Source organism: Leucopleurus acutus (assembly GCF_964270905.1).
Source record: "Leucopleurus acutus genome assembly, chromosome: 17".
Classification (NCBI taxonomy): Eukaryota; Metazoa; Chordata; class Mammalia; order Artiodactyla; family Delphinidae; genus Leucopleurus; species Leucopleurus acutus.
Window position 1 is genome coordinate 68,182,260 of NC_139159.1, and position 125,611 is coordinate 68,307,870.

The 125,611-nt window shown below is 43.7% G+C and overlaps 2 protein-coding genes across 8 annotated transcripts; both read left to right on the forward strand.

Annotated features, from left to right (window-relative positions):
* The first annotated feature begins 9,071 nt into the window (after positions 1-9,071).
* TBC1D31 (TBC1 domain family member 31) lies at positions 9,072-69,429 on the forward strand. 7 transcript variants are annotated; one of them, XM_082859089.1, is made up of 23 exons: positions 9,072-9,254; positions 12,950-13,096; positions 16,712-16,827; positions 20,303-20,481; positions 27,948-28,099; positions 30,898-31,057; positions 33,629-33,829; positions 38,339-38,515; positions 42,771-42,850; positions 42,929-43,075; positions 43,416-43,549; positions 47,513-47,646; positions 47,959-48,138; positions 49,127-49,365; positions 49,626-49,778; positions 50,796-50,931; positions 55,024-55,116; positions 57,097-57,159; positions 57,678-57,818; positions 58,935-59,129; positions 59,957-60,080; positions 67,264-67,356; positions 69,090-69,429. In XM_082859089.1, exons 1-23 carry the CDS (start codon positions 9,178-9,180, stop codon positions 69,221-69,223), a joined length of 3,255 nt encoding a protein of 1,084 aa, XP_082715215.1. In that variant the 5' UTR covers positions 9,072-9,177; the 3' UTR covers positions 69,224-69,429. The 7 variants fall into 7 exon arrangements, with proteins under 7 accessions (XP_082715215.1, XP_082715216.1, XP_082715217.1 ...); XM_082859090.1 differs by having other exon boundaries at positions 57,133-57,159; XM_082859091.1 differs by having other exon boundaries at positions 57,136-57,159.
* A 32,466-nt stretch (positions 69,430-101,895) lies between these two features.
* Positions 101,896-123,183, forward strand: FAM83A (family with sequence similarity 83 member A; the record flags this gene model as incomplete). The annotated part of the gene is made up of 4 exons (XM_082858636.1): positions 101,896-102,375; positions 112,424-112,591; positions 114,204-114,328; positions 122,649-123,183. The coding sequence occupies 4 exons, from the start codon at positions 101,896-101,898 to the stop codon at positions 123,181-123,183; spliced, it is 1,308 nt and encodes a 435-aa protein (XP_082714762.1).
* Positions 123,184-125,611: the final 2,428 nt, after the last annotated feature.

Genomic DNA, 125,611 nt, shown 5'->3' on the forward strand with positions numbered 1-125,611 from the left:
AATCACCATCATTGCACTTAGCTCTCTGTTTTATAATTACGTGTGTGTGTGTGTGTGTGTGTGTGTGTGTGTGTGTAGCTGTCTCCTCTAGAGTATAAGCTCCTTCAGGTGGAGGCTGGGTTGTATAACTCTTCACACAAGACGGAAGAAATTTCATGAGCAAATCCTGGCCTCTCCAACTTCAAAATATATCCCCAATCCAACCACTTTGCAATATCTCCACTATGCTACCCCCCATCCCAACTATTCCTTAGTGACTGAACTTCTGCAGTAGACTTCTAAGTGGTCTCCCTGCTCCCTGCTTCACCACTGCACCATCATGGAAGTCCAAAATACACACTTTTTAAAACAAATATTTGGGGCTTCCCTGGTGGCGCAGTGGTTAAGAATCTGCCTGCCAATGCAGGGGACACGGGTTCAATCCCTGGTCCGCGAAGATCCCACATGCTGCGGAGCAACTAAGCCCGTGTGTGCCACAGCTACAAAGCCTGTGCTCTAGAGCCCGCGAGCCACAACTACTGAGCCCGCGAGCCAGCCCGCGAGCCACAACTACTGAAGCCTGCGCGCCTAGAGCCCGTGCTCCACAACAAGAGAAGCCACCGCAATGTGAAGACCACGCACCGCAACGAAGAGAAGCCCCTGCTCGCTGCAACTAGAGAAAGCCCGCCACCGAAATGCAGACCCAGTGCAGCCAAAAATAAATAAATTAAATAAATAAATTTATTTTTTAAAAAAACAAATATTTGCTATTCCAAAATGAAAATCATAAGTTATAAATTACAGTTCCAATAAAATCAATATAGTGCCTAATTATCATATAAATGAGAAATAAAAGAAAATTGATTTATACTATAATATGTATTTTAACATATAAATGTTCAGGCACAGCTACATCAGCAGGTGGAATGAAATAGTCTGCTGCTTGCAGTTACACATAAAGTCATGATGAGTGAAGAACTACAAGTGCAGACAGATACCCACATGCTATATTTGTAACTCAAACAACACCAGCCACATAGGTTACAGGATTGGCATTGGTTACAGGATTACCTAAAATGGTGGACAACTCAGGAAAGTTCTGAATATAACAAAGGGCATCAGAGTTCATAGATAATTAATAAAAAGATAAATTGAACTTTGTAAAAATAAAATGTTTGCTTAACAAAAAAGTTACAAAGTCAAAAGGCAAAGTGGGAGAAAATAGTTTCAAGGTATATCACAGATAAAAGACTAATATCCCCATGTAAATAAAGAACTTGTAAAATCTGAGGGGAAAAAATACCAAAAACCCAACAGAAAGTGGACAAAATACACAGATAATTCACCAAAAAATATATTAAATTACCCGAAAACATATTAAAAGATATTCAACTTTTCTCATAATAAGAGAAATGCAACTTAAAACCATACTCAGATACTATTTCTCACCTATTAGACTGGCAAGAATTAGTATCCCTAGGGAAGGAAATTATTACAATAGAAACAACGTATGCATTTACCCTTTAATCTGACAATGTCAATTTTAGTAATTCAACCTGAAGATAAATCTGTAACAGTACAAAAAAAATTGTACAAAAACTTAGATACAAGGTTATTTATTGTGCCATTTGTAACTGCAACCTATCGGAAAGAACCTAAGTGCCCATACATAGAAGATAGATTGAATAAACTATAATACATTCACACATTAGAATAATATGCAGCTGTAAACAAAGAATAAGAAAGATCTCTACAAAACCATATGGAGTGATATCCAGGATACCTTGATAAGTGGAAAAGAGAGTGCAAAATAGTATAAATATATATAATGCCATTTTTCATGTAATAAAGAAGAGGAAATAAGAACACATCCACACATACATTAGAAAGAACAAGTACATACACCTTAAATTTACACAATTTTATATGTCAAATATATTTCAATTTTTAAAAAAGAAGAAAGAAAATAAGTACAATCTTGCCTCAATGAGTACGGTAGGTGCATTCTAGGAAAAGTTAGTGAATGTAAAATCCCTGTAAATATCCTTTATGTTTATATATATGTAACACAGAATTCAGTTCTAGTTTAGCTATTACAAACAGGGTTTTCATTTACAGGAATATCTTGGTAACATTCAAAAGAGTTTGGGACCAGTTTATACACTCCAGGATGCCTAGCTAGCATCCCTGCCCCCTATTCTAAAGGCCAGTTGTGCCCCTAGTCATTGTGATAACCCAAGACAATCTCGCTATGGGTTGAATTGTATTCCCCCAAAAGATATATTAATGTCCTAACCCCCAGTACCGTGACCATGACCTTATTTGACAATAGAGTCTTTGCAGATGTCATTAAGTTAAAATGAGGTTAGACTAGATTAGGGTGAGCTAAACTACTGGATTAGCAATGACTTGGTTTCCTTATAAAAAGAGAAAACAGACACAGACACACACAGGGGAGAAGGCCATGTGAAGACAAGAGCAGAGGTTGGAGTAATCCGTTTACAAAGCGAGGGACACCAAGGATTGCCAGCCACCCCCAGGAGTTAGGAGAGAGGCAGGGAACAGATGCTCTGCAGAGCCTCCAGAAGGAATCAACCCCGCCAGTACCTTGATTGCAGACCTCTGGCCTCTGGAGACATACAGGATACATCTGGTTGTTTTAAGCCACCCAATGTGTGATACTTGGTGACAGCAGCACTGGGAACCAAATACTAAGCTCCCACACTGTGCAATGAGTACACTGTGGGGAACCTGTCATTGTGTCTCCCTCCCGCTCAGCGTCCAGTTCCCTGATCAGACAGCACCCCTCAACAGTGCCTTCCCTAAACCCCTTAATCAAAGTATCACCCCACCCCCATCGTTCTCATCCCTTTACCCTGCTTAAAATCGTCTTCACTTTTCATTACCTAACATGATATCATTTATTTATTCCCTTAGTTGTTGTCTGTCTCCCCAACTAGAACGGCAAGCTCCATGCCAAGGCAACTGTGTCTCATTCCCTGCTGAACCCCAGCACCCAGGACAGCCCTGGCCAGCAACATGCGTTCCATTGACATTTACTGAACTAATGAGTGAGGATTCTTTTGCTCAGATAAGGCAAATGTAACCTTGGCATAATGAGGAACAGAACAGAATAGCTTCCCTGGAGAAGCGAGCAAAGAGAGGTATCAAGAGCTTCTGAGAGCTGGAAGACTTGGGGGAAAAGTCACTTGAGATATTTTCCTGGAAGTTGGAGGTGTGACCTCTTTCAGTCGCGGAATTTTGCAGACGTGATGTGCAAACATGCATATGCTTGCCTGGCAAGGCACTGGATCCAGAAAGGCTACATCTGTCGCATTTGTTTGAAGCCGATCCAAGTAGGCTAAACATGCATTTGGAGAGCTGGGAAAGAATTTTATATCTTGCACGTGCTGTCAGAGGCAGTAGGGAAAACGTGTTGGGAAGAGAGAGCACATACTAAACAGCCAAATTGGTGCTGTGAGGTTACACACAGGGTTTCTTAGCCTCGGCACTGTTGACACTTTGGGTTAGACAGTTATTTGTTGGTGAGGGGCTTCCCTGTGCAAAGGGTGATTGGCAGCAAATGACAACCTCACCAGTTATGACAACCAAGAATGTCTGCAGATGTGGCCAAATGTCCTCTGGGGTTCTGGGGGTCAAACTCACCGCTGGTTGAGAACCACTGAGTTATACGTGGTGCTTGTCTACTCCCCCTCCTCCATTTGCAATTCCCCATACATCCTACACACACGCACACACATGCGCACGCGCGCACACCCCACACATGTACGGTAGGACAACACTCTCAACTCCCCTCAAAGGAAGCTTTATTCCTATGTGTACTCCCACCGAATGTGCCCTGGGATTTCCTGATGTCATCCGTGGTCAACCATTATATTAGTAGCCTATGACAAAATCTCTCGGGATTCCTGCACATATGTAATTCCCACCTACATTGAGTCTAGACTTGACCATGTGACCTCCTTTAGCCAATGGGACACTAGCGGGCATGGTGATACAAACAGGCTTGTTAAACACTGACACATTCAGGCTTGTCCTATTAGAACATTCCTTTCTTGAGAGCCAGTACCATGTAAAGAAGATCAGGCTAGACTCCTGAAGGCCCAGAGGCCACATGGAGAGACGCACTGGTAGATGAGAAGCCATTGTGGATGTTCCAGTTCAAGATGAACTTGGGCTGAATGCAACCGTGAGTGATCTCGGCTACACCATGTGGAACAGAAGAACTGTTCAGCTGAGCCCAGTCAACTCACAGGACTGGAAAACAGGAAATCAGTTTTGTTTTAAGCCAATAAGTTTTGAGGTACTGTGTTACATAGCAAGTCAGCTGAAACATTAGCAAATGTCTAAGTTGATGAAAGTAAGAAACAGTGCAGAGCTGGAGCAGGCTCATGCTAGCTCACAAGAGCAAACTGTTAAATTTTCAGTAATTTTCTGAGTCAATTATTAAATATTAAATTATATTAACTTAGGTAGAAATAAATTATATTTTTGAAAAGGTAATACTCAAAACATATCATTTTTTAAATTATTTTAATCCATTTTACTATTATCCATGCTCTTGGGGTTGTGTCTATTGTATCTGTATGGTGACCATACTATATAATAGTGTGCTACGGCTCATCTCTCTCCAAATCTGCATTCAATGACATCACATTCACAGCTTGAAATTGGCCATAGTAGGAGTATTTATACCACAGAAATTGCCAAATTCTACAAACCAGAGTTTTTTGTCCAGACAGCCAGTTGTTAAATGTATCTGCATATCACTGGTACTCTCCCTAGAAGGGCTTAAATAATGGCAATAATAATAACTAGGAGACGACTTCTATGTGTCAGCTGCTGTTCTAAATTCTTCACAACTCTATGGGGTTGGCACTATTATTGGCCTGATCTTACAGATGAAGAAATCAAGGCACAGAGAAGTTAAATACTTTGCCCAAGGTTATAGTACTCGTAAGCTCTAGAGCCAATGTACTTAGGCATTCTGGGTACCATGCCTTTACATATAGGCTGCCCACATTTTCCAAACCACTAGTCAGGGTACAAGATCTAATAAGTGCAATGTACTTGGGGGGAGTACAGGGCAGAATACTTGAAATTAGGACTCTATGTTCACAGTACTTATGACTTAGAGGTTTTAATTTTATGCAAAATTTTAATTTTATGCAAAATTCAAATAGGAGCTTCTATAGGATTAAAAAATAAAAGCAAGCAAGACCAAAGAAGAAACTATGTAATAACGAAGTGAAAAGTGGTTACCTATGCCAACCCACACCTGTCCACATCTACGTCCTCGCATAGAATTCTCTGAAGGGTCAAGCAGATGGAACCAGCGTCCAGCCCACTACTTCACTAACAAAGACAACACCCTTCTAAGGTCTATAGGTGAAAGAGCCCGCCCCACTGCGCATCTCTATCTTATCTTTCTCTTTCCTCCCGTGGATAGCTGCTTGCAGTAGTTTTCAAAGCCATCTATATAATGAAAGTAACAAAAATACTTAGAGAGTTAGAGAGGGGGGAGGGATGAATATAGGTGGAGCACATAGGATTTTTAGGGCAATGAAAATGTTACCAAATCAGGTCGGGCTGCTCGCTGCTTGAAAAAAATCAATACTCGCAGAATTTGGTAGAAAGGAAAGTTGCCTTTAATCAGAATGCTGGCAATCTGGGGAGACGGTGGACTTGGTGTCCCCCAAAGACCATCTCCAAAGATTTTGCTCTGCCATGAAAGTGTTCATCCTCACTCGGCTCTGTGGCCTCTCTCCACACACTGCCCAGAGCGGGCAGGAAGGATGCCACGCTGCCCTAGAATACTTCAGTGGACAATAAATGCTTAGCCCAATCAGTTTGCCTTCCTCCCTTACAGCACTTAGAGGCATTTTACTCATGGTTTACTGGCATCCTGTCACACGTGATGGATCGTCTGTCCTCTGAGCCCACAAGTTATTAGGAGCCTGTGAATCAAGAATAGTTATCCAGTCCTATGGGAGATATTCCCAGAATTCTCTGACTCCACAGCCCTCTGCCCAGGGAGGCCTTTGGAATAGACCACTACATGCAGAGCATAATTTGGAAGGTTTAAGCTTCCCTATAGAAGCTTCCTGAGCTGGCTTATACCAGTGCTTACAATTACACACTTAGATATTAATTTCTCTGGCATAATGTTTGCATATAATTTTTTTAAACCCAACTGCCCAAAATAGGGGAATTATTAAATTATGCTGCATCCATAAGATGGGATATTATGCAGTTGCAGCTAAGGCAGAGGTGGCTCTAGGCTGTCCTTGCTTCTTAGGACAGCTTTGGACGAGATAGAGATCAAGAATTCTAAGTCCTACTCCTCTCCTGGCCACGCGTAAGGGCTGTAAAGATGAGAAACTTGCAACCACTGCCCACTCTGCCGTGGAAGAGGGAGCTTCACCCTCTGGTCTCCTCCTTCCTTTAGTCTGGAGGAGGCCTTTTAGAAACCCTAGTTTATGTGAGCTGTTTCTTACTGTATGTGGGACTGATCTTGCCGCCTGTCAAGATCAACATCACATTTTCCCCTCTGCTTTGATACTGTACCATTTCAACTGTAGGTGTCAAATCCTTTTGATTCCACATGAAATACTACCCTTGGTTGCTTTCATGTATGTTTTATGAGAACCCCTAGGCATGAATATTTATTTAAGCAACTTGGAACACAACCCTTTGATTTTCCTTTTCTGTTCTGATTCATGTTTAAAGGTTGGGGGACATGCACTATGTCATAGTTCACCTGTAATGGCTTTGGCCTCCTCACCCCTTTCCTTACAGGGCCAAATAGTTGTCTAGGAAACGGAAAACATTGCCTGGGTTTGTGTCAGTTAGCAGCATGACAAACATTTCTGTTTTACTGATGAAACAGAACTCTTTCCTGTGCAATGTCAGCTTTCCTACACAATATGTCAACGGACCTTTGTCATCCAACTGTTGCCTGTTTGGTTTCCTTCCACGGTGACTGACTTGGTCAACCCTTCATCCATATTAATAGTTTCTGTGCATTCAAAGACATGGTCAAGAGGATGAAAAAACAAGACAAAGACTAGGAGAAAATATTTGCAGAACATAAACATGATAAAAGGCCTATATCCAGAACATATACAGAATCCTCAAAACTCAATAATAAGAAAACAATCCAATTATAAATCAGGCAAAAGATTTGAGCAGATATATGCAGAAGGCAAAAAATCCCAAGAAAAGATACTGAACATCATTTGTCATTCCAGAAATGGAAATTAAAATCACCATGAAAGGGAATTCCCTGGTGGTCCAGCACTTAAGACTCCGAGCTTCCACTGCAGGGGGTGTGGGTTCGATCCCTGGTCAGGGAACTAGGATCCCACACAAAATAAACTCACCATGAAGTACCACCACACTCCTAGAACGGCTATAATGACAAAGACTCATCACAGATACGGAGCATCTGAAACTATCCTACACTATCCAGTATCGGTGGGTATGTAAAATGACAACTACTTTGAAAATGACTGATACTTTCTTAAAAAGTTAAACCTGTGCTTCCCTGGTGGCGCAGTGGTTGAGAGTCCGCCTGCCGATGCAGGGGACACGGGTTCGTGCCCCGGTCCGGGAGGATCCACATATGCCGCGGAGTGGCTGGGCCCGTGAGCCATGGCTACTGAGCCTGCGTGTCTGGAGCCTGCGCTCCGCAGCGGGAGAGGCCACAACAGTGAGAGGCCCGCGTACCGCAAAAAAAAAAAAAAAAAGTTTAAAAATCCACACTGCTAAATTTTTGTGAGCGTTTTGTATTTCTGCTAGAGTTTGTGCTTTTTAAATATCATGGTCATATAATTTTGTAAAAAGTCATTTTTCTACCCGTAGTGGGTTGAATGGTGGACCCCGGAAATATATACCCAGGGAGTAATGCCCAGAACGTGTGAATCTTACCTTATTTGGAAAATGGGTCTTTGCAGGTGTAAGTAAGTTAAGGATCTTGAAATGAGGAGATTATCCTAGATTATCCAGGTGGGCCCTAAATCCAAGGACAGGTGTTCTTATAAGAGAAAAGCAAAGGGAGATTTGAGACAGAGATTAGAGGAAAAGACAAGGCTTGGTGAAGTTGCAGGCAGAGAATGGAGTGATGTGGTCCCACGCCAAGGAAGCCAGCAACCACCAGAAGGTGGAAGAGGTAAAGTAATCTTCCCTAGGGCCTCTGGAGGGAGTGACCTGCCAACACTTTGATTCAGACTCCGGCCTCCAGAACTGTGAGAGAATAAATTTCTGTTGTTTTAGCCACCAAGTTTGTGGCACAAAGCCTCAGCAAACCAATACACTACCTCATAAAGCACTAAAGATGAAGGTGACAGTATCACCAATGTTGTAGGTTTGTTATGAGGATTAAAAAACTTAAATGAGTTAATAGTCCTAAAGCACTTAGAAGAGTGTTTGATACCTAGTAAGCACTATACAAGTTCTAAGTAAATATTTACCAAAAAGAATTTCTCTGACGTCAACGCAACTGATTGTTGATGACATTGCTTTACCGGTGCATGACTGGTGGATCCGACGCCATAATACTGGAGCCTCTTGTGAGACTACGGAATTAAAACAACATTCATTACGATGATGAAAAGGCCAAGAAGAGTGGACTCCATCAAGGTTCTTTTTTGAACCCGAACGTTCTATAAAAGGAACCCTTCAATTCTCAATGCATTTGCGTCCTTGCTTCTCTATTAGTTGTCTGTACAACTCCTCAATCCCTAAACGCAACGTGAAACGGGATCTGGGGGCCCTGGGGAAAAATCACTTTTATTGCTTCCGTTGAACGCCTAAAACCCAGCGAGGCCCCCAGAAAGCAGAAATCCCAAGCCGATTCCGCGCGCCAGGTTACACCTGCAGAAAACTACGATTCCCAGAAGGTTTTGGGGGGGTGGGGAGGGGAGAACGGACCGCGAAAGGGGGCGGAGTCTAAGGAAGAAGGTCGTAGGCTGATTCCATTGGCCTGAGCGGGAGGGGTCGCCTGGGCGGGGTTTAGCGCCGTCCGATCGGCGGCCTGCGCGCTCTTGGTACGGTCGGCGGGGTTACGGGCAGCCACGGCCGGCGCTCAAGTTTCCCGGGCAGGAAGCGCGGGGCGTGCCGGAAAGGCGCCGGGACCGTTGTCCGCTGGACAGGCGGCGGTTGCGCGTGGACTGCGATATGCAGAGCATAAACCTGGGCAACAAGGAGAGCGGCAAGATATGGCACCGCAAACCATCCCCGGCCACTCGGGACGGGTAAAGGCCGCGGCGGGAGGCGCGCGCTGTGGAGGGGGATGGCCGCCGGCAAGGGGCGGGTCCGCGGCTTTGGCGAGGCGTTGGAGGGGCTGTTGGGGAGGATCTCGGGAAGGGGTGCGGGGGGCCGGATGGAGGTTCGGGTCCTGACTCTGATCCTGCCCCGGATACCTGGGTTGGGTGACCTCGAGCAACCCAAGTGCCCTGAGTTTCATGATCCTTAGAGACCCTCCTCCCAGTCCTGGGGACGGGGTCTCATTAGAATCAACGTGGAGCGGGAGGTCCTGGTTTATGCCAGGGAATTTGAGTTTCTGGTGAGTACCAGGACTGCCTGCCTTAATTAACACAGAATCCCTGTAGTATTCCTGGCATGCAGTTGATGCTCAGTAAATACTCGTTAGTTATTCCAGCTGGGAAAGAACTCAGGAGGAGGAACTGATGCGGGAGGAGGAGAACAATGCATTTCTCCCCCTTCCAAATGCCGCAGTTTATCCATCCTTGAATCATTGTTTGTATTCAGGCAAGCATTCGCTCATCGACTATTTGATGAGCACTTACTATGTGCCAAGCTTCTAAGCGCTGAGGGACAGCTGTGGACCAAAACAAACTTCTGGTTCTCTTGGAGTTTACGTATTAACGTGTATGGTGATGGTAGCGGTGGAGGAAGGGGTTGCGGTTCACAAGGTAGGGCACTCTTTCTAGTAAGGCTATAGTTGCTGCTGCTTTTTTTTTTTTTTTTGATAAACTTTGTTTCTTTAGGACAGTTTTAGGTTCACAGCAAAATTGAGAGGAAGGTACAGAGATTTCCCTTATACCCCCTGCTCCCACACATGCCTAGCCTGCCCCTTATTAATATTCTCCATTAGATATTTGTTGCAATTGATGAACCTGCATGAAGACATCATTATTACCCAAATTCCACAGTTAACATTAGGATTCAGTCTTGGTGTTCTACATCCTGTAGGTTTGGACAAATGTATAATGACTCATCCACCATTACGGTCTCATACAAAGTATTCTCACTGCCCTAAAAATTGCCGTTGCCCTGCCCATTCATCCCTCCCTCCCCAACTCTTCTTTTCATTCAGTTCCCAGGTATCTGTCCTGTTTGAGGCTCCTGGGTGACTTTAATGGAAGCCTTTGTCCCAAAGTGGTACCATCTTGGTTCCCGTTGCTGCACACAGATTGACCTTATTGCTTCTAATTCCTTCGGACCCCGTGGACTTTGCTGCCTCACTTGCACTCATACTGCAGTGTGTTTCTTGTTCTCGTGATTTTTCTGTTGATCCTTTGCTTGCTCCTCAACAAATCAGTGCCAACTACAGATGCCCAAAGCACACTGCTGCACATTGTACCATTAGTTTCTTTGGTTTCTGGCTGCTGTCAGTCCCCTAACAATACTGCTGTCCCGTCAACTCCATTGAATAAACATTTTATCTAGAATAGGGGTACTTCAGTAGAGGTTTTCATTTTCAAATTTGGAGTTGATGTAAATAGCACCCTTACATCTCACGTTCTCTAAATGTTGTAAAAGTTATGCCAACCCAAAATAATTCTCTTTCTTGCTGTTATAAAATATCTAGATACACCTGCAAGATTCAAAAAATGAAAGAAACGAGTTTGTGTGCAAGTATCCTCATTTGTTTCTTCCACTAAAACATAGCTTTCTTTCTGTTCAATAAAACCCGTTGTTACGGTGTTGAGAGAAGCAAGGAGCATTGACTGCGGAGTCAGACGCACTTTAGTTGAAGTAAATGTCCACTCACTAGCTCTGTGACCTTGGGCAAGTTAATCTCTTAGGCTGTAAGTGAAAATAATCATACTTAACAGCAAGATTGTCTTAGGGAATTAGTGTCTCATGCATCTTGGTGTTCAGTAAATATTTGATGTTTTTACTATGTTTAAGGACTGAGGAACTCTATCAGGCAAATTGTGAGCAATTGAAAAGCCGTTTTAAAATATTTGCGTGTGTGATTTATATGAAAAATCAGAAGGACAGAATTTTGCTATTAAATGTGATTATATCATGATGATAGGGTTATAATCAAATTATTAGTGTTTTTCTGTATTTTCCATATTTTGAACAGTGATCATGTAATCCAGACACATAATAAATGTTACAGAAAAAAGACTGGAGGGAAAAGTCATTTGCTTGGTCTGAGCTTAATTGCCAGGGAACATTTTGATGTTGTTACTTATTATTTCAATACATTTATCCCCCCCATCCCCCTTTGGGAATGTCAAACAAAAACCAGAGCTGGACAGTAGTTAACGTAAAAACAGACTGTATTCAGGACTGTTGCAATAGAGGAAACAAGACCACAGGGTAGAACTGGGCTCAGTTCTGAATACAGCCTGGGCAAGTGGGAAGCTATAGCCAAGGAGAAGGGTGGGGGTCGCTGGATGGAAAATTACTAAGAGAAAACATCTGGGGTTAAGGGAGTTCTGGCTAAATCTACCTCACAGGATTCCTGCTGAAGACAGGCCAAGGTGATCAGACATCACTTGGGAGATGGTGGAGAATGAGGAACCCATCTGATGTCAAGGAAAGTAGTATTGAGGGTAGGGGGGTTCTGATTAAACTGACTAAGCAGCATTCTTGCTAAAAGTGGATTTTATAAGGGAGTGCACAGAAGGGCCTAGGAGAAGGTTTGGGAGCCTGACTAAAGTCTGGTCAAGCCAAGAATCTTTGTCAGGGACTAGATTAAAAATAATTGTACTGTTTTACCCAATGAGTCTGAAAGCCTTATTTTTAGATACGGTGTAGAAAATGTTTGATATACTTAATTCAATGTAGTGTTTTTTAAATGAAGTGATAATGAGGCAGATGTTTCAAATTCAAATTCGTAGAAAGTCAATTAAGATAAAAAATATCATGATTTGAAAACTTGTTGCAGGAGAGAATGGGACTTTTCTGGTCTTCATGACCCAAATATAAACACATATATTATTTTAAAGAGTTAGTTAATTTGTGCTACAAGTTTTATAACAGTTTTCTTTTCAGCAGATACATGGTACATGATCTTCCTCTCAAAAAATAATAGCTTTAGACAAATATACCTAAAAATAAAACTCATGTACACTTGGAATGTTCTGTAATCACAAAAACAAAATCTCATTAGGATATCTTAAAGTTAGGATATTGAATTGAATTTTTTCTTACATGTGGTAGCTTGTGATTTATATAAAACTCTCTACTTTTCACTAATTACTTCATTGTTTTTATCATGGGTCTGTTGCTTGATGTAACAATTCAACTACTCAATCAGAAATACATTTTCTTATCATATCCTGTTGTCTATGACTTAATCACAGTTTATAAATCTCTTCATGTGTGTGTTTATATTTTTTAGTGTCTGTCTTTACTACTAAACTGAAAGCTTCCTGAGGCCAGGGCTCCTGTCTATCAACTACTCTTAGCTCCTGGCTTGTTCAGTGTCTGACACCCTGGGTTTTCAGCTATTTGATAAATAAATGAATGGTAGCTACTTTGACAATAACTTCCAGGACAGTTTTCAGAAATCCTTGTAGGGTTGCTTCTAGGAGAGGCAGAGGAGCCGCAGCAATAGGAGAGGGAAGACGGGGTAGGCAGAAAACTTCAACATTAGTGAGGCATGCTACAAAATCCATGGTTTTCATGACAACAAGTAATGCTTGACATAGAATTTAATGGTTCTTGTTTTTGTTTTTTTTGACAGAATTATAGTGAACATCATTCACAACACTTCTGACTACCTGCCCAAAGTTTTACGATTTTTGAATGTGGCTTTTGATAGCTCAGGTGATTCTTTAATTGCTGGGGACCATCAAGGAAATGTCTATGTTTTTGACTTGTATGGGAACAGGTGAGCAGATACTTTGGCTATTTACCAAGTAATTAACTCCTTGACTATTTTAGTACCTGCTATTAATTATTCATTCGGAAAGATTTCTTAAGTTCTTACTGTATTTCAGGCACTTTGTAAAACTCTGTCATAAGTGTTGGTAGAATAACCTGAGAAAGAATAGAAAGATAAAATGGTTGGATTACTTTTTCAGAGAATAAGGTTCTGGTTTTAACAGCATCTCTAGTAGCTTTTTTTCCCTTAAATTTAAAATTTTATTATTGCTAATTTATCAGTTAATGTCTGTTAATTGTTTAGAAAGAACACAGTTTCCTTTGTACATTATTGTCAGTATACTAGATCTAGGAGTTTTAAAGAATTGATCCTTACTCTTCCTCGTCTTCTCTTCCTTTGCCGGACAATTAATGAAAAAGCAATTAGGTGGGATTGATTACGGCAGGCATCTGTGCAGTGAGGGTGGGTGGATGGGAGGGAAAACTGTGTTAGCCCAGCCAGAGAGTCAGAACGTGTCTGCCTGGGGGCAGGGCAATCATGGGAAAGAGGGGAGGTTTGGTCAAATGAGTAAATAGACTGAGGATGATGGGGGCCAGATTCCTCACTATTGGAAAGGGGAATTACAAACCTGGAAAGGGAGAATACTCGACTGAACCCTGTGGAACTGGATTGTAATTGGGTATATCTGTGTGAACTCCTGGTTTTGAGCATGTATAGACAGACATAGAAATGAACAGAGGTGTGTGTATGAGAAAGTGAATGAATTATATGTACATATATTTCCTAGCTTTGTCCACGCATAGGACCTGGGAGCAGGAACACCGCAGTAGTAATGAATATACCTAGTGCCCAGTTCTTTTCTAAATATCACTCTCTATTACAAGAAACCAGGGATCCTTGCAGAGATAGCCAGTTTCAGGATGGAGGTAGTGAGAGTACAAGATGAGCCTGGAACACTTTGTAGCCAGAAAGAAGGACTTGTTCAGAGAATGACGGGGATGTGTCAAAAAGACATAAACGTCAGCTTGAAGGAGCTCTCTCTGGGCAGATTGGAGACAATTTGCGTTTCAAAATAATTGATAGTGATGGGTCATAATCCACTGAATAAAAGAGAAATTCGTGAATTCATGCTGTAATCAACAAACAGATAGTTTAATGAGAATGGATATTTGCATAGTCGCAAAGTACCTCCCCACAAAGTATTTATTAATTAAAGAGGAAAAAAAGAGTAATTTTACAGTGAAGAAACCTGGCCAGCACCACCTTATCAAATGATTAAAATTAAATTAACCAGTAGTGGGACAAATCAAAGTTTGTGTGCCACCTTACAGAGTGCAGTGGTAAGACCACAGTGTTGCTTCTCTGATAGTCCTGTCTACCAAAGACAGGTAACCTGAGTGTTCAGTAGAATCAGCAGGCAAAGCTGAATTAAGGCCGTTGTAGAACAAGACTGGCTTGTGATCTTCATAAGGGTCAAGGTCGTGAAAGTTGTGGAAAGACTGAAGACTTCCAGACGGAGGGAGCCTAGACACATGGCAGGTCAAGGCTTGGACCTGGACTGGTCCCGTTGCTGCAAAGGACATTATTAGGACAGTAGGCAAAACTGGGGTCTGGGGATTAGATGGTAGTAATATATAAATGTAATTTTCTAATTTTGATGGTTATATTATGATTATATAGGAGAATTTCCTTGTCTGTGGGAAACGTGATCTCAGTAACTTATTCTCAAATAGTTCAGGGAAGGAAGAGGTCATATATGATTTATCTATCTGTGATTTACTAGGTAGAAATCTGTTAATCATTGTTTCTACTCTTTACCAAAAAAATAATAGTCACAGTTTTCCCACCCTTTATTCTTGCTAACCTACCCAGCCAGTTCCCAATCTTAAATCAATACACCTGTCTCTTCTTTGCTCCCACTAAAGAAAATAACAGACTAAACAAAATAAAAATAATTGTTGATTGACTCCATTACAGAGTAATGAACTTCAGCATCAGTGCTGCTAGTACTTCATTTGCTTGTATCTATTGTCATTTACTTTTCCCATTCTTCTCTGAATATTCCAAACTTTTACCAATTTCCGTGATTCCGTATGTTCAGACTCTACTCTTATTCTGACTGCCTAGCCTCCTAATTCATGAGAAAATAGACGCCCTCAAGCTTCCCTTTCTTCTCAAGGGAACCTCAAATATATCTGTAAGTTCAGCCATCCATAACTCTTTGCCACTTCATCTGTAGAAATAGGTGATCCTAATTTCTTCCAGCCCTAATCTCTATCTTCTATGGCCGCCCTTAGGACTTTGCACCATGAGTATTCCTCTCTTTTTATTCAGTCCACTGTCCCTTTTCTCTCTGTAAATATTCACATCTGGGCAGAGGTGTAAGTGGCGTAGCCGTGACTTGAAATCAGGCCTATCTGATTCTAAAGCCCACTGCAGTGGGCTCCCTCTTCCTAACCGCCTAATCCAGTGGTCTCTTCTCATTTCTATTTGGGCATCTGTCCCTGGCCTGCCTCCTTCCATATTCTAGGTATTCTCTTTAATAATCTTATCACCATCAAGCCTCAGACTTCAGCTGCCACGTAACATTGTTAACTCAGACCTGCTTCTGCCACCCACTGAGGAGCTTCTAGGTTGGACTGTCTGATGCGGTGGGTACCAACTTGCATGGAGCTCTTTAGCCTTTGAGAGGCGGCTAGTCCAAGTTGAGATGGGTTTTGAAGACTTACTATGAAAAAAAAAATGTAAAATATCTCTAACAGTTTTTTATCAATGAAATGTTAAAACGGTAATGTTTTAGATACACAATGAATTAAGTTAAATATGTTAAGATTAATTTCATATGTTTCCTTTTACTTTTTTTATGTGGCTCCTAGAAAATTTTAAATGATGCATGTGGCCTGCATTCCATTTCTTTTGGACAGCACGGCGCCACATGCTTTTCAAGGGCCTTAAACTCTTCATGTTTAAAACCAGAATGATTGTTTCCTACCCCCACGTGGGTTCCTTTTTTGCCTAAGTTTGAAACCTTCATTTTTTAGTAAATGAAACTCTGGCTAGGTGCCAAGTACTCTGCTAAGTACTTAACATACATTATTTCATTTAATCATCAGATATTATTTCATTTAACTGTCACAACAACCTTACGAGACGTCTTTTCTTACCTTCATTTCACGTGTGAGGAATTCCTGATTCCTCCCTCTTCACCCCATGTTCCACGCATCACCAGGCCTTTCTCCACTTGACTTCTGACACCTCTCCTATTCGTCATTTCCACTTTATACACGTAACTCTGGTTGAGAGTCTCTGTAGTAGCTTTCTTAATCATCTCTTCTTGTCCCCCTGTCCATCTGCCATCTCTGCCAGAATCCTCTTCCTGAAAGACATGCCTGACCACGATTCTGCTGTGCTCAAAAATTCCTGATGGCCTCCCATTCTGTGTAAGTAAAATCCAGACTCCTTCACATAGCAGGTAGCACTCTTCGTAATCTGTTTTTGTTCTGCCAAGATGGGAGCTCATTTTTCTGGGTTTCATTTTCTTCATCCCTAAGGACTCCTCCAATGTGAAATTATACAATTATTGGAAGAATTTCTGATACTAACGCAGTAATCTCTTCATAGGTTTAATCTTGTTCAGCGAACATCGCAAGCTTGCACAGCTCTGGCCTTTAATCTTCATAGGAAGTCTGAATTCCTTGTGGCGTTAGCTGATTATTCTATTAAGTGTTTCGATACAGGTAAGAAGTCCTGTCTCTCTTTTGAGCAGAGTGAAATGCAGACAGAAATACTGCAGGGAGTTGGCTGATCTCTATAGTCTGAGGGATCAGACCCCACCCGATGACCCTCACTTCAGACACTAGCCACAGGTTTGGGGGTCCCAGGGCCATCCTCACATCAGGTCAACAGACTACAAACTCAGGGTTCCCCACAACTTCCCCTAGGTTTGGGAGTTCACTAGAATGACTCACAGAATTCAGGGGAGCACTATGCTTATGGTTATAGTTTTGATGTAGCGAAAGGATACAAATTAAAACTAGCCAGAGGAAGAGACGCATAGGGTGGAATCTGGGAGGCTCACAAAAGGGAAGCTTCCATCGTCCCCAGGGACACATTACCCTCCTGGCATCCATGTGTGGCCATCCGCACCGAGTATTGCCACACCGGGAAATTCACCCAGGCTCTGACTTGCAGAGTTTCTATTGAGGCTCCATAACATAGGCACGACTGGATTATTGCCCACTTGATTTTAAACTCAGTGTCCAGCCCTCCTCTTCTCTGGAGGTTGGGCTGACATCATGTGGCCAAAAGCCCCAACCTTCCAGTCACTCGCATGGTTGGTCTTTCTGGTGTGGCCAGTCCCCACTCTGAGGTTCTCTCCTTAGCATAAACCATCTGCTGTTGTCCAGGGACCTACCACAAATAACAAAGACACTCCTACCACTGGAGTAATTCCAAGGGTTTAGAGGTTGCCTTCTTGGAGCCTGGACAAAGGCCATACCTCTCTTTGAAGGCCAAATTCCTTACTACACAGGTACAAGAATAAACTTTTTAAATATAATCTATGTATTTTATACCACATTATATTTTTTAATAGAGAACTTAGAGTTTTGTAAAATGAACTTATTAAGAAAAAAAATCTCAACTGCATTGTTTTTTCTTGTTATTAATGTAACCTATGTATTCTAATATTTAGAAAAATTATAAACAATAATAAGAATGGTAGTAATAGTGATAGCTAACACTTATTTAGTGTTTACTCCTTGCCGGGTACTGTTCTGTGATTTTATACATATTAATTAATTTTACTCATCATAATAACCCACAGAGATGGATACTCTTGTTATGCCCATTTTGCAGATGAGGAAATTGAGGCACAGAAGTAACTTGACTAAGTTCCCACAGCTTGGTAAGCGGTGGAGCCAGGATTCCTAATCTGGGAGTCAAGCTGCAGGGTCCCGGCTCTTAATCACTGGTACCCTCTCACCGCACACGCAGGAAGAAAAGGCACTCATCCTGCAGTAATGCCCAGAGACACAGTCAGTGTTTTTATAACAGGGACTGATCTTTCCAATCTGTTTTCTATGCATATACCTTTTTTATACTCTAACAAATATATGATCATCCTATATATATTGTTTGGTGGAATCACATCCTTACCTCATGAAAATTTTATATATTTAAGATCAGTACTCAGTAATCATACTCTATAAATGTTTGTAATACCATAATTGTTTAGCCTTTTACCTATTGATGGACTTTAAACTGTTTCCAATTTTTGATGTTACAAACACTGCTGTCACTGAAATTCTGGAAAACTAAGTCTTTAAACTCCTGTGTGATTGCTTTCCTTGGATTTTATCCATTCTCTCCTCCTCTCATCTTAGCGTTATCTTTTTATAGTGTTCTGTCTTATGGAAACCCCTCTTAACCAAGCCCCTTCCTCAGATACCGTCTCTACTTCCCCAACTACCTCCCTTTCTTTGCTGCCAAATCCCGCTTCTTCACAGCATCCATCGATGGCTTCTGACTCTTGGTCCCCCATCCAGGCTTCCAAAACTTCTATCTCCGAGGTCTTTAGTAACCTCTGATTGTGTAAATCCTCTTTATCCTTTTCATTTTGTTTCTCCATAGCTTTTAACACTTCGGGTTGCTTCAAGAGTCTTAGTTTTCTGCTGTTACCTCTCTTGGTTCTACTTTTCCGACTCTTGCTTTTCTGGGTTCTTTTAGTGGTTCCTAGACTTTTGGGTATTTGACCCAATTAAAAAGAAAAAGTAGAGGAACCAACATAGGTAGTCAACTTTTAATTTTGCTGATTGACATTGGAAAAAAACAATATAACTTCATTTCATAAAACTAGGGATTTTTTTTGCGGTACGCAGCCCTCTCACTGTTGTGGTCTCTCCCGTTGTGGAGCACAGGCTCTGGACGCGCAGGCTCAGCGGCCATGGCTCACGGGCCCAGCCGCTCCGCGGCATGTGGGATCCTCCCGGACCGCGGCACGAACCCGCGTCCCCTGCATCGGCAGGCAGACTCTCAACCACTGTGCCACCAGGGAAGCCCAACAAGGGATTTTTTTTTAAAACATAAAAACTTAGAAGGATACAGTAGATTAAAAGGTAGTACTTTTTTTTTAAAGGTAGTACTTTAAATTTAGCTTTATGAAAAACTCATTACGTTATCCTTTTCTCATTTCACTGAAGGCCAGTGAAAAATTGAGCATTAAGTAATGCCAGACTTCAGACTGGTGTTTGGAAACCACTCCTCCCTTCCCAAGGGTTTATCTGTTCCTCTATCTTCAGTTTTGACCTACTTTGTGTCTTAATGTTTCCCAGATTTACATCTTGCTTTCTGACTGTTCTCCCCACTTCCATCTTTCTGGAGGAAAAGAATATGACCCTAAAAGTATACCATGCCTATTATAGAAAACTTAGAGACACAGAAAAACGGAAAGAGAAAGTAAAAATCACTGTAATTTTATTACCCATTGATAATTATTATGAAGAGTTTTTGGTGTTTTCTCTACCAGACTGTTTTCTCTGCTTGTGTGTCACACACACACACGTACACACACCAAATCAATGTAAAAGATCAAATTTCTTACCTCTTCTCGCACTGCCAAGCCTGTCCCTCCTTGTGTATTTATGTCAGGAAGTAGAATCACCACCTGCTTATGTAACTAAACCAGAGCCACTGGAGTCTCACCTCCTCTTTTGTCTCAACACATCCATTTAATCACTGAGTCCTTTGATATTTCTTTTGTAGCTCTTGAGTTTGTTCCTTTCTCCATTGCCGCGTTCTTAGTATAGACCCTCCTTTTCTCCTGCCTGGGTTATTACAGCAACAGATAAACTAGTCATTTTGTAATCTCTTCCTCTTTCTAGTATATCCATCATATCTTCAAAGTGCTTTCTGAAACAGACCAGTTATGGTATTCTTCTGTGTAAAACTATTTCAAGAGAAAGCCCAGACTCCATCACGTCACATTCAAGGCTGTTCTTAAACCCTCTTTCGGCCTCCTCTCCTCCAACCTTGGTGTTACACATGTTACTAACATGTCCTACGGTGCACTTCATCGACCAGCCACCGGCTTCCATTCTTTTTAGATGTTAACGGAGATGGAGGGACCTCATATAATCCCTAGCCATCAACTGAATCAGTTCTCGGATGAAATACAGGGTTTGACCTGTATATCTGTTTCCCTTTTTCCCACAGTCACCAAGCAGCTAGTTAGCTGGATGAGAGGACATGAATCGTCGGTGTTCTCAATCTCTGTGCACGCATCCGGGAGATACGCCATCACTACTTCTTCTGATACAGCACAGCTATGGGACTTGGATACCTTTCAAAGAAAAAGGAAGCTGAATATTCTCCAGTCTGTGGGTATACAAAAGGTCAGTGAAGGGGGACACATCTTGGTCTGTTGTGCTTCTCAGGCTAGTTTCTTGATCAGCAGAATATAGGTATTATAAGTAATGGTTCACTTTGTCCCACTTAGCTATGCCTTCATAACTCAGCAACAAGCAAACCTTTTTTTTTTTTAATTATTATTATAGTGTGTAACTTCAACTTTAGTTAGGTGTTAGTTTTTACTTAGCTGGTTGATTTCGTTTTATTTCTTAACCCAATTATGAAAAATTTCAAATATATAGCAGATTTTATATATATACAAGAACTTCACAGTGAACACATGTACACCCATGGTCTAGATCCTACTATACTATACTATACTTACATGTTAGTAAACTATATGATGGATCTATCCATCTTTCTGTTCCTCTGTTTATTAACTCATCTTTTTTTTTTTTTGCATTTTTTTTTTTTTTTTTTTTTTTGCTGTACGCGGGCCTCTCACTGTTGTGGCCTCTCCCGTTGCGGAGCACAGGCTCCGGACGCACAGGCTCAGCAGCCATGGCTCACGGGCCCAGCCGCTCTGCGGCATGTGGGATCTTCCCGGACCAGGGCACAAACCCGTGTCCCCTGCATCGGCAGGCAGACTCTCAACCACTGCACCACCAGGGAAACCCTTTTTCTTTGCATTTTAAAGTAAATTGCAGACATCAGCGCTTGCCCATCCATGCTTTAAGCCTGCATTTAATTAACTACATTTAATTGGGTTCAGTATTTGTTGATGTAAAATTTGTGTATAATGCACAGATCTTTAAGTATTCATTTATTAAGTTTCGGGAGATACATACACTTTTGTAACATGTGCAGACCTATTATTACCATCATCCCAGGAAGTTACATTATATCCCTTCCCAGGTGAGGATTCCTCTGATGTTTTTCCACCGTAGGTTAGTTTTATCTGTTCTAAAATTTCACATAAGTAGAGCTGGTCAGTAATGGTATGTGTAAAAGCTTTTCTCATTCAGCATCATGTTTTTGAGATTCATCCATGCTGTTGTATGTATCAGTAGTTTGTTCCTTTTTATTGCTGATCAGTATTCCATTGTACACATATATCACTTTCTTAAAAATTCATTTCTTTTGCTTTTAAGGTTTTCTTTTTTTCTTCTATTTGATTAGCTAAATGCTATTTTCAGAATTGTCTGCATCTCCCATTTAATTATTTTGCTTCAGGTTATATTATACATGCAGTATTGCTTTTAATTTCTTGGTTATTAACATGAACAGCTAGCAGTGCATGTCAACCAAAAATTTATTTTGTAGTCTCCACGGAAATCTCAGAGATCTTAATAATTTAAAAAAGATAAAAGCTATAGCCAGATTACTCATCAGGTATTTAGGCCAAATGCCTTGGTAGGTCTTTTATTCTTTAACTGCTTTAATACTTAAATTGAATTTTAAATTCTAAGGTAGAGAACATTGAAAGTTGAACCCACAGTGGAAACAGTCATGAAACAATGACATAAAAACCATCTGTTCTTTTCACCATGAAATTAGAATTAGTATACATGGAATAGTTGCCAATTTTAGCCTTGCCTTGGTCATTCAGACATTTTAGTTTAAAGAATAGGATTCCAAATGTTTGTGATAAGAGAATAAAATTAAATGTAGTAAATGTGAATACAGTATGCAGTATACATTTAAGTATACTCTAAAATAATAGAACATCATAGTCTGTAAGTTACCAGCAAACTTTTCCTCGAAACACCAGCTAGTAAACATTTTTGCTTTTGCTGGCCAAGAGCAAAATTGAGGATATTATGTGTGTACTTACATAACCATCTGAAATGAAATAATTTTAAAATGTAAAAGCCATTCTCTCCTGCACCATACAAGGACTGGAGATGAGTCAGGTGGTTGTCACTCCTGGCTTATTCTGTTGAAAATAGGAAATAGTTATAAACTAATCTTAAAGTAAAAGTTTTATTCTTATCAAGTTTTTATTACACCTGTAGTTTTATTGCAGTTTCTGCTTTTATACTTTATTTTTTTATATAAATTTATTTATTTATTTTTGGCTGTGCTGGGTCTTTGTTGCTGCGAGTGAGGGCTACTCTTTCATTGTGGTGCACAGGCTTCTCATTGTGATGGCTTCTCTTGTTGTGGAGTACAGGCTCTAGGCAAGCAGGCTTCAATAGTTGTGGCATGCGGGCTCAGTAGTTGTGGCACACGGGCTTAGTTGCTCTGCGGCATGTGAGATCTTCCTGGACTAGGGATCGAACCCATGTCTCCTGCATTGGCAGGTGGATTCTTAACCACTGTGCCACCAGGGAAGTCCCTGATTTTATATTTTAAATAAAAGTTTTGTGATTTTTTTTTTCCCTTGATGACACGTGGTGACACATGATTCTATGGGTTTCATTTTATGATGGCTCTTTTAACCTAAAATGGTCTCCTACCTTTCTCTTTTTTTCCCATAACATGAATTTTTCTTTTTTTTTTTTTTTGAGAGACAGGCCAGTTAGTTGTGTTGGAAAATGCCCCACATTCTGGATTTGTCTTACTGTTTCCTCATTATGTCATTTAACTGGTTCTCTCACCTGTATTTGTTGTAAACTTGAATTTAGGTCTAAAGTCTTGAGTAGATTCACATTAAACATTTTTGACAAGCTGTTTACCTTGTGTGTAAGATGAAAATAGTAATAGTGCTTACCTCAGGGTTAGTTTCTGGACTGAATGTGATAATCTATGCAAAGCACTTAGCACGATGCTTGTTTATAAAAGTGCTTAGTACAAGTTAGCTGCAGCTGCTATTTCTATATTGTCATTAATGTTATTATTTATTATTGTTATCTATTATCTAGCTTTATGATGAGATTATCTCAGTGCAATTACATATCTTCTTAAAAAGCTATAAGGGAAATGTATTCTTTTTCTTTTGAACTATATTAAATAGATGCACAATCCCTTATTAGCAACTCAAAAACCCAGATGTTTTTTAATAACTCATTTTGTGGCAAAATCTGATTGGAATTCATCTAGCAGCAAAATCTGAACTAAATTGACATGAGGCTGAAATATTAGTATGTTTGAGTATGGAGTGTTGCTCCAGGTCACTGGGGGTTCTACATAATATTACAGAACAGGCATTGTATTACCGTTCTCAAATTGGAAGTAATTCTGAATTCTGGAACACATCTGTCCCTAAAGGTTTCAGATAAGGAACTACAGACCTTTGATTTCAAAATGTTTTTAGAGAACTTACCACTCCATCCTCTTTCCACTGATTTTTGTACCCAGCAATAGCGGTAATTAACACTAATAGTAATAGATACCAATTGTTGAGTCCTTACTATGTACTTAACACTTTGTTTTGTTATTTTTAAGCTTAAATAATCCTAAAAGGTAGATACTATTATTCTCATTTTACAATTGGGGAAACTGCACTTCAGAAAGTGTCACATAGTTTATGAAAGAGTTGCAGTTTTGAACCGAAGCTTGTTTCACTCTGAAGTCATTCCATTATGCCATACTGCCTCTCAGGTAGACCAATTACATTTCTTCAAATTAGGAAATTTTGATTCTTTTTTTGATACTTGGAGGTAAGATATTTAGCTCTTTAGTTAAAGATTTTGGAACAAATCCTGAGATTTCTAATTACTGTCATTCAGTATGTATCAGAAAAGGTTTTGTGATGGGTATCAGAAAACATTAAATAGTGTGTTACTGAACTTATTCAGTCTCTGTATACAATGGGCGCTCACTAAATTTTTGCTGAAATGTACATTTGACCTTAACTTTCTGTTATTACTATCCTGAACTCTTTAAACTTTGGAAAGGACTCACATACCTCTCAAAAGTGAATTGGGAAGGCCAGGATTTTCATATTTTGTAAGGAAAAACTGCAGCCAACCCTCCAAAGAGTGTATTTTGTTACTGCTTTTGAAGTTTCTTCTAAGCATTTTATGTTTGTCAGGAGATGACACTATATTAATAATGACATGATTCATTAGGAACAATTTTATAATCATTGAAATCTGGCAATTAAAATCACAAATCTAGTAATGAATAATCATGTTGGCAACAATCTGTCACAGCTGTACCTCAAAATAGCAGCTGATGTTCATTAACTTTTAAGCTTTTGCTTCTCCCAGTAGGAATAAACTTTATTACTTTTCTAGAAAAATATTGCTAATTATAATAAAAATTTCAAGTCACTTTTTTTTTTTTTTTTTTTTTGCGGTACGCGGGCCTCTCACTGTTGTGGCCTCTCCCGCTGCGGAGCACAGGCTCCGGACGCGCAGGCTCAGCGGCCACGGCTCACGGGCCCAGCCGCTCCGCGGCATGTGGGATCTTCCCGGACCAGGGCACGAACCCGTGTCCCCTGCATCGGCAGGCGGACTCTCAACCACTGCGCCACCAGGGAAGCCCCCTCAAGTCACTTTTTTTGACATCAGATTTGAAACAGTGTTTTAGGGCATTCATTATAGATTATAATGTATTCACTGCAAATTCTTTCTGTATGACCTTCATATTACAAATCTTCTTAACATAATGAAACTGGCAAAAGACCTACCAGATTGTCTTTGACAGAGTGAGCTCAGGACAGAAGTGAGGAGGAGTTGGGTCAGGCAAGGGCATCAGCACCTGATGTAGCTGAGTTACCATTTTTTATTGTCTTATTAGCTTTAGTCCTTAGTAGAGTGTTCTAATTAACCAGTATGTTCCATAGTATATTTTATATGTGTGTATGTATGTATTTTTAGCACTATTATCAAAAAACAGATACTAGTATATATGTGTAATATATATATAAATATATATATATTTACAATTCCCTAAAATTCTTATAGTAATGTCGTTAACTATTAGAATCATTTCCTAATAGGCTGGGTGACAATAACACAAATTCGTTGCAAGGCTACGGTATTTCACGTAGATGCCTTATTGACCCGTTATTTTTGTAACACTGGGGAAAGCCATGGTAGATGCAGTGTTCATGCTGCTTTTCCCCAGGACAGCTCTCTCTCATTACCGTGATGACGGTTATATCCAGATTCTGAATACTCAGAGACACTCCAATCCAGTGCTGTAGACACTGAACACTTCATCCCCAAGGAATGTAGCACTCCCTCTGACGCCAGTAAAATTGTGAAGGTGTGTGATAGATCAGGGGTCGGAATAAGAGGTGACAAATCCTTAAAGGTGCCCTGCCTCCTCTGTGAGTCCCTGCCCCTCTCTCTTGCCAACACAGAAAGTCACATATTTTAAAAATAATAAAGCTGGGGCTTCCCTGGTGGCGCAGTGGTTGAGAGTCCGCCTGTCGATGCAGGGGACACGGGTTCGTGCCCCGGTCCGGGAGGATCCCACATGCCGCAGAGCGGCTGGGCCCGTGAGCCGTGGCCACTGAGCCTGCGCGTCCGGAGCCTGTGCTCCGCAACGGCAGAGGCCACAACAGCGAGAGGCCCGCGTACCGCAAAAAAAATAATAATAAAGCTTGTAAAGACACACCAGTAGAAGCAACAAGATACGTTCAAATGTAAAGTGTTACAATAAGCTATAACACAGTTAAGGCTGGTCTGGATGGGAAAGAACAAATACCTGGAACTCAGCACTAACTGTTAAAGATGGACATACATATACTGTACAACTCAGAAAAGGGTTCATTCATTCATTTATTCAACAAATACTGCTGAGCACCTTTACTACATTCCTGTCATTGTGCTCAGCACTGACTACACAAAAATAAACAAAATAGACAAGACGTCTGCCCTCTCAGAAACCAACCAAGGGTCTTCATCCCAAGGCAGCTGTGAAGGATGACACCTCTCGTTCAATTTTGTCCACAGTGTATGGGGTCCCATGCATAGAGTCCCTGGGTCGATTTCCTGTGGGCAGACATATGTATAAAGAAATTATAATTATTCTGTAATTCAAAAGAGGAGTGATGGGCTTCCCTGGTGGCAGTGGTTGAGAATCTGCCTGCCAATGCAGGGGACACAGGTTCGAGCCCTGGTCTGGGAAGATCCCACATGCCGCGGAGCAACTAGGCCCGTGAGCCACAACTACTGAGCCTGTGCTCAGCAACAAGAGAGGCCGCAATAGTGAGAGGCCTGCCCACCGCGATGAAGAGTGGCCCCCGCTTGCCACAACTGGAGAAAGCCCTCGCACAAAACGAAGACCCAACACAGCCATAAATAAATAAATAAATACATACATAAATAAATAAATAAATAAAATATATATATATATAAAGAGGAGTGAAATATAAGACCAAAGCTATATTGAGGAAAAAATAAGGGAAAAAAAGAATAAATAGCTAGAGCTCTAACTAATGATCAAACCGTGTGAAATGTCTCAAGCTCTTTCTGGGGTGTTATTGGATTGGCCAGAAAGTTCGTTTGGTTAATGAATATGTTGTTCAATAAAGTTCTTGGTGAAAATGAAAAATGTGTCTTTTATTTTTACTTAAAACCGAAAGAACTTTTTGGCCAACCCAGTATTTTGAGAGGATAGGTAGGAATATTTGTCCTTAGGACACTGAAATTTTTTCATTTTCTTCCCTTCTTTGCTTCCTTTCCTACCTCACTTTGTGTGTTTTACACAAATGACACATAAAATTATATTTGAGGCCATTGAAACTCTTATGAGAAAATATTGGTCAACTTTAATAAAAATTTTATATTATCAAAAGTAAGCATTGCTTACTGCTTATGCAATAGAAAAATAGAAATTAGAATAAAATGGTATTTTCAACTTCACTACCAATTTCAGTCTCATCTGTCCATTAAATAAATTGAATCTAATAAAATATCATGTATTTGTTTTCAACTTTTTACTTTTACAAATAATGCTTAGCAAACATTTATACACATTTATCTTAAAGCATTTTGCTGATTTTTTCCCCAAAGGATTAACTCTTAGAAGCAGATTGACTAGTTCAGAAGAGAGAGATTTTTAAGGTTGTTGAGCTGTTAGACAGTATCTTTAACCAGTTTTTACTATCAGCAGCAGTGTATGACAGTGCCTTTATCTATACTTTCACCAACATTTAATATTTTTTAACACTTATCTGTAGTTAGTACTCAATATAGCATTTATATTAGTATATAGCTTATAAATATAATACGTATGTTAATATATGTATAGTTTGTGTATATGTATGTGTGTGCATTATTTTAAAATAAATTTGATACACATAACATGGTATCTTATTTTCATTTGAATCTTTTATAAGGTTAAATATTTTAAATTGTTACCTAGTATTTTATGAATAGCCTAGTCATTATAGTCACCTGTTTTTTGTTTAAAGGAGTTTACCTTTTCTTTTTAGTTTATAATAGTATGTAAAAATATCAGTTTTCTCCCCTGTCATATGTTGTAAATGTATTTTTCTCCATTTTAAGAAAAAATAATTTTAAGACAGAAAAATTAACTACTTGTAAATTTTGAATTTAAAGAGGACTGTATGATCCTTATATGAACAATAACTTTTTTTCTTCCTCTTTAGGTTTTCTTTCTGCCACTAACTAATACCATCCTGAGTTGTTTTAAAGATAATTCCATCTTCGCCTGGGAATGTGATACTCTTGTTTGCAAATATCAATTACCAGCTCCACCCGAAAGCTCTAGTATATTATACAAAGTGTTTGCTGTGACCAGGTAATGTCGTCTTTAAGACACTAAGGATTTTTATGAAATTTAACTTCCAGGGAAATTTTATAAATTTTCATTCAGTATTTTATTGTCCTATAAGCAAAAGTTTCCTTCAAACTTAGGTGTGATCTAAGATATGGTAATAAGTTTTTTACTTATTGTGGAAAATGTACACAAAAATATAGAAGTACATGAAATCTCAAGGCTAGCACTCTTGTTAGCTATAATAAGCGTTAACTAATAGCCACTCCTACTTTGTCTATTACTCTACCTACCATTTCTCTACTGCACTGTCATAAAGCAAAGCCCAAGTGTATCATTTCATGCGTAAGTATTTCAGCGTGTATCTCTAAAGGATAGGACCCTTTTTGAAACATAACCATGGTACTATCATCAGACTTTTAAAAATTCATAATATCATATATCTAGTTATTCATATTTCCCTGATTTGTCTAATAATTATTTTTTATGGTTGGTTTGTTCAAGTCAGGAGCAAAATAAGGTTCACACGTTGCCTCGGTTGGTATATCTCTCTTATATTTTCCTTGCATTTTATTTGTTAAAGAACTGGTCATTTGTCCTGTAGTTTTCTACATTCTGGGTTTTGCTCTTTGCATCCCGGTGATGCTGTTTAATATGATCTTCTCTCATCTATATTTACTATAAACTGGTTACACCTATATTTCCTGTAAATTGGAGGCTAGATCTTGATCTGGTTTGATTTGGGGGCAAGAAGACATTGTAGGCGGTTTGTGTACCTTCATCGAGAGGAACACAGAACTCTTTCTTCTGTGATATTAGTGGCCATTGATGATCATTACCTAGATATCGTGTGTTGCATTGGGGGTTAGCAAATGGTGCTATTCTGACTCTGTCTTTCCTTCTCCCTTATTAACCAAAACCTTCTATAGAAAGAAACTTCCTCTCATCAACTATACTCCATAAAAATTAAAAAAAAAAAAAAGGAAGAAACTGCCTCTCAACTCTTTGGTTACTTTACTGTACAGTTTGTAAAGGAAAGGCAGGATAAATGCTGGATTTCTTCCTATTTTAAAAAAAAATTTTTTTCACCAAAATAATGGATTGATTTTTTGGCATCTTCAAAGGTGGCCGATGAAGTTTTTTGTCTTTAATCTTTGTAAGCTCATGGACTTAAACACAGTTGACATGATTTGACCCATTGAAGTTACTATTCTTAGTGATGCTCCAGTTCTCTCATCTTTGACCAGTGGGATCCTCTCCAGGTCGGCTTTGAACGAACCCTTTTGATACAACCCCGGTTGTCTGTGATAGTTCTCATTCTCTCTGGTCCAACAAGATGTTCCAGTCTTATCTTGTGTATTTCCTGTCCCAAAATGGAATCAGCCATTTCTCTAAAGGGTGTGGGGTTTTTTTTGTGAGAAATGATACATTGACATTTAATCTGGGTGCTAGGTTCTCACTGTGGGTGGGTTGGTCATTGTTTCCAGATATTAATGGATGTTATTTCCTCTCTCTCTCTCACCCTCTTCTTCTGAGTTATCAGTAAATCCCATCAACTCTACCAAACTGTATCTTGAATTGGTCTACTTTCCTTTGTCCATTGCTACAGCTATTACCCCAGTCCAAACTATCGTAGTCTTTTTCAGGCTACTGTAATAGCTCCCTTATTTGGTCTCCCTGTTTTCAGTCTCATTTCCTAAAGTCAGTGTCTACAAAGCAGATAGAGTGGTCTTCTCAAATCATTAAGTCAGATCATGTCATTTCCCTATTGAACTCCCGTAAAAGGCTTTCCACTGCTCTTAGAAAATCCAGCTCCCTGCCCTGTCCCTGAGATCTTTTGTCCTCTGGTCTAGGCCTCCCTCTCTTTTCTCGTTTTATTTCCCCTTACTGTGTTCCAGCCACACTTGAGTGTGGCTTCTCTTTGTTATTTACACCTATCTCAACATTTTTCTTCTGGAATACTGACCAGCATGGAATACTGACCAGCATGGAATTCTTTCTCCAAGTCACCCTGTGACTGGCCCATTCACATCATTTATGTAGTAGGTCTTCCTCCTTTCCCAGCTCTGTAACATTACCTCGTTCTAGAGTTCTTTAAAGAACTTAACAGCTGATATCAAGTTCATTTATTTGTTTCTTTACCTTCCTCTAGACTGAAAATCCCCTGAGAGCAGGGATCTTACCTGTCTTCTTGTTCACCACTGTGTCCCTGGCACCTGGAGTGAAACCTAGCTTATAGTAGACACTTTATAATCCTTTGTGAATGAATGAGCAGCAGCCTTGCAAATCAATCCAGCTTCTTCTTTCTGCACCTTTTAAACATAAAGTAGCTTTCTTTGGCAGGAAAAAAGTTTGGGCTTTTTGGTTTTTCATATAGCAATGCTGTTATCAGTTCAGTACAGTCGTATGTGAAATACAGAAAGTTGGTTAGTAGTAAGTGTCTTTGAGATTATGCTATAAAATATAAATGTTGCTCAGAAACTCCCAGTCAAGTCATCAAACAGATATTTGTTAAGCTGGTATCTTAGCACAATAGGTAAAAAAAAAAAAAAAAAAAAAAAAATCTGTAAACCTGAGTTTTCCTATATGGTAGCCACTGGATACCTGGGACTATTTAAATTAATAAAAATTAAATAAAATCAAGAATTAATTTCCTCAGAAACGCTAGCCACATTTTAGTTCTCAATAATCACATGTGGCTGGTAGTGACTACATTGGACAGCATAGATACAGAACATTTCTCTCATCATATTGGATCAGATTGGACAGTGCTGCTATAAATAATTCATCTAGTCTTACTTTCTCACCTTTTTAAAATACAGAGATGGCCAAATCCTGGCTGCTGGGGGCAAATCGAACCATCTTCATTTGTGGTGCTTGGAAGCCAAACAGGTATTTAGAATTATCCAGATGCCCACCAAAGTTCGAGCCATTCGCCACCTAGAATTTCTTCCTGATAGTTTTGATGCTGGTTCTAATCAGGTTAGTAACGTAAATGTTAGTAAAGTTGTACTTGTTTGGAAAGATCGTTATCAATTTCCGCACTATGTTAGTTCTCTTTAACTTGTAGCCTGATTGTTCCAAGGTTTTGAAACTGCTGATAACTTGTAAAGAGTCTAAAACTGAAAAAATGGAAAAATCTTAGGTTCCGTATATTACTGATAACTTGCCCTTTTTCTAAAATCGGTATACTTTATGTCATACTTTATGGTTTACAGGGTGATTAAGCATGCTGTTTTCTATTGGATCCTTAAAGAATTCATTGAGTGTAGGCAGGGAAGGTATTCTCACCATTATACAGATTGTGACGCTGAAGCTTAGAAACACAAAGTGACTTGTCAACACTCCTTTAATTATAAGGATTAAAGGTAGGCCTAGAACTGAAATGTTCTCACTGTTACGCTGTGTTCTATCTACCGTAGCTGGCTGCCTCAATCCTATGAGACATCTGCTCTTTCCATCTTGCCGTCGTTTACACCACGCTCCCCCCGCCACACACCTTTTTTCTCTTTAATAGTCGAATAGTTGAACCTTCACTTTCTTATTTTAAATTATCTTGGGTGTTGCACATTAACAAATTGTATGTGTGTGTTTTGTGTATTTATGTATAATATATGTGTGTATCATATCTATTTTAAGTTTTTTGAGTAGATAATGCTTTCACATGGTTGAAAACATAAAAAAATATAAAAAGGCATAAAGTGAAGTCTTACTCTTTTCTACCATTTGCCCAGTTATTCACTCTCCTTAACCCACTGCTGTTGTATAATCTTATGTTTTTCCCATTTTTTTACCTTGTGTTTTCCTAACTTAGTTTACCTTGACGATTTTTCTATATCAGTACAGAAGTTCATTCTTCTTTACAGGTGTATAGGTTATTATCACCAGTCCTTTATTATTGGGCACTTAACCTGTCTTCAGTCCTCTTCTGTTACAAATGATGCTGCGCTGAATAACATTTTTGTTTGTTTTTTGTTTTTGTAATTTATGTTTTGGCCGAGCCACGCAGCATGTGGGTTCTTAGTTCCCCAACCAGGGATCGAACCCGTGCCCCCTGCAGTGGAAGCACTGGAAGCATGGAGTCTTAACCACTAGACCGCCAGGGATGTCCCTTTTTTTAAATACACATAACTTTTGCACATGTCATTTTATACATCCTGTCTGTAGGATAAAATCCCAGAGTTAAAATAGTTGTACCAGGGTTAGGTGCATCTGTAATTTTGATAGATCTTGCCAAATTGCCTTCCAGAGAGGTTGCATCAACTGTGAATAAGAGGGTTTCCTACCATCTGACCCAGAGAAGAACATGCTGTTTATTTATTTACTTTTTATTTTTCTTAATAAATTTGTTTACTTATGGCTGCGTTGGGTCTTCATTGCTGTGCGTGGGCTTTCTCTAGTTGTAGTGAACAGGGGCTACTCTTTGTTGTGGTGCACGGGCTTCTCATTGTGGTGGCTTCTCTTGTTGTGGAGCACAGGCTGTAGGTACGCGGGCTTCAGTAGTTGTGGCACATGGGCTCAGTAGTTGTGGCTCACAGGCCTAGTTGCTCCGCGGCATGTGGGATCCCGGACCGGGGCTTGAACCCGTGTCCCCTGCATTGGCAGGCGGATTCTTAACCACTGCGCCACCAGGGAAGCCCCAGAACATGCTTTCTAGGTTGTCACATTCAAACTGCCTCCAACCACCTCTAGACTATGTCTTTCATGTAACGGGGGACATCAGCATTTCACAAGATCACGTGGTGGCCCTGGGGAAAAGAACCTGTATGTGGACAAGGCAGCAGAGGGGTTTATTGTTTCATGTGTTGACGCTTTTTTAGTATGTGTTTTTAAGTTCTAAGTTGTATGAGTTACAGCTAATTTTTTATTCCCCTTGAAAGACTAGCTTCCCTCCGACCCACAGCCCGACTGCCCTTGCAGCTCACAGACCTTCCCTCTCCACAGCCCAAATGCTAGTTACAACCATGGGAGTCACAGGTTTGTGTGGGGCAGCAGGACAGGTGTTAGCTCTGGTCAGGCTGGGGATGGAGAAGAGAAACAAGCCCTCCACCTTCCTTGCTTCTGGCGGCCAGTGTGCAGTTAAGGTGAAGGACTGCCATCATCTGTACTCCTCTGGAGGGATTGGTGGAGATGCGCCTCCCCGTGGGGAGGGCTGATTCTTAGGTGACCTTTCTGTAGTGTCCCAGGATGGGCTCCTTACTGGTTCTGGGTAGAGCCAGGCTTATCTGGACCTGAACAGGGCGAATCTACATGAGCCATAATTAGGGATTTTAAAATACATGACGGCTCTCTGCGAGTATAATCTCCTCTGACTGTCCTCCCTCCCCAACCAAAGAAAAGAAAACATATGTAAATACACACGTGTGTATGTGTGTAGTTTGACTTGCAGACATCTGACTTTGTTTAATTGAGGTATAATTGACATAGAACATTGTATTAGTTTTGGGTGTACAACATGATGACTCAGTATTTGTATACATTGTGAAATGATCAGCATAAGTCCAGTTAACATCTGAGACTTGACTCTCATATGTTGTTTCCCTCTACTCTTAGGTTCTTGGAGTGCTCTGTCAGGATGGCATTATGAGATTTGTTAATATACAGACTTGTAAACTTCTCTTTGAAATTGGGAGCCTTGACGAAGGAATTAGTTCATCAGCAATTAGCCCCCATGGACGGTACATTGCATCTATTATGGAAAATGGAAGTCTGAACATATATTCAGTTCAGACTTTAACAAAAGAAATAAATAAGGTATGTTATCAAGTAAACAATATCTTTTTTCTTTTAAGATTTAAATGCTGTATCATCAAAAATAAAAACTCCGCGTTACAAGCTTCTAACCTCCTCGCACCTTATCCACTTTCCTGGGTACGGTTTCTGCTCTTACTCCCAAAGCCACATCTCCAGATTTTTCTCACCCGTGCTGCATCCCTAAATTGCTGTCTTCACAAAAGGCATCTGTTTGGAGTCCTTGTCCCATTCAGGGTGCCCCTCTGATCTGCTTCCCAAAAGAGGTCTTCAGTTCCAGTCTCTTCATTTCTGTCCCTTTCTTCCCATTGTTGTAGGCTAGACACCTTGGAGCACTATGCCTGTTTCTATTCCTGTACTTCGCAGATCTAGTCAACACTAAGTCCTGCAGTCCTTGAATCTGAGGTGCCTCTGTATGTGCCGCCTGTTCTGTCTCCATATTGGCCATCCCCGTACTCGTGCTCACTTGCTGCTCTCGAATAACAGTAACTTAAACAAATATACCAAAACCTAGAGCCCTCAGTGCCCGCTCCTGCCCGTCAGTCATCTTTTATGGGTTTTTTAAATTCTTTTTTTTATTCTTTTGCTTTTCTCCATCATCTTTTATGTAACATTTTTCTTTTTTAAAATTTATTTATTTATTTTTGGCTGCATCGGGTCTTTGTTGCTGTGCGCAGGCTTTCTCTAGTTGTGGCTAGAGCTAGTAGTAGCTGAGGCTACTCTTCGTTGCGGTGCGCGGGCTTCTCATCGTGGTGGCTTCTCTTTGTTGCGGAGCACGGGCTCTAGAGCGCAGGCTCAGTGGTTGTGGCACGTGGGCTTAGTTGCTCTGCGGCATGTGAGATCTTCCCAGACCAGGGCTTGAACCTGTGCCCCCTGCATTGGCAGACAGATTCTTAACCACTGCGCCACCAGGGAAGTCCCAATGTAACAGTTTTCTAAAATAATACTTCCATTATCGTTTCTAAAATAATGCTATCTTAGTGGCTTCCTTCCTTTTGCCTGTTGCATTGAGTCCACACTCCTCTGCCTGGCTCTCCCAAGTCCTCTCTAATCTTGTCGTCTCTCCCTAACGTGTTTCCTCATACTTTCAGCTTCCCTCGTCCCCCGTAGACACCGTGCTCATTTCTACGTCTGTTATTACACTACTCACCTCATCTAAAATATACTTCCCACTTCTCTTATGGTTATCTAAAACTCCCCCAGCTCGTTGTCGAGTCCAGTTCTGTGGGAGCCTTTCCAGGTCTGGAATTGTATCCCAGTAGCCCTGAGAGGGACTTCGGTGATCACCTAGTCTAACCATTTCGTCTTACAGGGGGAGCAGCTCATGCCCCAACCTAATGACACAGCTAGTCCTTAGCAGGCCCAAGTGTTCTGTTCTCAATATGATAATCTTGTTGCCATGTACTCGCTCCTTTTTACCTTTTTCTTTTCCAATTAGATAGATAAGAAGTTCTTATTACAGAGCAAAATCAAGATACAGGTAAGCAAATAGGTCAGCAAGTCTCACCATTCTTAGATGATGTTGAAATGTATGCCTACTCAGTCTTTTGCTCTGTGTGTGTAAATGTATACAGTCTACATGATTCACGGATTCTATAGTTGTGAGTTTGTCTATTGGTGAAAATTTATCTGCAACTCTAAAATCAGTCCTCACCGCATATTTACAGACATTTGCATGTGCAGAGCAGCAAGAAATTGGAGTTGCCTTCATGCAGGTTCCCCCCCGAGGTCAGACAGAGCAGCACTCGGCCTTATTTCAGCTCTCCATGGGAACAAGTGTCCTTCTCGTGGTCTAGTTAGTGCCACATGTTTCACATTCTTGTGATTTTTGTTGGTGACTTTGCTGTTTAAAATGTCCCCCAACCACAGTGTTGACGTGCTGTCTGGTATCCTAAGCACAAGAGGGCTGGGAGGTGTCTCAGGGAGAACATATGTGTGTTAGATAAGCTTCATTCAGGAATGAGCTACAGTGCTGTTGGCATGAGTTCAGTGCTAATGAATCAACACTGTACAGTCAATGAGCGTCTTTATTTATTTTTATTTATTTATTTTTGGCAGCATTGGGTCTTTGTTGCTGCACGTGGGCTTTCTCTAGTTGAGGTGAGCGGGGGCTACTCTTCATTGCGGTGCGTGGGCTTCTCATTGCGGTGGCTTCTCTTGGTGCGGAGCACGGGCTCTAGGCACGCGGACTTCAGTAGTTGTGGCTCACGGGCTCTAGAGCACAGGCTCAGTAGTTGTGGCACACGAGCTTAGTTGCTCCGCGGCATGTGGGATCTTCCCCGACCAGGGCTCAAACCTGTGTCCCCTGCATTGGCAGGCGGATTCTTAACCACTGCGCCACCAGGGAAGCCCCACGTTATTCATTCTTAATGAGAGTTGTTAGCCTAGCTGAATTTTGTAAGAGCTAGATAAATGTTGTTGATAGAAACAAAGATCTGAGAAAAACCAAGGTAAGCATGAGTCATTGGCTTTCTCTCTGTTATTTATTAAGAAAGTTGAGGTCATATTGACCAGAAAAGCTAGCTTATAACAGAAGAAGGATAATTTTTTTTTTTTTTTGGACACATTACCAGCACCACCAGTGCTATTCCAGGCCTACAAAATGCTCAGGCTTATGCAAAACTTATTACCCGTGTCTCATTCCTTCAAGTCCTATTTTCTTGCCATTGGAGAATTTCTGGTATTGTGCTAATAATAAGTAAGCTAATTCCTATTTCTCTGTTGAAGTTTTAACACTCCTAAGGTGTGGCAATTCAGCTCATATCTCAGGCTCCAACTTCTGGGAGATTCCTTCATGGAAGAACCATGAAAAATGTGGCACTAGAATAAATATTACAATAAAGATACAGAAGAATGGACTGAGGTTAGAAGATAGTTCAGGGATATTAAAGATGGGCAATATTCAGAAATCAGACCACTATTAATTACATTTCATAGGTAAAGAATTAAATCACAGAGTAAGTGGTCATTGTACTTTATTTTGGTCAGAGTTATTGTTATTATATTTTGTATTATCCTGTACTCTTTCTAGATGTGAATAAATACCAATGTACCCTAGAAAAACACTATTAAAAAACCCTTACAGATGCAGTTAAAACTTCAAATACTTTTCAAAATAATTTTAAAACAAATAAAAATGCAATATCAATGCCATGTATACTACCTGCTCTATACATTTTACAGTGTTACGTGTCATACATACTGCAGTTGACAATAGGGAATATTTTCTTGGTCTCCTATCATAGGCTGCAGGTTTCAAAAGCAGAAGTCCTGAACTTTTGAAGGCAACGTGAGAAAAATCTCTGTTTGAAACCTCAAAGTAGTCTTTTTATAGTCTGTTATTTAAAAGGAGTCAAGATGTTTGCTTTGTTCTGTTTGTTTCTTTGGGGACGAAGCGGGAGGAGGTCAGAAAAGTTTGTTTTCTGCTTCAGAGAGCTTTCCCAAAGAGTGGCGATTCATTTCCATCGTACGTCATCATGGAAGCCCACTGTTCTGGCTTTCATGACAGCTTGAATTCAGGGTGATGTGTGTAATATTTGTCTTTCTGAATCTAACATGTTCATTTGGACATTTGGGGTATATTGTGTTCTTATTCTCATATGCAAGGAATTGGCACTTTGGCTTCAAGAAAAATTATTTAAAAATCACAAATCCACCTTGTCTTTGATCTGGATCTGGGCTAATTACTAAGGGAACATTCAGCAGTAATGGTCTCAAACCTTTAAAACACCCTGTGAAAGTCCTTTTACTTGAATCATACTTAGAACTCAGAAAGCCGGAGCTATTTTATCTGCTTTTCTTTGAACAATGAAGATCTTTTTATTTCAAAGAGAGTGTTATTCACAGAGAAAATGTCTTAGGGAATCATTTTACCTTAAGTAAATTGAAGTTGTTGGGGGCTTATTTTCCTGTTCGATGAGCCCCATAAAAACGAGGGTTTGGCATCTAAGTCGTGCTTTCTGCCCTGCCTCTGAAGCTGTTGATGCAGTCAGGGGCTGACAGCCATCTCCATGTAGATTAGAAAATGTAACCAAGGACAAGGCAGGGGTCCCATGCTTTCAGAGGAAAGTCATGTGACAGTTTCCCTCAAAGAAATTTCACCTGAGCCCAAAGAATGTTAGGGTGCTTCTCTCAGCATTCTAGAGGGCCCTGTGTGTAACTGGGCCTTCTCTGCAGCAGATTACCGCCTTACTACTCACTTTATCATACAGGTGTAAAAAATGGATTGATACTGTATGATTGAGGCCAGCTTTCAAGGAATAACTAAATTCTGTTTATTGTTGTTAATCGTGATCTTTATTACGTTGCTGAAAGGAATTCGGCAGAAATTTGCTTTGATTCGTTAATCAACAAGGAAACATTCTTGGACATTTTATTTACACTTTTTGCCTGAAGGATAATTATATCTATTAAGGCATATTACTAAATTGAGCAAAATACATTTTGTAAATTATATGTTAACAGGTCTATTTTCCAAGGATAACCACTGGATTCCCCCCCCCCCACTTTTAGCCACCTCCTCCTTTAGTGAAAGTGATTGAAGATTTGCCTAAGAGGAAAGTGAATTCTGGTGATCTTAAGATGAAGGTAACATCAGGAAGAGTACAGCGGCCAGCAAAATCAAGGGAAAACAAAATACAAGCTAGAATATTAAAACAAGACCTGACTGGTAATTTTGAAAATAAAAAGGTAAGACTATATTAAACTTGTTTGTCATGGCTCTGCTGTAGACAAGTCTTATGATTTCTAGACCATCATCATTCTTCCTTCTCTTAGGAATTAAAGGAAAATTATGGAAAAGAAGCAAGTTGTAACTGAAATTATAACATGCTTTTAAAACTTTTTAATATAAAATTAATACATGTTTATGGTTTTCTTTTTAAATCAAATAAAACAGTATAGAATTGCACTGTCCAATATGCTAGCCACTAGTCACATGTGGCTAAGCTGATTTGAGATGTGGTATATGTGTGAAATACACATCAGATATTGAGATTTTATTATGAACAAAAGAATGTAAAATATCTTTTTTTAAATTGAAGTGTAGTTGATTTACAGTATTATATTAGTACAAAATAGTGATTCAGTATTTTTATAGATTATACTCCACTTAAAGTTATTATAAAATATTGGCTATATTCCTGGTGCCGTATATCCTTGTAGCTTCTTTATTTTATACATAGTAGTTTGTACCCCTTAATCTCCTACCCCTAAAGAATGTACAATATATTAGTTAATAATTTTATGCTAATTATATGTTGAAATGATAATATTTTTATTACATTGGGTTAAATAAATGTATTAAATTTGATTTTTACCTGCTGCTTTTGACTTTTTTTAACATGAAACTTAAATTATATTCTTTAAGAAAACTTAAATTACATTTGTCTCTTGCTTATCTGTTAGACAATGCTAGTATAGAGGTTGTAAAGGGAAAAGAACAAAAGCATACTTTTCTTCCTCCCTGTGCCCTAGCCCACTCTTCATTGCACTCCCCAGTGGTGACCATTGTTAATAGTTGTTGATGGGACTTCCCTGGTGGCGCAGTGGTTAAGAATCCACCTGCCAATGCAGGGGACACGGGTTCAAGCCCTGGTCCGGGAGTATCCCACATGCCGTGGAGCAACTAAGCCCATGCGCCACAACTGCTGAGTCCATGTGCCACAACTACTGAAGCCAGTGTGCACCTAAAGCCCGTGCTCCATGACAAGAGAAGCCACCACAACGAGAAGCCCGCGCACAGCAACAAAGACCCAACGCAGCCAAAAATAAAACAATAAAATAAAATAAAATTTAAAGAAAATATAATTGTTGATAACCTTTCAGAAGTTTTCTGTGTATAAACATAATGTATATCTGTTACCTTTTTAAAATTTTTTTACATAAATGGAATCATACTATAGCACTGTTTTATAACTTGTTCTTATCACTTAACAGATTGAATATCTGTTTATATTAGTGCATGTAGTGCTACAACATTTTAAAAATATTTGCATAGTATTGCATTTATGGATATAACTTAATTTATCTCACTAGGATTCTGCTGACTGGCATTTAGGTTGTATCGTTAGTCTTCTGTTAATACAATCTGATGCAGTGGATATTCCTAGGACATTTGAACAAACGTATCTGTAGAAGTAGAATTTTTAAGTCAAGCATGTGCATAAAAATTTTGATAGTAGTAGAATTACCTATTTCAGTCAGTTTTATTCTCTTCTTTATGTGTATTTTTTTGTATTTTCTTAATTTTCTGCAAAGAGCGTATATTGCTTTGGAATTGAAAGAAAATATGCACATTAATAGACAACCTGCTAACACTTTCAAGGACTTTCAAAACTTTTTATTGACAGTTAATCAATCATATGCATAAAAATGCACAGCTCAGTAAATTTCTACAGACTGAATACACCTGTGTTATCAGCACCCAGATCAAAAAATGGACCATTCCCAGCACCCTAGAAGCCCCTCTGCTGCTCCCTTCCAGACACTTGCCCCCTTACCCCAAGCATCACTACTCTCCTCCCTTTTAACACTGTAGATTAGTTCTGCCTTTTTTGTACTTATGTTCATTGGATCATTCAATTGGTACTCTTTTGTTTCTGGCTTCTTTCATTTAACGGTATTTTGGAGAGATCCATGTGGTCGTAAACCATTCATTCACAGCTGTATAGAATTCCGTTGAGTGAATAAACCATGCTTTATCCATTCTGCTATTGGTAGGCATTTGGGTAGTTTTCTAGGTTTTTTTGCTATTAGAAACAGTGCTGCTCTGAACATTCTAAGGCATCTTTGTTGAGCATAAGGACATGTTTCTGTTGGGTGTAAACCTAGGAATGGAATTACTGGCATATGGGCTATGCATATGTTCAACTTTAGTAAATACTGTCAGATAGTTTCCCAGGTGGTTGATTTAAACAATCCATATTCCCACCAAGAGGTATCTGAGGGTTCCAGTTGCTTCATATTCGTAGCAACTGTTGGTATTTTTCTCATTAATTTTAACCTCTTTTCTTCTATAAGCAGTTTTAAAATGTGAAACTTCCCTCAAAAGAAGAATGTGTAAAGTGTTCATTAGAAACTCAGTGCCCAGGAGGCTGGTTATAGGCACCCTTGGAAAATTCCAGACTCCACAAGGAAAGCAGGTGTTCAGCATAAACCACAGTGTACAGTTTAGGCGCCGTGAGCCGCTCCTGTTCGTTCTGGAGATAGTGGGAACTTCCTGGAAATCCAGATAGCTGGACACCAGACAAGGGCCAACCTTCAAGTGGGCCTTTCTAAGGGTAGCAGTCACGGACCTGCCATGTTAACTCTTCTCTGGACATATTCATATCCACATTAAGAAATAGAGTATTCCCAGTAGCTCTGAAGTCCCCTGTGTGCTTGTCCCCAATCGCATTTCTCTCCCTGTCCCATAGATGTAACCGTTGTCCTCACTTTTGCCTTATGTCCTTGGCTTTCCTTATAGCTTTATCGCCTCTACAATGTAACCCTAAACAAAATACTGTTTAGTTTTAAAAAACTAAGTAGCAGGCACAAACCTAGCTGTGTAAAGGTTAGGCGGTATTGACCCTATTAGTTGAATGTGTTTCTGAGACATGGTCTGGCTTCAGCTTTCCTGAGAGTTCACAGGAGCCTCTTCTGAGAAAACTAGTGTGGGCATGGTGATGATTGACTTCTGGGAAATAAAAGTGACACCACGGTCAGGGCATCTGGCAGCCCTTAGTCTGGATCAAAGTTGGAAGCCCTACAGAAATATTGTCTGGGAGTGGGCGGCTTCTAAAAACCCGTAGCCAGTTCTAAGGAGTAGGTCAGAGTAGAGTACTTCTGTGGGTGAAATGCCTGTCCTCAACTAATTGTGGCATCAGGACATGGAAAGGGAAGTAGGAGCTTCATCAGCTCATGGTGAAGACAAAAGTAGATGAAACTCAGGCCAATCCCCCTGGGCATTCTGACCTTTGTTTAAAGAGGCTTCAATGGCAGCGGGTGTCTGGGTGACGACAGTGAACAGAGACAGTGAACGTGTCTCTTTCATGGATCGCATGGCTCCAGTCTGGGCTAGTTGCCCTTAATGTCTGGTACATCGCTCTCAAACGGGGCTCTTCATTCACCATCGTCTTGGGCTGTCCCTCACCTCCCTCTTACACTTTGATTACCTGTTTCTTATGTGGTGAAAAGAGCACTGAACTAAGTCAGAAAATGTGGCTTTGAGTCTTGAGCCAAGACTCAACACATGTGTGATCTTGAGCAAGTTGCTGAACTTCTCTGACCTTCCCATTTTCTCAAAGGAAGACAAAACGTCTCATCTGTTTCATATAGTTGTTAGGCTTAAACGAGATAATCTATGAAAATGGCTTTATGATCCTAAAATCTATATAAAATGTTTTTCCATTAAGATAAAAATTGACTTAAAAGTTAAAAGTGCAAAAAAATAAAAGAGATGGAAGGATCAAGAGAGGAAAAAATTATCCAGATGCATTGCTCTTGCTACAGGGATTGACAGAGGACAGCCCATGGGCCCAATCTGGCTACTCAAGCTAAGGATGATTTTTATATTTTTAAATGATTGCATTTTAAATGGTTATATGAGTACCTGCCTAATATGCTTGATTCTGCCTCTTGACCCACAAAGCCTAAAATATTTACTCTCTGACCTTTGACAGCAAAAGTTTGTCAAACCCTGTTACAGGGTAAAAAAATATGTCATAAACTTTATCTGCTGTGTATATGCATACTCAAGAGAGAAAAAGATAGTGTGTGTGTGTGTGTGTGTGTGTGTGTGTGTGTGTGTGTGTGTGTGTGTGTGTGTGTGTGTGTGGAGAGTTCCATGATATAAAATATATTTTACTGTGTATTGTGTTCCAAAGTTGGAAAGCCACTGTGGACTAGATTACCTTTTCAGTTTTAAGATTATGTCACTTATTGATACTATTTTTTTTCTTTACAGAATGAGTTTTCATATGGATTAAACAAAAAGCGTTTACAAATCTTATTAAAAGGCTATGGTGAATATCCAATGAAATACAGGTAAAATTTAAATTCTTGCATGTTAAATCAATCTTATTCCCCTAATTTTTCTTGGTTAAAATTATGTTTTAATTTCAGAATGTTCATTTGGCGCTCTCTGCTACAGCTGCCTGAAAATCATACTGCATTTAGTAACCTTATAGATAAAGGTATTCATGTGGCATTTCTCAACCTTCAGAAGAAATACCCCATCAAAAGTAGGAAACTACTCAGAGTATTACAGAGGTATGTATGTTCAGTATTTTGCAGTAATGTGTATCTTCCCCAAGATATTTATTAATTACAAATGGGAGAATGGTGATTTCATAGTAGAGAAACATAGCAGACACCTCCTTAACCAAGTAATCAAATTTAAAATCACCAGTAAGAAATCCTATCAGTGTGTTGCACATCACTTTTGTTGTATTCTTGCCGAAAACTTATAACCTCAGTCTAATCGTGGGAAAACAGACATACCCGAATTTCACCACATTTACCTTCTGTTTCATTTTTCATCATGTGAATGTATTATTTATTCAAATAAATTTTAACAAGCTTTTCTGCTCTTGCCTTATTTTATTCACAGAACCCTCTCCGCATTAGCTCACTGGTCCACCATCTTTAGTGATACACCGTATCTTCCACTTCTGGCATTTCCATTTGTAAAATTGTTCCAGAACAACCAGCTCATCTGTTTTGAAGTTGTTGCTACTCTTATAAGTAAGTAAATAAGTAAATAATGAAACCAAGAGTAGATACTTAGACATTTTCCGATACCTTTGCAACATTTAACAATTCTTGTGTGAGACAGTCAGAAATAGAGCATAAAATGGGGAGTTTGGACATTTATACATAAATAAACCTTTTTACTTACATTGAAGTTTGGATGGTTGCATTTTAGAAGATACTGTTACAGGCTAGATTTTGTTAGTAAGAAGGAAGCAGATGTTTCACTTATTGAAAGTCAGTTATTATTCATAAGACTGCAGTAAGCATGTAAAGCATTTAGCACACGACGCGTAATGTGGCCAGTGTTGGCAGTTACCCCCATTCTCATCAATCATAGCTAACATTTAATGAGAACTTTCCGTGTACCAGGTACCATTCTAAGTGTTTCGCCTTTATTAACTCATTTAACCGTACAGCAGTCCTGTAGGGTAGGTGTTATATATTATTATTCCCTTTTTATAGTTGAGGAAACTGAGGCACAGAGAGCTTAGGTTCATGATTAGGTTAATGACAGAATAAGGATTTGAACCCAGGCACTCAGAACCTAGAGCTGTACTCCCATCGTGTTACTGCCTCTTCATTATCATCTACACTAAAAAGTGAGTCATTTTTTTTTCGTATTAGTAAAATCAGCTAAATGGTTAATGAACTGGATCCAAATTAAACCAACACTGGTTTAACAAAAAGAACATTTGTGTATGTATTTTTCTTGTACAAAGGAGATAAGCACTTAACTATAACAATAAAATGCTGAAAAGTAGAAATAAAAAGATCCCAGTGTACATATTGTGAATATTTTAGTTTACTTCTCTTTACAGATTTTCGTTCATTTTATTATGCTGTATTTGCTTTAGTAAGTTTTTACCAATCATTGGAGGAAATATAGGAAAATATACAAAAGAAAAGAAAATTCATGAATATTCCTCTTCCTCAGAAACAATCTTGATGATATATTAATGAATTTCTTTTAAGAGCATTTCCCTAAATCATTAAATATCTTAAAAAATATAATTTATTGCCTATATAATATTTCATCTTATACCATAATATATCCCCCACCTGTTAGACTTCTAGGGTTTTTTATTTTTATATTTATACTACTTTTATTTCATATGATATATACATTTCTCTTATTTGTATACACTTTGTAGACATTTTATTGTTTATTGTAGTTCTATAATGTACATGGTCTAGTTTAATGTTTTATTGTTGGACATTTAGGTTGTTTCTAATTTTTATGTATTAAAAGTAACAATGTTGTGACTAGCTTCACATTCATAAATTTATAATAATTTCTTTTGGTTGGAGTCCCAGAATTGGTATCATTAGGTCATAAAATATGAATATTCTAATTGATCCCACTAAAGGGTAGTTTACCCTGTCAATAACACTAAGAGTTTTAAAAGGAAAAGAAACAAGAACAAAAGATGAACAATCCAATTTAAAAATGGGCAAGGGCTTGAATGGATGTTTCTCCAAAGAAGATGTACAAATGAGCTACTGAGCCCATGAAAAGATGCCCAGGATCATTAGTCATTAGGGAAATGCAGATCAAAACCACAGTGAGACACCACTTCATACCTACTAGGATGGCTGTAATTTAAAAGAAAATAAGTGTTGGCAAGGATGTGGCAAAATTGTAACCTTTGTACAGTGCTGATAGAAATGTAAAATGGTGCCGTCACTGTGGAAAACAGTTAGGTGGTTCCTCAAAAAGTTAAATATAGAATTACCATATAACCCCACGGTTGTACTCCTAGGGATATCCCCAAAAAAATTGAAAACAGAAACTCAAATAGATACTTGTATACAAATATGTTTGTGGAGCATTATTCCCAATAGCCAAAAGATAGAAACAACCCAGATGTCCATTAACAGATGAATGGAGAAACCATATCTGTATATATACAGTGGAATATTATTCAGCCATAAAAAGCAATGACATTCTGACGCCTGCTACAACATGGATGAGCCTTGGAAACATGTTTAGTGAAAAAAGCTAGACACTGAAGGACAGATTTATGTGAAATTTCTCAAATAGGCACAGAAAGTAGATTAGCGGTTACCAGGGCTGGGGAAGTAGAAATGGGAAGTTAATGCTGAATAGGTACAGAGTTTCTGTTTGGGAAAGGATTTTGGAAATAGTGATGGTTGCGCAACATTGTGAATAGAATTAATGTCACTGAATGGTACACTTAAAAATGGTTAAAATGGCAAATTATGTTTTACCACAAGACAGAAATAAAGCAATTATATCTAATTTAGAGTAGGCATGCACAACTGTATCTTTTACTTCCAGTAAAATCTTGTTACATAGCTACGTATGATTATATACTAAGGAAATTGATTTTTCTCTTCTGAAACTGAAATCTAAATCTAAAAGATCCATGACAGTCAGCATGAGTAGCTATGGATTTTCATCAAGGGTCTCAAACTAGTTTTATTCAATAAACTGAGCTTCAACTAAATGTTAGCCCTGCTTTGGGATAAGCCATTGTTTTGGCTTTCAGGTTACAGTCTAGTTGGGGCCAAGAAGAAATTGTGAAGGAATATAGTTACTTCTGTGTATAACTTGGAATATGTTTATAAAAGTCATTTTTAAGCACTCTTTAGAGTTCCTCTTATAACCAGGAGGAAATTCTTCAGGTTTAGTGAAGGGCCTCCACACGATGACCATTTCTCTTTATTCTCCTCTCAGTCCATTCTGTCTCTAGATCCTCTACCCATACTTCTGTGTGGTGGCACCTAGCAGAATACAAGAGGAGACGTTTACTGTATAAAACAGGGTTTCCCTCTTGCTTAATTGAAAAGTTGTTCTATTGATGAAGATTAAATATAAGAGAGCTTTGTGTATGTGTGTGGTGTTTTAAAATTCCCAAAACTAGCAGTGTCTGGGACATCATAGGTACTTACTTAGGAGAGGTTGGATTTTTCTGTTAAAGTTAACGTATTAAGAGCAGCAGTTAAAGAAGCTGAAATGCTTCTTTTAAAGCTTAGTTTTTGCAAGATTTTATTTATGACTTAAATATTACCTCAAATCTAAATACTTAACTAATAAATGAAATAATGGAATAAACCATGTGTAATCCAATATTCTGATCAGACCATTTGCTAATTTGAGAAAGATCTTATCGTCAAAACATGAAACCCCAGCTCAGTATTTAAAATAAAAAATCTGAATTTAATAATTATGGCAAGTTGTGATGGTTAGACATAGGTTCATTGAGCAGTGAAACTGATCCTCTTCCTAGGGTTTTTGGAAAAGAATGTTTTGGGGGTTGTGCTGGTTACTAAGTGAGAGTGAGTTAAAGTCAGCCTTAGAAGCCTCTTCAGTGGAATGGATTCTCCTTTCTATTGGCTGCCTTTCAGAGGACGCTGCTGCAGCTGTCACTGATTGGTTGGTTTTCAAAGTCAAGTTTACTGAAACAAGTTGTCATTGATCAGTTAGATTTAAAACCAGTCCTGGTGACTCCCTGTTACCATAGCTATAGAACACTCTTTTCCTAGAAATGGGACTCTTTAATTAGGAATGAATTTTAGTAGATTTGAGGAGATTGCCATTTAACATTGATCACATTTTATCGAAGACTTAAATAGGGACCTTTTTTAGGAGAGGGTCATTTTGTTAACCAGGAGAAATCTAAATACATGCAGCACACAAGCCAGCAGGAAACAGAGCCTTATAGGTACCATCAGGAATACTTTGGGAAGGTTTGTTTGTTTCAGTTGACACTTTCTCATTGACTGCTCTGAAGAAACGGGAATATTCTATAAACCTAAAATACCGCGGTAACATGATGGAGTTTTAAAATCTATTGTTCTAGAATTTAAAGGGTTATGTTTCTCTTATTAATGGGCATGTTGAGGATATAAAGAGTGGATACATTTAAGAACTGCAAAGCTCTTTGATGATATAGAAAGGTAAAGGTAAATTTTCAATTTTTTTCTTCATAGTCAATTGGTGTCAACACTGGTTTGAATATTTTCCTAATCCTCCTATCAATATTCTTAGTATGATAGAAAATGTTTTGGCATTTCATGACAAGGAACTCCTGCAACACTTCATAAATCATGATATAACTTCCCAGGTAAGAAATGTAAGATTTTTAGAATAACAACTTATTTTGGAAGCTAACATTGGTTCTGGTAAATATAAGACAGTATTTTCTTGAAAGAATATAATAAACATACTACTGTTATGCTTTTAATAGTATTCCATTTTTTTCTTCATTAAACTGCTTTCCTGAAAGTCTGTAAAGAAGAGCCGAAATTAGAGTAGTTCTTTTCATAGTTATGTTCTTAATATAATGATTTTAGTATATAAACCAAATGAACATATTAGCAATGGCTGTTATGACTTTTCCCTCAAGAACTAATACATTTTTTCTTATTTATTTTAGCTGTATGCATGGCCTCTTCTTGAAACTGTGTTCTCGGAAGTACTGACCAGAGAGGAGTGGCTAAAATTATTCGATAATGTCTTTTCCAACCATCCGTCATTCCTCCTGATGACTGTTGTGGCCTACAACATATGTTCTAGAGCTCCTTTGCTCAACTGTAATCTTAAAGATGATTTTGAGGTACATATCCTTGTTCTTAAGTAGTGGTTCTCAAATTTTATTTATTTCAGTTAAAAATCCACGTATTTATTGAGTACCTACTATATGTCAGGTACTGGTGCCAGGTGGTAAGAATATAGCGGAGAATAAGTTATACCACTGTGTGCTGGCCCTTACATAGCTGTAGTCAGTCATAGCTTGACTACTAGTCCTAAAATCATAGCTTCAGAGAAGAATCATGATAATATTGGAGTTTTGTGCTTTTTGCCTGTTTAAAGGATGTTTAACAATTGGGTCGTTGTTTATTCTGTGCATGATTTTATCAGTGACCCAGCTGGTCTGGGATAATCTAGATGCTTATTACACATGCAGAATGGTAACTGAGAATTTTGAGGCCAGTGGCTGAAAGAAAGCATTAGAGGTAGTTTTTAAAGGGAGAGGTTCTTTTGGTAACAGGATAAGTTAAGTTGGTTTTGTTTGTTTGTTACTTATTTTGTGGTTCCTATCAAATTAAACTCTCTTCTTACTTCATGATCACAAGATGCGTACATACATGTATGTATGTGTGTGTATTTACTAGAATTTGGACCTGCCAGCAGAACAAGATAATGTGGAAACATGTCAGATATTTTCTAAAAATCAAGGTTATTTTCAAAGGCTAATTTAGTTTTGAATTTACCTATTTTGGATTTTGAAGAAAAAAATTCCAGTAGAAGAATTTATTTCGTTGTTGAAGCAGTCTTCTATTATGAAGGAAGCCTTCATTTTGACTTAACATTTTAAAAGTTTTATTTCAAAATTTCATAATATGGTTGTATAAATTTATTTTTTTAAATATGAAACTGGATCTTCATTTTAAAACTTGGGTTATGAAACGCTTCAGTGAATTTGCAAAAAAAAAAAAATCCTCTTAAAGATAAACTCACATTTACATGTTTAAACTCGTTTTAGTTCTACCTTAATTGCTTTACTAGGTCAATCTCAATTTAAACACCAAGTTTTCTTACAGTATTTTTTTCACCATCGGAATAACCTGGATATAAGTGCTGTAATTAGAGAAGTTTATCGTCTCATGGATACCACGCCCGCTGATATTCATCCAGACAGCATGCTTGATGTTTTTGTGGCACTGACAAAAGGGCAATACCCAGTATTTAATCAATATCCAAAGTTTATTGTGGACCGTCAGACACAGGAACGAGAAAGAATAAGAATAAGGGATGATGAACTGGATTACTTAAGAGAGAGGTAATCATGCAACGGTTGTTCTTGGATAAAAACAAAATCTATTATAAACAAAATTTTTGTGAAAAAGACATGTAAATTATTAAGTTGTATAAAATCAGAGTTTGAAGGATGGAAATATCTTTAAAGGTATTCTTGCATATGGAAGTAAAACAGTTACATGTTAATCAGGCATACATTTTGTGTTTTGTTCGTTCTTGGACTTAAATTACTCAGTTTTCTTATTTGCGTTTTGTTATAATAATAAATATTATCTACTCTAGGCAGGCAGTTGAAGACATGCAAGCTGAACTAGACCAGCAAAGAGTTGAAGATGAAGCTTGGTACCAAAAACAGGAACTGCTTCGTAAAGCTGAAGAAACAAGGAGAGACACGCCCTTACAAGAGGAGGAGATGATGATACAGCAAAGACAAAAGTATGTTTAACACTTTGAAAAAAGCTGGACATCTGAGTTATTTTAATAATTTTTATTTCTTTCATTATTATGAAATTATATATAATTATATACAGTTTCACTTTGTATAGTATTACCCAGCTCTGCTATTTCCATTAAGCAAATGTTTAAGCTAATAAAAAGAAATTATAATACATTTTTCAAAAAATTGGCATATAGTAAACTGTAATTCTAAAGCTATACTGAGTATAATATAACTTGCTCTGATTATTCAGAAGTAATACAAGATCTAAGGCACCTTTTACGGTGGGCAGAAATGCCTTGCAACACAATGCTGGGTAAATCATCTTTAGTGGAGTATAATTTTTTAAATTGTGTTTTAAACATATCTGTGTGACCTGAAAATGAAACATAAAATGATTGTCTCATTGTACATTTCATACTTTGGAGGACAGGGAAAGAAGTATTAAATGCTTATTCAATAATACATTAATAAGGCAAAATGTTTAAATTAGTTAAGATCATGGGATAAGCATTGAGATTAAGGCTAATTGTTGGGAAAATCACTCCTGTAAGTGTTTGTTGATTCTTATTTTTGGATAGGACTATGAAACAGATTTCTGGTGTGAATTAAAAAAAATTACTGAACTGAGCCATCAGCCTTCTAAAATTCTAAAAGAATAAGCATACATAATCTTTGGTAACATTGGAGTATTTGGGGGCCGCCTTTTCTCAGATAAAGGATATTAATTGTATTGAGGTGATCTGAGTAGTAGACCTGTTAGAGAATTTTTGAGTATGAAGAAATAGCCAATTGCATGTGGACTTGTCACTTTCATGAATGCAGGCTTATTTTGTAATTGAGCGTTTTCATTTATATATTATAAAAACCCATGTTATGATAGCACCAGTTGAATTGGGAAAGCGGACCAAAATAGGTGGCAGGCCTTTCATTGTTGTGAAACATAGTATTTTTCCATTTAAATATATATTGGGAAATGATTTTATTTATTCCTCTTGATGTATTTTGTGTTTAAGACTAGCTGCTGTGAAAAGAGAGTTGAAAGTAAAGGAAGTGCACTTACAAGATGCTGCAAGAAGGCGTCTTCTGCAGCTTCAGCAAGAACAGCGTGAAATGGAGCTAAGAAGACTGGATGATGAAATTGAGAGAAAGGTTTATTATTCTTAGTTCTCATACATTATCTCCATTAACTCTTATTTAAATGTAACGAACACCTTCACGGTGGGAGGCCCGCGTACCGCAAAAAAAAAAAAAAAAAAAGAATATAAGAGTACCGATACCCTAGTCAATTTGGAGTGCATCAGTCTTAATATTTGCCAGTCTGATAGGTGATAGGTGAAAAATGGTTTTGTTTTTTTTGCTAATGATGTTAACTGTCTCTTTATTTATTTATTTATATTTACTTTTTCGGGGGGTACACGGGCCTCTCACCGCTGCGGCCTCTCCCGTTGCGGAGCACAGGCTCCGGACGCGCAGGCTCAGCGGCCATGGCTCACGGGCCCAGCCGCTCCGCGGCATGTGGGATCTTCCCAGACCGGGGCACGAACCCGTGTCCCCTGTATCGGCAGGCGGACTCTCAACCACTGCGCCACCATGGAAGCCCAGTCTCTTCCTTTGTTAATCTTCGTTTGTAGAACTAAAAATTGCATATCTAAATCGTTTTTCCATTTTTCTACCAAGTTACTCTTTTTCTTACCAATTTACACAGGCTCTTTTATCATTTGGGGCAGCAGTGTCCAATAGAAATATGATGTGACCCACATGGGTAATTTTAAGTTTTCTAATGGCCACATTAAAAAGTAAGAAGAAACAGGTGAAATTAATTTTAATAATATTTAACTCAGTATATCTGAAATTATCTTTGCAGTATGTCATTAGTAAACATTGTCATTGAGATGTTTTACCTTTTGTTTGTACGAAGTATTCGAAATCTAATAGTCAGTTTATACTTGTAGCACACCTCAATTAGGGCTAATCACATTTTAAGTGACTCAGCAGTTATATGTGGCTATAGTGCTTGCCTCACAGCATAGAGTCAGGGCATTAATCCTTTTGTCTGTTGAGAACGTTTTGCTCGGTCTGTGTTCCTTGACTTTTAAGAATGTTTGCAGTGTCTTTTTTTCATTATGTAAAATATTTTAATTTTTGGATAACCAACTTCATTAGTTTTTTATGACTTCTAGGTTTTCTGTCATGTTTATTAACCTTCCCATTTAAGGTTATATTACCACTTATGCCTATTTTCTTCTAGTTCTGTAGTTTTCTGTTGTTTCGTTAAATCTTTGATTATCTTTTTAATTATTTATTTATTTATGGCTGCGTTGGGTCTTTGTTGCTGCGCGCGGGCTTCCTCTAGTTGTGGCGAGCGGGGGCTACTCTTCATTGAGGTTCGCGGGCTTCTCATTGCAGTGGCTTCTTTTGTTGTGGAGCATGGGCTCTAGGCGCGCAGGCCTCAGTAGTTGTGGCATGCGAGCTCAGTAGTTGTGGCTCGCGGGCTGTAGAGCGTGGGCTCAGTAGTTGTGGCGCACAGGCTTAGTTGCTCCGCGGCATGTGGGATCTTCCCGGACCAGGGCTCGAACCCGTGTCCCCTTCATTGGCAGGCGGATTCTTCACCACTGCGCCACAGGGAAGTCTCTAAGAGTCAGCAGATTATTGTGCGCCAGCAAATCTGACCCACCACCTGTTTTGTTAAGGCTCGTGAGTTACAATGGTTTTAACATTTTCAGTAGTTAAAAAAAATCGGAATCAAAGAATAATAATTCATGACATGAAAATTATATTAAATTTTTAAAACATGAAATTCAAATTTCAGTGACCATAAATACAGTTTTATTGGAAAACGATCACACTTATTTGTTTACATATTTCTTTGGCTGCTTTCGCACTACAACAGCAGAGGTGAATAGCTGACACAAACGATGTCCCACAAAGCCTAAAGTATTTAACTGAGACTCTTTACAGGAAAAGTTTGCCAGCCCCTGATGTGTCTGAAAATTGAATGTAAGGAATGAGTTAGGAACCAAGCTTACTTCTTTCCAAAGGCAAGTCAATTTTCCCAGCAGCATTTGTTGAATATTAGCGAAGGCATTTTGCCAGCTGATGGTTATTAAATGTTCAGTTCCCTTATAAACTTGATCTCCTCCTTTGCTGTCCATTCCTAAGCCAGTACCACACTGTGTGAATAACACCTGTGTAATCTTTTACTAATTAGTAGGCCTAATTACCATAATTAGTGTGCCTTTTAAAGGGTTTTCTTGGGGGCTTCCCTGGTGGCGTGGTGGTTGAGAGTCTGCCTGCCGATGCAGGTGGACACGGGTTCGTGCCCCAGTCCGGGAAGATCCCATATGCCGCGGAGCGGCTGGGCCCGTGAGCCATGGCCGCTGAGCCTGCGCGTCCGGAGCCTGTGCTCTGCAACGGGAGAGGCCACAACAGTGAGAGGCCCGCGTACCGCAAAAAAAAAAAAAAAAAGAGTTTTCTTCAGTCTTCTCAAATGTTTTTCATTTCAAATAGACTTTGAAAATTTTATCTCTCCCTCTCTCTCTCTCTCTCTGAATCCCCCCATCCTATTGGAATTTTTATTAGGATTGCATTGAATTTGTAAACTAATTAAGGAGTTTCAAACTTGCTTTTGATAAAGTAGTAAATATTTAAATTTTTCTTAAGATTTTCATTCATCTATATTAATAATCTATTATCTCTTTTTATAGCATGAGATAATACTTTGTTTTGTTTAAAGCCAATTAACTTTAAGTTGGTTTTTAAAATCCATGATTTCTTTTAACTATCTCATCTAGTAAATGAGGTTGGTAATTCATTATTCTAGAAAATCTGTGTTCTTCCCCAAAAGTAATACAGGCTTGGAACTCTGATCTCTTTATTCCAAACCCCTTTGAGATAGTGGAAGGCAGTTTTTTTGGCGAAAGAATCCTGTCAAGTCCTTTCAATGGCACGATCTGGCCTCTGCCTCCCATTCCAGCCTCCTGCCCTTCCATCTCCCTGGTCTGATAGTGAGCTCTGACCCTGCTAAATAGCAGAAGCTTCTCTACTCACCGTTCAGGCACCAGCAGGAAAGGCAGCTTGAGTCCAAAGTGACACGTACAAGTGACACAGACATCTGTTAGTAGCAAGCAAAGTTGATCTGTTTTGCTCTGGTACATAGCTGTTTGTATCTCTGAAAATTCATGAGCAAAAGAGCTTCTGTAATTGAAATTCCTAAAAAGCATTATTTGCTATGCCAAACGTCTCCTCCACCTCTTAGCATTATAACTACTCTTGCCTCATCAACTCAAGTATCCCCACCTCTGAGCTAACTGCTTTCTCAGGAACCTCTTTAAGGTGAACTGGTTTTCCGTCCGTGGTTTTTTTACTCCTTGGATGCATGTCCTTGCACATCCCACTATACTCTCATTTTTACTGTTTGTTTCTCTGATTATATGTATTTGATAGTTTGTCTACAATATCTAACACTTTGCCTTATGCGTGTAAGTAGTAATGCAATCATTAACCGTTTACTGGTTGGATGAAATGCTTAGGTTAGATGCCTCATGGGTTATAGTTTGTTTTGTTTTGTTCTGAAACACATATCATGTTATTCTCACTCCTAAAGAATGAGCATTTTAGGCAGCCAAGTATTTAAGACAGTTCCCAGGAGTCTCTATCTAAAGAGTTCCTGATCCAGATCCTCTAGTGTATAGGACTGAAAAGCTCCCAAGTAATCAGATTTTGAGAAAGGTGAACTTTAAATTGGCTAAGTCCAAGCAGGGCACATACGGGTTGAACAGTCCACAGTAAATTTTAACTTGAAATTACTAGTTGCCAAACCGAATTTAGAAAAGTATAGAAGTTTAATCAAAAAGAACATTAAATAAATGTTATATCGAATAAGATTAAACATTTTATATTTTTATCCACTGTGAATTGCAATTGCTCAAGTTTTTCTAACTCATAATATGGCTAATGTAATATGGAAAGAGCTGCCATCTGTTCTCCCAGTCTGGGCAGATGAGCATATGGTAATTGTGTTTTCTTTTTTAGAAGATTATGCTTAACTTTAACTCAGACGTTATTTCTAGATTCCACAGTGAATGTTAATAGATTGGCAATTACTCTGGTTTCAAAAACCCAATACCTCTTATTTTAAATGCATTTAGCGCGTTGTTCATATCACAAGATTACTTCATCTATTAAACAAAAACTATTTTTGTAAATTGTTTTTGGTATTGACAGTCTGTTATTTGGCCGTAGGTACGTATGAGAGATCGAGACATTGTTGCCACAGCCAAAGACCTAGAAGTGAGACATCTGGAACTCGGATCACAAAAGAGCCTTCACGAGAAGGTATAAATCAACAACTTCCAATAGAAGAAAAGCAGAGTTTGTATGAACTCTTTTTAGACAGTTTATTCAAGGTTTTTTAATGTTCATTTTATTTTTTTTTTCAAGAAGAGTATAGTGTTATCCAGGATTGTAAGGTAGCCAGAATGTCTGAATGCACAGTTTGTTGTAATTCTTTAATTCATGTTTCTCTTAACAACTTAGTCTAGTGTCTGAAGCACCAGATGTAAGCCCCAGATTTTGCCTCAGGATCTTTTACTAACTTACTAAGTTTCCTCATATCTGTGTAATAGTGACTGCAGAATTAACCCAGTACTTCACAAGGATCCTACAAGGTAAGTCAGGTAAGAGCTGTAAAGCACTCGAAATTTGAATCTTCTGGAATCAAATCAGCAAGGACCTACTTCAGCACGTATAATTCAGTTTCCAAGACACTGGAAACTTTCTTACTGCTGTAGATATTTTTTGTTGGGGAAAAGCATTATGTTACTCATTTATTTAATGTTGAAACCACGTTTTCACTTCCTTCAGTCCTCTTAAAGTCAGACTGAGTTTGAAATTAGCGATAACTACAAATACGTAACAGGTAACATGCATGTGATTGTTTGTTGCTTACATTAAATAAGATTTAAAACATAGCATCCATTCGTAACTACAACACTTTAAGTTTCTACACTGAACTTTTTCTAAATCTGAGCCCCAGGAATTTACACTGAGTCTCCTATGATTTTGAATTACAATTCATTCATTTGAACTAAGCTTGAGGTTATTTTTTACTATCTTTTCTGCGGGGGAGGTGGAGTGGTGGCACCGGGGGCATGATTTCAGAATTAACAGAAATTTTGCAAGAAAATACTAAAAATTTCAAAGTGTTTTTCTCTCAGGTTCTCAGATATTAACATTTTGCTAAGTTTGCATTATCCTTCTCTTTCTGTCTATACACACACCTTTTTTTTGCCTGAGCTGTTTGAGTTGCAGACATGATGCTCTTTTACCCCTGAACACTTCATTGTATATTTTCTACAAGGAATCCTTATTACATAATCACAGTACAGTGATCAAAATCAGCACATTAACATATTATTATCTGTTGTATAAACCGTGTTCACATTTTATCAGTTGCCCTAAACGTGTCTTTTATAGCAAAAGAAAATCTAAGCTACTCCATTTGTTTCAGTTGTCATGTCTCTTTATTCTCCTCTCAGTTGGAACCACTCCTGAGTCTTGTCTTTATATTTTATCACACTTATACTTTTGAAGTATATAGGCCAGATATATTGTAGAATGTTCCTCAATTAGCATTTGTTGTTTACCTGTTGACTAATATCAAGCACCTTTTCATATGTTCATTGTCCGTTTTTCTATCTTCTTTGGAGATCATGTGGTTAATGTCTGTTTAAAGCATGTAGGGCCATACTTTCTTGGTTTTTGTCATATCGTGTAATTTTTTGTTGAAAACTAGCTATTTTAAGTAAGAGGACATTTCTGGAAATCACATTCTTTTCTCTCCTAAGGGTTTCTTGTTGTTTCTTTGCTTAGTGACTTTTCTGAATTATTCTGTAAAGTATTCTTTGTCATGTGTAGCCACTGGAGTCTCTACTCAGGTAGCCTGGTGACTAGACAGATTTCCTTAGATCCCTTGAACCAGAAAGCCTCTAGTCTTTGCCGAGAGGCACCGTGTGCATCATTTTCGGGCACACTTTCAACACTCAAGTTAGATAGTTTACAACTCTCTTAGATTTCACTTCCTGATTTTGCAAAACCTCAATTCACCAGAGCTGAGCGCTTAGGACCTTCTCAGGTCTGAGCGTTCACACAGCCCTTGGCACGCGCACATTGTTTACACATGCACACGGCCTTCTGAAGTCCCTGGAATCTGTTGGAGCATTTCAGAGCCCCCTATAGGTATCTGATTCCCCAGCTTTTCCTACAAAGCTTTTTGATTGGCCTGTTGTTTGCTCTGTGATCCACTGCCTTGGACAGTCACGATGTTCAACAGTTTCCCCTGATGGGTTTCAGCAGACATCCCCAGGGAAAAGGCTACAGGTGAGTTATGAGTCAGGTCAAATAAAAACAGCCTTGAAAGTGGGGTCTTCCAAGTCAGATGATGACAGTTCTCTGGGAATGGGAGTTACAAGGACCTCAACTCCATTTTGTCCCCTCCATTGGCTGCCAGGCTAATGATTTTCAAAGCTAATGGCAGAGCTTAGGGGTGGCTGGAATAGGAATAGGAATAATGCAAGTTTAAAATGCCATAAAGTTCGTCTTTCTTACTGAGATTCAGCCATTTTTATGAATAAATGCTCCCCAGATTGCTGTAAGCCTTCAGTTTATTTCCAGAGTTCTGAAAAAAGTTTGTTTTGCCAGTGATCTCAGTGCTTTTATAGATGAGAGAATTTTCAGAGGTCCTTACTCTTATTTCCACTGATGTCACCACTGTTTGCTTTACTTTGAAAATTAGATGATTACAGTTTTGGTATTCTGAAAAAGAGCAAAGACGTTTTTGTGTTCTAACATCATTATTATATGGATTGGTGATTTTTTTTAAATGATTTCTTTAACAGAATCTCACTAGAAATCAAGAAGCTATTGCAAAAGAAATGAGAGAAGATGCAGACGCCAATAAACGAAAAGTGGATCTTGAAGATCACATGTTTCATAGACCGATAGGAACAGATCAAACTCAGAACCAAAAAGCTCAGAAGGTAAAAATATGATAAATTTAGTGTATCTATAGAAGGAGGAATTACCATCTGCCATTCTTTTAAAAGAAGGAATTTAATAATGAACTCTATAAAGTTAATTTGTTTCTTTGCTTCAGTTATCACGTTCCTAGAAATTCACATTATTTTATTTAGAGGCTACTTACTTCACTGACAGCCATATACATGTGTCTTTTATACTCTTAGAGAATTTCAAGACTTGGAAGAAAATACATAGGGAATAACTTTATAAATTTTAGTGCCCTCCATTGTTAAGTCTCCGAAATTATCCCTGAGTGGATTAGTTGCAAAACATCAGGTCTCTGCCTGGTATATAAGCCAGCGTTTCCAAAGTGTATTCTGTAGAATATCAATAACTAGTATTAAATAAAATGGGGATGACACGTATTGAAAACGCTGTCTTAAAGTTAGGTATTTCCATGCCAGGTTTGAGGATATGGCACATTGTGAATCTTTAAGAAAGTTTCTTAAACTTATCTTATAGAATTTCTTGCGGAGTATCCTTTCAGAAATGCTGGCTTAAATGAATGGAAATAGAATTTGAGGGCTTCAGCATAGAACTTTGTCAATTATCCCTTTAACGAAATGGTAAGTGGGTCTGTGGCAGGGCCTGGCCCTGTTCCAAAAGCCAGGAATGGTGTAAGATTTCCCTACCTTCTGTTCTGTCCCTTGGCTTCCCCCCCAGAATATCCCCTCCCCCCTTTTTTGTCCTTATAGGCTTTTGTCCAGTCTGTAAAAATAGGTTCTTCTGACTCCTTTTCAAAGGACTGAAACATAGGAATTGTTTAATTCCACCCATCCCTTAGCCTAGAAGTTCTCAACCTTGGCTATACATTAGAACCACTTGAAGAGCTTTCTAGAAGTACCAATATCCAGCTGATAAAGAGATTGATTTAGTTGGTTTGTGGTGGAGCCTGGACATCAGTTTGATTTAAACACGTGGTGGAGCCTGGACATCAGTTTGTTTTAAACACTGAGATGATTCTAATATGCAACCAGGGTTGTGAACATCTGTCCTGGAGGCTTGGATACGTTGAATGGACATACCGTATTTTATGTAGTCTAAACTTGTTTCTGAAATTTACGAATTGTTCTTAGTTAGTTGAAGAAAATTTGGCAAAAGCTGAACAAGCATGTCTAAATACTGAGTGGCGAATTCAAGCTTTACGTAAACAAAGATGCGATGATCTACACCGAAATGAATGTTACCAGGAAGTAGCCAAACTGCTTCGGAAAAACAGAAAGAAAGAAATGGAAGTATTAAATGCAGTGATGGAGGGGGAAGCTAAAAAGGTAAGAATGGTGTTATAAACTTCTTGTTATTAATCATTTAAATCTTGAAATAGTACATAATCAAATGGCAATAGCATCAAACCACATAATGTGTGTTTGAAAAGATCTTAAAAATGATCTAATTTTAATACGTAGTGCTCAGAGAAGTCCAATGTTGATGCCACCTAAGAATGACTGAGTGTCTTTCTCAGTTACATTAGTGTCTCAACTTCCCAACCTCGTGGATTTGTTCTAGCTGATTGTATAATATTACTACTTTAATTTACCTAATTTTTTATACTAGCAACGTAAAAGACTTTGAACAGTTAGGAATTATATGTAGCTATTAGTAACAAAAACCAAAATGACAGTAACTATAAGCAAGATAGAAGTATTTTTCTTTTTCACATGAAAAGTCTGGAGGTGGGCAGTCCACGGTTGGTATCCTCCTGGCTCCAAGGTCATCAGAAAAACTGCCCCCTTCAACCTTTCTGCACTATTTCCTGGAGCATGTCTTTCATTCTCATGGATACCTTTCCATCCATTAATTTTAAAAACTCAATCCCGTAAGGTTTGAGATCTGAAATGTATTGAAATGAATTATTTCAGTAACAGTTGGGGCCTGTATGGCACTCTGAGGAATTGAATAGTAGGGACGTCAGAAGTGCCTCTGCTTTCAAGGTTCTTCAACAGCCTTGAGCCAAGACAGGCACCCAGATTCCCTAATACCAAATAAATCCTACGTGCCTTGGAAATATAAAGTAGAGGAGACAAAAGGGGCTACTTCACTATAGGAACTTGCATTAGCACAAATTTATGTGATTTTTTTCTCATTTATTTGTATTTAGTGGGAGGAAGCTGAAGAACAAGACTTTCATTTGAAATCAGAAAAGAAAGCTGCTGCTCCTTCAGATGCCTCTAGAAGGTGGTTCCTGGAGAATGAGATACACGCTCAACATCCGTGTCATAAAGGTGAGCATCGTGAATGCTTCTCTCTCCCTTCATGGTGTTAACACCTTCATTCATTCACTGTGGTCTCTCATCATGGATAAATCCCTGAGATGTATTTTGGCACTTTTAGTCAAATTAGTGCTCAGTTAAAAGGGTGGGATGAGGAGGTGGGGCTGTTTAAAAAAAAAAAAAAAGCGGGCTTCCCTGGTGGCGCAGCGGTTGAGAGTCCGCCTGCAGATGCAGGGGATGCGGGTTTGTGCCCCGGTCCAGGAGGATCCCACGTGCCACGGAGCGGCTGGGCCTGTGAGCCATGGCCGCTGGGCCTGCACGTCCAGAGCCTGTGCTCTGCAGCGGGAGAGGCCACAACAGTGAGAGGCCCACTTACTGCAAAAAAAAAAAAAAAAAAGCTCCAATTAAGAAAAATTTCTCAGCCATCCTGTAGAATTGTTTTATTCCACGGTCCTTGGCATCCCCTTAATGTACTAGACTATGATTTGTTCCCAAAGTGCTATTTCTAGTTAATTTTAGTAAAAATGTGTGCTTTGCCAATAGCTGGTCCTCAGAACAACAGTTTATTAAAGTAACACAAGGAAACTTATTATAGGACCTAATCAAACATTAGGTTTTGGTGCAAGGCTTACCAGTGGCATTCAATGAAAAATCAAACTTTTAATTTAAAATTCTTGGAAATTCCCTGGCAATCCAGCGGTTAGGACTCAGCGCTTTCACTGCCGTGGTCCGGGTTCAATCCCTGGTTGGGGAACTAAGATCCCACAGGCCCCATGGCATGGCCAAAATAATAATAATAATTTAAAATTCTAAAATAGAGTACCTTTACAGGGAACTTCTGTCTTACTATATCTTGTATTGTTTCAGTCTTTTATAAAATGTTTATGTGTTACTTTTTAAAATAACAGCCTTACTGATATGTAATTCACATGCCCTACCATTCACCTATTAAAAATATACAATTCAACAGTATTATGTTACCATATATTAAAAAGTATATTCAGAGTGGTGCAGCCATCACCACGATCGATTTTAGAACATTTTCACAGCCCCAAATACACCCCATGGCCATTTGCAGTCACTCCTCATTTCCTGCTACTCCCCCCAGCCCTTGGCAACCACTAATCTACCCGTTTCTGGAGATTTGCCTATTCAGGAAATTTCATATACATGGAATCATACGCTACACGGTCCTTTGTGTCTGACTTCTTTCACTAGCATAATGCTTTGAGGTTCAACCATGTTGTAGCATATATCAGTACTTCACTCCTTTTTAATGCAGAATAATATTCCATTGTATGAGTATTCCACATTTTATTTATCCACTCATCAATTGATAGACATTTGGGTTGTGTCCGCTTTTGGGCTTTTACGACTAATGCTGCTCTGTGCATTACCTTTGTCATTACTTTTGTAGTGCACAGATTGAAAAGCAAAAATAGAGGTTAGATGCTATCATCATTTAATTAGGCTACTTTTGAAAGCCCTCATCACCTCTCACGCTTTTGGGTTTAGGTCCCAAATAGCGCCCGGAGCCCTTGGGGGAAGTGGGGAGCAGAATGTCACAAATTAAAAGACACAAACCACTGGAGCTGCCACTTCTCCCTAACCCTGTCACACTTACCCCAACATTAGAAAGAAAAGAAATTTGAGACTTGGAGAACCTACGAATTTAGAAATGGAAAAGGAAAGAGACTGCAAAAAGCTCCCTGCGTCCGTAGTCTTCCTACATGTGGCCCTTCTGCCTCCAGGGTGCCTTCCTCCCAGGCCACCTACGCTTTTTCGACGTTCCTAAATTTCACCAATGAGAGATAGTTTGGTTAATAATCATTCATTTTTCAAAAGGCAAATGTGTAAGGATTTGATCATCGCCTTAATCAGGGTGTATAGATTAAATCCGTGTCACTTAATCCTAAAACTGGAGGCTAATCAGCTATAATTAGGAGAACGGCATGTTGACTGCAAGTGCTCAGCATTGGTTTGTCACTCAGCCTAGAAGCGAGGCACCAGGAAGTAGGAAGCAGGTGAGTGTGCCAACGACAGGTCATGTATTTACATTTGTGCCTAGTGTCAATCTTTATTAGCAATGGGGGGGAATTCTTATGGTTTCCCAAAAAATAGAACCTTCTGGACAATGTGGATGACCCTCACTGCTTCTAAGATCCTAGGCCCATAACTTAAACTGAATAGCGAGTGATGTCTTATATTAGTCCAGATTTTTAATGGGCAAAGGATTTGAACAGACAGTTCTCCAGAGAAGATATACAATGACCAATACACGTATGAAAAGATGTTCAGCTTAAATTAGTCATTAGGGAAATACAAATCAAAACCCCATGAGAAAACATTCAAATTAAAAATAGATATACAGTGAGATACAACTTCACGATCAGTAGCATGGATGTAATCCATTAACAAGTGGGGGCAAGGATCAGAGGAATTGGAACAGTGCTGGTGGGAATGTGACGTGGTACAGCCACTTTGGGAAACAGTCTGGCAGTTCCTCAAAAGGTTAAATGTAGAGAGACTGTATGACCCAGCAGTTCCACTCCTAGGTATATACACAAGAGAACTGAAAACATATCCCTACAAAAACTTGTACATTGAATGCTCACAGCATCATTATTCATAATAGCCCAAAAGTAGAAACAACGCAAATACCCATCAAATGAGGAGTGGATAAACAAAATATGGTATAGCCACACAATGGAATCTTACTTAGTGATAAAAAGGAATTAACTACTGATTCATGCTACAAAATGGATGAACCTTGAAAACCTTATGCTAAGTTAAAGCAGCTAGACCAAAAGGCCACATGTTAATATGCTTCTATTCATGAAATGCCCAGAATAGGCAAACCTGTAGAGGCAGAAGGGGGTTAGTGGTTTGTGGGTGGGAGGGGTAGGGGAGTGGGCCACTAGTGGGTAAGACGTTTATTTGGGGGATGATGAAAATGTTCTAGAATTAGTGGTGATGATTATACAACTCTAAGTATACTAAAAACACTGAACTGTACCCTTGAAAGGGGTGAATTCTGTGGTATGTGAATTACCTCAGTGAAACATTTTTTTAATGACATTCGTAAATGCTGGTTGCCAGGTAGGGCCACTGGACCAGGTTTTAAAGCGACTGGGCCTTGAAGAAAGGGAAGAGCTTAGAGCAATTGGAGGACATTTCAGGGAGGGAGGATTTCATGGTGTGGTGCAGGAGCCCAGGCTGGATGTCGGGAACACCAGGTTCTGGTTCCAGCCTCATGGTAAACGAAGACAGAGTTTAAAGAATCTTAGCCAGAGTCAATAAGCTGTGTATCTCTGGTTAGTTTATTTACCCACTTGTGTTTCATTTGTGCCTATTAAGAAATGTTTACTGGTCTTCAGTTTCCTCATTTGTAAAATGAGAAGATTATAGACTAGGCGATTTTTAATTTTGTTACAGGTCTAACGTTATATTACACCATTTTCTAACCACTGACAGTCTGTGGGTCCCTCTGAGGCTCTCTCCCAGAAACATGCACATACACGTACACACACACACAGCACTTTCCCATAATCATTTTTGTGGATTCCCCAACCAAACGCCTCCATGAACTCCTTGCATGAGACAGAACTTGTTAAAAGTAATGAATCAGTGGCAGAGACTTGCCTGTCATGGTGATTCAGGTTAGGCCAGCTGGAGCAGAGAGCTTCTGTACAAGAATGGTTAAAGATATCACTGAAGCATGTAGGTGATGGGGACCTTCAGGCTGAGCAGTGGGCTTCATCCTGTTGACCAGCCTGGCTGCAGAGCAGAATGGCCTGCGGAAGGTAGTACAGGGCTTGCCTCCTGGGCAAGGAATGCGGTTAGGGAAAGGAAGGAAATTTAGTTTGGACCTTTTTGTTCCTTTCGAATTTTGTGAGGTACAGTTAATACCACTTCAGTAAATAAATACTAATTTTAAATAATAAGAATCACTTTTGGGGCTTTAAAATAAATACATTAAATGAAGGAAAAAAGCAAGTTGTAGTGCAAAAAAGTATAGGAAAAAGAACTTTCACTTTTTACTGTACTATTTATATGCTCAAATTTGTTACAGTTAGCCAGTGACTGGCAATCTTTTGATACATTACAAATTTTTAAAAAAATGCATAGTCAGGACCTCACATTTAATTCTGTAGATTTAAAAAAAAATGGAAAGGGCTTCCCTGGCGGCGCAGTGGTTAAGAATCCGCCTGCCAATGCAGGGGACATGGGTTTGATCCCTGGTCCGGGAAGATCCCACATGCCACAGAGCAACTAAGCCCGTGCGCCACAACTACTGAAGCCCACGTGCCTAGAGCCCGTGCTCCACAACAAGAGAAGCCACCGCGATAAGCCCATGCACTGCAACCAAGAGTAGCCCCCGCTCGCCACAGCTAGAGAAAGCCCGCGTGCAGCAACGAAGACCCGGTGCAGCCAAAATTAAATAATTTTTTTTAAAAAACCGGAAAGCTAGATGTTTGTTTTAAAGTTTCACAGGTGGATCTGCTCAGCAGTGTTTGAAACGTTGCTATAAGCAAAGGGGGGGAACCACTGGCTGTGTGATATTTACAAGACGGCATTTAATTCATCCTCCCCAATAGCCGTGGGCAGGAGGGATATAGGAGGACAGATGAGAGACAAGGAACTGTGAGATCTCAGATTTGGAAGGATCTGATATGTGAATCATCTCTGCAACATTGCAATAGTGGTTATCCAGCCTATGCCAGAACACTAATAGAGCTGGTGAGCGCGTTACCTCATTCCATTTTCTGCCAGTATTTTATTTAAAAGTTGCTCCTTCCTTATGTAAAGCTGAACCTGCTTTTCTTTTTGTAAACCGTCTCATTAAAAACTGTTCTTTGGTCAGAATGGCCATCAGAAAAGTCTACAAATAAATGCTGGAGGTGTAGAGAAAAGGGAACCTTCCTACACTGTTGGTGGGAATGTAGATTGGTGCAGCACTATGGAGAACAGTATGGAGGTTCCTTAAAAAACTAAAAAGAGAATTACCATATGGCCCAGCAATTCCATTCCTGGGCATATATCCAGAAAAGATGAAAACTCTAATTCGAAAAAATACATGCACCCTAATGTTCATTACAGCACTATTCACAATAGCCAAGACATGCAAGCAACCTAAATGTCCATCAACTAATGAATGGATAAAGAAGATGTAATACATATATACAATGGAATACTACTCAGCCTTAAAAAAGAATGAAATAATGCCATTTGCAACATGGATGGACCTAGAGATTATAATACTAAGTGAAGTAAGCCAGACAGAGAAAGATGAATCATATGATGTCACTTATATGTGGAATCTTTAAAAATGATACAAATGAACTTATTTATGAAACAAACAGACATAGAAAACAAACTTGTGGTTACCAAAGGGGAAAAGGGGGAGAGGGATAAATTAGGAGTATGGGATTAACAGATACACACTACTATATATAAAATAGATAAACAACAGGGACTTACTGTATAGCACAGATAACTATATTCAGTATCTTGTAATAAGCTGGAATACAAAAGAATCTGAAAAAGAATACATAAGTGAATCACTTTTCCATACACCTGAAACTAACACAACATTGTAAATCAACTACAATTAAAAAAAAACAAGCTATTCTCTGGAGCAATGCAGATTATGCTTACTACCATGATAGCCCTTCAGATATTTTAAGATGCCTCTTATATTCCATTCCCTGACACCAGTTCAAAATTAACCATTTGGTAATTAGTCACATTATCTTAATGACTCATTGAGCTAAAACGATGAGTTAAAACCATTAGCTGAACACATATGTATGGAATCTAAAAAAAAAAAAAAAAAGATGGTTCTGAAAAACCTAGGGGCAGGATAGGACACGGGGAGGGGGAAGGGTAAGCTGGGACGAAGTGAGAGAGTGGCATGGACATAGATACACTACCAAATGTAAAATAGCTAGCTAGTGGGAAGCAGCCGCATAGCACAGGGAGATCAGCTCGATGCTTTGTGACCACCTAGAGGAGTGGGATAGGGACGGTGGAAGGCAGACACAAGAGGGAGGAGGTATGGAGATATTTCTCTATGTATAGCTGATTCACTTTGTTATAAAGCAGAAACTAACACACAATTGTAAAGCAATTATACTCCAGTAAAGATGTTAAAAAATTAATTAATTTTAAAAAACACAAAACACACACACACACAAACACACACACCCCCCAGTAGCTGAAGCTCTTGAGCCCAGGTGAAAGGCAGGCATCATCTTCATGAGTCAGTGTGACCTGAGCAGTCTGGGCCTGACTCATGGAGGCTTGGATCCTGGTGATGGGAGTAGAAAGGAAGGGACATCCTAAGTGACATTAGGATGAAAAAATCAAAAGGACTCTGATGTCTTATTGGATGTAAAGCTGTAGGAGTTAGGAAACAGTAAAAACACAGCTGAAGGGTGAGTATAAATTTTGAAGTGGGGAGTGATGTTAAAAAAAAATAGGAGGTGGCACTGGTTAGGTGTGGAACACTGCCATGCTTCCTACTCTAATAAGTCCAGGTAAAACTTGCCTATCGCTTGGGACGTCCCTGGTAGTCCGGCGGGTGAGACTCCATGCTCCCAATGCAGGGTTTCATCCCGGGTCAGGAACTAGATCCCGCATGCTGCAACTAAGACTCTGCATGCCGCAACTAAAGATCCCACATGCCGCAACTAAAGATGCCACGTGCCGCAGCTAAGACCCAGCCCAGCCAAAATAAATAATAAAAATAAAAATATTTAAAAAAACAAAACAAAACTTGCCTGTCGCTGCTTCTGGTCTGCTGTATATAGTGGTCATGCCTTGCCTGGTTAAAGCTGGTAGTGATCAGCTCACAGGTGTTCTCAAGGAAGGTTCGCTAATCACATTTAATCGTCTCTCCCAACAAATGTTTGGGATCTCTGTACTAACACCTGTATTTTTCAGTAGTTTGTTGGCTTTTTGTTTTAGCTAAAGGTGTTTTTAAAGTACTTTACCAAAACTTCAGCTCAGCTCTTAATTCTCACTAACTGTACTTCCCTTGCCTATTGAATGGTGACAGCATTCTTCCCAGAAGAGAAAACTAAGGGGCTTTTTATCCTTGGCACTTTTAATTCACTAGGGACCGTCTGGAATTAATCATGGCTTTCTATCCACTCCCAAACATTCTCTCTGTTTTTTCACTTTTATAACGTAGTGCCCAGGTGCCAAGATGAATGGGTCGCCTCAGGCTGTTTGCCTAGATCCTCACAGTTAAAAGACATTTCTGAAATGGAGTCCTTGACACAGAGTAAGTCAACAAACAAGAAAGATGTCTCCTGTCATGTTCGATTTAGCAATATTTAAGCAAGATTGTGGCTTAAGTTATAGTTGTAGCATGTTGAGACCATTTTCCCAGGGCATTGATCATGGAAATCCTAAAGTGGAGTCAGCAAGATTCTCAGGTTTCCAGCTGGGGAGAAAAACTGGGTCAGTTCGAACCCCAAGTAGGGAAAGCTTGCCAAATATCATTAGTGCGACTGTTTCTCTAGCACCAGCACTGCTGCCCAAAACAGAGTTGGAGGCTCCAATAGAAGTCCGTCACTAACTAAATTAATGATATTCATGACTATTTTTTACATCCTCGTGAAAAGAAAATCTCAGGATTAGTTTTCAAAGCTATTACATATTTGAATTTTCTCAGCTCTTATTCTGGGCTGAGTTCCCTCCAGCAACCATTGGAAACATGTGTCTGCTCTGGGCCCTGGGATGTACTGCAGGGCCAGCTCGCTCAGAACTGCTGAGGGCAGGTGGCTCCATGGTGATTAGTTGCCTTTTGATCCCTTGACTTGATTAACTGGAGGTTTTTGTTTATTTCTGGAAGGGATGGGATGGAAACATCTCACAGAAATGTAGTCATAGCATTAAGCCCATAAAGGAGCTAACAGTTTCCCCAGTAAAGTACTTGATTTGTGTTTAAAAGGAGGGGAGGGGACTGGAAACTCTGTTAGACTTTATTTCAACCAACTTTTTCAGTAAAACTGTCATATAAGTGAAGCAGAATTTAACAGTGTGTTTTGAGTTCTTTTAGAAGAACAGATTTGTATATAATGTCCCCAAAAGACCAGCTTTATAAGAAAGATACCTGGTAACAAGTCATGAGTTCCAGTGTTGTGTAAAACATCCTTGCTAACTCATACTCTTATGTGCATCTCTAAATTCTGTGTCAGGATGTGAATTAAACCAAAAGTCATGTGTAAGTCAAATGAAAGGACAGGAGATTCTCAACTGTTCTCTATTCTGACACGTCAGAACTTTTTAACTAGATAGTTCTAAATTTCAAAATCCAGTTGAGGACATTTGGCAAGTTTCTCATTTGGCAGCAAAATAAGAAAAGCATAAATGTTTTATTCCTTGGGGGAAAAACAGTTTTCAGAAATTGAAGCTATTTGAATATGTAACTAAGTTTCAGAGAAGTATATTTTTAAGATGCTTCTTTTTTGAATTCCAGTATTTACTAGCCCCTCTAAATCAATGTGAAATGACTGTTACACTTGGACACACTGTAATGCTCTAATCTTGATTCTGGACTCTCCCTGCGTTGGCCACTATAAAAAGCACTTGACTTATTTATTTAAGCATTAGGAGAAGTGGTCATGGTGTACATTTCACAATATTAATTTTGGCACCTTGGAATTTTCTCATTACAATAAGCACCATGGTGAAGAAACTTACTATTGCAAAGAACTCAAATTCTCTCTTAAACAAGCTTTCTTCCTAATTTAAAAGGTCATCTGTATTCCCAAATCAAAAAAAAGCTAACCAAAAGCAGATAAGTTCTCTAACAGCATTCATTCAATTCAACGAATAAATATTTGACTTGTAAATGGAACCACATGGGCAGGTAATATGTTTGGCTTTTTGTTTAAGAAGTTTTGTTTTTAGAATATTCATTTCATTATTGATTTTTTGCAACGTATTGACCTTTAAACACTATACCATTGCTAAAATTAACTGTTGTTAATTTTAAATTTTGTTTTCAAGTTTCATTAAACCAAAGAAAAACACATTGGGACACCATGGAATGGGATCTTATGGAGAGAGTGAGAAATCTCCGCCAGAGACTCGCCACCCAGGCTCGAAACAGATGTCAAACGCCTCATCTTTTGGCTACTTAGGAGGCTGGTCACCTTGAGAGAGTCAAAGAGCGAGATACCTATTTTGCAATCAGTGACACTGATTTTCAGATTATTTATTTTAAATTCCTATAAAGATCAACCTTTTGTATGAAAAATATGTGTGTATAAAAATTATGTGTTCTCCTTAATTCTGGTGCTTTGGGACTTGTAAATGGCTTATTGTACTTTTCACAATAAAAAAAATTTGAAGCTTTTAAAGCTTTGTATTAGGCCCTTTCAGGTTTCAAGGACCAGCATAAACCTCAGGAACTTTAGTGGATGAGGTTTTATTTTAAAGGTGAACGGAGAAATAAAGAACACGACACCACCTCAGCAGCTGTGCAGCCAGGACTGAGCCAGCACTCAGCAGCAGCGCCAGAGCGCGAGCAGTGAGGAGAGGCCCACCTGCCAGCCCCTCTGCCCCCAGCAGCTGGTCCCCCCCTCGCCCGCGATCCACCGTACCAACAGCACCCAGGCCGCTGTCTGCTCTTCTCCTGACGGCACCGGCTCAGCGCCACAACAGGGCTGCTCCCGGCTTCAGCATCTTGGCAAATTACTTCCCTGAACCCATTTCTAAAGGGAGAGTAGAAACAGCACGTGGTCTTTGATGTAAAGATTAAATAAGATCATGTATATGAAGTTCCTGATATAGTGCTTTTCCTGGTATGGTGCTTAGCACACAGCACACAGTACATACGAGTGTTTTGTTTTGGTTTTGGCACAAAGATAACCTTATGGTAAGCCAAATGCTCTCTTTTGTCCGAAGTCCTAAGAGAATACCCCGTTATAGGACTTCCCTGATGGTGCAGTGGTTAAGAATCCGCCTGCCAATTCAGGGGACACGGGTTCGAGCCCTGGTCCAGGAAGATCCCACATGCCGCGGAGCGGCTAAGCCCGTGCTCCACAACTGCTGAGCCTGTGCTCTAGAGCCCGCATGCCACAACTACTGAGCCCATGCGCCACAACTACTGAGCCCACGCTCCTAGAGCCAGTGCTCTGCAATGAAGAGTAGCCCCCGCTCGCTGCAACTAGAGAAAGCCTGCGCACAGCAACAAAGACCCAACGCAGCCAAAAAAAGAGAAAAAAACACCTTAGATTACATCAGGAAAAACAATTTTTTAAAAAAAATACCCCATCATTATGCAAGGCATTGGTTTCCCAAGAGCACTTTCATCAGACTCATTTTCTTTGTCAGTTTGTTAGAAGCATACCTTCATGGGCCAGGCTGGTGTGTGTATGTGGCAACAGAAAGTCACAGGATATAAAATATTTCTGGTGTGATTGCAACTTCAATGAGCTAGAAATTGCTCACCTAAAAGGATTTGAATTATAGGGACCCCCCTGGTGGTCCAGTAGGTAAGACACTGCCCTCCCAATGCTCGGGGCCCAGGTTCAATCCCTGGTCAGAGAACTAGATCCCACACGCATGCCGCAACTTAGAAGCCCATGTGCCAGAACTAAAGATCCCATGTGCCGCAACAAAGGATCCCGTGTGCTGCAACGAAGATCCCGCTCAGCCTAAATAAATTTTTTTTTTAAAAAAACATTTGAATTCTAAAATATTGTGATTCTGCCAGCCAGAATCAACTGTATATTGCCCGTTTTTGACCTCTACTTCAGGTCCTCTTTTACTAGAATTTACATCCATTCAGATTGGTTTTGCAAACTGCGCGCGCACACACGCGCACACACTCTTTTATAGTCTTATAATATTTTAAACTTTTTAAAAAAGGTTCTCTCCATCCAGTGAAAGTGGGTTATGCATACTTTCGATGACATGAAGTTCTTTTTTATTACATTCTTCCCTCTAGTTTTCCCTGAGCCTGCAATGCTCCCAACAGTAATCTTGATAAAGTCACTGGCTTAGCAGAGAGGCAGTCGGCGGAGTCTGGTAAGTCACGTGGGATTGCTTGGCATTTCGGAGGTTATCACATTTCATGAAATCTACGAAATACATTTCTGATTATCTCTTCCTGCTTCTTGGCAGTATATCTTCAACCTGACCCCAATTTCTTTCTTTTTTTTTTTTTTTTTTTAATATTTGTTCATTTGGCTGCACCGGGTCTTAGTTGCGGCATGTGGGATCTAGTTTCCTAACCAGGGATCGAACCCGGGCCCCCTGCATTGGGAGCGCAGAGTCTTAGCCACTGGACCACCAAAGAAGTCCCCCAATTTCTTTATAATATAAACTCTGGGAATTGAATGAAGGTTGAGCTTGGCTGAAATCCTTCCCACACTGATACAGTCACAAGGCTTTTCTCCAGTACTCCCTTGAGTTAGTTGGAGACGAGCAGTTCCTAAATGCCTTTTCGTATTCATCACATTCCTAAGGTTTCTTTCTGGTTGGATAAAGGTGGGGCTTCAGCTAAATCCCTCTCCACACTGACGCCACTTAAAGAGTCTTCAGTATGAATTCAATGGTGTTGAATAAGTTACTAACTTGGTTAAAGGCCTTCTCACACATTCACAAGGTTTTTCTCTGGTATGAATTCTCTGATGTTGAGCAAGATTTGAATATTTGCTAAAGGCCTTCCCACTGTGACTCCACTGTGACCGCTACAGCTGTAACGATGACTCTGCAAGGGCTGCCAAAGTGTCAATCTATTAATGTGGGTGCACTTAACACAGATTCTTAATGTTGAATCTCAGGTCAGTCTGGAGATAAACCACGTAATTTGAACATGAGAAGTTTAATGTAAAGAGTAAACTACGATAGGGCAGTAAGTATAAAAATGCTAAAGGATGACTAGGGCTGAGGGAGAGGACCCAAGGAAGGACAAACTCGGAAGGAGGTCCCTCCCTCCTCAAGGCTCAGGTTCAGAGCGCACTGGCCAGCAGAGAGGTTGCTGGACTGCCCAGGCCAGAGCTGCCCCACCGGCACAGGCAGCAGGAAGGAAGTGGCCAGGGTGCAGGCTGCCAAGGGAAAGCTCGTAGGAAGCCAGGACCCCGAGTGTTACCATAGCCATATGTGGCCCGGTTGGGCCATGTTGGGAGGGGAGGGTCATGCTGAGACAGGCTGGGACCTGGGACCCTTCACTGCAGTGCTTGCGCCTAGGCAAATGTCTCCTTGATCCACAAAATACAAAGAAACTATAAGGGACTAAAACTAACCGTGTGCATGGGCAGTTGGGGCAAATTATGGACAAGATACAAAAGGACCAAAAAACCCAACTTCCACTTCTAAAGACCCAGAAGCAAAAGCAGAGTGTCAGGAGCAAAAAGCAGCATACTGAGCACGCCCCCTGCACTCAACACGGCCAGAGAGGTGGGCAGACACCTAAGCCACCCCTGGACCCACCCCTACCTTCACCCCAGATAAGGAACCAGCTCCCCACAAGCTTGGGGAGTGAGCAAGGGGACGTGTTACTTGCTTCCACTCCCACCTGCTGTAGCAGGGGCCCCAATAAAGCCTTGCCTGAAATTTTTGTCTGGCCTCTCATCCATTTCTATTAAGGAAGGCCAAGAACCCTTGTCGGTAACAACGGGGAACCACCCCGCGGGGCACAGGCAAACCAAGGCCAGAAGCCAGGCACTCAGAGCGTGTTGGGGCCGCTGCTGGCATTAGAAGTGAACATGCCATGTCCATGTTGGGAGGACCACAGTGAAGTGGTCCTCAGGCTGGGCTGTGAAGTCACTAGGAGGTTGTGTGCTCTGGGCACACGGCTGGCACAGAGCACCACTGGGTGTCCCCACACACTCCGACCACTGAGGGACCATGAAGCAGGAACTATCAATACAATAAAGAAAACAGCACATCTGAGCTAGAAAGAGAAGCCCCATTCCTCCTGCAGTGTCCTCCCGCGCCCTCTGCTGACAGCCTAACACCGTGCACACCATAAGAAGAAAGGCTTGAAGGGTCTCATCTGTTTTTGCAGAGCAGGCACTGAAGAGTGAATTTGGAGCTCAGAAGCCATAAATTGACCACAGGCGCTCCTGTGCAATTGAAAGTGGCTCTAAAAGTTTACTTGGTTGGTTGGCAGAAACGTGGACTCAATGTTGGCCTCTTTAATTACACAGAGATGCCAGGATATGCCTGATGTGATGTAGATGCAAGCTTGGGAAGGTATGGGAAGGCTTGGGAAGGTATGAACGCAAGAGTGGATTTATCACGTATGAACTTCTCACTCTCTTTCCAGCTACATGCTCAGCCCCAAAGACACTCCCTTCTTAAGGCACTGAGTGAAGGGAGTATCTGCAAATTTGAAAAACTGGTGAGAGACGCCCGTCAATATGCTTCCTGATTTCAGTGGGGATGATGGGATTTCATGCAGCAGAGGCCAAGTGTCAGTGGTTTAACTACCAAAGACAACCATTGACAGCTGCCAGCAGCAGAGAAGAAGTATTAAGGGATTCTTGGCTATCAGTAATTGATTATGTTTTCCCTAAGAACGAAATAGGTAGGCAGCCTACTAAAATGTTGCTTGATATATGTAACAGGAAATCTTAAGATCTGGTGGCCCAAAACCTGACTTGAGTCACTGTTACTGAACCAAACTTGGGTCCACTCGCCTGCATGCAGTTAAGCCAATCTACCAACACTGGGTGGGGGTGAAGGAAAGTGCAGCATCTAGTGCAGGGCACCAAGCAAGGAGTCCAGGCAGCTGATGCTCTAAAGGCCCAAACTTGCCAGTAGCTTTCAGGGAAAGGTTTTCTAAAGACACAGTGAGGGAGAGGGGTTGTGGGGTGTGTGATCAGCTCGTGGACATTCTTCTGATTGGCTGGTAGTGAGGTAATCGGGAGCAACATCGTCAACCTTCTGGTTCCAACCCGTCTGGGGTCTATATGCTTGTGGGCAGCATGCAGTTAACTCTTCTACCTGGTGGGGGTTTCAGTATCTGCTAAACAGCTCAAAAGATTTGACTCAGATTTTTATCTATAGCCCTTGAGGAGGAGCTAAAAGTCCCTGACTTTGTTTAATGGCTAAACTATTGTTATTTGTCTTGCTTGACTGTTTTCCTTTGTTTCTGCGTTTTCTCACTTCTCCAATTAAATTTATCTTTGGAACTTGGGGAAGGCCTAGGAAGCTAAAGTTTTTCTACACACAAGAGGCAAGTGGAGGACATGGGGAGGTCTGTCCCAGGAAGGCCCCATAGGGTCCTGCTCAATGACATCACCATAATGGAGAGCTCTGTCTGTCACCCATTTTCCAGACCTAAACTCATCCCCAGATTCAAAGCCTTTTTTTTTTTTAATTGAAGTATAGTCATGTTAGTTTCAGGTGTACAGCACAGCGATTCAGTTATACATATATAGTCTTCAGATTCTCTTCCCTTATAGGTTATTATGAAATATTGTGTATAGTTCCCTGTGCTAAAACACAGTAGGTCCTTGTTGGTTGTCTATTTTATATTCAATGTCTCTTGATTGAAGGGAAGACCAGGTGCCTATGGTGAAGGATTCTGTATCTGTGAATGACACATATATATGCTCTAAATAATCCCTCAGTCCTTTCCAAAGAGATCTGTTGGCACTTACCTGAAAGACTGGGTAGCAGGATAAAGAAGACACCCAGCCCTTTCAGGGATTACTAGACATTGGCTGTAAAATGACACTAATTACTTGGGTCCACCAAAGTCAGAGCTAACAGTGGTCAGGTGAAAAAGGAGCCTTGGGCCAGTTTGAATTACAGTGAATGCAATAAGGCCGTGAAACCAACTGTGGTGATTTTGGGTACCTGAATGTATAATTGGAATAAACATATTTGACAAAGGGGAGATCTCTACACTGGTGCTATGACCCACTGAGTAAGGGTTGTTAGAATAGGAAGAGCCAAGTGAAGGCCTCTGAAAGTCCTCCCTACCATGATGTTAACCCAAAAGTATTATCACATCCTCAATGGAGAATTGCAGAGACCAGTGTGCTACAAAGACTTGAAAGATGAAGGGGTGGTTATAGCCATCACTGTTGCTGAGTCCAAGCTCCTGCTGCTTGCTGCAGGACAGGCCAATAAATGGAGAGAGGAGTTGCTGGGGCAAGGAATAGTGACTTTATTCACAAAGCCAGCAGACCAAGAAGACGCAGACTCATGTCCCAAAGAACCATCTTGCCTGAGTTATTTCAGGCTTCTTTTATGCTAAAAGGGGAGGGATTAAAGCCAAACACTTCCTGGTTCCGGTCAGCCTCCAGAGGGTATATGTTAATTTCTTCGTTCTTGTAGTCATTCACATGTGGGCCTGGTCAGGATGTTTCCTATGAGCTAAACAAAGGTATTTCAGCTTAAGCTCATTACCTGGGAGGCAGGGTTCCCAGAGATGGACCATTATGTAAAATTTAAGCTTATAGGCAACATCCCTTTAGTGATTAACTTGTATTACTAATCGAATACAAAGGTTATTCCCTATTACAATTCCCTACTGTCAAGGTCCGTTCCACAATCTTGTGGCAAAAGGGATGAAGATCGCTCTGGCTACTTACTGCTGAACAGAGGCAATGACTATTCCTTAGAATCTTTAGTCAGTCCTTTTATATCTACAATTATTTGAACCTGATGAAACTCCTTAGCACTTTGTTGTCTAATTTGTAATTGAACTTGGGGTTTTGGTTCTGGTTCCCAGTACATATACTAAATTCCTGTGCTATTTATTTGGACAAAATTAAACAAATTGGTTGAAGCTTCTCCAGCTATAATGAAATTATCATCTACTTCAGTTGGACAGGCAGGCCTGCTGGAGGTCAAGTCATGAACAGAGGTTAGTATAATGCCCAAAGTTTTCACGTAGCTGGCAGCTGCTCGGTATTTTAAAGCATTTATAGATTCTCCTGCCCAGGCAGGCACCTCGAATGGCCTACCAGACAGTATTTCAAAGGAGCTTAATTTAAGACTGTTTCTGTGAGCCACTGATCCATAGCAGGGTAACTGGCAAGGCCTTATCCCAAGTTAAATTAGTCTTCTGACATATTTTAATGATGTTCCTTTTTAATGTATGATTCATTTTCTTGGTTTTTCCTGATGACTGTGGTCTCTAGGATGAAAGCAATGCTGTAATCCAAATCAGGGGATAATTTCCCTAAGGAGGGCTTTAACCACTTTAGAGCCTTTCTGTCCAGGTGGTATGCTTCCACCCATCCTGAAAACGTGTCCACACATACTAGCATGTTATCTGAAACTTCCTGCAGCTCAAGGCATTTGAGTAAAATCCATTTTCCAGTCCTCGGTGGGGCAGATTCCTCTATGTTGAGTCCCCGTCTGGGGAGGTCTGACAGCAGTATTTGGATTATTTTCAGCACAAATCATGCAATTCTGAGTGACTTGCTGGATGGTCTTTTGTTAGGCCCCATTATATATATATTTGAACCCTTTGTAAGGTGGCATCTCTCCTATAATGGGCACTACTATGAATGGGCTGCAACATAAGAGTGCCTCAGGAAACAAAAAACCTGTGCACTCCACTTCCAGCCAGGCGTGACCCAAGTGAAACCCCGCTCTTTGGCCCTCTCTTTGTCCTTTTCTGAATACACTGGCTGGTATTTTGACTGGTCCATCCTCTTGCCTCAGAGGATAGATTAGGTGTCCCAGCGTCCCTTTTTAATAGGATTCATATTGGTCATGTGCTTTTGGCCTTCCCTAGGGTGCCATTAGCACACACTCCTGGTCTTACCTTTTCGTAGACCTGTGATGGGTTGGAGAGAGCTCTGTCTCTTTTTCCGGGGTTCTCAGGAGCCCCATCTGTAGGCTTAAGTGTGTCCTGGTGGGACTCTGAGGTCAAGCTGTTCTGGTGAAAGACTTCAGGGTGAAATCTGTCAGAAAGTCAATCGGCTCATTCCCCACTGTCAATTTTACCCGGAGCTCCTGTGGGGAATTAAGTGCCTCAAGTCCAAGGGAGCCCCTGGGCCTCTTCATTCATCAGTGTTCCTCCCTTTCTACCCTGTTAGAGACTCTCATCTTTTGTTTTTCTTTTGTTTTAGCCTTGGGCAGTGGTTCCTCCTTACAGTAAGTGCATTGTTTCTCCCCCATAGTGATGGCTTATTTCTTCGGTTACCTGCCTTCTGGGAATCCAACACTGGTGTCAAAAACCTGGCGTTTCATTCTGCATCTTCTTTTCTCTGGTGTTCCCTGTTGAACACTTTAAAAGCAGCATCTACCAATTGAGAAGGGTTCATTCCAAATGCACCACCTAGTTTTTGCAACTTTCTCCTGATATCTGAAGCACTTTGCCCCCTCCTTCCCCTCCAAAAAAGGTCAAATTTATCATTCTAATATTTTCAGGGGCCTTGGGATCTGCATTAGGATGACGTCTATAGGCTTAATAAATCCTTTCCAAAAATTCAGAGAGGTCTTCATTTGTTTTGCTGGATTTCTTTAATTTTATTCAAATTCTTTTGCTTTGGTTCCCCTTTTCAAAGCCCTGCCAAGATATACTAATTAGTAGTGCTCTAATAAGGGCACTCCTCCCTCATTGTGGTCCTAATTTGGTTCAGCTGTGGATCCTGTCAAGTGGGCTTCAGGTGTAGAGGATCCTCCCTATAAAGGAGGGTTGTGATCCTTCCAGTTAAAGAAGGATGAGAAACCCAGCTGGCTGGTTGTTTGCATTTAGCCCCCTGTATGAGATAACAGCAATGGAAAGCTCCCTGCCCTGGGAGTGGCTTCTGGCCCAAATTGGATACACTGTTGGGTCTTAGATGGTGATCATGGGACCAAGTCCTTGTACCCCAGAAGCTAACACAGGCTTTTTTTAATTGATCCCTAGAAGGAGGGGCAGTCCTGAGCCCCAGTGTCAGGAATTGGGGCTAGACAGGCATGGAAGGTGGTGGAAAGGGTGGATATACTGGCATAATGGCCAGAGTAGATGGGACAGCTAGCTGAGCTGGAGGAGTTAAGGTCTGAAGCAACGTATCCTCACTCTTATTCCCTTCCCTTCTTATTTTCCATGATGTAATAACACAAATGCTTGCACATAAAGGACTTCATCATTCTTCCCTGCTTCCTCACAAAATAGCTATAGAGGTATTCAAAAGCCACTGTAAAACCATAGATAGCAATTGATCATCTCTAACCATTGAAAGGATGCCTTTTTGCTTTGGCAAAAGGCAAACTGGGACTACAGTGCAATTGAAAAGAAACTTGGTTACTGCTGTGACATACAACAATTTAAGATAACTACTAAAATTATGACCAATATCATTTACTAGGATATACCAGAATTGTAGGAGTTCCATATAGTTTCTAGAATGTGTATATTAATAATGTTTACGCATAAGATAAAACTTCTTAGCTTGTATCACCACTTATTTGACAATGCTTCCCATGTAATTTAACATACCAAATAAGCCTAGTTAGTTTAATATTCCTCTCTCTGAAATGGAGAGAAACAAATAATTTGAGGTGTTCCAGGGACCCCATGGAAAACCTCAAAGTTAGCTAGAGGTCAAATGAACTCCATTTAGAATCTGATCTTTGGGAAGTCTGTCAAAAATGTCAAAAAGCTTTAAAACACTTGGTCAAACAGAATCACAGGTCACTGTGAAACAATACTCATTCACTTAACCAGTGATAATAAAAGATCTCAGTGGTAAATACAGATCATTTAAAGAAACTCACAATCTATTACAAAAAGCAGTTCAAGGGGGCAGACAGCAGAAGCAAGAAGAACTATAATCCTGCAGCCTGTGGAACAAAAACCACATTCACAAAAAGATAGACAAGATGAAAAGGCAGAGGGCTATGTACCAGATGAAGAAACAAGATAAAACCCCAGAAAAACAACTAACTGAAGTGGAGATAGGCAACCTTCCAGAAAAAGAATTCAGAATAATGATAGTGAAGATGACCCAGGAGGGAAAAACAACGTAAAAAACACAAACACATGGAGGCTAAACAATATGTTACTAAATAACCAAGAGATCACTGAAGAAATCAAAGAGGAAATCAAAAAATACCTAGAGACAAATGACAATGAAAACACGATGATCCAAAACCTATGGGATACAGCAAAAGCAGTTCTAAGAGGGAAGTTTATAGCTATACAAGCCTACCTCAAGAAACAAGAAGAATCTCAAATAAACAATGTACCCTTACACCTAAAGAAACTAGAGAAAGAAGAACAAACGAAACCCAAAGTTAGCAGAAGGAAAGAAATCATAAAGATCAGAGCAGAAATAAATGAAATAGAAACAAAGAAAACCATAGCGAAGATCAATAAAACTAAAAGCTGGTTCTCTATAAACAAGACGAAAAGACAACCCTCAGAATGGGAGAAAATATTTGCAAATGAATCAATGGACAAAGGATTAATCTCCAAAATATATAAACAGCTCATGCAGCTCAATATTAAAGAAACAAACAACCCAATCCAAAAATGGGCAGAAGACCTAAATAGACATTTCTCCAAAGAAGACATACAGATGGCCAAGAGGCACATGAAAAGCTGCTCAACATCAATAATAATTAGAGAAATGCAAATCAAAACTACAATGAGGTATCACCTCACACCAGTCAGAATGGGCATCATCAGAAAATCTACAGACAATAAATGCTGGAGAAGGTGTGGAGAAAAGGGAACCCTCTTGCACTGTTGGTGGGAATGTAAATTGATACAGCCACTATGGAGAACAGTATGGAAGTTCCTTAAAAAACAAAAAATAGAATTACCATACAATCCAGCAATCCCACTACTGGGCATATACCCAGAGAAAACCATAATTCAAAAAGACACATGCACCCCAATGTTCATTGCAGCCCTATTTACAATAGCCAGGTCATGGAAGCAACCTACATGCCCATCGACAGACGAATGGATAAAGAAGATGTGGTACCTATATACAATGGAATATTACTCAGCCATAAAAAGGAACGAAACTGAGTCATTTGTTGAGACGTGGATGGATCTAGAGACTGTCATACAGAGTGAAGTAAGTCAGAAAGAGAAAAACAAATATCGTATGTTAACGCATGTACGTGGAACCTAGAAAAATGGTACAGATGAACCGGTTTGCAGGGCAGAAGTTGAGACACAGATGTAGAGAACAAATATATGGACACCAAGGGGGGAAAGCGGCTGGGGGTGGGGGTGGTGGTGGGATGAATTGGGAGACTGGGATTGACATGTATACACTGATGTGTATAAAATGGATAACTAATAAGAACCTGCTGTATAAAAAAATAAAATTAAATTAAAAAATTTTTTTTAAAAAAGCAGTTCAATATTTTAAGAAAACTTTGTCCTCTTAGTGAACCAAATTCAGGTTTTGTACCACCTTACCTTTAAGATTCATTTTCTTAATTAGGTTCAATCTTATGTTAGCCAGTCCTGACTATGCACAAAATTCTTTCAGTGTTCCTCCTCCACAAACCTTCCACAACTTTCTGTATCCATGTTAATCTGTTCCTCATTTTCTTTTCCATTCAGAAACAACCAGCTCTAGGACAAAACCACCCTTTTCCCTTTAACAAAATGCATTTTCATTCCTCATACCTTCTTTGCTGAAAACACACATCCCGTATCTTTGCATACTGAAGTGTTTCCTTCACAATTCTTAACCTTAAAACCTTAATCTTTAGTGAAAACCAAAAAGCAAGTAATTGTAAACTCTTTGTCATACCAGAATTTCCTGATTGACAAACTTTTGCTTTAGTCGTCCTCTCCTGAGGGCGAAAGTAGGTACATTGAGACCTGCCCAGAAGTTAATGTTCTAATGTTTTATCCTATTCGAAACGACCCAATGAATTCTCTTCATTTAACTTAGTTTAGTTTCAAGTTTTGAAAATCTGTAGAGACTATTTTAGATAGACATTCCCAAAACATAATTATTCCTATAGAGTCTACCTTAAAGTCTTACCTCATTTACCTCTATTTTATTTACTTAAAATCTTTGTCATATTGTTGTTTTTCTTGCTGACAAACTTTGTAACAGGAATAATAAGGTCTTACTTCATTTCTACTAAACCTAAGTACAATAAAAGTATTATACTTAACGTTGATGACCCTAAAGACAGGTATGTATTAATCAAACCAACAAGCTCAAGCTAATTAATACCAGATATTAATTCAATACTGAATATTTCCTAGATCATGTGAACCCGAAATTCATTCTGGCCAGTTTCTTTTATTTTTGAGTATTTATATAAGTGCTTAATTTCCTTTAAGCCAATTAAATAGAGCTCTTTTAAAAATTAATTTTGGCAATGCCACACATCTATAACACATGTACAAGTACACAAACACAGGGACCTCATGGTTACCATTCTGAAATTTCACCCATGAATCAGGTCCAACAGTGTAAAACCCATCAGTTACAGAAGAGGTTAGATTCAGATTGGGTTTCTGGCAAATGGGACAAATCAAGGTCACCTGTCTAGATGGCTAAACCCTTTTTACTAATATTAATGGAAAAGACACTTCTATTTCTATTTGTAGCTTTTGGTGATGTTAGGAAACAAGTAGAACCTTTCTCTTCTTCCTGTGAATGTCCCTCTCTTGGACAAGAACAGACAGGTTTTGGTTTTGTCTTTCTCTGTTCCTTTCCTCCATTTGACATCAGCAAAAGTTTTAAGTATCACAAAACTGATTTGGCTGTAAATGGAGAAATAGTACCAAACAAAATGAAACGGAAAACGCAAAGGACAAACAGAAAATCCTAAGTAAACCCTCAAGTTTGGTCTTGAGGTTTTACATATACCAACGACACCGGAGACCATAAGGGGATCATAAATGAAGTAATTAACACAGCAAGGGTGGCAGTACATGGTGCACAGGGTCCCAGGATAACCCTGCCTAAACCCCTTGCGGAGATCCTAACAGGTACTGTGGCCACACATTGTTACAATAAAATGTCATCTTCCCTTCACCCATGGGTTCATAGCTGTAATCAGATCACTTATCCAAAATGCACCTCGGAGGACTTTCTTTAGGAATAGTTGAAATATTTCCCTTTTTTTTTTTTTTTTTTTTTTTTTTTGCGGTACGCGGGCCTCTCACTGTTGTGGCCTCTCCCGTTGCGGAGCGCAGGCTCCGGATGCGCAGGCTCAGCGGCCATGGCTCACGGCCCCAGCCGCGGACGGCACGAACCCGTGTCTCCTGCATCGGCAGGAGGACTCTCAACCACTGCGCCAACAGGGAAGCCCCATTTCCCATTTTTAAAGACAGAATTTCAAGACGAGCAAAACACAAACCCCAAACACAAATGCTAGCGTCCAAAGAAACAAATGAACCAGTTCACAAATCAGGTAAAAGTCCAACAACTCTTTCCTCTCTCCAACAGGGTACCCCACTCAAATACAAATTGGCTTATTCCGGAGAAAACTCCCCAAACCCCAAATGGAGAGGAAATAAAGCTCCTGGCTGTACACAGCCAGAGTGACTTACCGCCCTGTATGGAGCCTGTCTGCTCCCAAACGTTGATTCCTTGCTCCAACTGCCAAGCGCTGGGGCAGTCACTGCAGCTTCGGGGAGTTCTGAAGGGAAGATTCTCAGGACAAGCGGTTGCAGCAGCTGCTGGGCCTTACCCCCAAATTCCCCAACTGCCAGCTAGCCAGGAGTAGCAAGGCAGGACAGGCCAATAAATGGAGAGAGGACTTGCTGGGGCAAGGAATAGCGACTCTATTCAGAAAGCCAGCAGACCAAGAAGACAGTGGACTCGTATCCCAAAGAACCACCTTATCTGAGCTAGAATTGAGGCTTCTTTTATACTAAAAGTGTGTGTTTGGGGTGGGAAGTAAAGTCAAACACTTCCTGGTTCCCATCAGCCTCCGGAGGGGATGTGTTAATTTCTTCCTCGCTGCAGTCATGCACAGGTGGGCCTGGTCAGGATGTTTCCTGTGAGTTAAACAAAGGTATTTCAGCTTAATGCTCATTACCTAGGAAGCAGGGTTCCCAGAGATGGGCCATTATGTATAATTTAAGCTTATAGGCAACATCCGTTTAGTGATTAACTTGTAACAGAACACGAAGGTTCTTCCCTTTTACATCACATCTCAATTTAATTTGCTATTTGACCTGTTCAGAATGACTGAATTATCAGAAATTTCACGGGTGATCATTGCAATGCAGCAACTGTTTCAGATGCAGCGTCAGCACAGCCCCTGTCACGTTAGGCCGGGCTGCTGCCTGCATGACCTCCCTAACACCCCCATCCCCGAGACCGATCTTCTCCTGCCACTTCAAAGCTCTGCAGCCCAAACTCCTCACCAAGGTGTTCAGCGCGGTGCACTGTCTGGCCTCTCATCACGGTGCCGCCCACTTTCCCACAGTTGCCTAGACCCACCCTTCCCTGGGGCCAGGTGTTGATAATCAGGACCCTCCCCAGGAGACTTTGGGTTCCAGGCACTGCCCTGGGGCCTCCATTATGTGGCTTTGCAGGCAGCGGCGCCCTCAGCGTCCTCCTGGACCTCGAGCACCCCGGCCTCCCCTCACCCAGGGCTGTGCACGTTCCCGCCACCATCAGGGCTCAAGGGCCAGGGTAGGACACCTGGTGGAGGGTGGGACGTCAGGGTGAGTGCACCTCCTGGGTACCCGGGCCGCAACGCTGGTGGTGAGAGTGGGGATCTTCCCGAGGGGCTCAGCCGGGCCCCAGCCCGCCGCGCGCTAGTCTTCCTCACGTGCCCACACCCCATGCCCCACCCCCTGCCGCCCCGTCTTCAGGCGCTGGCCTCCCTTCCAGTCCTCCCAACCGGGCCCAGAACGCCGGAGCCATCAGGGCGGCGGAGCAGAAGAGTGGTTATCTTCCATCAACGACTATGCCCCGCCTCGGTACTTCGGGTTGGCTATGCCAATACGCTGGTGACCCCAGGGCGGAAAAGCGCGGACGCCCAGGGTCTACAGATCCCCTCACAAGCAAGTAAAACCTATCCTTCTAGGACGATAAAGGAGCTGGAGCGAACAAAAGTATCGTGCCCCGTGTGAGGATCGAACTCACGACCTTCAGATTATGAGACTGACGCGCTACCTACTGCGCTAACGAGGCACCTACCAGCCATTTCTCGAAGAATGATAATGAGGCTCATGCGGCGGCCCAGTACGCATGCTCAGAAAACCACGTTTTCATTTTCTCCGCTGAGTCCCTGATCCCGGACACAGGAGTTGCCGACCCCAGTGCCTGCCCTGGCTGAACCGGCCACGCCGCTCCGGTCTTCCTCCGCCTGCCGGTCTATTTATCAATCAACAAGCACTGCGGCTTGTCGGACCCCATGTGCCGAGTACTGGGGATCCGGAGCCGTGGGATTCTTCCTGCTGTTGTAAACTCTTATTTTTGTAGACTGTTTACAAAGCGTTTGCACATGCGTTATCTCGTGAAACACTTCTTGGGCACCTACCGTGTCTCCGGCCTTGTGCTGGGTGCTGCGTTCACAGAGACACTCTCAGCCTCAAACAACTGGAGTCGGGGCGCACATGCATAATGATTTGAAAACACACACGCGCACACACAATGCACACTACTCCGGCCCCACCGCAGATCCCCAGATCCAGTCGGGTGCCCAGCCCCTTATGACGCTCCAAGTTCCCACCTCTGCCCGGAGCTCGGCGGCTGAGACCACCCTTCATAGAAGCGTCCGCAGCTCTGGAAACGACACCTCGGGTCGCAGCCTCAGCATCTTGGAAGCCCTCTCCCCTCTCTTACCCCCAGCCCTTTATATCAGCTCATTTAAATACATTCATCGTTAAAGGAAACTTTGTCACTATTATAAGTGGAAAACAGATGTTTATTTTTCACCTAATACACGTTAAAATAAATATTAAAATAAAAAGCACTCTTCCATGTACCATCTAAAATCGACCAGAGGAAGGCACACTTAAAATCTGTATATTTCACTGTGTGTAAATTTTACCTTAAAAAATGTAAACTAAGACTGAACTCCAACCAACGACAGGCTAACAAGAAGGGCTTTGGACGATTGCAAGTTTGAAGTGTTTCAAAGGGTAAGACGGTTTGATAGCCTGACGGACCTAAGGACAGAGAAGTGGGGAGAGATTCGGGAGACTGCGAGAGTAGCGAGACGTTAACGTAGGTCTAGGAGGTGGATGTACGAATATTCACCGTACTGTACAATTGTTTCAACGTTTCTGTTTATCTGAAAATGTTTCATTATGAAGTGTTGGGGAGTGTTTTTTAAATCACCCATTAAGAGGGAAACTCACAACATCAGCGTAAGAAGGTGAAAAATAATATTATCTTAAGAGCAGGCACCAGAATTCCTGGTTGTTGGTGTAGAGAACATTGGGCGGGGGAGCGCGGATCATTTGGAGAGAGACTCCTGGGAGTGAGGTCGGTGCAGATAAGGGGTGGGCACCTTACGGCGTCCTCCGGTCTCGTTAGGAGGAGTCGCGGACGGCGTAGGTTGCCTGGACCCCGGGCCTAGCAGATTGGATGAAACTTACCCAACCCTGGGGGAGCTCTCCCTCCCACGCTCCGCTGCGGGAACCCGGCCGAGGGAGTGTGCTCCGGGCTAAGCTTGCTGGGGCCCCAGGACGCCCGGCAGGTGCGGGAGAACAGAGGCCCAGGCAGAGGGATCCCGCCCCCAGCACACACACACGGAGGAATCCGGGGACCCCGAGAACGGCAAACAGGGAGTGTCGCGGCAGTTTCACCCAGGTCTCCAGGCCTGGGGAGCGTTGACTGACTTCCTTACTGCCTCAAGGAAGCCCAAGCTGCGGCAGAATCTGGGCAGATACAGAAGCCCCACTGAGCACCTCCTGGATACGCTGGAGGGACCCGACGGCTGGCTCCGCCCTGAGTCCTAAATAAAGGGCTCAGTGGTCGGTGTTACGTGCCCATCAGGGTCGCAGGCGCAGAGGCTCCTGCAGGTGGCGACCCCCAGGCTCGTCTAGTGATGGGTGACCGTGGCCGGGTGAAGGCAGGTTGTCCCTTTCCGCCGGGGGCTGGGGGCAGGGGCTCCTGGAGCAAGCAGTTCCCACCTCCAGGCCTTCGCGAGGGCTGTTCCCTCCGCCTGACACGGTTTTTCCCGTATCAGGCCCCTTTTCTGTGCCGGGATCTCCTCCTTGCCCTTCTTCAGCCAGGTCAAAGGTCACCTGCTCTGAGCAATCTCATCCCCTTTTCCTTCCAGGATTGCTTCTCCCTTCCCCCACTCCCCCCCCTCACTTGGCTGAATGGAGGCTAAACGCTTACACGGCGGCGGCTCATTTACTGCCGGGTAAACCACCCGGAGGGGGCCGGTGTTACCGCTGCACTACACACACCGATGCGCAAACGCAAACTCACAGAGGCTGGGCGACCTGCCCAAGTTCGAGCGGCTCGTAGCTACGCGAGGCGGGGCTCCGTCCCGAGTCGGACCACGGCGCGGCGCGGGGCTCTCACCAGCTCATCCCTCACCCCCAGCAGCAGTTTCCGCAAGTGTTTCCTCACGTGCACCTCCTACAATAATCTTGAGAAGCGCCTACACACCTCCTCGATTAATGCTAAATTTGTATCTAAACGTTCTCGTTGTAAATTCAAAGGATGTAATTTCCAGTAGATTGTATATGCTGATTTTCTAAAAATAAAACTGCATGTATGATTTTTTTTAACCAGGCATCCAATGAAATCGAAATACCTTATGGATTCCATACAAACCATAATCTATTTTAAATACTCATGAGTAAGCGTCTCTAACATTTGTTAAGTTTACATTTATTTTCACCCCAGAACTCATATTTCCATTATACTCCCACCCCCAGCATTTTATCTTCATATAATAGTTTATGTTTGAATGTCTGTTATTGAGCACCCTAACTTGCCTCTCAGCGGCAAGAATATGTACATAAATTGAAAATTTTGTTTCTTGTGACCATAAGGTTTTGTGTCATATTTTTCTTCTAAGTTGACATATCACTATTTTTGTTAGTACACAATCAAAAATCATAAATATATTTATGATTTTGAAGAATAATTATTAAATGGAAAATCTGAAACAAATATCCATGAGATGGATGCAACTGTTTAATTCCACTTAATTCATGTCTGCATGGCTAGCTATTCCCTTTTTCTAGAATGAGATGGGATTCAGCATTAATTCTGTTCCTATTTTCCATATTTATAGATGCAAATGTTGAGACACTCTGTTCACATGAAGAAATAAAAAAGGATGGAGAGAGCTTTGTGTCGACACTAAAACTCAATTCCTTTAACAATTTTGAGTTATATTCTAAACAATCATCTCTTACCCATCGCCTTGGTTATGTATGTCCTCTTTCAGTTTTGAATTAGAAGCCACTACAATTAGTCATTAGCGTCTTTCACGTTCTCAACTTCTAAACCAATGTTTTGAACTGAACATTCCCTTTATTTGCAGCACTGGAGGTTTTCTCATCTTCCATAAAATCCTGAAGGTGGGGAAAGAACAGATATGAAGGAGAGACAGGAAGGCAGCAGAGGCCCGACCGCCTACAGCAGCTTTTTCTCCAGCTGATCAATTTTGGGACATCATCACATCGTACCCCTGAGGTGCATATGCAGGTGACATTGAGGGGCCTAGATTTGTTCTGATGGGCAGCAGAGGCTGTCGTAAGCCTTCTTTACAGATGAAAAGCGTGTGTGTGTGTGTGTGTGTGTGTGTGTGTGTGTGTGTGTGTGTGTGTGTGTGTGTGTTGAGAGGCAGGCTCAGGGCTGGCTGAGCAGAGTAACGTACTGGAAACAGGTTGCAAATTATTCTTCCCCCATGGCCTGGATTGACCCTGGCAGGGAGACCACCTGGGAAGCCAGGAAACAATCCAGGCCAAGGGAGATGAAAACATGTTCTGGGAGATGCTGCAGAGCCGAGTGGAGACACAGTCTACAGGAACGGCCAGGATTTGGGTCTGGGTTACTGCCAAGAATAAAGAGAGAAGCAAAGTGTCACTCCAAATTTAGAGGAGCAATGTCCATAAATGCCCTGGTGCCACCACTGGGCAGGAAAACAGAAAAGAGGGGCCTGTTCGGAGGGAACCCGATAAATTCTGATTTTGCATATTTTTATTACACAAATAATATGTGCTCATTATAAAACACATGCATACATACTGTATCAGTCAGCTAGTGCTGCACAAGCGCTGCTTAACAAATCACCCAAAACTTAATGGCTTAAACAATGTGGGTTTCTTTTTGAATAGCTTTATTGAAATATAATTCTCCTGCCATACAATTTACTTGTTTAAACTGTATATAATTCAGGCACTTTCCTGTGGTCCAGTGGTAAAGAATCTGCCTTTTAATTCAGGGGACGTGGGTTCAATCCCTGGTCAGGGAACTAAGATCCCACATGCTGCGAGGCCACTGCACCACAACTAGAGAGAATCCCGCATGCCTCAGCAAAGACTCTGTGTGCCACAACTAAGACCCGACACAGCCTAAGGAAAATAAGTAACTAAAATAAATAAAAAATTTTTAAAAGTAAGGTGTACAATTCAATGTATTTTTGGTATATTACATTATTATTTTTTAAAATTGTGGTATGAGATATACATAACACAAAATTTACCACTTTAACCATTTTAAGTGTCCAATTCAGTGGCATTAAGTACATTTGCGATGTTGTGCAACTATCATAACATCTGTTTTCAAAACCTTTTCATCCCCCCAAGCAGAAGCTCTGTGCCCATTAAGTAATAGCCCTTCTTTCCCCTCTCTCCCCTCATTCTCCTCCCCTGGTAGCTTCTATCTACTTTCTGTCTGTGAATTTGCCTTTTCTAGATATTTCATATACGTGGGATCATACGATGTTCGTCCTTTTGTGTCTGGCTTAATGACTCAGCATAATGTTTTCCAGGTAAGCATGTGTTTTTCTTGCTCACAGGTGTGTTGTCGGCTGGGCTAGCGCCAGGCTGTGGTTGGGTTCGGCCCTTCTTGTCACGTCTTCATGGTCTCCATTGGCAGCAGGAAGTTCAGTCTTAAAGACTGTAGTCTTCATGGTCAGCCATTTCCTGGGGTGCCTTCTTCTCACTGAGGGTCACAGAAGCCTGAGAGACCAAACTATACCAAGCAAGCACATTTAAGGCCTCTGCTCTGGGCACCTCCATCCAAATTCTATTGGCCAAACCAAGTCACCCGGCCAAGTTCAACATCCACGGGCCAGGGAGATATACCCAGCCCACAGGGGAGAAGCTGCAAAGCCTGGGCAAGGAGGGGAGTGAAGAATTGAGAACAATAATCCAATATCTGCACGGACTTACACATATAAATGTCTCCCTCACCCCACCCTTACCCCAATCCTGTTACCTCTCCAGAGGGAACCACTGATATCAGTATCATATTGTCCAGTGACTTACTTTTTCCACTTAACAATAAGCTGGGAACTCTTTCCCTGTCAATACATATAGATCTTCCTTGTTCTTTGTAACTGCAGTGCAACTGTTTCTGAGAACAGGAGATTAGGATGCAGACCTGCCCGGGGGAAGATCACATGAAGACTCAGAAGGAAGGTGGCCGTCTGCCAGCCAAGGAGGGAGGCCTTAGAAGAAACCAACCCTTCCAACACCTTGATCTCGGCCTTCCTGCCTTCAGAACTGCGAGAGAACAAATTACCGTGGTTTAAGCCCCACCCCACCCCTGACCCCTCCACCCTCAGCCTGTGGTACTTTGTCCTCGCAGCCCGAGCTGCTCTAGGTCTTCTAATTCTAGAACATCAAATTCTTCCCAATTAGTAACAATTACTGTAGCGAACATTCTTGTACACCTTTAACAATGGACATGTGAGGAGCTTGTGGGCAGCTGAAAAGTCTGTTCTGTCCTGGATTCAGGTGGGTTTGCTGTTTCACCCCGCAGGGAGCACATGAGGAATTTTCCATTTATCTGAGGGTGAAGACCAGAGGTTCTGGGCGTTTGCCTGTGCTAGGGCAGTTGCCGCTGTTAAGAGCTTTTCTTTTCACCCCTGACCTCTCCCTGCACTTCCATCCTCCCCCACGGGTCATGGTCTCCATCTGCTTGGCAGGGGTCACAGCCAGATTGTGGGTGGCACCCGACCTGACCACAGCCCACGGTCTTTGCACAGTCCCCTGCAGTCACTGGTCCAGTGGGAGGGAAGTCGGGGTGAGTGGGCTTCAGAATCAGGCTCATTGTGACTCTCAGCTCCTTTCCAGTTCCCTCTGCTTACAAAAGTCAATAAATAAAAATTGAAAATATAGAGGGAGTCAAGAGGCTAAGTAAGGAGAAAGCTTACTGGGGAAGGAAGGAGGCTGGAGAGAAGGGACCGGTTTGGGGTGTGGATTCTCCCACGGTGCTTTGAGAGGGGGCAGAGGTTTCCCAGACCTGACTCCTTCCCAGCCAGGACTCGATAACGTGGCAGGGCTTGGCCGCGGGCCCACAGGTCCCATCTGGTTATTCTGGCTGTGACAAGCCAGAAGCCAGGGCGCAGCCAGCTGGGCAAGTTCAGGGAGGCAGCGGAGGCCGCGCGTGGGGCGGGAGGGGGTTTTCCTCAGAAACGCCCTGCAGGGAGCAGCTGGCACGTCTTTGCCATCTGTCCCGGGCAGCGCCAGGCCATGGCCCTTCCAGCTCCATCTTTGACTGGGCGAGCGGCCGCCACCGCATGAGTCAGCCTGTTGCTGGAAGCTTCTGAGAGTCACTGCTCTGAGCCGTGCTGACAGAGCACCCAGGAGGAAGAGGGCCTCGCCCCTGACTGCCGGGATGTTCCCTGAGGGGCTATGTTCTTGCCACACTGAGGCCAGAGGCAGCCGTCACAGAAAACCTTGTCTGGCCTCCTCTCTGTCCGCGTGACAGCTTCTGTTAGCTCCCACATCCATGAGATAAAGACCCAAATCCTCTTGCCGTGCTCCCTCCCACCAGGGTCTGACCTCTGGGCTCACCTCTTCCCACTCTTGTGCCCCCCCAGCACACACCCAACCCCTGCACCCCTGGGGCACCCATTCCCTCCCACCTCCCCCAGCTAATGCCTCCAACCTGTCGGGACCTCAGACAGGCCTCCTGACCCCAGGCTAGGTCAGCCCCACCACCACCCCCCACCACCCCCGCTCTCTACGCTCCTGGCTCTTGCTTCTCTGACCTTAACACTCATCCCAGCTCAATGTCATGACTTTTCATTTGCCGTCTTTCCCACTGGACTGTAGGCATGGCCACAGTGGGGGTCATGCTATAGGCTCTGCAGAGCCCATGGTGGGCCCTTGAGCATTTGATGATGACAGAAAAGGCTTCTCACATTCTACTGTATTTGCTTGTCTTTCCTTGAGGGCAGACGCTGCAGTGGGTTCATTTCTAGATCCCCAAATTTTAGCCTGATCAAAGACCTCATTCCTAGTTCCAAAGATGGGCAGGCTCTGATTTCAATAACCAAGCAGGCCTTTCCATGAACTGGCCAGAAACACATTCAGGTCCATCTCCCATGCTCCACATACAGCGAGGTCTCCGAGCCAGAGGAGAGGAAAGGGTTACAGCACTCACCTCTCAGCGCCCTCCCACTCCACCCCCTCTGACAGGTGAGACAGGTGGTGGTAGGTGTGGTCCCAGCAGCCCTGGGGCCACAAGGAACTGGGCCTGCCCCTTCCAGGTTCAGACCTGGAACAGGGCAGTGGTTTTGCCCACAGTTCCAACAGGTGTAATGGCAATGGCAGAGGTCACGGTATATGTCCTGGCACCCCAAGCAGTGCTGGGATGCAGAGCCATGAGGCCACCTTCATCACAGAGCTCATGGGTGTCGTGGCTCCAGCCTGAAGTCGGCAGGCATCCAGGGGCTGGGCTGCTTGCACAGGAATCCTTTCAAATCATGTCACTGACATCTATTCCTGCACCTGTATTTCAAACGTAGAGTTTGTGCCTGAAATTGCACAACCCCATGGGAAAGTTGCATTATCAGGCTCATAATTAAAAGCTTAGAGACTTCAACTAATTTAGGTGACAGTCTGATGGCCAAAAGGAGAAAGTCTGATTAGAAAGGGGCATTTATTGGGAGGTCTGGATCCCTTCCAGCACCTTGCACATACATGCATAGGAGGCACTTGGTACGTGTTTGTGGAATGAATGAATGATATAATGTTTGCCCTCCTGGGTCTGTGGGTCTTATTCTATTCAGAAATCTGTCCCCAGCTATCACACACAGACACGTATACTCACCACAGAGCAGGGCTTTGCTCATTGAAGGGAAGCAGGGAGCTGGCCACAGTGAGCTGATTCATCCTTATGGTCTTTTTAAGTCACTAGCAACAAAGAGGGGTGCAAGTGGGAATCTTGTACAACATTGCATTTCTCTGCAAAAAGAGGCAATCAGCAAGTGTTGGTGGCAGTGGGGAGCAGTTGTACGCATAGAGGGAATACAGCCCACTTGGTCCACAGAAGTGGTGAGGCTAGTGTTTCTGCTCTCTCTTGGGGTAAGGGGTGCTGGAAGGTGACCAATTATTTCACCCAACAGATACCTACCAAGTGCTGCTGTGGGATAGCCACTGGGATCAAAGTGGTGAACAAGACAGAACTGGTTCCTCCTCATTAAAAGACACTAAGTAGGTAAACAAATATATAAACAAGGCAATTCCATATTTTGGTAAGTGCTATGAAGGAGACAATAAAAGTTAAGCTGAGACCCAAAGGTTGAGTTCTTCATTGCAGACAACAGAATCCACTCTAACTGGTTAAGTAGAAAGAGGTTTGTTGCAGAGTCTTAGTTCACTACAAAATTCCCAGCAGGCCTAGGGAACCACACTTGGATGCTACAGAAAACAACCCAGCCGGGAAGATGCCCAGTCCCACCATGGACTGTTCCAGTGGAAGCCTTCCTGCTGCCACCGCTCTCCACCTCTGACGCCTTGGACTAGCATCAGTGTTCCTGTCTGCTTAAGCTGCTGCCACAGAAAAACCTTCCAAGTCATGTGAGGATGCTGCTGCCTGTCAGAGCTTGGGTTCCATGCAGAGCTCTGCTTTTGGGAGGCCTGGGAAAAAGAGTTTTGAGCTTCCCAGATGCCATGGGAAAGCACATGAGAGGGAGACTGCAGTGGGTTCTGCAGGATCTAATCTACATTGTTGCCACAACACACAAGAAAATGTTAAAAATTACAGTGCAGTGGCTAAGAATCCACCTGCCAATGCAGGGGTCACGGGTTCGAGCCCTGGTCCAGGAAGATCCCACATGCCGCGGAGCAACTAAGCCCGTGCACAACAACTACTGAGCCTGTGCTCCAGAGCCCGCGAGCCACAACTACTGAGCCCACATGCCACAACTACTGAAGCCCGCATGCCTAGAGCCCATGCTCTGCAACAAGAGAAGCCACCGCAATGAGGAGCCCGTGCACCACAACAAAGAGTAGCCCCCGCTCGCCGCAACTATAGAAAGCCCACGCACACAGCAACGAAGACCCAACGCAGCCAAAATAAAATAAATAAATAAATTTATATTTAAAAAATTACAATGTCTAATGGTGTGGTTATGGAAGATGTTTGATTTTTTTCTTTCATTTTAATGCATTTTATTTATTTTTGCTTGTTTTCCCCAAATTTTTATAATGAACCCATAATATTCACAAAACAAAAGCAAAAGCCAATAGAGTTATTTTCAGAAGAAAAAAACCAGAGGAAGAGTTTCCCAGCCCAGCTCAGAGGGAGAGCCCTGATTCACCTGGCAGCCCAATGGCCACCTTGGGCGGGTTCTGATCATTTGGCCACCTGCAGCCTTTCCACTTTCCGATAAGAACAAAATACACGTGCATGTATAAATGAAATACAGACCATGTAATTTCAGTGATTCTACATACAAGTTAAAAGCTCTCATATTTGCATTTATAATGGCTTTGCACATGGGAATTCTCTGGTGGTCCAGTGGTTATGAGTCAGCACTTTCACTGCCATGGGCCTGGGTTTGATCCCTGGTCAGGGAACTAAGATCCTACAAGCTGCGGCCAGAAATAAAGAAAGAAAAAAAGTCTTTTTAAAAAATGGCATTGCACAATATAAAAATAAATGGTAAATGGCAAAGTTCATGCTAATAATTTTTAATTTTAGTTTTTCTTTACTTAAAACATTAAATAGCAAATTTAAAAAAATACCATGAGAAGATGAGAGAAAGACTACAGAAGAAAGGAAAAAACTTTCTATTTTAATACCATTAACGGCACTTTTTCCTTTTGTTTGAAACAAGGGGGCTCACATTTTCATTTTGAATTGGGCCACGTAAATTATGTAGCTGGCCCTGCTGTCACCAGCACTGGATGTCATCATTTTGTAAAGTCTGTGCAGTAACAAAGATATGGGGCTACCAGAAGTCTCCTACATGGATGGTGGGCACGTAAAATGGTACAGGATCTTAGAAAACAGTTTGTCAGTTTCTTATAAAGTTATCTATACACCTACCGTAGACCCAGCAATCTTGCTCCTAGGTATTTATCTAAGTGAAATGAAGACTTATGTTCATACAAAAACCTCTATATGAGCATTTACAGTGGCTTTATTCATAAATGCCCCAAGCTAGAAACAACCAAATGTCCTTCACCTGGAAAAGGGATAAACAAAACGTGGTACATGCATGCAATGAAACATGACTCAGCCATAAAAAGTAGCTAAGCAGGGACACACACCACAATATGAATGTATCCCAAGTGCATTATGCTAAGACAAAGAAGCCAGATTCAAAAGTCTCACGCTATATGATTCCATTTATAGGACATTCTGGAATAGGCAAAACTTTTTTAATATTGAGGTTTTTGTTGTTTGTTTTTTAAACTTCTCTATTTTATTATTATTTTTAAATTATTTTTGGCAACACCACATGAGATCTTTAGTTCCCCAACCAGGGATTGAACCCATGCCCCCTGCAGTGGAAGGGCAGAGTCTTAACCACTGGACCACCAGGGAAGTCTCTAGGTAAAACTTTTGGGAGAGAGAACTGATCAGTAGTTGCCAGGGGCTGGGGGTGGGGGAAGCAGTTGACTACAGAAGGGAATGGGGATTTTTTTGTGTGGTGATGGAAGGATTCTAGATCTTAATCATGCTGGTGGTTATGTTACTGAAGCATACTTGGGTCCACTCACCCACACCCAGGAAAGCCAATCCAATGACACCGGGTTGTGGTGAAGGAAAGGGCAGCGTTTATTGCAGGGCGCCAAGCAAGGAGTCCAGGCAGCTAGTGCTTGCTTATAAGACCTGATCTCCCCAATGGCTTTCAGGGAAAGGTTTTCAAAGATAGGACGTGGGGGCTTCCCTGGTGGCGCAGTGGTTGGGAGTCCACCTGCCGATGCAGGGGACACAGGTTCGTGCCCCAGTCTGGGAAGATCCCACATGGCACAGCGCGGCTAGGCCCGTGAGCCATGGCCGCTGAGCCTGCGCATCCGGAGCCTGTGCTCCACAACGGGAGAGGCCACAACAGTGAGAGGCCCGCGTACCGCAAAATAAATAAATAAATAAATAACGATAGGATGAGGGAGAGGGGTTGCAGGATGTGTGGTCAGCTCGTGGACATTTTTCTGATTGGTTGGTGATGAGGTAATCAGGAGACAACATCATCAACCTTCTGGTTCCAACTGGTCTGGGGTCTATGTGCTTGTGGGCAGCATACAGTTAACCCTTCCACCTGATGGGGATTTCAGTATCTGCTAAATGGCTCAAAGGACACGTCTCAGAATATTCTCTATAGTCCTTGAGGAGGAGTTAGATGTCCTTAACTTCAGCCATTAAACAATGGCTAAACTATTATTTTGTCTTGCTTGACTGTTTTCCTTTGTTTTTTCCTTTTATCACTTCTCTGATTAAATTTATTCTTTGGAACTCGGGGAAGGCCTAGGAAGCTAAAGTTTTTCTACAAACAAGAGGCAGGTTGAGGACATGGGGAGGTCTGTCCCAGGAAGACCCTGTAGGGTCCTGCTCGGTTACAGTTATACAACTGTACACATTCCTCAAAACTCATAAAGCTGTACAGTAACAAGGGTAAATTTTACTGCATCTAAGTTATACTTTAATTTTTTAAAAAGCATCTGCAAATTTATTAGCCAAGAAAAGGGAGCTCTTTGTGGTTTTTATGCACGTCAGAAACCTCGAGCAATGGACCGGGAACTCGAAAGTAGGAAACTTGAGGGAGCAAAGGGACTTTGCAGCTGTGGCTTCCTGGGAGTTAAGCTGTGGCTTTGCTGGGTGCCGAAGATGGACTTGCCAGGAGGCTGCTCCCATGAAAAGCAGTTGTAGAAGGACCTGGAGGTGGGGTGGGTTTAGGGTGCCTGGCTGGACACCCTGTCCCATTTCTGCTCCCACCCTAGGCCCTGGCCTGCCAGCAGCAGCAGCAGCTGCTTGAGCTCTGGCCTGCCTGCACTGAGCTGATTATATGCAGAATGGATTGATTGGTGTTGACAGGGAGCTATTTACCCGTCTAATTAATTATGCCAACTAATTTTCAACTTAATTGCACTTCTTGGGTCGCTGGGTAATGCAAGCGTACAATTTTCCTGCTGCTGCAGGCCTTGATGGGGATGTGGTAGGGAGAGGCTGGCAGGTGCTCCGGGAGCTCAAACAGGCGCCCTGTTCCTCCAGGTTCCTGGGCCCACAGCCCAAGTTCTCAGCCCCCGGCTGCGCCACAGACAAGCTCTGGAATCCTATCTGAGCACCTTCTGCCTGTGCAAGCGGGCCTCTGCCCCAGGAGCTCTGAGCCGTTTATTCACCTAACAAACATTCATTGAATGCCTACCACGTGCAGCCCCAAAGTGGGAGAGGCGCTGGGGAAGCTAAGTCGTGCCTAACCTGTCCCGTCCCCCGCCTCAAATCGCTCACAGTCTAAAGGAGGAGATTTTCACTTACACCAGCAATTACAGAATTTGGGTGCAGATAGGAGCCAGGTCTTTGGAGACAAACCCAATCCAGGCTCTGCAGTTGGGCTCTTGAGGAATTTACTTAACCTCCCTGTGCCTCGGTTTTACAAAGACATTGCAGGGCTGTGACAGGATGCAGTGTATCATATAATATTGACAATATTCCGGAAGATATATTGGTGCTGTATTAGGCTGAAGAGCAGAGCAGAAACTGGGCAAGTTTGGACCACTCATCACACAGGCCTTCTCCCTTAGATCTCACACCCTCTGAGGCTCATCCCGTCAAGGAGGCAGAAGGCACCGTGGTTACCAGAGGGACCGGACCACCCGTCTGCGGCTCCTGGATCAGCCACTTCCCGGCCAGTGAACTTGGTAGTCAGGTAACCTCTGTGCTTCAGTTTCCTTCATCCATGAAACAGAACTGGTCATAATAGCACTTACTCACAGGGCTGCTGTGAGGACTAAATGAGTTTACACACGTAGAGCATGTAGAAGAGCACCTGGTACTTAGGACGTGTTCCAAAAGTGTTCTGTGGTTATATGGACAGAAAAGTGAAGTTCAGGCAGGTCCTCTAAGTTACCTACCCGAGGTCACATATTATCATAGGCACAATCTGAACACAGTTGTGCCTGATTCCAAGGGCATGGAACCTTTTTGACTTTGCACCACTCAAGGAATTAAATGCAGTGGGAGATGGGGAAGTGCACCTATCACTAGTACAAGACTGACTGAGACAAGTTCTAGAAGCACCTTGTAGGCTCAGAGGAGAAGCAGTTAAGGCTGTTTAGGAATAGTCAGGAAAGGCTCCCTCCCATAGATGGGAATCGGGAGAGACCTTGAATGCAGAGAAGGATTTGAATAAATTGTGCTGGGGGAAGCAAGGACTTCCAGCTGAGGGGGCGGGCTGAGCAAAGGCAGGGGACTGGACCTCCTCCATGGGCGAGGGCCAGTCATTTCACTAGTCATTCCCCAGGCCCTAGGCCAGGGTTCCTCAGTCTTAGCACTATTGACATTTGGGGCCAGATAGTTCTTTATGGTGGGGGCTGTCCTGTGCACTGCAGGGTATAGCAGCATCCCTGGCTTATACCCACTTGATGCCAGTGGCTTCATCACCCCTCCAAGCTGTGACAACCAACAATGTCTCCAGACACCGCCACATCCCCCCCTAGATGGGCAAAATCGCCCCCTGTTGAGAACCATGGCCCTAGACAAATGGAATTCTCAGGAAGCCCCAAACACCACTCATTTGCTAACAGGAGACTGGCTTCTCATTCCTTACCTCTTTGTCAGTATCCTCATGAGTCAGAGAGACTACACTTCAGGTCACAGGATGGAAGAAGGGAAGTAAGTTGTCCATAATCCACAGTGCCTGGAATCAAAGGCTCTTTGATAAGGATTTCTCAACGTATGACAATGTGGCTCAACAGCTGGCCAGACTTCCTGGTCCAGAAGTGCAATCCCAGGGGAGAAATTTGTTATTTCAGCCAGCAGACCCAGCAAGAATGATGACATTTCACATGGCTGGGGCTGCAGAGGAGGGGAGGGCCAACGCTGATGACAGTCACTGGCCAGCTGTGTGACTTTGAGAACAGTCACTTTCCCTTTCTGGGCAACAGCTTTCTCATTAGTACATCTTGGATGCACGGTTTTCTCATCAGTACATCCAAGATTCCTTCTAAGTGAGAACTTCTCTTTGAGCCCCGTAGAGAGCCGTGAGGGGATGGTTCCCAGCTTATAGGGAAGACGTTCTATGATCAACTAGTAACGTCTGCCAGGCGTGCAGGAACGGGGGCAAAGATGGGACAGCACACAGAGACTGCATTTGCTGTCTATTCTAAAGGATTTGATAGTCCCTGGGGTCTGCGTAAGGGCAGGGAGCTGGGGACAGGAGAAGCAGGGCTCTTCTTCCTCCAGCAGCTTGAGGGGAAAGTTCCACTCAAAGAGTCTTTAAAAAAAAAAAAAAGATAGCTACTGTGCAAGTAGACTAGTGAAAATGGCCCCCACAGGCCACGGAGACCTGCCTCTGTCTCAGAGGGACCTCCCATCATTTATTCATCTACCAAAGAGAATCAGGCCCAGGTGAAAGGTGAGCCCCAGAACCTCTACCCACTTCTGTCCTTCTCCCATACACACTTTCTGGAACTGAGAAGAGGACTTGGATTGTTCTGAGAGTGGAAAGGGACCGGGGAAAGGAAGGGAGGGTGAAGCTTGGCACAGTGGAAAGTGCACTGGCTTTGGAGGGACTGTGTCGGGCTCTGCCACTTACTAGCTGGGCAAGTTACTCAACTTCTCTGAAACTTGCTTACCTCATCTGTGAGACGAAGCCTCATCCTCCATGTGTCCCTTAGCTCAGAGAGCCAGCGTGCAGGGAGGACTCGATGACGGCCAGGTGGAGGAGAGGTCAGGCTGCAATGTTCACACAGGTCACAGACATGCAGGGCCCCAAAGCCTAGGCTCGAGACTTGGTGCTCAACGTGCCAGGCAACTGCGAGCCATCCACAGCTTCTGAGCCTCGGAGGGAACCAGTGCAAATCCCACGGATTATTATCCCCTCACCAGACTGGGGACTGGATTTGATGACAGATTGGAGAGTGGGCTGAGGACCCAGAGGAGATGGAGAGGAGGGAAGGTCCAAGGAGAATGTGGGCAAGAGGTGAAGTCAATCTGCACAAGCAGGGAGCTGGCAGAAGCGAGGGCGTGCGGAGCCAGGGGCACCAAAGACAGAGAGGGTATTAGCTTTGTCCCCATCAAGGTGCCAGGCCCTGTGGAAGGAGATAAAGTGGAATAAGGGGAAGGGTGCCCGAGGTCTTGAATTAAATTCCTTCTATATCCTTCAAAAGAGAAGAAATCCCTTTTAAATCCCCTTTCTCTTCCTTGGACTGTGCGTTTAAAAACACTGCTCTACTTCCAGACAGCCTCCCTCCACAGCTTTTGTGGGGTTACAGATGCTTATATATAGCACTGTCCTCCAAAGAGTAGATAGATGTGCCGCAGAGAGGCATCTGGCTCTGACCACGTGCCAGCTGTTTGAAGACCACTCAATCCTAGTTTCCTGCCATAATTCTCATAGCGGATATTGTCAGGGCCCCGCTCTTACCTCGTTAGCTTGTCCTTTGCGCCTGTGACCTCTGCCTGCAGGCTTTCTCGGGCTCCAGGGCTGTGCTTGGTGAGCCCACAGAACCGGCCAGTAGGGCTGGGGAACTAATGCAGCCCCAGAAGCAGCCCTGGACCAACAATCAGTGGGGGTTGGTAGATAGATTCTGCAGTTTTCTCAGCCTTTGGGTAGGAAAAGTCTGAGATGTATTCTATACCATCTCCTGGAGGTCCCCGGCAGGACCAGAGCCCAGACGTTCCCACAGATGTTCATAAATCCCAGATGTCCACAATGGTGACATGCTCCTTAACGTACCCTGCCCCGAGCAGCTTCCCACCCCCCCTTCCTGCCTCACTCCTCTGCTCCCCTACCAGAGCATCTTGGGATCACCTCCCAGTTAGCTACTTGTACTCGAATCCTAGTCTGTTTCTGGAAGAACCCAATCAAAGGCAGTCCGTGTAAGCAGCTTTGGGCAGGAAAGAGCTCTCTGCAGGAGGCACCTTTGTCCTGTCACTAACCTCAAACAAGGCGCGCCATGCCCTACTCACCTCCGGCCCTAGCACACCTTTCAAATCTTTTGATCACACCACACCTTGTCTAATCTGTTGGTTCTTTTCCATAGATCAAATTAGGAATGAAGAATAAGTAATCAGCCGATGACCAGATCTCTTCCCTAGCTTTTCTTTCAGCAATCTCACGAACAAACTGTGTGAACAAGAGAGCACCTAAGGGAGAATGACAAGGAGCCGACAAGCCTGCACACGGGGAGGGATGGCGACGACTCCGACTCCCTATGTCAATGACTGAGATTACTTCCCCTTTTCCCTTTACAAACTCCACGGCTGAGCAGAATTTTGGGAGGTGGGTTTTGGGGACACTGGGTCCATTTCCCCAGATTGCCAGCATTCTGATTAAAGGCAGCTTTCCTTTTCACCAACTTTTGTCTCTCTCTGGAATATTGATTTTTGTGCGTCAAGCAGTCAGACCTGATACAGTAACATCAGGGCTCTAGGTTTTGCATTCCACTGACATGGAATTGACCATGGTCTGACCTGGAAAGAAAAAGTGGCTTCTCCCTTAGCAGTTCATCTACTTCAAACACGCCTGCGGCCACCTGCCCCACCAGCACCAAGACAGACTGATCCCATCGGTCCGTGGGCCCGGACACAGCGGAAGATTCTTCTCCAGATAGTATTCCAAGCAGCCGCCGCTTCCAACAGATCAGCGCCGGCCCCAGAAATGGAACCTCTCTGGGGGTTCTGTTCAAGCATGACCGCTGCAAATACAATAAGGGAAGAGAGATGGGAAAGAAGGCTTTTCCAGAGAATGGGGAGGGCTGGGAACTTGGGGGTGTTACCAAGAGAAAGGAGCAGTGCCTGGTGAACAGTGCTGCCTGGGGGGCATCCAGCTTCCCTCCTCACATGGGCACAGGATGGATGGCAGATCTCAGGGGCCCATTAGGGAAACTGTCTCTGAACCAACTGGCGTCTGAAATGAGGAGCACAGGAGGGGACCTGAGGCACAGCGGTGACTGTGCTGGGAGAGGCTGCTTGCTTTGTAAATGGGGCCTGAGGGTCTTGGGAGAATTGCACAACAAGCTGGAAAGCTGGCTCACCTTGGCTGCTGGGAGGAGAAGAAGTCTCCCAGGGCTGAGTGTGCCCAGGCGTGATAGAGCCAGCCCTCCTGGCCCGAGAGCAGGGCGGGTGTTGCTCAGAGATAAACCAACCCCTGGCAGTGGGTGATGATTCCTGTGAAGCATTGCTCAGGAGGGCAGGATTACCTTGGAGCAGGTAATCCTGGATGCTGGCCGCACACCTGTGCTAGGAGTGGGTGCTTTCCAGAAGTGCTGTGAGCCCCGCTCCTCCTGGGTGGTGTGGCCCGCTTGCCCCTGACATCAGGAAGAGCTCAGGTGCCGGCTGCCCCCCACACGACTCAGGGACAGGGCAGCATGAGCGGGGCAAGACACGTGGGCAAGATCCAGAAACGCCTGGAAGAGGTCAAGAGCCAGTGGGTCCGGCCAGCCAGGGCTGACTTAAGTGACAATGAGAGTGCACGGCTGGCCACAGATGCCCTCTTGGATGGGGGTCCCGAGGCCTACCGGCGGGTGCTCAGCCAGGAAGGCGAGGTGGACTTCTTGTCCTCGGTGGAGGCCCAGTACATCCAGGCCCAGGCCAAGGAGCCCCCCTCTGCCCCGGAGCCCCCAGGAGAGGCCGCGGCAGGTTCCAAGGGACTCGATTCCTGCTCCGTGGCCTCAAGTACCTACTTCCCTGTGGCCTCAGAGGGCAGCGAGCCGACCTTGCTGCACACCTGGGCCTCAGCTGAGAAGCCCTACCTGAAGGAAAAGTCCAGCGTCACCGTGTACTTCCAGACGGACAAGCGCAACAACATCAGGGACCTCATCCGCCGCTGCATCACCCGGACCAGCCAGGTAGCGACAGCGGAGTCTGCGTCTCCTTGGCCATGGGGTGGGGGGACTGGTGGAGAAGAGGAGAGAGGGTTGTGTCCTGCTCTAAGGGATGGAGTCCAGGTGACTGGAGCTTAGGATGGAGCCAGGGATGTTACGCTCTGCCCTGCCCTAGATCATTGATTTCCTGATCCCATTTGTCACAGTCTGGGTCCCGGCCACCAACACCCATCACTGGAACTCCGGCAATAGCTTCCCATCTGACCCTCCTGTTCCATCTTGAGCCCGACCACCTAGTCTCCAAGCTGCTGTAGACACTTTTTCTATACTTCAAATTTAACTTGGTCCCTTCGTTGCTTAGAGCCTTCAGTGGCTCCCAGTTGCCCCCAGTGGGACCAGCAGACTCTGTAGCATGGCTCACGGCCTCTCCAGCTCCCCTTCCACCCCCTGCCACTCAGTCCTGAGTGACCTGCAGATTCTCAAACACATCAGGTTCTGTCCTGAGGCCTCTGCACATGCCGTTCCCTCTGCCTGGAGCCCCCTCACCTTCCCTGCTTTTCCCTTCACACCTACGCCTTCTCAGGACCCAGCACTGAAGTCCCGTTCTCAGGAAGCCTTTCCTGAGTTCCCCAGGCTAGGCGAGGTGCTTCGCTTCTGTATTTCTGAATGGAGGGGCCACTCCACTGGGACACAAACTCGCCCCGTTTCCTCTCAGGCTCGGCTTAGACCTGTCTGCCCACAAGGTCAGTGCAGCGCTTGAATCCAACCGGTGGTCAGGCAGAGGACAGAGGAGACAGCAGAGGTTTCTCCCTCCCCAGAGTGTTTATATTTTAATAAGTGACTTTAGAAGAAGAAAAATCCTTCAAGGCCAGAGCTTAGCTGGCAGAGTTTCAGGCACCGGGACTGGCATTTGGCCGGGAGTTCTCCCAATGCTCCTGGAACTGCAGGCCCACAGGGGCTGCCTGCTCCCCCGGGGAATTGGCGGGGGGCACCCCAGATCATTCTACCCAGGTGCACAAAATGACCATTCAGCACAGGGGTACGGGTGCCCCTCCACCTCCTGAAGCTGCAGGGGCAGGGGAGAGAGTGGACCCCAAGGAAAGGACTCAGTGTCATCTGCAAAGGGTCTCTCTCATCACTAAAATTATTTAGTTTGTTCCATTTAAAAGAATTCAAAAATGGGCAAATTGATATTTAAGCTCATTTTCTGCTGAGATCCCACTCTCATGACAGAATCCCCTCCCGTGTCTAATATGTGTGTAATCTCATGGCTCCAGAAGAAGCCACCAGGAAGGGGGAAGCTGTGCTCAAACGGGACGGAGGGAGTGGAGCTCTGGAGAATAAAATAGAAGGTGACAAGGGGTGGAGTATTGGCTTTTCACGCTGCTGGGCTACTTCAGAGCAGCATTTCATGCTTCCCTGGCAAGGCAGCATCAGGAACTGACAGGTGGGCTCAGGCAGGCAACCAGGAGTGCCCACACTGCCTGGGGTGGGCTGCACAACGCAGGGCAAGTCCCTTGACCTCCCCAGGCCCCAGATCCCACACTGGACTAAGGGGTCCCTTCCAGCTCCCAGGGCTTGTTCTTAAGTGTGCTACCTCTGGTCTCTGCTGGAGTTCAGTGCTCGCCTGAGGGCGGGGAACCAATGGTGTTGGCGAAATTCTCAGCCGCAGCTGCTGCGGCTCAAAGGGTGAGTGAGACTCCCTGGAAAGAAGCCAGGTTGGGGCTTGTCCTAATCCCCAGGCTGAATGCTTCCCCTTCCCCCTACCCCACCTAGAGAGGCTTCTCTCCCTTCACCTCTGCGGCCTTGAGGCCTGCTGCTGTCCTTTGCTTTATCAACACAGTATGCTACAAATTTAGGACAACACTTAAAAATCAGAAGATTTCACCTGAAAGTAAGAATTTCCAGTTCCTCTTAGCAAGTTGGAAGACCTGGCTCTGTTGGCGCTGAGTTGAGGTCACCTCTTTGGGTGGGTCACCTTTGCGGCAGTCCCCACCACTCCCTCTTGTCCCAGGCCATGATAAACTTCACCCATCTTGTTACCTGTCAGACTCCTGCAGGCAGTTTGCAATACCACTCCCATACACAACACACACACACACACACACAGAGGGCTCAGGAGTGACCAGTGACCTGTTCCCACAGAGATGCCAGAGGGGGCTGGATCCCCAGCCACAGGCTGTAGATGGAAGTAGGCTGTGTCCACACAGAGGGACGACAGGGGGTTTGTTTTCTCCCTCTCCTGTGGCTTCAGCCCCCTCAGGAAGAGAAGACAGGGGCACAAATGGAGCCAGCCTGCTGGGCGTCTCCCGGAGCGGCTTCTGCTCCCTGAGGAGCAGGCATTCTCCCTCTTTCCCTTCATGCTCTCATCCCTTTATGTCACAAAGCCAAAGTCATTGGTCAGGCCCTGAACCCAGGATGGCAGAGCAGAACAAGGGGCCTCCCTCCCTCCAGCCACCTGCCCTTGGGGGAGAGGTGGGAAGAGAGGGGACACTGGTGGATGGCAGTGCTGGGCTTGAGCAACGCTTTGTGCCGGGGAGCAGACGGGAGGGTGACTAAGGCAGGCTTCACAGAAGCGGTGGCCTCTGAGTTGAGTCTCAACGGCTGAGTAAGAGTTTGCTGGGCAGAGAAGGGAGGTAAAGGAATTCCAGGTCTAGGGTGTGTCAGATACAGACGTCTAGAGGAGTGAGAGGTCTGGATGACCTGGAGGTAGGGAGGCGTGGAAAGGACTCTCAGGGAGGAGGAGGTTTTTGCTCACAGTGTCCTAGAAGCAGGAGGCACCACACACTGTGCAGGGCCACACGGGGAGCACCAGGGTGGCAAGGCAGGGCCAGGTGAACAGTTTAGGATTGGCTACTTTGAATAATTCTAGCAGGCTCTGGGCCACCTATGGTCCCTGGTTGTCCCATAGCTGGCACTGGGGTGGTTTAGGATGGGCAGGGAAATACTGTCTGGATGCTGGAGAGTCAGATAAAGGAGGCTTGGGACATGGCTCTGGATTGCTCGGTTAGCATATCAGAGGCTGCGCCTAGTCGAAGTGCTTGTGATCTCTAGTAATCAGTTGGCGCTGGGATGTCAAAGTGTCATAAAACACAGAAAACAAAAAACATGAATTATCCATCCTCCAAGTGTGGTCCAGGATCCCTGGAGTTCCAAAACCCTTCCAATGGGTCTGTGAGGTCCTGCCCTTTCTAACCACTTATCTGTGTGAGGCCGGATTATCTTTATATATCTCCTTCCCAACAACACATCACAACAGATTGCTACAGAAGCCGATGTGAGAACCAGCTGTCTCCTGGTAAGCCAGACACCACAGAGAGTTGCAAAACTGTAAAAGGATGCCATTCTGCTCACTCCATTTTGCTGCTGCTTTGGAAAGTATAGTTATTTTTGCTTTAAAATTGTTATTTATGTTAACATGTAATGGGCTTAATATTGTTTTAAGTGAGGAATATTAGTTATTCTAAACTAACTAATAAACACTAAGAATTTTCTCTGTTTCTAATTTGACAAGTCTCATGACCCACAGAAACCAGAGCCCTTTGGAGCCTCAGTAACTTCTAAGAGTGTCAAGGGGTCCCAAGACCAAAAAGGTGGAGAACTTGAGCAGGCAAGCCCCCTGTCCCTGCTCGATCCCCTCTCCCTCTCCCTTTCACTGCAGAGAGAAAAATCTATTCAGTTCTCTGGGGAGGTGGGGGGAGAGTGGGGTGAGCATGCAGAGGACCAAGGGGGCAGCTGTGAGAAGGTCCCAAAGAAGCTCCCCCCACCCCTAGGTGTCAAGGACCACCTTTTCAGGCCAAGCCCCTGCCCTGGGAGCAGCTGAACAAGGGACAAGGGTGGAGGGATGGGACACAGCAAGAAGTCTGAGCAGGAACTGCACAATCCTGCCCCCACCCCTACTGCGCCCCCAGGGAGCTGACGAGCAGGTCTGCCTCATGCCTGACAACTGGGATTCCAGGGCCTCAAACACCACCAGGGTCCCCAGGGCGAGGTCTCCGGCTGTTCCCCCGACAAGGGCCGCTGAGGGACGGGCAGACCTGGGAGAGAGGGGTCTAGCCTGCCAGGCCTGTGGGGTCTCTGGGCAACGGGGCGCCTATACCCAGCCCAGGTCCCATCTAGGTCCCGCCAGAGTGGGGTGGGACGGCCCCCAAGGGCCAGCAGAGATGCTCCCTGCGCCCCCGGCATCCTCCTGGGATCTGTGATTGGCCTGTCTCCCTTCCCACAGGAGTTCCCTAGAGGAAGTTCCTCTCCCCCTCTGGGAGGCGGGGCTCAGCGCTGGCATATTGTCACTGCTCCAGATTGGCGGTGAGGGAGGGGAGCGCCAGGCACACCCAGAGGCAACACAAATAAGTGGGAACATGTGGTTGCAGGGGGATGGTCCTCTCACTGCTGCCTTTTTAAGGGCTGCTGGCCCCCTCGCACTGTGGTCAGCAGATAGGTGATGGGGGAGGGTCCACCTGGGCCCCCTTCCCTTCTTCTGTCCACATTCTCTTTGAGTTCTGCTCTGGGGTCCCCCAACCCTCCCAGGGCTTGACTCTCCCTACTTGGCCCATCCTAACCCACAAGCAGAGGAGGGACAGGCTGTATCTGATGTAAACAGAGATCAGAGTCCTTCTCTTAGGCCTGCAGTAGACTGCAGTTGGGAGCATGGCTCTGGGTTGGGGTCTGGGGCATCTCCTCGCATTCCAGCTTTTGGAAAGTTACTTAACATCTCTGCACTCCTGGCTCTTCACCCGGGAAGCCAGGGTAACTGTGTTGTGAAGGTTACAGGGGACGAACATACGGCTGAGAGTAGGTGCTCAAGAAAGAGTTGCTGGGGGCTTCCCTGGTGGCGCAGTGGTTGGGAGTCCGCCTGCCGATGCGGGGGGACACGGGTTCGTGCCCCGGTCCGGGAAGATCCCACATGCTGTGGAGCGGCTGGGCCCGTGACTCATGGCCGCTGAGCCTGCGCGTCCGGAGCCTGTGCTCCGCAACGGGAGAGGCCGCAACAGTGAGAGGCCCGCGTACCGCAAAAAAAAAAGAAAAAACAAAAAGAAAGAAAGAGTTGCTGCTGTTATTACTCATCCACCAAAAGCAAGCTCAAAAACGGAGCATCAGCACGTAGGAGAGAAAGAGGGAAGAGTAGCAATCGACGCACAAACTGGGCCTTGGGGTGCTAAGCGCCCCCAACAACTGGCCCCAACATGCTTGGTGGTCCCACCAGGACCCAAATCCTCTTTCCCCTCCTGCCCCCTGCCCTTCCCAAAGCAGCAGGATTTCCAGCCCATGAGGAACTCACGTCTGCCGGGCAGGTAGTGAGGGATTCTCAGCCAGAATCTGAGGTCTCCGCAGGATGACCCCTGTCTGTGGGTATCACCCTAGTTGACCAGCAGCCCCCTGGCTGGGCCCCGCCATCTCACTGAAACTCCAGATTCTCAGAGCCTGCCGGCCAGGCAGCGCTCCCACACCAACTTCCTTCCTTAGCACGGGAAGTACCTCCTTCCCGTTCTCAGCCAACCCCACACCTCTGGGCTGGGCCGTCTGATTGGCCCTAATAAGAACCCTACTCTGTTTCTTTTTTATGCCCATAGTGGTGTGGGCACTAATTTTAACCGTCTCCCATAACCTGAATTAAAACAACATTCTCTCATGGTGTTATTCTAACATTATCCACACTTGCTCAAGAATAATGCATATAAAAATCACAATCATATTTTAACGACACACTTTACTTCTGCATATGTTTCCGTTTATATTACCTGGGCTTACGGTTAGACCCAACTTACATGAGAGCTAATGCTCTTCTATCGTGCAATGTTTTATAGGTAAAGAAACTGAGGCCCAGAGATGGTAAGTGAGTTGTCCGAAGGCACTCAGCTAGCCTCCACTAGCGCCACAGCTGGAGCTAAAGTTCCCTATCTTCCAGATCGTTTTTCCCCTGGATTATGTGCTACTGCTCTGTATTAGTTTCCTAGGGCTGCCGTAACAAATTATCACACATTTCGTGGCTCAAAACAACAGATAAGGGCTTCCCTCATGGCACAGTGGTTAAGAATCCGCCTGCCAATGCAGGGGACACGGGTTCGAGCCCTGGTCTGGGAAGATCCCACATGCCGCGGAGCAACTAAGTCCGCGTGCCACAACTGCTGAGCCTGCGGTCTGAAGCCCGGGAGCCACCACTGCTGAAGCCAACGTGCTGCAACTACTGAAGTCCACACGCCTAGAGCCCGTGCTCCGCAACAAGAGAAGCCACCGCAATGAGAAGCATGTGCACCGCAATGAAGAGTAGCCCCCGCTCGCCACAACTAGAGAAAGCCCGCACACAGCAACGAAGACCCAACGCAGCCAAAAATAAAATAAAATAAATTTATCAAAAAAAACCCCTTAAAACAAAACAAAATAAAACACAGATAAGTATTCTTTCACAGTTCTGGAGGCCAGAAGTCCAAAATCAAGGTGTCAGCTGGGCCATACTCCCTCGAAAAACTCTAGGGGAGGATCCTTCCCTCCTCTCCCAGCTGCTAGTGGCTCAGGTGATTCTTGGCTTGTGGCTACAGAAGTCCAGTCTCTGCTTCCGTCCTCACATGGCCTTATCCTCTTCTCCCTGTCTCTCCTCTGAGGGCCTTTTATAAGAACACTTGTCATTAGACTTAGCGTTCACCAGAAAGCCCAGGATGATCTCATCTTGAGAATCTTAATTACATCTGCAAAGACCTTTTTTCCAAATGAGGTCACATCCACGGTTCTGGTGGTTAGGATGCGGACATATCTTTTGGGACTTGATTGATCAACACACTACACCCTGCGAGGTAGGACGCCCACGTAGGGGATGCAAGAAGTTATTGGCCTTGAATCGATCCAGCTGGGAGGCAATCCCAAAAGGAGGCAAACAAGATAAACCTAGCTATCATGAGCCTGTCCTTCCAAGCATCGCTTAAGTCAGGACGCTGGGTTTTTTGCAAACCTCTCCCCTTCTCTGTCAATCGGTCACCTGATTACCAGCCCTGTCTCTGCCAACGAAGACTCACTGGAACACAACTGGGAGGATTTACTGACCTCCTGGGGAGAGAGCATTGTCTCTTTTGCCAATACCTTGGATGAGGAGGCATTTATCTTTCAGGAGAGAGGACCTTATTGGTGCCATAAGCTTCAATGTGCACATATACCTAATTGTGTGTTAACAGGGCCATGGCTCTAAAGGATCAGGGGCCTCACTATTACAGCAGCTCTAGCTCTAGTGACCTCTAGCCGAGGGTGAGCAATTTCTTCGCAGTTCTGTCTCCGGTCCAGACACCCACATCAACTGAGCAGAAAGTCAGCCCCGAGTGGGTACCAGCCATCTCCTTCACCTGCCTCCAGGACACTCTTCTTGTCCTTGCTACTTCCCAGATGTGGATGGTCAAAAAAATTTATTGTAATTAGTAGAAAAGTGGTTGAACGTTATTATTACAGGTAATGTTGAAGAAAAGATCGCCATAGTCCCCCATCCAAATATGACTGTTAGTTTTTGCTTTGCACTCATCTATCCATACACCACCTTCCCTTGCTGGCAATAATAATGGACATGCTATCATTTTGTGCTTTGTTTTTTTTTTTCACTTAATTCATTAATTGTTAATGCACATTTGTTGAGCATATATTAAACAGCAAGTTTTACTTTAACATTTCACCGTGATTTATAGTTTCTTTTTTTTTAAATTTATTTATTTATTTTTGGCTGCGTTGGGTCTTCGTTACTGTGCGTGGGCTTTCTCTAGATGCAGCGAGTAGGGGTTACTCTTCATTGTGGTTCGAGGGCTTCTCATTGTGGTGGCTTCTCTTGTTGCGGAGCATGGGCTCTAGGTGTGCAGGCTGCAGTAGTTGTGGCGCACGGGCTTCAGTAGTTGTGCCACGCAGGCTCAGTAGTTATGGTGCCCGGGCTTAGTTGCTCCGCGGCATCTTCCTGGACCAGGGCTCGAACCTGTGTTCCCTGCATTGGCAGGCAGATTTTTAACCACTGCACCACCAGGGAAGTCCTATAGTTTCTATGTAACCGTTATAATGATCATTTTTACTGGCTGCCTAATAATCCACTTCTCAACACACCACAATTTAGGTACTAGGAAGGACTTTTGATTGAGTGACAAAGAGTTCTAGTTCTGTTCCATTCCACTGTGTGGGAGCCTTTCCCACAGCACCAAGCAATTCTTGGACATCAGCTGGGTGTCCTACAACTCAACTCATGCCAATCGCAAGCCAAGATTGTCACCTGTGCTTCTGACCAACTAGCGACGGATTAGAGATTCCAACGACACCCTCCTTGGGTTTGATCAATTTGCTAGAGTGGCTGAGAGCAGAGAAACTTTTTCCTTAATAGAGTACCGGTTTATTATAAAAGGATATAACTCAGGAACAGCCAGAGGGAAGAGATGCATAGTGCATCGCTCTGAGTGCACCAGTCTCCCTAAACCCTCACGTGTCCAACAACGAGACGCTTTCTGAACCCTCTCCTCCTGGGTGTTTATGGAGCTTCATTACATAGGCATGATTGGTCAAATCATTGGCCATTGGTGACTGATTAACCTCCAGCTCCTCCCTTCTCCACCAGAGGCTGTGGGGTTAGACTAAAAGTTCCAACCCCCTGATCACAAGGTTGGTCCTCCTGGCAAAGAGCTCCACATCCTTAAGTGCCAATGCCCTTAGGTCTAAAAGTCTCCGCATTAACATAACAAAAGACCCCTTTATTGCTCTCAGCTCTCATCAGGTTGGAAATTCCCAGGGTATTAGGAGCTCTGTGCCAGAAACTGATATGAAGACCAAATATACATTTCTTATTATAAGTCACAACATCACAGAAAGTAACCCCAAAAAGCTTAAGAAGGGGACCATGCATTGACGTCCTCAGTGGACAAGTCAAGCGTAGGATTGGCTTCAGGGGTAACTGAAATCAGATGTCGAAAGGATGCTGCTGGGCATCTGTCTCCACCTCTTAGCCCTGGTTTCTCCAGATCCGGCTTTGCTTTCAGGCAAGCTGTCCCCACATGGGGCAAGATGGCTGCCAGCAGCTGTGGTTTATAATCTACTAGCTAAGCAATCCCAGTAGAAGGAATGCCTCCTTTCCCCAGGAGTCCCAGCAATAGTCCTGGACTGAGTCCCATGAGGATAACATGTCATGTGACCACCTTTGGGCCAATCCCTGTGGCCAGTGGTCTGGCTTCAGTGTGCCTCTCCCGCACCCAATCCAGGGCATGGCAGTAACCCCACCCAAAGCACATGCATGGTGGAGCAGAGGTAATTCCTTCAAGTGAACTTGGGGGAGTTCCCTGGCGGTCCAGTGGTTAGGAATGGGCGCTTCCGCTGCAGGGGGCCCGGGGTCTATCCCTGGCTGGGGAACTAAGATCCCACAAGTCGCACGGTGTAGGCCAAAAATAAAATGAAGTGAGCTCGGGGTGCTGTTGGCAGGAAGGAGGGGTGCCTGGCAGGCAGGAACACACACGTCTCTCCCCGTTGTTGGCTATCTAGGGCCCCCCACCCCCCAAGTTTCTGCTATGATGGAGGATGCAGTACCTGCTGGCTGAGCTGGACTCCCTTCTCCATCCCACTGGGGCAGCTCAGCCTAGTCTAGTCTATATCCCCTGGGGTCTCCACAGGGATTTTGTTTGAGGCGAGGATTCCACGGCTTAAAAACATTTGAAAGCCAGTGGCCCTAGAGCACCTTAAAGCTCCAAATGTTTGAGAACCTGTGACGTTAAATCTGTCCCTCTCCTGTGACCCTGCCAGGCCACCTCCCCTTGGCCTCATCTCCCCCCCACCCCACCCCCGCCTCATCTTTTTGCTCATCTCCCCTTTCTCCTCTGCACTCTCCATGCCAGCAGTGGGTGGCGAGGCCAGAGGATCTGTGGTGGGGCTGGAAAGATGACGTCAGGACAGAGGCAGGGCCCGCACTGCAGCTCTGCGCCCCTCCTTGAGTCCTGCCCTGTCAGACCCTCCCCGCTCCAGTGCAGCAGCAAAGGGAACAGCTCTCCCAGGCCGGCTGGGACTGAGGGGGTTTGGCTGAAAGAAGTCAGCACCTGGCCCTGACTCTCTGGTGTCCGACCCCTCTGCCCTGGCCCAGGTCCTGGCCATCCTGATGGATGTGTTCACAGACGTGGAGATCTTCTGTGACATCCTAGAGGCGGCCAACAAGCGCGGGGTGTTCGTCTGTGTGCTCCTGGACCAGGGAGGCGTGAAGCTCTTCCGGGAGATGTGTGACAAAGCCCAGATCTCTGACAGTCACCTCAAGGTAGGGTCCCGTGACAGTGTAAAAGGTATTTTGTGTTAGGATAGAATAGGCTACGCTGTGGTAACGCATGCCTCCATCTCAATGGCTTAACACACATTCCTTTCTTGTTCAAAGTCCAGTTCAGACGGCCCTCCCTCACCTTGTAGCTGCACCACAAGGAATACACGGCCCCCGAGATATAGTGACAGGGAGAGAGAGGGAGGGAGGATTCTGAGGGATGTTTTTAGGACCTGGCCTGGAAGAGATTTCCATCGTTCCCGCTCATAGCCCTTTGACCTCACACAGCTCCACTGGGGGCTGGGAAGGATAAAGGGGCCCGACCTCTGCCTTTTCTCCTCTCAGCTGAGGAGACCAGTGGGTGCACTTCTGGGGCAGTGAGACATCCAGGACCTGTGTGATGCATCTTTAGGGCTCCATGGCCCCAACAGGATGCTGATCCTCTTGGACTTAACCAAACTCCTCCCTTCCTTCTTCCAGCAAGGAGAAGGGAAACCCAGAGATGAGGGTTCACTTAGTCACGGCAAATTTGGGGCAGCTATTCAAGCTCTAACGTGAAACCGCCCACAGCTTTCACAAGCAGACCCAGCTGAATAGCTGACAGGTGGTTTCCTTGGTGACTGCCCCCCAGCTCAGGCAGGTCAGCCCCGGGAGACCCCAACCTCCCCGCCTTCCTCCTTCCCTTCCCCTCCACACTGACCGGGATGCAGCTGAGTCCAGGCACCTCCGGTCGCCACAGGCCTCAGGTCCCCCGACTGCTGGGTCTGCTTGACGTAACGTGGATCACATGGCCTCAGCATGAGGCCATCGAAACAGGTCCAGAGTCAGTGCGGGCCTTGTCCTCGTGGCCCACACCCGCTGCACCAAGGGACAGTGGGACGTGGCCCTGTTCCCGCCACCCCCAGAGCTTGTGGAGAGGCTGGAAGGAGTGGTTGGAGGCGCTGGGCATCCCCTTCCCAGAGCCCGTCCAGCTACCAGCAGGCATTCTCGGCACCAGAAGCGTCCCGCCGGCCTCTGACAGCCCCCTGCCTCACCTGCCTTTCATTTCTTCAGCTTCCAGGGGTGCTGGCTTGAGGGCTGGAGCAGCGGGTGCCACTGGGGAGGAAAGGGACAAACAGGGCCACAATTTGGGTTGTGGCCACACCTTTTCTTACAGCAATCTAGGGTCCATTGAGGTCTCCACAAAGCTGCCCCCTCTGATTGCACTGGGCCTTCCCTCTGACCAGCCTGGAGTCAGGGACTCATGTCACTAAAGCCACTTACAGGGTGAGGCTGGGCTTGCCAGGCCTCTGTGGGCCACGGGAGCCTGGACTGAGGGCTCTGTGGACACCAGGCCCGCATCTTCCTTCTACTTTCTGCTTTGTTTGAATTCTACCATCTCCCCTTTCTTTTCTTTTCTTTTTCTTTTTTTTTTCCCCCCATTACTCAAAAAATGTCAGGACATTGAAGAAAATTTAGAAAATTCAGCCAAGGAAAACATAACAATGGCCCACAATCTCACCAGCTAGCAATAACCCTTCTACTCTTGGCCAGCATCCTTCCAGATGTTTTCTTAGGCAAGTGTGTGTCTCTGGGTACACAATTAGTGAGGGTACCTTGACTTCCCTTGCAACAGAACGTTTCCGTCCGGAGCGTGGAAGGAGAGGTGTACTGCGCCAAGTCAGGCAGGAAGTTCGCCGGCCAAATCCAGGACAAGTTCATCATCTCGGACCGGAGATACGTGCTGTGTGGATCGTACAGGTGAGCGCTGCGCTTCACCTTCTGTCGGGGCTTTGCGGAGGCCAAGGCCCACACGCCCACCGGCAACCCCCTGGGGGAGCTGGGGACTCATCATATACACGAGGCAGGAGGCAGGACCAGCCTGCGTGAAAGGGGAAAATCTGGGCCCTTCCTGGGAGGACTTCGGGGTAGGGAGACACTTCCAAGTGCCTTGGTTTCCCTTTGCGTGGCAATAGGACATAAAATCCTGTTTCCCTCCTCAGATCTCTCAGGTGTGATTCTAAAGCCATGAGATTTGTTTGGTTGTGTATGGGGGCCCCATTTTATTTTTAAAATGTTTGGTTATTTTAATATAGTGGATGTATTGAGATGTAATTCACATGTCAGATACTTCACCCATTTAAAGTGTGCAATTCTTTTTAGCATCACTTTTCTCATCCGTAAAATGGGGATAACAATACTTCCCCTTGCAGACTATTGTTAAGACTCAACGAGATAAAATTTGCAAAGCCTAGTGTAGCTCCCAGCGCACAGTAGGTGCTCAATAAGCGGTTGCTATCAGCCAGCCAAAGCCCCAAGGGAAGGGACATGTAATAGGCAAGACTTGAAAGGGTGTGGGCTGAGAAGGCGCTGGTCGTGAAGGGCTGCCCAGCACAGCAGGCCTGGGCGACACCACATTGGCTGGGGGAGAGGGTGTGTGTGGGCCCCAAGAAGGCTGGGGAGCACCGAGACAGCCCTCCTCTCACTTCAGAATTGCCAGGGCTTGCTGAGCTGTCACCATGTCCTAGATAAGATTACAAGCGGCACCCTCTGTGGCCCCTGACCACCAGCTTCCTGGCCCCTCCTCCACTTCCCTGTCAGAAGTGTCTCCAGATTGCATGGGACCTCAGGCTGGCACTAGGGACGGGAAGTGGCAGCAGCCCAGCCTAGAAGATAGATAAGCTAAGTTCAGTTCCCAGCTCTGCAGCTTCCTGGCTGGGTGACCTCGAGCAAGTCACTGCACCTCTCTGTTCCTTCATTCACTCACCAGCTATGTAGAGACCTAGTAGATACAGACCAGGCCTGCTGCAGGCATGGAACAGCATGGGGCTCCCTCCTGCAGCTCTGCTCGAACTAGGCAGGTAACCGATAACAAACCCAGGGGAGGGAAGGGGGCCTGGGATGGCGTCAGGGTGCCCCTCTCTGGCTCCCCATTTCCACCTCTTCCTGAGCCTGTTCTCCTCAGCTGTGCGAAGGGCCTGTGGCCTTCACCTCACAGGCTGCAGTAAAGGAAGCTGGGAGGCACTGTCCGTCTGCGAGGGGAAGAGCTGAGGTTTTACAACTAGTGTGCAGGGAGGGGGCTCAGGGACGAGGCAGCCCCGAGGGGACACCTCCAGTGTCCTGGGGCCACTGAGCCCACGTCTGTTTCCACCCACAGCCTCTCCCCTCATCCTCTGCTCTATCCGGGGGCACCTGTGGAAAAGGAGCCCCCCTGCTTCTGATTCTCAGGCCCTGTCTCCAGCCCTTGGTTGTTTGTAAGAGGCTGAGGTGGGGCTGAACTCCCCTCCCCAAGTGGCCAAAGCCACCTTATCAGCCTTTTGTTCTTTCCCTAGAGAGGGACAAAGGCCTCTGGGCAGCAGGCACATAAAGCTCAGGGCAGGAGCTCAGCCTAAAACCCTACATCAGGACTCTGACCTTGACCTCTGACCTTGACCAAGCACCACTAGACCGAGTTCACCACCTGGAGGGCAAGGGTGAGGGCCGGGCCTGGGCAGTTGCCCCAGACCCCAGGAGCCAAGCCTGGAGGGAGGGGTCAGTCAAAGCAGAGGAATTCTTGCACTATTTTTTATTAGGTGAAATTCACGATAACATAAATTAACCATTTAAAATGTACAATTCAGAGGCATGTAGTACGTTCACAGTGTGCACAACCATCACCACTATCTAGCTCCCAAACACTTCCATTGCCCCCAGAGAAACCACGCACCCATTGTACGGGGAGGAAAAACTCTTTTCTTTTTCGGCTACACAGCCTGTGGGACCTTAGTACCCTGACCAGGGATTGAACCCGTGCTCCCTGCAGTGGAAGCGCAGTGGTCCCGTGCCACCACTGGACCACCAGGGAAGTCCCAGGAAACACTTTTTTCTAATACCCTTCTCGGTTCTCTGGCTGGGGCCCTGTAAAATGGACTGGTGAGAGAGAGATGAACAGGAGAAAAGCAGACAAATCTATTTAATACAAGTTTACAAGTTTACAAAGTTTACAAGTTTACGTGACACAGGAGACTTCAAAAGGAAATGAAGACCCAAAGAAATGGTTAAACCTTAGTGTTTTTATATGAGGTTGGATGAAGAACGGACAGTCACGGTAAAACATGATAGGACGAAAGGGAAGAGCTAAGGGTAGTTACTGGGGGAAACAGAGCAAGGCTGGTCCATTCGGATCCCTCTGAGTCCCCCTGTCCTTGGAGATAAGGATGCTCCTTTCCTCTGGGTACAGGGAGGGCATCTCTCACATGAGGGCCTTGTGACTGGCTTCAGGGAGAAGGGGGAGATCAGAGAGTCCTTCCTGCACCTGCTTCTCAAATTCCTTCAGCTCAAAATAACGTCTTTTGTCAGAGCGGCATACACAGACGTGGGGATGACACATCCACAGCCCCTCCACCACTAAGCGGTCACTTCCCCTTCCCCATCTTCGAGCAACCAGTTGTGCGACTGGCAAGTGGCTTACTTAGCCATTACAAAGATTTCCATACATTTGAAAAGGACAGAGAAAGAAATTCTGAAAGGAGATGAAGAGGGGGGAAGCCTCTCCTCTTATTTTCAATAAGGAGAATTAACTCTTTCAGGTTTCATTTGTATTTGCCCTTTGAGCTCATCATGCAGGGGTGGCCTTGCCCTTGGAAGGGGCAGAAGGAAGCATAACCACCTTGCTGAGCTTTGTGCCAGGCCCTGGGCCAGGTGCGATCAGACCTTTAGTAAGGATTTAATCTTCGTGACTTTTTTTTTTTTTTTTTTTTGGCTTGCCACATGGCATGCGGGATCTTAGCTCCCCAACCAGGGAGCAAACCCATGCCCCCTGCAGTGGAAGTGCAGAGTCCTAACCACTGGACAGCCAGGGAAGTCCCTTAATCCTCATGACATTCTGAGGGAGGCATTATTCTTCTAAATGACAGATGGGAACTGAGGCACAGAGAGGGTAGGTGATTGGGTCAGGGTCACCAGCTTCCTTGACTAGGATCTCCAGCTCGTTAGTGCCTGCCGAGGCCAGGTCGGGCTTGATATGGGAGGTACAAGGAGGAGGGTGGCAGTGGGCTTGAAGACATGCCGGGCCATTCCTGGGAACTGTGGGGAATCCAGCTTCTGGAGGGAGGGCAGGACAACTATAATGTTTTTGCTCTCAACATTCAAAGGTGATCTGTTTGCCAGCCTTTCAGAGGATCCTTTTCCCTGGGACCCTTAGAGCTGTTTCCAATAAAAACAAAAAATCAATCAGAAAAGCCTTCACCCCATCCTTTCAGTCCACCTGTCTCTGGGCCCCTCCCTCTGGTTGCACACAGTTTTCCCAAACTGAAGGGCTCTGTCCATTTCTCTGGCTGAGTCGCGGGGGTGGGAGTGGGGAGGGTGTGCATTTCAACATTTCAGCTCTTGTTGAGGGTCTCAAAAGCACAGGTGCTGTGCCACATGCTGGGGACACAGAACTCCTCTCTCTCCTTAGGAAATGTAGATGAATGACCACAGGGTGTGGTATGGTGTATGCTCTAAGATCAGCATGAGCTAAGAAAGTGCTCTGGGGTCAGCCAGGAGGGAGCTCCCACTTCTGCCGGCAGGTCCAGGAGGCTGGATTGAGGCTTGGAGGATGAAGAAGATTGGGGCGGGGGTGAGGTGCAAAATCAGGCAGCTGCAACAGCATGAGTGACAGCATGATATCAGCATGGCCTTCCAACCGGCTCCTGAGTCCACTCCTGCCCTGACCCCTGCTGCCACCCTGGGCTTTACCAGGAACAGAAAGAGTTTTAAACACAAACAAGATCAAATCACTTCCATCCTTAAAATCCTTCGATGCATGTCATTGCTCCTAGGGGGGAAAAAAAATCCACCTTCTTACTGCGGCCTCTGTCTTAGCAGAATTCTTCTTCCCCTCCTCTGTGCTGCAGCCACACTGGCCTCTCCCCAGGTCTTTCACGCCTCAGGGTCTTTACACTTGCCGTTTATTCCCTTTGCTGGACAGCTCAATCCTGTTGTCCTTACCCTGCTAACTCATCTTGCCGGAGGCAGCTTCCAGATCATTCCCTAGAGACCTTTTCTGTGAACTTGTTTAGCCAAGATTTAAGAAAGATGACGTCGGGGCCTGAGCTGGGTCTGTTTTCTTTTCTATTGCTTCCTGGCAGGAAGTACAGTTAATACAGTGCCGGTATGTTTATACATGACCATAAATATTTGTTGAATGAATGGATGTTCATGTTAGGTCCTGGCCATCCAGTATGGCTAGAGGAATACAACTTTTGAAACTGTGCATCCCTGTCTATGAAATTGATTTAGTGGCTGATCCCCAGAATTCTTCAAAAATGAAATAGGACAGAACAAAAGTAATCAGAGCACTGAGGTAAAGGATGTTCCGGAGATTGTTGTGAGGTTATGTACGTATCTGTGTATGTGAGGAGGTTACAGTGTCTCAATAACATGTATTTCTCCAAGAACAGCCAAGATGAGTCTGAAGAAGAACAGGCAGGGCGGACTTGCCCTTGCAGATGGAGCTGTGGTAACCAAGACAATGTGGCATTGGGTGAAGGACACACACACAGTGACAAATGGAACAGAACAGAAAGCCTAGACACAGATTCCCACATGACAGGGCATGTCAGAGCAGTGGGGAAAGGTGAAACCGGAAAAAAAAATGCTCCATGTGAGAAGGTGGATTCTACTTCACACATACACACTCACACATGCGGTGCACACACACAAAATCACCTCCTAATAGATTAAAAGAACTTAAATGTCAAAAACAAATTTTAAGACTCTTAGTAGAAAATACAGACGAATGTCTTTTAGACCTTAGGATAAGGGTTAGGTGCCTTAACATAGCCCCCCCTGTGTTAAACAGAACACAAAAAAGCATTAACTATAAAAAATTGCTAAAGCTGACTGTATTACAATTAAGAACTCTGGTTCCCTCAAAGACAGCTCAAAGAATGTGAAAAGTCAGATTACAAACTGGGAGCAGGTTTTCATGATGCCCTGACAAGATTAGTGTCAAGAATCCCAATGAACTCCCACAAACCACAAAAGAAACAGAACAATGAAAGTGTGGGGTGGGGGTGGGGGAGGTGAGAGCAGGCATTTCACGGGGAGGAAACACGCAAAAAGATGTTCAGCATCCTCAGTGACTAGCAAAATGCAAATCAAGGCTAGAATGAGTTAACCATTTTATACCTATTCAGCAAAAAAAAAAAAAAAAAAAAAAAAAAATTGGGTTGGCCAAAAAGTTCATTTAGGTTTTTCCATAGCATCTTACAGAAAAAGCTGAACAAACTTCTGGCCAGCCAGTAAGAAGCCTGACAGTACAAAGAGTGCATTTACAAATCTCTACACTGCTGATGGGATTGCAAATCGGTACAGTGACTTTGGAAAGAGTGTGGCATTTTCTCTAAAGCTGAACATTCATCTAGCTTTATCCAGCAATTCCACTCCTAGGTGTATTTCCAAGAGAAACGGGTCCACAGGACAGTAGAAGACGGGTATAAGAGTGTTCACAGAAGCACTGGTCACAACAGGAGAACCATGGGAACAACCCAGATGCCTCTCAATGAGAGAATGTATGAATAAACCATGATATAGCCCCCAGTGGAATATCATACAACAGTCAAAGACAAGTGAAGTACAGCAACAAGAGATAACATGGATAAACTGCAATGTTTAAGTGAAAAAAAATCCCCAAAGATTAATCCCCAAAGATATATGTTAAAAACAACGAAAATAGAAATATTTACAGTTGTTCCTCCGCATCTGTGGGGGATTGGTTCTAGCATCCCCACAGATACCAAAATCTGAGGATGCTCGAGTGCCTTATATAAAATGGTGTAGTATTTGCATATAACTTACCCATATCCTCCTGAATACTTTAAATCACCTCTAGATCACTTATAATACCTAATACAATGTAAATACTATGTAAAGAGCTGCCAATGGGGCAAATTCAAGTCTTGCCTTTTGAAACTTTCTGGAAAATTTTTTTCTGAATATTTTCCATCTGTGGTTGGTTGAATCGTCAGATGCAGAACTCGAGTATATGGAGGGCTGACAGTACTTTCAAGAGTATAGAAAACTTTTTCTTACTATAGAAAAAGGAAAGTTTGGGAACCATGACACAGGGTTCTGGGTGATGACTTCCTCTATTTGGGGGAAACTGGATGGGTTCCTAGGAGGGACCATGTGATTAGATGCTGGTTATTGTCAATGCTAGCTTTTTATTTTAGGTGATGGGTTCATAGGTGCTTATTAGATTATTTAAAATAACTAAGTAAAGGGATTTCCCTGGCGGTCCAGTGGTTAGGACTCTGCACGTTCACTGCCAAGAGCCCGGGTTCAATCCCTGGCCGGGGAACTAAGATCCCACAAGCCGCTTGGTGTGGCCAAAAAATAAAATAAAGCTGCAGAAATGTAAATGGGCCATTAATAGATCAATGACGAGAGAGGGTCTTGAGCCAAAAATTATGATTAAATCAACTATCTGTACTTAAGGGCCAAAAAAACAATAAAAATAAAATGTAATTCTTACCATGGGTGGTGATAAAAGAAAGTGTAAAAGCTAGAGCACAGGATGAATGGACATGTGGGGTGCAGAGGAGGGAAACCCATGAGCAGCGAGCAGGGTCGGGGATGGCACTCAGGTGGTGCAGGGATACACAAGGGGCCCAGGGGCCCAGAGGGTGCATGGGGGCCTGAAACACTGCCAGGCACCTTTGGACCTGCCTGTTTTTTGTGTGGGGGGCCATGTGGCGGGAGGGATCCTAGTTCCCTGACCAAGGATCAAACCCATGACCCCTGGAGTGGAAGTGCAGGGTGTCTCAACCACTGGACCGCCAGGGAAGTCCCCTAGACCTGTTTTGTTAAGAAAGCATGCAGTTGCTTGTTCTAATCTAGCCTGATTCCAAAGAACACAGGGCGATTGATTTCTTCGTGTAGCCAAGAGTCCGGCTGTCCCAGAGTTTGCTGCCTTCCCCGTCACCTGGTTGGCCAGAGGCACGGTATCAGCTGCTCACCTCTCTGGGGTGCATGGGTGGCTCCTGGGCAGGAGGTGAGGTTTAAACAAAGCCTCGCTGCTCTTCCCAGGATTGCTCCGGCCTTGCGTGGGCCCTGCCCTGCCTCACAGAGCAGGGGACTCCAGAAGCTGGGTCCGCCTTTTGGTGGCAAGACACGCGGGCGGGGGTCTGGAGGCTGAGACTCTTGGTTGGGTCCTTTCTGTCCCCCACAGTGACCCTGTCCCCCTCTGACCATGCTGTCCTCATTGCTCCCCACGCCTAGGTCCACAGTATTAGGGACCCAGGAATCTCTCAAATGATGTTCTTGGTGGGTCTCCTGTGCTGCCACCAGGCTTTTCTGCGGGGAGTGGGGTGATGAGGGGAGTTTCCCATCAGAGATAGAAAGGAATCTGTTTAAATTAGGGAATCATAAAAGGTAACACACAAATGCCTTCAACATTTTGTTTCCATTTAAAATGTGTAAATGGAGAGAAGGCCAAGGCCTCTGCTTAAGGGCGGCCTCCCGTGGGTGTCTGGGCAAGCCCACTGATGCGGCATCTTTCCCATCCTGTGGGCTCACCCCTGTGTTCTCCTTTCCATCCCCCAAAGAGCACAGGAGTCTTCCCCCCACTCGCACCCCTTCCGGCCCATTTGCCTGAAAACTGGGCTACACCCTTCAGCTTTTCATGGAAATACAGCCCTTCCTTCCAAGGAGCAGCCCCAGACTGCTAACCTATTTGGTTAGAAGAGGCAGGTGTCACACCTGTCACAGGTGGAGCCGCTAAGGCCCCAGCAGCTGGTGACTCACATCAGCACAGAATTGGGGACACTGGCACTCGCCCCTTTGGGCCTCCACAGGGATCTTCTAAGGGGCCATAATCTGCGCACCAGGAGGAAACACTGACCGGAGGCCCAGATTCACTCTGCATCTTAGCTACTCCCCTGCAAACATTTGCTGGTCTCTGAGCTTCAGTTCTCCCATCTGTGGGAGGAGAGGGTTTGGGCCTGGGTGGAAGCAGCCGGCGCGGAGAAGCGGTGGGCACGCGTTAGTGGCCCTTCAGGCGCAGGGTGCCCGAGCCCTCCCCATCCCCAGCCCTCACTCTCTCTCCTCTCGCCTCCAGCTTCACCTGGCTCTGTGGGCACGTGCACAGGAACATCCTCTCCAAGTTCACGGGCCAGGCGGTAGAGCTGTTTGACGAGGAGTTCTGCCACCTCTACGCCTCCTCCAAGCCCGTGATGGGCCTCAAGTCGCCCAGGCCGGTCGCACCCCTCCAGCCCAGAGCAGCCCCCGGCCCCCGACCCGGCCACCTCAGTGGCAGTAGCTGCTCCACCAGCGACGGCACGTCCTCCAACCCCTTCAGCAGCCTGTCGACAGGCAGCAACCCCCAGAACCGGAGTCTGTCCACGTCCTCGGGGCCCGGCAGCCCCCTGGCCCCAAACCCACCTCTGGCCCCCAGGTTCCAGCCCTACCATGGCCCTTGGAGGGCCCTGACCTCACAGGCCCACTTCTCCCCAAGGCCCCATGATGGCCTGTTTGCTCTCTACAGCAACCTCAACGGCTACAGGCCTACGCGGCTGCAGGTCGAGCAGCTTGGCCTGGTGCCCAGGGTGGCCCACACCTGGAGGCCCTTTCTACAGGCCTCCCTGAATTTCTGAAGGGTCCCTTCCTCCAGCTGACCTCCCCAGGGCCAAAGCTGGGCATTCTTGGATTTTCTGTCTCAAGGACCCTACTTTAACCAGTGGCCCTTTGAACTAAAGGCACTTGGACGAAACCGTTGCCTGTGTTTGAATGTTCCCAGGCCTCAGACGGTTCGCTTGCTGACCCCCACACTTCCCTGGGTTCCCCTCTCTAGTATGGCCTATGCAGCACATTCCAGAAGTTTCCAGGGAGGTGGCGGGCAGGGAGCTAGAGGACAAAATCATGAAAATAGAGCCCCTTTCTCCAAAGAGCAGCCAGTGCTTTCATATTAACATTTTCCAATCTCTGTAATGTGAGAAGGGGCTGATGCAGCCCAAGTTTTACATATGGATAAACTGAGGCACTGAGAGGCAGGGGGTAGGTGTGACCAAGGTACTCCTGTGTCCCAGTGCCCAGGGGTGGTCTGCTCCCCAGAGATTCTGGAGAGACAGATTCAGGAGAAAGTATGGGGACATTCTAGATGTTCCTGGGAGGGGAGGTAAACTCCTCCTCCCTGGAAGAGCATAATACAAGAGTATCCCCGGCCCGATGAATTAGGGATGAGGCCCCAGAACCTGCCACTGTAAGTTATGTGTGGCTGGTTGAAAGGGTGGCCACCAAGGGTGGAGCAAACCAAGGCACCTAGGGGATGGACATGGACAAGGCAGTTTGGCAGCTCAGGTTTTTGCTCTGAAGAGCCTTGGGCTGGCCTGGAGGTCCCTGGAGTCTGGGCTGGAACCCAGGGGTTTGAGTTGTCAGATCTGGGAATGGCCCTGCAGCAGTGCTTCAGGAAGCCTTGAGCAACCAGTGAGGACCCCGCATTGACCTTGCAGCTCCCAGGCATAGTCAGCTACCTCCAGATCCAGGCCCCTCACCAGTCTCATCATTCTTTCCTTCTCAGAGTCACAGCACGTCCTGTTTGTTGCTGGGGTGGTAATAGATGCTAAGGCCACAGCGTTGCTGGGGTAGAAAGAACACAGGGTACTGAGGGAGCACAAAGGAGGGCCAGCCAGCCCAGCTTGGGAGGCCACGGGACGCCTCCCAGAGAAGCGACAGGTAACCCAAGGCCTAAGGAACAAGGCCGTATGGCTGGGGCGAGGGATGCGACTTGGGCTGTTCCAGTCCAAGAGAAGCAGGGGCAAAAGCCCCACACACGTCTTTCGGTTTCCACGTCCTCCCCCGCCACCGAGTCGCCTCAGCAAATGTCTTCCTGTTGCCCTTCTCCGGCTCAGAAGCTTTGCCTTTGCTGCGGAGGCTGGAGGGACAATCCTTCCTCCTGGTGGCCTCTGAATCCTGATGCACATGGCATCCCGAGTCGTGCTCTGCAGAGGGCATCTCCCTGCAGCCCAGCCCTGTTTGTATTTGTCCAACACTCCTGGCAGAGGCAGAGGCAGAGGCATCTTTGCTTTTGTTTTAAACTGTGTTTCTGTCCTCACTTCACCTTTTTATTCCTTAGTTCCTGAAAATCCAACAATAACACCAAAAGCCCTTTGGCTGCTGAAGGTTGTTTTTTTTAAAAAAAAATAAATCCATTTATTTATTTATTTTTGGCTGCCTTGGGTCTTTGTTGCTGCGTGTGGGCTTTCTCTAGTTGCAGCGAGCAGGGGCTACTCTTCGTTGAGGTGTGCAGGCTTCTCACGTGGTGGCTTCTCTTGTTGCAGAGCATGGGCTCTAGGCGCGTGGGCTTCAGTAGTTGCAGCACGTTGGCTTCAGCAGTGGTGGCTCCCGGGCTTCAGAGCGCAGGCTCAGCAGTTGTGGCGCGCGGGCTTAGTTGCTCCGCGGCATGTGGGATCTTCCCAGACCAGGGCACGAACCCGTGTCCCCTGCATTGGCAGGCGAATTCTTTACCACTGCACCACCAGGGAAGCCCCTCCTGAAGGTTTTTTAAACCCCCGGTCCTGATGACCGCCGTCATGAGGTTAGAATGACCAGGGCTGTGGAGTGTGCTAAGCTTGATTTCACAGCCTGACGAGAAAGCTTTGGGAAGGTAAAGCTTGCTGGGGTGCCAAGAGCTCCACAGGTGGGCTCTGTCCCCACGTCCGGCTCGGTCTGGGTGGAGAGGGGGTCTGCAGCCAGAACAAGCCCTCCTCCTCCACCGGCCAGTTTCCCCTCTGCAGTCATCTTAGGGGTTTGCGAGTATTGTTTTTCCTCCTCTGAGCACCTTGTCACTTCCTCGTGATCCCAGCCGGCCGGGAAGTTAGGTTTGGTTGGCTTTGGCCAGTGGAATGCGAGCTGAAGTGTTGAGGACTGCTTCCAGCTTTTAAGCACTTGGGTGCAGATGGCCTTACCTCAAGATGGAGCCCCTTTCACCAGCCCAGGTTTCTAAGAGACTACAAAGAACAGGACATGCCTACCGCACTGACCTGCAGTGGCTAAGTGGTATGAGCAAGAAATAAACTTTTGCTG

What these genes read in the sequence shown, in the direction of transcription:
- TBC1D31 (XM_082859089.1), top strand. Translation starts at nt 9,178, where the DNA reads ATGCAGAGCATAAACCTGGGCAACAAGGAGAGCGGCAAGATATGGCAC. An exon ending in AGTCTGTGGGTATACAAAAG is followed by an intron (nt 20,482 to 27,947) that starts GTCAGTGAAGGG and finishes CTTCCTCTTTAG; the next exon opens with GTTTTCTTTCTGCCACTAAC. An exon ending in AGTTGTTGCTACTCTTATAA is followed by an intron (nt 43,550 to 47,512) that starts GTAAGTAAATAA and finishes TTTTCTTCATAG; the next exon opens with TCAATTGGTGTCAACACTGG.